At 38.5% G+C, this 143,386-nt stretch overlaps 2 protein-coding genes and 1 non-coding gene across 6 annotated transcripts in view; 1 reads left to right on the plus strand and 2 right to left on the minus strand.

Moving 5' to 3' along the window:
* The first annotated feature begins 37,743 nt into the window (after nucleotides 1-37,743).
* Scaf4 (SR-related CTD associated factor 4) lies at nucleotides 37,744-96,615 on the plus strand. 4 transcript variants are annotated; one of them, XM_027929116.2, is made up of 20 exons: nucleotides 37,744-38,182; nucleotides 61,084-61,167; nucleotides 62,019-62,063; nucleotides 63,573-63,734; nucleotides 65,290-65,425; nucleotides 66,024-66,163; nucleotides 66,707-66,883; nucleotides 70,872-71,071; nucleotides 71,410-71,518; nucleotides 73,128-73,295; nucleotides 73,909-73,994; nucleotides 74,623-74,813; nucleotides 75,575-75,675; nucleotides 76,023-76,136; nucleotides 77,198-77,354; nucleotides 78,574-78,731; nucleotides 80,348-80,513; nucleotides 80,597-80,683; nucleotides 80,841-81,032; nucleotides 95,461-96,615. In XM_027929116.2, the coding sequence occupies exons 1-20, from the start codon at nucleotides 38,153-38,155 to the stop codon at nucleotides 96,396-96,398; spliced, it is 3,441 nt and encodes a 1,146-aa protein (XP_027784917.1). In that variant the 5' UTR covers nucleotides 37,744-38,152; the 3' UTR covers nucleotides 96,399-96,615. The 4 variants fall into 4 exon arrangements, with proteins under 4 accessions (XP_027784917.1, XP_027784919.1, XP_027784918.1 ...); XM_027929118.2 differs by having other exon boundaries at nucleotides 80,907-81,032; XM_027929117.2 differs by having other exon boundaries at nucleotides 73,909-73,982.
* Nucleotides 96,616-98,976: 2,361 nt separating this feature from the next.
* Nucleotides 98,977-106,642, minus strand: Sod1 (superoxide dismutase 1). Its single transcript, XM_027929251.2, has 5 exons — nucleotides 106,487-106,642; nucleotides 102,672-102,762; nucleotides 101,058-101,127; nucleotides 100,178-100,295; nucleotides 98,977-99,189 (listed from the first exon to the last, which is right to left on the minus strand). The coding sequence occupies exons 1-5, from the start codon at nucleotides 106,556-106,558 to the stop codon at nucleotides 99,082-99,084; spliced, it is 459 nt and encodes a 152-aa protein (XP_027785052.1). The 5' UTR covers nucleotides 106,559-106,642; the 3' UTR covers nucleotides 98,977-99,081.
* A 36,706-nt stretch (nucleotides 106,643-143,348) lies between these two features.
* Nucleotides 143,349-143,386, minus strand: part of LOC114087860 (U4 spliceosomal RNA) — a 141-nt gene continuing 103 nt past the window's right edge. The window contains exon 1 of the small nuclear RNA XR_003581915.1: nucleotides 143,349-143,386. This exon is cut by the window's right edge and continues 103 nt beyond it. This is a non-coding gene — a small nuclear RNA (U4 spliceosomal RNA).

The following is a 143,386-nucleotide window of genomic DNA, read 5'->3' on the forward strand; positions in this document are numbered from 1 at the left end:
TTATCCCCATTCCCCGGGTAAGGACACTGAGGCTCAGGGAAATTAAATGACTTCTTAAAATCACACGATTGAGCCTTGAACCCCAGAATGCTGATTCTTTTTATACAGGATAGTAGAAACTGAAGCTGGGGTGAAGATGATGATGCAGACTTGAATTCTGACCTTGCCACATACTTATTCCCCATTCTTGGGCAACTTACTGCACAGATCCTCAGTTGATTCACCTATAAAATAGCAAGAATAAAATCTTCATGGCAGCTGCCATGGAGATTCATGGAGAGAATGTATGAAAAAGGCCCGGTTTGGTTCCTAACACAAAACAGGCACTCAGACAAGTGGTTTTTGTTATTACTAATATATGTGACTTCTTTTTATTATTCTCATTCACAGGTTGTCTAGATTTTTATTACACAACACACAGCTTAAAGACACAGAGAGTTCCTCCTTTCCTCTGGCCTCACTCCCTGATTCATTGTTTTGGGTTCTTATTAAGAAATATCATGGCCTGATGCTGTGGTTTGTCCCCCAAAGACTTGTGTGCTAAAAGCTGGGTCCCCAGTGTGGTGGTATGTGAGAGGTGGTAAAACCTTTAAGAGTTGGGGCCTAGTAGAAGGTAGTTCACAGGACACCACCCCTGAAAGAGACTAATGCAGGTCTCATGGGACTGGATTTTTTCTCATGAGAATGAGTATTATAAGGGAGGCTGACACCTTCCCTGAATCCCTTTCCCATGTGTACCATTTGCCACTCATGTACACCTTACTGCCATCATGATGTCATATACCATGAGGGCTTCACCAGAGCTAAGCTGATGCCAACCCTGTGCTCTTGAACTTCCAGAACTAGGAACCAAATAAATATCTTTTCTTTATAAAGCTCCCATCCTCTGGAATTTTATTATAGCAACAGAACCCAGATCCTGGTTTAAGCAGAGATTCACTTATTAAAAGAATTAGTTGAAGCCAGGCGTGGTGGCACACGCTTTTAATCCCAACGGCTAGGGAGGCTGAGGCAGGAGGATCACGAATTCAAAGCCAGCCTCAGCAAAAGCAAGGCACTAAGCAACTCAGTGAGGCCCTGTCTCTAAATAAAATACAAAATAGGGCTGGGCATGTGGCTTAGTAGATGGGGTCCCATCCCCAGTACCAAAAAAAAAGAAAAGAAAGAAAAAGAATCAGTTCATAGGCTCACCAGAAAGTAAATATGAAAGAAAAGAGAGCCAGCACTTCATTTATTCATGCAATAAATAGTAATAAAGTGGCTGTTATATGCCAAGTTTTAGTGAGACCAATGGCTGACTCGGTAGGCAGGGCCCTTATAGTTATGGAGAAGACAAACATCAGGCAAGTCACTGGCAGCACCACCATGACTCAGACATCTCTGGTCCCCTAGATCATCCGGGGCTCAAAATAAGCAAATTGAAGCTGCCCTCTGCTTCCTCTGTCTCTCTGCAAAATCATCTCCAACTGAGTGATCATCCAACCTAAGCAGAGAAAATAAGTCTTTAGTGATTCCTATCACAACTGCTGACATTTCATTGCTGAGAATCATCACAGGGTCACACCAGGAGGACTGGAGAAATAATCCTTAACAGGGAGTCACTTTCCATCACTAGGTAGGGACAGCATGGATTTGTGGGGATCCTATGACCACTTCCGCTGCCCCAGAAAGAAGGTCAACGAGTAACCACATTTATGGAAAATGGCACAGGAAGGCTGGAAACAGAGATGGGAAGGAGAGGGAAAGGCCCACCAGGTGATATTCACAATCTTTGTTTCCCACAAAATAAGTTAAAAATGAAAACCCCTGAACAGACACATCATAATTAAAATTATAATCCACCAAATATGAGTCATAAAAGCTTATGCATCCAACCCCTTAGTCTCACAACCTTAGTCTCACAGTCTATAAGGACAACCCTGATGGCTACACTAGGAGATGCTGACCAGTCCTCACCTCGAGTGAGTTTAAACACATTTCTCAGAAACTGGCTGATCAAATATGATAAAAATGAATGAGGCTCAGCAAGCCCTAATAGCATTAATGTTTATAATCTAAAAAATATACATAGGAAAACAAGTTTTGCCCCACAGGAATTACATATTGTTTCAAACTCCATGAGACATTCCCTAAATGTATTAAGCCACAGAAAGAATCACAACAAATTCCCAAGAGTAAGACGCTAACAGTACATATTTATGAACTATAATGGAATAGAATTAGAAAAAACCATGAAAGGACGATAACCAACCAAAATCTACCCTTTTGGATGTTTTTAAGCATTCTACAAAATAAATCTTAGGTTTGAAAGGAAATAAAAACAAATTCTAAGCACCTTAGAACAGAATCACAGTAACAGCAATACATATATATCAAAACCCATGGGATAGACGAAGACGGCGTTCAGAGAAAAAATATACAGGTTTATGTGCTTGTGGCAGAAAATCAGAAAGGTTGAGGATAGATGAATCGACCAAGCTTTTAACTCAGGAAGGTAGAGGGGTGGGGTGGGGGAGACAAAATAATTCTGAAGAAAGCTGAAGGAAGGAATTAAGAGAGAGAGAGAGAGTAATTATTCATAAAAATGGGAAATGAAAAGACAATAGATTGAGGGATTAAATTGGTTCTTGGAAAGAAACAGTGGTACAGCAAACCTACGGCCGCCTGTCAAGAAGAAAGGAGAGGAAAAAAGACAAAGTTGTGAGTCAAAAACTGTAAGAATGTTTATCTTTATGGCAACAGCTTAAAAATCCTCAATAAAGCAAACTGTTTTACTGGGAAAATATTAACTATATAAAGATTCATCTGAGGAAAAGTAGGAAATTTGAACAGAATCATAACTATAACAAAAATAAGAGATACTTAAAGATCTACCTCTAAAATGGGCAGCCAGTCCAGAGGGCATTTCTAGTAGATTCTACCAGGTTTTTAGAAAAGAAATATCTATATATATATACACACACACACACACACATACACACACACGCACACACTGTCTCGGAGCCTAGGAAAAGATGGGGAGTCTATCTAGCTCATTTTCTCCCTTTATAGGATCAGCATACTACTAATGTATATGTAACCATATTTATTGACCTACACACATACATACAACATATATATATGCCATATTGATATACCACATATACATACAAAGATGCAGAATTTTACATCTAGAAGTGCCGTGAAGAAATAACAGAAGAGATCATTCTAAGAATATAAAGATGTTTCAATATTAAGAACCTAGTAAAGAGATTAGCATAGAAAAACTGTATGATTGAATTAATGGATATTTTAGAGGCATTTGCTAAAATAATCCACTTACAATAGCAAATCAGGAAACATTTTAAAATAATAAAAGATATTTGTAGCCTGAGTAGTATTTTATGGGTCAAATATTACCAACTCCTTCCACAAAAGCCAGAAAAAAGGAAATGAAGGGACAAAGTGACATTGGTGGGTATAGGGGGAATAATGTCTCATGGTCCATAAAACAGGAGGGTAACTATGATTGACATTAATTAATTAGTTATAGATTCAAAAATTGCTGGCATGGGCCGATTGCGATGGCACATGCCTGTAATCGCAGTGACTTGGGTGGCTGAGGCAGGAGGATTTCGAGTTCAAAGCCAGCCTCAACAATGGCAAGGCACTAAGCAACTCAGAGAGACCCTGTCTCTAAATAAAATACAAAATATGGCTGGGAATGTGGCTCAGTGGTCAAGTGCCACTGAGTTCAATCCCTGGTATCCCCTGCTCCCCAAAAAATGCTATACAGAAGATTCTGAATTTTCCCAAAACAAAGAAACGATAAAACTTTGAAGTGATGGATATGCCAAATACCTTGCTCTGATCACTACAACTTGTACCCAGGTATTAAATATCATTATTGTACCCCATAAATATGTAAACTCAGATGTCAAATAAAAATTAAGATTTTTTTTGAAAGAGGGAGGGAAGTCAGGATAAGACAAGATTCCTGTAGTAGGACTATTATACAGTCCTATTACAAGGACTATATAATACACTAAGACCGGGAAACACTAATACTATCCATGGGCAGGTCTTTGGATTAATGAAAACAACCCTATGTGTTTGCACTTCCCAGTTTTCCAAAGGTCTCTATAACTAACAGCTCCTACATCCTTCGCGGTGATCAGGTGGGATGAGGTACACATCTCAACATCATTGATGGGGACACTGAAAGTCGCAGTACTTTCAGATTTCCCTAAAGACAGGTGACTGGTAAGCAGCAAGGGAGGAACTGACCCCGGGTTTTCTCATTCTTACCCCCTCTATGCCAGATATCCTCCCTCACCATGGGGTCTGCTTCCTGCTACCACAGACTGACACAGCACAGGTCATCTTCCCTCTGAACAAGGGAAGCCGGGCCCTGGGGGCCAACTGTGGTGAGGTTGGAGGGCAGTGAGGAAAAGAAGGAAGAGAGAGACTGAAGAGAAATGTCTCAGTGCTCTGGGCATCACCCCTAGACGCAGCTGACCGATGGGGCTGTCCACTAGGAAGGTTATGGCTGTCATGTGCCAGGGGCTCCTCCAAGCACCTGTGGAGGTCAACATTTATCTCTGGTGAAAACTTGTTGGCACTGTTATCATTAACCCCATTTGACAGATGGGAAAGCAGAGACATGGCTGTTTGGCAACTTGCCCCATTTAGTGCTTAAAGCTAATGAATAAATGGTAGCATCAGGATTCACACCAAGCAGCTCCAGGGTCTTTGCTCATAACCACTACAGTACTGTGTGCTTAAGCTAATACCCTGGATCTGGGGGTGAGAGGGGAGACCAATTTGCCAGCGATGCATGCTGGACTGAAAACCGTGTCACTAAAAGAAGAAAACTTGGGTTTTTTTTTTTTTTTTAAAGCTTTGCTTGAGACCAGGAAGGGGGGAAAGGCTTGAAAACACACACACACACACACACACACACACAATCTGCTTAGAAACATCCGTTTTTATTAAATATCTGTTGTGCTGCTTCCTAAAATTAGACTTAACCCACAGAAATAAAGGAAGCAGTGTTCTCCTCTGCTCATTGCCTTCAGCCTGCAGACGTGTGCGCTACATCAGTGTCTCACTCCACAGAGCCACTGTGTAATCGTCCTACTACAGGAACCTTGTCTTCTCCTGTCTCCAACACTCTGATTGCCCAGTTAGAAACCTAGGAGCAAACACTGAGACGTGTTGTTTAATGATTTACCTACATGCTTGTACCTATTCCCTCTGAGCTTCTTTGTCTGCAGCTCTATTTATTTCTTTCACCAGAGGTCCTAGATCTCTTCCTGTTCCCCGAACCTGCCTCTAGACCTGCCTGCTGGTCTCTGAGAAAACCAGTTAGTGCTGGTCTAGTCCAGCTGCTTCCTAAGCACACTTACTCATGAGTGTGGAGACATCTCCTCTGTCCCTCCTGGGGGCTTGCTAGAGATCACCCAGAAGTGACTTCACCTGGCACAACCAGTTCCTTTCCTCCTGGAACCTATTTCCCCACCCGGCAACATCTTGTGCTTCTGATTTAAGACTTTGCTGGCCTCTTCCAGGAAGCCCTCCTGAGTGACACCATCACCCAGAGCAGAAGCTCCCTTAGCATGTCACATGTTACAATTTTCTTTTTTTTAACTTTGTCAGGGGCTGGGGTTATGGCTCAATGGTAAAGCGCTTGCCTCGCATGCATGAGGCACTGGGTTCAATCCTCAGCACCATATAAAAATAAATAAAATACGATTTAATAAATAAATAAATAGATTTGTCAGGCTCAGCTGAAATTGCAAACCCCACAAGGGCAGGAGTGCTGAGCCCTTCAGATCCATATCTTTGTTGCCCTTGGATTAAGAAGTTTATACTTCAAATTTAACAATTTGTCACAGAAAGTCACAATGATTTCAAAGCTATTAAAAAGATATCCCCTAGTCTTTTTTAAAATAGAGCTTAAAATTTTTAATTTCCATACTATTAAACTTTCAATAGAAACGTCTTAGAAACAATGCATAAATTTTCTAGTAGGAAAATTTATTATAAGTACTATTTATAAAGAACTAATAAAATAAGGAACTCCTTTTATTTGCAATATATTGGGACATTTCCTTAAAAGCTTCATAATGAAAAACTCAAAAACTAAATCAGGATGCAGAAAGGGGTTGGAACAGCTACTTTAGGTGATGATATCTCTTTAATAAAGTGAGTACTAGAGAAAAAAATATTCCAGGCAATAAGTTTTAAAGAAAAATCCTCGAATTTATACTTTGTGTGGGGGCAGGGGAGAGGGAGTTCTGAATGATTCTGATAAATGGATGGAGGAAATATCAGGTATTAAATCTTACCCAAGCTGGGATGGCAATAATGTGGCTTTGCGAAAGAAGTCAATGAAAAGGTCATAGATAATAAGCACAAAAGCTGTCAATCTGAAAAGTAACAGACATTACGGATTTATGAACATATGTCATTGCATTAGAAAATGATATGAATTATGTCCAGAGCAGACAGATTCTAAGAGCCGTAAGAATTATAGGAGAATCCTAGGATAATTTCAAGAAGCTTTAAAGATAAATTGCCTAAAATGATCTGTGTAGGCAGGGACTCTGGGGAAAGCCATTCACTGCCAGAACTAGATGTGCGATAGATACCTCTGAGGCAGTCACTGTCTCGTAGATCATTTCAAAATATAAAACATCAGAACATTAAAAATACACAATGATACTGCTCTGCACGGGGCACTCACACTGCTGGTATCTATGTGGCAGGCTCTTGTCATGTGTCCTGAACTATCTTTCCAGAAAAAAAAAAAATCATAATGGATTTGACCTGATCCATCCTAACGGTCCTCCTTGAATTTCTTACCAGCCAAATTCAGAAGACGAGTATCTGAGATTAAGAGGGTGACATGCTATAGTCAAAGAGCAGAGAACTGTTGGTGTAGCGGCTGGTGTAGCCCAGAACAAAACTTGGAGACTGCTCTCCAGGGCAATGGGGCTGGGGCCAGCATAAGACCTGGGCCCCAAGTCACTTTGATCTGCCCTAACGGGGAAATGAGTCAGTGCTTTGTTGTCCAAGGACAGCCTTGGATCCCTAGTCAAGTTAGAGGAGGGACGTGAGCCACCTCAAATACAAAAGAGGTGAATCTGCAGTTTCTTGGCGAGCAGAGATTGGGTGATGACAATCTACAATTTTATCATCTAACATTAATAATAATAATAATTACCCCATATGTGTGATATAGTTATGTAGGTAAATGGTTTTATAGAAATCATTTATATTTCTCTTTTGTCATCCAGTAAGAAAAAAAAGGAAATGTTTTTCTTCTTTAAATTTAAAAAGTGCATTATTTCCTTTCTGTTGAAGACTTAAAACTCCCAAGTATGTCTCTAAAATATGTATCTTAAGCAGGGGTCTGCAAACTATGTGCAAAAAGACAGATAATAACTATTTTAGGCTTTACAGGCCAAATCTTCTCTTTGTAACTAAATAACTCTGCCACTGAAGCATATGAAAATATTAAATGGAGAAAGACTGTATTTCAATAAAACTTTATTTTTGAAAGAGGGTGGTGGGCTGGATTTGGCCATAGTTTTGCCGATGACTAATCTAAAATCCTTTACAAAAAAAACCCACCACATTCCACCATAACACATTCTTTCATGCATAGCAGGCAAGAATAAAATAAATCAAGAAGTCATGAATTTTAGAGGAGAAATATTTGAAAGTAAAAATTCACCACAGTGATGGTGAAAGCAACAGGGAGTAAGAACATATTTATTTATTGTTTTAAAAACATTTAATAAGGCTTACTAAGAGCTAGATCCTAGTAGGAACATTATAAATATGATCTCAAGTGATTCTCAAAACAGACCTATGCTATTATTATCCCCATCTTACTGAAAAGGCAAGTGAGGCATGGCACAGCCAAGAAACCTCCCCAAGGTCAGAGGAAAGACAGATACGTCAAATTAGATTCACATAGAAATATCACAACTCTCCTCCTGCCACTAACTAGCTGTCAACTGGTACAAAGTTGTGCCCATAATGTTGTCCTCAGCTGCAGAGCACCTGGGTGTCTCGGGTATGATTGTGCATGTGAAAGTGCTTTGCTACCTCTGTTCACCCTCATGAATGTTAGTTATCACAAACGCTCAGTTATCTACCAATACATAAAGAATACTAATCAGGAAGCTGCAGGATCTGAAGAAGCACATGGCTGGATCTTTTTTTTTTTTTAATATGAAAATCAGCTACCGTTATAGGAAATGAAGTGTTCATATAAGTACTAAAATTCATTAGTGACAGGTGTGGCCCTCTAACCCTCTGGAATTCAGAGTTTGAATATTAAATGTCACCCAAAAGTCTGTCTGATGAAGAGTTGGTCCCCAGGTGCTGTTAAGAGATGTTAAGAGATGGTGGGCTTCGGGTCATTGAAGGCATGCTCTTGAAGGGAATATTGGGACCCTGACCCTTTCCTCTTTCTGTCTATCACTTCCTTACCATGGATGAGTGGTTATGTGTCACCACATGCTTTCATCATGCAGGCCCAACACAACAGTGAAAACTGAACACGGACTGCAATCACCAAAACTATGAGTCAAAATAAACTTCTTCTCTTTATAAGCTGGTTATCTTGGGTATTTGTGACAGTATTGGAAATCTGAGAAACACAGAGACAAATATAAAGCTTGCCTCTTCATGCCCTGGGCTTCATGATGATTTTTCACATGTAGGAATTAATTTGATACTTATGAAAATTGTTTCACAGGACTGGAAACCTAAGATTCAGTAAAGCAAATTCACCCACCTAAGATCTTATTCTAATTCTCCAGGCTCTTTTCAAAGCCTTATAGTAATAAAACAGATCAATAGGAGGGAAAGAGTGGGAGAGGCATAAATAGTTTACTTGTATAAATATTTTCTAAATACTTAATAATGCCTCCGGTATTTATGTTATGTGTAATTGCATTGCAATATACTATACTCAAAAATTTTGGTAACTAAAAACATATATAGTTATAAAATAACTAAAAATTTATAGTTATAAAAATTATATATATATATATTTAGTTGTAGTTGGACATAATACCTTTCTATTTTATTTATTTATTTTTATGAGGTGCTGAGGATCGAACCCAGCATCTCACACGTGCTAGGCAAGTGCTCTATTGCTGAGCCACAACCCCAGCCCCTAAAAACTATATTTTAATCCTTCTTTCAATCAATATTCATTTCCTTTCTTATTAATAATTATATTTATTGTGTTGTCATCTTAATCCATCTTCTAGACACTCCCATCTTGCAGGACAGTAATAATTATTATAAAGGAATATCACTTTCGGATATTCCTTCAGAGTTTGAATATTAAATGTCACCCAAAAGTCTGTATGATGAAGAGTTGGTCTATTAGGAGCCATAAACACAGAAATTCCTATATTAAATCAGTTAGGATGATCTCAGTTACAAAAAACAAAAATTCCCAACTCAAATTGGCTTATACAATAAGTACACTGGCTCTCCTAACCATAAATCTGCAAATAAATCAGTCTTCAGGGTTGGTTTAATCCAGCAGATTATATCAGTCTGGTTATTCCAGTAATCTCTTCCCTTCCCCAGCATCCTGCTGCAATCTCATCCTCATAATGGTATCAAAATGGCTCCAGGTATCACACACAGTAGATACTACTATCATCTTTCTCTAGCTCTCCAGAGCATGAGAAACAGTTTTAGAATACTCAAGAATCTTGCATTCTCTTTAGACCAAAGTGTTTTGAATGTCTAAGGTCAGAGGGATGTCAAGTGGTAAATGGTTTGATCTGATTTTCTAAACAAATCATGAGCAAAGGGGATTGAGTTATTTAAACTCCATTTAAATAAAGTATGGGCTGCCTTCAGAGATGGGATTAATCTTTTAAACCTCATGCTTATTAGACAACAGAAGAGGGTAAAATGGGATCAGGGAAAAGCATTTGTCATTGTTTTCAGCTAAACATCCTTGAAAACTTCTTCCTATGTTTGGAATAGAAATCTGGATTTATTTCCCCAGAACATAAATCCTGGTGGAAGGCAGACTCTATTTCCCATATTGAGAAATGGAAATGCCAGATTTGTGGCCTCTCCCCAGGCTCTATGGTAGCAAGGTGTGGACTTAACCCCACCACCATCCTCAAATCCTCAAACTGCCTGGAGTGATTCAAGGAAATAGACCAGAACAGGGTCTCTGGGGCCCTTCATCTAATTGGCCTTGGAGTCTACCACTGAGTTACATCCCCAGCTCCTTTTTAAAATTTTATTTTGAGTCAGGGTCTCACTGAATTGCTGAAGCTGGCCTCTAACTTGCAATCTTCCTGCCTCAGCCTCTTGAGTAGCTGGGGTTACAGGTGAACACCACCGTTGACTATGGAGTTTCTAGAACCAAAATCATTAAGGCTCCCACTCAGATGTGATAAACAAAGGCATGGACTGAGCCATTGGGATAGAGATTCTCAATCCCAAAACCTTAATTAGATCTCAAAAACTCTACAATAAGATCACAAATAGATATTGGGAATCCTGAACCCACAGGACTTTACCTCTGAGCTATGTCCCCAGCCCTTTTTGTTTTTTATACTGAGATAGGATCTTACTAAACTGCTTAGTAAGGCAGGTCTCAAACTTGCAATCCTCCCACCTCCTCCTCTCAAGTCACTAGAATTACAGGTATGTGCCATCAAGCCCAGAGTAAAACATCATCTTGATCTTCCCTCAAAATAGCTACCTTTATTAATCTGTGTAAATGTGAATCAGAGTAAGGGCAGCAACTAGATTTCGGGAGGATTATTGGGAAGTGGATCCATTACTAATGCTAATTCCCCATGGTGCCCTAATGCCTTCTACTAGTCAGAGAAGATATTTATGGCAAGTTGTCCTCACTGGACTCAAAGAGCTCCAAATCTGTATTTGTTTCCCAATTTTTTTTTTTTTTTTTGGTACCAGGGATTGAACCCAGGAGCGCTTAACCTCTGAGCCACACCCCCAGCCATTTTTTGTATATTTTATTTAGAGACAGGGTCTCACTGAGTAGCTTAGGGCCTCACTAAGTTGCTGAGGCTGGCTTTGAACTCAGAATCATCCCAAGCTGCTGGTATTACAGGCATGAGCTACTGTGCCCGGCCTCTCTCCCAACTCTTAAGGGTCTAAGTGGAACAGATACACACACAACAGACAGCAAAATGGCTCTCTTCTCCACAAAGAAAGGGTCATGGTGACAGAAATGGCCAAGTGTAAACTCAAGGAGCTCTTCTTATGTATGACAAGTGACACATGTGACACATGGCGAGTGAGACTATGTCCCTGGGAGAATGTGCAATATAATGGACCTGAAGGATCCAAAGGTGATGATCACTATCACATTCCCGTTTAACTCTCTGTTTGGCTACTGGAGAAAGAGGAATGACTATGTTATCATAAACTTAATTAGTGACATCTGCTCATCCAGGTGGCTTCATGTGACAAGAGTGAATATATAAAGCCCCTAGAACTTGGATTCCATTTGTGGATTTGCCAAAGGCTTTGTTTTCTCTGTTCCAACACAGAAAGAACACCAGAAGCAGGTTGTTTGCTTGTCTGTCTGTCTCTCTGTCTGTTTTACCTGGCCAGGACCATAGTACATCTTTTTCTTAACTCAGTATTATGTTACCTCCCTGGTGCCGGGCTAGTTTGGTCTGTGGGAACCTTGTCTCATATGATATCAAGCTGACAGAATCCAGGCTGCTGAGCTGGCAGACACCCAGGATACCTGGGTAAGACAGTTCACATCAAAGAGTAGAAGACATACCTCATATACCCATAGCAGGTTTGGGGCAGAGGTGGGAGAAGGTGTCCAGTGATCTGCACAGGTCGGGTTCTCTTCAAAATGAAAGGCAAGATGTTCTACCAGGCAGCCCCCATCACCAGGAGTCAGTGTGTGGCCTATACCAGATGTTAGCTACTTGTAATACATCTGGGTGTGCTGTCTGACTCATCCAGTGACTCACCAGACCCTCAGCTTGGAGTACTAGAAGGCCCAAGCAACTCTGCTGCTCAGAATTTATGATCCAGCTGCTCCGAAGAAGCCTGAAGGATGTCTGGTCAAAGCAGGACGTGAAAAGGATTCTGTGGTAGGTCCTGATAGAAGAAGCAAAGTAGACAGCCAACCTTAGCATTCTTGGGGCATTCAAAACCTCTCTGCAACAATAACCCATCATTGAACTAACTCTTGGGTTGCTGTGCTTCAGTATAGTATGACAGACAGTTGGCCCTCTGTACCTGTGGCGTTCTATATTCATAGATTCAACCAGCGGTTGATTGAAAATACCTTTAAAAAAAAGTTGCATCTGTTAACACATACAGATTTTTTTTCATTGTCACTATCCTCTAATTAATACAATTTACTACTTATTTAGGCAGCATTTACATTGTATTAGGTATTATAAACAATCTAAGGTCACTTAAAGTTTACTGGAGGAGGTGCTTAGGTTATAAGCAAATACCATGCCATTTTATATAATGGACTTAATCACCCATGGACTTTCCAAGGGGAGTCTTGAAACCAATCCCCTTAAATGCTGAAGGAATAGGTAGTGATTTAGAGTTCAGGCTCTGGGTTTGGATCTCATCTTCGCCACTCACTACCTCTGAGACTCTGAGCCATCACCTATCTTTCCTTTGTCTCAGTTTCCCTTCTATAAATACAAGTCTTCCTAGTAAGGGCTTGTTGGGAGGCTTAATGTGCTAATGCATGAAAATTGCTTGGTATGGTGTCTGGAACATTTTAGTACTTAATAGTAGTTATTGGATCCAGTGTGTTGAACAAGCATAAATTGTGTCCCCCCAAAAACCTTACTCCTGTGTGATTCCCTGCAGCCCTTCAACCTCTCTTCAGCGGACACAGTCTTTTCTTGAGCCTGGATGAAACTCTAGCTTCTTCCAAAGCTTTTCTACTCCTTCCTAGGTAATAGATGAGCCACATTAAGCCACCATTTCAATTGAGTAGTTAGAATATGAGGATGCCCAACTCAACAGTGTTGAATCTTCTCCCTTCTCCAGCTCTTAGCCTGGGAGCCTGCAGTAGGGACCTCCTCTCTCCTGCTCAAGGCTCCCACAACTCGACAGGCCCAATAGGTGCAGACCCATTGGTGGGGGGGAAGGGAGGGGTAAAGACTTGGCTGGTGGCTTTATGCTGAGTCTGGGGCTGGCATGTGGTTAAGCCTCACTCTTTTGTTGAGCTCTGCAGGAGTTCTTTTCTGGATCCTTTTCTCATTCACTTCTTTTGACTACATAGGATGTAACCCATTCTGGGTGGTCTCCAGTAATTCCGCTTAAGCAGTATCCACCCTAATCTCTATAGGCTGAAGTCTCCAGGTGGCCACTTCAATAAAAGGAACCACATTCCTGTGCTTTCTCTCTAACTCGACCCTGAGTGGTCCTAGGCAAATGCTTACCATCACTTCCTGACTCACTCTGGATCCTGATGTCACAGCACTGGTTCTGCGGTCCAAGCAGACAATTGGAACACCTTGAGTCCTGGGTTTCTGCAAAGTCCAAACAATTAAAAGTAGCAAGATAGCAAAGGAGGTCTTTGGGGGACCCCTTCCCTTATCATCTGGCTTTTTTGCACAGGACTCAGATCCCAGCCCGTGGCCACCTCCTTAGCTACCCATCTATATCTCTCACCTTCTGGGGACACATTTCAAAACTCCCAGTGACCCCTGAAGTCTTCTTCATGAGGCATGAAATCAGAACAGGAATCAACAAGCTTTTTCTGAAAAGAGTCAAAAAGTAAATATTTTGGGCTTTGTGGGCCCTAGGTCTTTGTTGCAACTACTCAACTCTCTCATTGTAGCTTAAAAGTAGTAATAAGCTGAATTCACATAACAGTCTCTCAATAAAATCTTATTTGTGGAAACAGGCTGTGATCAGATTTAGCCTAAATCTTGCTGCACAGTGGGTTAGCAATAGCATCTCCAGCCCTCACTTCATTCCCCAAATAGGGAAAAGGGTGGGAGTTTGAGACAGGTAACTACTGTCTCCAAACTTCTCTTATGACCCATCTTCTTATATCTAGTTATCCTTCTCCCTCCCCCGTCCCCCTCTCCTTCTCTCCTTTGACAAGTTTTATCATCTTAGAGTGGGAAGAACTGTGAAACACCTTCTCAGGCATTTTCCTTGAAAATCTGGATTCATGGATTTGCCCTATAATCATTTTTTTTAAAGGTTGTAAACCTTACTTTTATTTTTTTTTTTAAGATAGAGAGAATTTTAATATTTATTTTTTAGTTTTTCGGAGGACACAACATCTTTGTTTGTATGTGGTGCTCAGGATCGAACCCGGGCCGCACGCATGCCAGGCGAGCGCGCTACCGCTTGAGCCACATCCCCGGTCCCCTATAATCATTTTTGTGGTCATCGATAAATCAGCATCCTCAAACATGAGGCAGGAAGAGTTTAAACTGTTTTGAGTGCGCAGAGGTTGCAGAAAGCAGAGGACCATCCAGCAGAGGGCTGAAAGCTTTGCCTTAAAATCACAGGATTGAATTGGGCATAGTTCCTTTCTCCAAAAGTGGTGGACATTGTTCTCCATTCTATCCTAGACTATTTTGCTTTCTTGAACAAAGTAAGTGGCACATAGTGTTATGTTCCTGGTTAACGGGAGTCTGACATTTGAGCACTCTTTACTTGCAAAAAAACTGATGACTGTAGGGGTTTCAGAGGTGCCCAGAACCAGTATGCTTTAAACTGCCTTTGTGAGTTCTTGTGTCTGCTTTCTATAGATTTTTTTGTCTCCCCCTTCATTGCCAGCCTGTCAGTGGCCACCTCCTGTTGCTATCAGATTGCCTGTCTCTAGTGACCTCTTCTACTATTTTGCTACTTTTAATGTGCTTGGATTTAAAAACAAAAACAAAAACAAAAAACACTCAAGGTGTTAGAATTGTCAGGTAATTTTATCAGGAGTAAGTGCTGAATGACCATCCTGTGGGTGGCATGCATAATCTTAATGTGTGGTCAAGACATTCATTCTGACTGCTTACAGAACTGTTTCTATTTACAGTTGGCCCTCCATCCAATGATTCAACCACCCTGGATCAAAACTATTCCAAAAACTTACATCTATACTGAAAATATACAGACTTGTTTTCTTATTTTTATTCCCTAAATAATATAGCACAAGTGTTTATGTTGCATGGACATTGTATTGGACATTTTAGGTAATCTAGAGATGATTTAAAGTATTCTGGAGGATTAGCTAGGTTATATGCAAATACTACACCATTTTTCAAGGGGAACTTGAGCATCCTTGTATTTTGGTATCCTTGGGCAGTCCTGGAATCAATCCCCTATAGACACTGAAGGATGTACGTACATGTACATGTATATTGTTTTGTTTTGTTTTTTAATTTCTTAGGTGTAGATGGACTCAACACAATGCCTTTATTTTTATGTGGTGCTGAGGATCAAACCCGGATCCCGCCAGTGCAAGGCAAGCACTCTACTGCTGAGCCACAATCCCAGCCCCATGTATATTGTTTTAATGGAACATCTATTTTTTTCTTTTTTTGTTTGTTTGTTTTTTTTTTTTTTAACATATTTATTTATTTAGTTAGTTATTGACAGACACAACATCTTTGTTGGTATGTGGTGCTGAGGATCGAACCCGGGCCACACGCATGCCAAACGAGCGTGCTACCGCTTGAGCCACATCCCCAGCCCTTTTTTGTTTGTTTTTAATGAGACACTTATGGTGGCTGCCTTCCATCTTATTTATTCACTCATCTTTTCTTGCGCTTGCACGCAGGTACTCAGCTATGGTTCTGAATGACCTTTATTTTGGGTGGTGTTGGAATTCTTTTTTTATCTTTTCCTTTATTTAGATATTTACATGAATACACAAATGTATGTAAATGTATAAATGTGATGTACATTTTTAAAGCACTTCTCCCCTCAGTTCTTCTTGCCTTCCATCCTGCTGTCACATGCTCAGCACCCCTTTCCTGTGACACAGCATGTGCTAACCACTGAGTATATACCTTTGCATGCTTGCTGCATGCTTATATAATCAAACAACACACACGCACAGGATTTTATGGCCTTTAATCTTTGTTGCCCATGAAACACCCATACCTCAACTCCCTTCCTCTCCACCTTCCTCTCCACTTTCTTGGTAACAGAATTTATTCGTTTGGATATTTGGCAAAGATCTCTTCCTCTCTAAAGGAAAGTCACCCACATGGTATCCCTAGTGGAGGAAACCTGGTTGGCTTTAAGTAATCAATTCCTTTCTTCTTTTTGTTGGTTTAGAGAGGAGCATGTGGCCCATTTCTGGTCAATAAGAGGCAGGGAGAACTGTGTAGAGAAATTTCTGGAAGAGCCTCCTTTCTTCACATAAGGAAGAGCCTCAGCAGGTACTGATCTCTCATGCTTTAAAATAGATGTGATGCCTGGAACTGCAGCAATCATGAATCTTGTAACCGTGAAATGTCAAGAAGTTGAAAAACCAAGAAGCTTTTAAAAAGTGAAGCAGCAAGAAAGAGCGAGGCTTAGTCCTCTGCGGCACCTCGGAGCCAATGCTGGAGACCACCTCCTCTACACTTTTTATTGAATGAGAAAAACAAATGCCTGCTGAAGCTGCTGATGGCTAGGTTGTTTTTACTTGCTGCTGTAAGCATTCCTACTCTACAGATGGTGTGATGCTTTGAACTAGGTTACTGCAAGGAACAGACTCTAAAATAATGGAGAGGACTAGGTAGGACAAAAGGCAGTGACAATAATCATCCCAGGTCTGTGATTTGATGATGGCAAAATATTTGGTATAAGTGTGACTTGCTATATTGATACATTCTGTGCTATTAGGAGAAATGGCAGGAAATTTCAGAACACTGATGTTGACGAATTATTATGGCTCTTAGCAAAGTCCCATAGACAAAGTGAAGAATAATGAATTTCCTCCCAAACCCATGGAGGCTTTATTCCCTTTAATAATAGAACTTGATGAGGTTCAGCAAGATATATGGCCAACCCAGTCAAAAAATACATTTCCTTGGCTCCCCTGAAGATTGGAATGGTCATGTGAATAAATTCCAACTGAGATGTGAGCCAACAAGAACTTCTCAACATCCAGTGACATCCTACAAGGAGACTGCTTGCCTCTACTCCCCCTTTTCCTCTTCTACTGGCTAGGAAATCATGACAAGTGGCATGGGTCACCCTGGAGTTCACATGTTGAGAACGGGAGAGTCATCTCCCCAGCCTGAAAACACTCATTTCTTAATTACCTAAGAAAGAAACGTTTTCAAAAATGCTATGTTCCTATCAATCAACAAATACATGAAAATATGCTCACCATCTCTAGCAGTCAGAGAAATGCAAATTAAAACTACTGTAAGATACCATCTCACTCCAATAAGAATGGCAGCCATTATGAAGTCAAACAACAATAAGTGCTGGTGAGGAGGGGGGGGGGAAGGTACACTCATCCACTGCTGGTGGGACTGCAAATTGGTGCAGCCAATTTGGAAAGCAGTATGGAGATTCCTTGGAAAGCTGGGAATGGAACCACCATTTGACCTAGCTATTCCCCTTCTTGGACTATACCCAAAAGGCCTAAAAAGAGCAAACTACAGGGACACAGCCACGTCAATGTTTATAGCAGCACAATTCACAATAGCTAGAATGTGGAACCAACCTAGATGCCCTTCAATAGATGACTGGATTAAAAAAATGTGGGATTTATACAAAATGGAATATTACTCAGCACTAAAAAATAACAAGATCATGGCATTTGCAGGCAAATGGATGGCATTAGAGCAGATTATGCAAAGTGAAGTTAGTCAATCCCTAAAAAACAAATGCCAAATGTCTTCTCTGATATAAGGCGGGTGACTCAAAATGGGATAGGGAGGAAGAGCATGAGAAGAAGACTACCACTAATTAGGGAAGAGAGGTGGGAGAGAAAAAGAGGGAGAAGGGGAGTTGCACGGAAGATGGAAGGAGAACCTCATTGTTATACAGAATACATATATGATGTTGTGATGAGAAAAAGAAAAAAAAAGTGTGTCACATTAGATTGGATAGAGAGAAAGGATGGGAGAGGAGGGGAGGAGTAGGGGGGATAGGAAGGGCAGCAGAATAGAATAGACAATATGATTGATGTATGTACATTCCATGTATGTATTATATGTCAAAACACATTCTGCTGTCATGTAGGACTAAAAAAAATAAAAATAAATCGTATGGTTAAAAAATATGCTATGTTCCTGTTAGGGTTAAGGTGAAGCCAGAATTAAGCCTTCAGAGCCCTTCCTCCATCCTTAAACCTGCCCCTGCTCCAACCTATAGCTAAGGTAACCAGTCCCAGAGATTGTCCCACCCTACAGGGAATTCTAAAAGTTGTTAATTACTGGGCTGGGTTTGTGGCTCCAGGGTATGGTGCTTCCTTTCCAGGCCTGAGGCACCTTAGCCCCACATTAAAAAAATAAATAAAACAAAGATATTGTCCATCTAGACTAAAAAAATTTTATTGTTAATTACATTAATTGCCTCGGCATGCTTCTCTAATGTTATACTTCAACACATGATGAAGCAGGACTCGTTACTGGTAACCAGTGGTATCAAAGAGAGGGTTTCTTTGTCATAGCAGCTGAGCCTACACCCTAACTTATCAAGCAAGGAGACCTTAACTTTGTCATGCCTGGTGTGACAGCTGATGGGCGTGGTTAATCACCTTTGCTAAATTGCATGATTCTTCTCTGATCTAACAGAGAGTCCCACAATTTGAAGACTGACCAGGTCAATAAGGACGATATTTTCCCAACTTCAACTGAAGCAAACACAAGGGCAAGCAGGAAAGTGATTGTCTAAACAGAACCCTGAGGCAGTAGTAGCAAACCTCGGTTTCCTGTTGGAATCACCTGGGGGTGGGGGCGGGGTGGTAAAAATCACTGACACAAGGATTATTGAGAGTAACTGGACTGAGGTGTGCCTCCTGTCAAGCTTTTTAATTCTCCTGTGCAACCTAGTTTGCGACCCACCATCTCAATACCTCAAGGCTATTCCTATGCCTCAAAATTGCATGAACAAAAAGAGAACTACAAAATCTGTGTATTCCTCAGAAAGAGTGCTCTCCCTATTGGAAAATGGAGTAGGAAGAACCTCCCAAGAGAAGAACCAGTGGCCTCCAGATCAGCTAAGCATGACAATAACATCATACCAAACAAGGGAGTCATCACCACTCCAGTCCAGCAGGTTTAATGTGCACCAGGGACCAGTGACCACTGGAATTTCCATTTCTCAAATGGGGCCTTTAAATGCACCTATTCAGTTCTTTTCCCATCATTTTATATGTGAGTTTTGGGGGCAGATGCCTTATCTTTTAGCTATGTCCTCAGGTCAAGAGGAAATATGTGAACTTGATGGAAATGACACACATTAAAGGCTGACATATGTGGATAAGTGTTTGAGGTTGTGTCCTCAGTAAAAAGCTGTGTCCCTGTGAGCACAGGAATGGGGAGATAGCTGGTGTCGCTTCCTGCGACAAGGGTACGTTGGACACAGGCAGGATCAGCCTGTCGTCTCCGAGGCCCCAGCTGTCGGAACCGCCCTCCGACAGAGGTAGTGAAGCACACTAGACCAGCTAGTGTCTCCGGGGCTGAGCGAGAGGGTAAGTGTCGAGACCGGGCCTGCCACCCAACCTGGCCCACAATCACACCAAGTAGGGAGATGAGTCAACCATGAAGGTGCAATAATCCCAACTTTATTGTGTCAGGGACAAGGTTATATAGTGATAGGAGGGAGTAAGAAGAGACAGTAGCAAGAACCAGTAAGGGGCAGTTACGTCACTATCACTAAGGGGCCTAGGCAGATTTCAGATTAAACCATTAGGCGGGGCTAAGGTCAAAAGCCCGCGCGTGGGCTAAAAGCCCACAAACGCCAATCCAGCCAGGTCACATATATGGAAATGCTAACCCATGAGGCCGCCTGCCTCACCCAACACCCAATAATGGCCGCGGTCCCAAGGGAGGTAAAAGGTCCCAACAAGCTGGTAGTTGAAGTGAGTTCAATAGAGAGAATTTTAAAAAAAATTTTTATTCTAATTTGTAATATTTGATTGCAGAATGCATTATAATTCATATTACACATATAAAACATGATTTTTCTAGTATCTCCTTGGTTTAACTTTATTTCCTTATGAATTTTTCCCTTTTTTTAATATTTATTTTTCAGTTTTCGGCGGACACAACATCTTTGTTTGTATGTGGTACTGAGGATCGAACCCAGGCCGCACGCATGCCAGGCGAGCGCGCTACCACTTGAGCCACATCCCCAGCCCGGCCACATCCCCAGCCCTGATTTTTCTTATCTCTGGTTGTAGACAAAGTATATTCACACCATTCATGTACTTAGGGTAATGATGTCCATCTCATTCCACCCTCATTTCTACCCCCATGCCCCGTCCCTTCTCCTCCCACCCCTTTGCCCTATCTAGAGTTTATCTAATCTTCCTATGCTTCCCCTCCCAACCCCACTATGAATCAGCCTCCTTATATCAGAAAAAACATTCAGTATTTGGTTTTTTGGGATTGGCTAACTTCACTTAGGATTATATTCTCCAACACCATCCATTTACTTGTAAAAGCCATGATTTTATTCTCTTTTATATCTGAGTAATATTCCATTGTGTATATATGCCACATTTTCTTTATCCATTCATCTACTGAAGGGCATCTAGGTTGGTTCCACAGTTTAGCTATTGTGAACTGTGCTGCAATAAACATTGATGTGGCTGTGTCCCTGTAGTATGCTGTTTTTAAGTCCTTTGGGTACAGGCTAAGGAGTGGGATAGCTGGGTCAAATGGTAGTTCCATTGCCAGTTTTCCAAGGAATCTCCATACTGCTTTCCATACTAGCTGCACCATTTTGCAGTCCCACCAGCAATGTATGAATGTGCCTCCCCCTCTCCCAACTCCACATCTTCCCCATCCCCCTTCCCCATATTCCCACATCCTCAACAACACTTACTGTGGTTTGTATTCTTAATAGCTGCCATTCTGACTGGAGTTGCTGATGATATGATTCTATACCTAGAAGACCAAAAAATTCCACCAGAAATCTTCTAGAACTAGTAAATGAATTCAGCAAAGTAGCAGGATACAAAATCAATACCTATAAATCAAAGGCATTGTAAGGTCCTTGCTTAGCATCTGGATGGCCATTTTAAGTGACAGCCACCATCTTAAGAATAAGTTTCACTTTCCTGCTCAAGGGCATTTCTGAGAAAGGCTCATCACTCCCACATACCAACCCAAACCTTCACCACAGGCATTAGGACCTGCCTAGCTCTAATCCCTGAGCCTGCCCCATAAAAGTCACAGAACCCAAGCCTGTGTTGCTTCTCTTCATTTATGGAGAGATGGCCTTTATTTGTCTCCTCTGACAAATAAACTCTCGTGTGTATCTCTGCCTGGTCTCTGTCTTTCATTTCTTGCTCTCCCATCTCCCGGTTCCTCACTTTCCTTTCAGGCATTTCTGTATATCAGTGACAAGGCCTCTGAAAGGGAAATAAGGAAAACTACTCCATTTACAATAGCCTCAAAAAAAAAAAAAATTGGGAATCAACCTAACAAATTAGTTGAAAGACCCCTACAATGAAAACTATAGAATGCTAAAGAAAGAAATCAAAGAAGACCTTAGAAGATGGAAAGATCTCTCTTGTTCTTGGATAGGCAGAATCAATGTTGTCAAAATGACCATACTACCAAAAGCATTATACATATTTAATGCAATTCCAATAAAAATCCAAATGACATTCCTCATAGAAATAGAAAAAGCAGTCATGAAATTCATCTGGAAAAATAAGAGAACCAGAATAGCCAAAGCAATCCTTAGCAAAAAGAGTGAAGCAGGTGGTATCACTATACCAGATGTTAAACTATACTACAGAGCAATAGTAACAAAAACAGCATGGTATTGGCACCAAAATAGACTGGTAGACCAATGTACAGAATAGAGGACACAGAGACTAAACCACATAATTACAGTTATCTTATATTAGACAAAGGTGCCAAAAACATACATTGGAAAAAAGATAACCTCTTCAACAAATGGTGCTGGGAAAAATGGAAATCCCTATGCAACAAAATGAAATTAAACCCCTGTCTCTCACCATGCACAAAACTCAACTCAAAGTGAATCAAGGACCTAGGATTTAAACCAGAGACCCTGCATCTAATAGAAGAAAAAGTAGGCCCCAATCTCCATCACATCAGATTAGGCTCCTACTTCCTTAATAAAACTCTTATAGCACAAGAATTAAAATCAAGAATTAATAAATAGGATAAATTCAAACTAAAAAGCTTCTTCTCAGCAAAAGAAACAATCAGTGAGCTGATTGTTTGGGTAAGTGGGTGCAAATTTTTACCACTTACATATGAGATAGAGCACTAATTTCTAGGGAATATAAAGAACTCAAAGAGCTAAACACCAAAAAAAAAAAAAAAAAAAAAAATAGCCCAATAAATAAATGGGCCAAGGAACTGAACAGACACTTCTCAGAAGGTGATACACAATCAATGATTATATGAAAAAATGTTCAATATGTCTAGCAATTAGAGAAATTCAAATCAAAACTACTCTAAGATTTCCTTTCACTCCAGTCAGAATGACAGCTATTAAGAATAGAAAGAGGGCTGGGGATGTGGCTCAAGCGGTAGCACGCTCACCTGGCATGCGTGCGGCCCGGGTTCGATCCTCAGCACCACATACAGACAAAGATGTGTCCGCCAAATATTAAAAAATAAATATTAAAATTAAAAAAAAAAAAAAAAGAATAGAAAGAATTTTTAAGAAAGGAGAAATAGGAGCCTGTATTGAAAGGAAAGCAAGGAATCAGGTGAGTGAAAAATGAAAGACGAAGACCAGGCAGAGATCCACATGAGAGTTTATTTGTCAGAGCTGACAAATAAAGGCACATCTCTCCATAGAAGGAGAGAGGCAAAACAGGCCTAGGGTTCAGGACTTTTATGGGGCAGGCTCAGGGATTAGAGCCCGGCATGTGAAGGGTTGGATTGGTATGAGGAAGTGGTGAGTGTTGAGAGCCACGGCCAGGTCAAGATGGTGCCTGGCATTTTGCCAGAAGGAGCGGTTCCTGCTGCCTCGGGTGCCCGCTATTTTTGAGCTCTCGCGGAGTTCATGGAGAGTTCAGGTGGGTGGAGTTCACAGGTTGAGTTCCAGTTGAGTGCTGGCTAAGTTCCCAAAGTTCCGGTGGAGCTCTCGGGGAGTTCCTGGAGAGGGGCGGCCTGTGGCGTGGGTTCTAAAAATAAAGTTCGTTCCTGCTTGAATCTTCAAGTGGCTCGTGATTTGTGCCCAGCCAGACTGCGGCATATGATGGCCCGTGCAGGGAACGCCTGAGGGTAAGTGATAAGGTAAACTGCTCGCCCCTGAGGACAGTGCAAGAGGATGGGTAACCATTTAAAGATTCTTCTTTCATTTTGTTTCGCTTTTAAGTTGCCTGTCCCTGGAGATGGGTGGGACGGAAGAAAAACCGTTCACATCTGAGGAAAAACTATTTGCGTCTGAGGAACAGATAGGGAGAAAGGAAGGATGGACATTTCAGGAGGATAGAAAGGCTGATATAATGAATTTTTGTTCCATTTTTGTTTCATTTTGTCTCGGTTTTCTTTTGCATTATCTTAATGAGGGGTATCTTCGTCACAGAAATATGGAATTAAAAATTAATAAGAACCAAACCGAAAGGGCGTTAAGTAAAGTGCTAGAGGAAGGAGGCATCTCAGTAAAATCAAGAACAGTTAGGGCATACGTTAAGACGATACAAAGGTATAGCCCATGGTTCATTAAAGAGGGGTTGTTAAATATATCACAATGGAACCATCATGGTGAAGATTTTAAAAAGATACAAAAGGAAACCCAGGAACTCTGCCAGTTGGCACATTACCATTATGGACATTGGTACAATCTTGTTTGCTTAGTCTAGGAGAAGACATATTACATCAAGTAAAAGAGGAAGTCTCTCGAGTTAGTCAGACAAAGGAAAAAAGTTTAGAGGAGGAAGGGCTATCAGGGGAGACATTACAATGGGAGATTGCTACTAACCCCTTTCTATCACTGGGGGGCATGGGTGTCCAACCAACAGCTCCGCCTCTGGAGACAACATATGCTGAGTGGCCCTCAAACCCCCTAGTTGATAGATGGGATCCTGAGATAGGACCTCAAAGATTAGCATGCCCTGTATTTAAGACGGAAGGAGGGCAGCAAATTCACCATGCTTTAGATTTCAAAACAGTGAAGCAGCTGAAAGAGGCTGTAACAACCTATGGTCCTCAAGCACCCTTCACTGTAAGTATGGTCGAATCCATTACCAACTTGAACATGACGCCAGCAGATTGGGCTAGTATGTGCAAAGCTGTGCTAAATGGAGGACAATACCTGTTATGGAAGGTTGCCAATCAGGAATTTTGCACGGAGATGGCTAGGCGAAATGCAGGGGCCGGTTATCCTCAGAGAAATCTAGATATGTTGTTAGGAAAGGGACCTTATGAGGTTCAGCAGTAACAAATTGGATATGATCCTGCTATATACTCACAAATTGCTGCAGATGTGATTAGGGCATGGAAGACATTACAAGGACATGGAGATTTACAAGGTCAATTATCTAAGGTAATACAAGGAGCTAATGAACCTTACGCTGAATTTGTAGATAGGCTTATACAAACAGCTACCAGAATCTTTGGGGATATAGAACAAACGATGCTATTAATAAAGCAACTAGCCTACGAACATGCAAATAGATGGTGCAGGGAGGCCATTAGACCATGGAAACATGGAGATTTAAACACATATATTGAATTATGTAGAGACATTAATGAATAAGGGCAAGTCTTGGCAGCTGCAGTACAACAGGCTTTAGGTGCCAGGCCAAAAACATGCTACAATTGTGAACAAACAGGACATTTTAAAAGGAGTTGCCCCATAGGAGGAGGGTTTAAAAAAACTAAGTATCAAAGGGGTAGAATACCAGGTATTTGCCCATGATGCCAATGGGGATTTCACCTGTAAAAAGCTACAAGACCTTTATTATTATGTTATGTGTTGTATGTATTGTGTTATGTGTGCACACTTGTGTTTGGTGTTGCATGTCTGTATGTGTGTAGTCCATATATCATATATGAGGAGCACTCATGAAAAAATGGATCCAAATATTTTTTTTTATTATTCACATGATTTAAATGGTTTAATTTAAATTGGGTAAACAGCTGTTAAGGATTGTTTTAAAATGTGAACAAAAAAGGAGGTTAATAGATCTGTTTGTTTACTTTCACCTTTCCTTTTCATTATATCTAATTCTATTCAGGATACTAAATTGTTTAGAAAATTGCTTTCTTTTAGTGCCTGCTGGAATGTTACATAATTTTTTCTTTAGCCATCACTGCCAGAATTCCTATCTTCATCCCAGTGCCGGTGAAGACAAAGATAAAACCAAACTACAGCTTCTGCGATAGCTATCACAACAAACTGTATAAGCTGATGCATCAATGAATGGTGTAACTCAACAGGTGATGCTCAAAAGGACTCGATTTACTTTGGGAGGAAAAGGACATAGTAATGGATTCCTCTGCTTTGAACTACTTGCAAAACTTGCCTGGGTTGTGTATCACTTGTATGCATTGTGAATTATCTGTTGGTGCAGCGAATTATGGTAGTGCCGGGGTATCTTTGCTGATGGTGTCATCGATGGTACAATTTTTCCAAAAGGAGCCGTGAATGGCTTAATATTGTGGCATTTTGTATCCTCCCCTTTCTGCTTGTAGCAGGTTGTTTATGGTGTTTGTGTAAAAACCACTATCCACAAGTATGGTTATGTGCTGGACCAGTAGTCAATGAAGGGTAAGATCCAATTGCAATGGTACCAACCTAAGACAGGAGGCTGATGCCTTGAGGTCAGCTCATCCGATGATGGGTAAGGAACATACATAGTATTGGACAACCTAAGACAGCCATGGTCCCTAAGCCACATACTTGTTGTTTAATTAAACAAAAGGGGGGAGATGTTGACAGCCACGGCCAGGTCAAGATGGTGCCTGGCATTTTGCCAGAAGGGGCGGTTCCTGCTGCCTCAGGTGCCCACTATTTTTGAACTCTCACGGAGTTCCTAGAGAGTTCGCATGGGTGGAGTTCGGGGGTTGAGTTCCGGTTGAGTGCTCGCAAAGTTCCCAAAGTTCCGGTGGAGCTCTCGGGGAATTCCTGGAGAGTTCTCGTGTGCGGTGTGCGGTGTGGGTTCTAAAAATAAAGTTCGTTCCTGCTTGAATCTTCAAGTGGCTCGTGATTTGTACCCAGCCAGACTGCAGCAGGTGAGCCTTTATCAGAAATGGTCTTGAGTGGGAAAGTAAAATTTTTCTAAAAATGGCAGCTGTCACTTAAAGATGGCTGCCCAGATGCTAAGCAAGGATCTTATAGAAAGAAAGGTGAAATCTAGTGTTCAAGTAGAGGGACAAATTCTTAGAATAGTACAGGTTGTTTACTTATGGTAACAGGAAAGGAAGTACAGTCTATGTAGAGAGGCTGGTAAGTAGGGGGGCATATTGATGTGAGTCTGAAGGAGTTTTCCAGATGCTTCCATTTCTCAATGACATGGAAGCAAAGTCATTATTTGAAAGTGAAAACAGAGAAGGTGTTGGAAATGTTAAAAGAGAGAAATAGACATTAAAATAGAAAGGGAGACCAAGTGAACAGGGAAAATGTACTGCCGGGTTTCTGTTCTCACAACTAAAAGGTTCAGGGGTCACTCCAATTCATCTGGGCTGCACAAAATAACTACACAAGAGACACAAATACCTTTTTCTTTGGGGTCGCTGTGACAGCTCCTCTGACCTTAAGGGTCCGCAGAAAGAGAGAGAGAGAGCGCACGCGCGCGCACGTGCTGACCCCTTTTATTAAGGAGAAGCTATTCAAATGAGGAAAGGGGTCAGGTTTCAGGGGGCTGAGTATCTTCATGATGTCCACTGTCAGCAGGTTGACTGACACCTGGGTAGGCTACACCCAAGGGTACAGTAAGAGAAGGGGACACACAAGGCACTTCCATGGAAGATTCTATCCTAAACAGGGCAAGGGGTTATATTACAAAGGAACAGGTGAGCATAGCCTCATCCATGGGGCTGTAGCAAGACACACCCATGCATGAGACACCGACCCTTGCACCCAAGAAGGTTGCCACATTTCTGCGACTGAGAGCCTCAGCACCCAGCCGGGGAATGTAACTCAGTCACATGTAAGGTTGGCCTCCCACAGTGTACTATGATTACTGGTTACATGATGGACTCCTTTGAGATTTATTGTTATGAATACTAAGAGTCAGAAATCACAACCAAAATACCAATATACTACGAAAGGTTTTTTTTGTTGTTGTTATTGTTCCTCCAAAATAGGCAGGCTGACGCTAAATTCTATAAGAAGATGCAAAGGAATGAGAATAACCACAATAATATTGAAGAAAAACAAAGTTCAAAATTTACCCCAAAATTATAGCAACCAAGACAATGTGGAATTAGTGATCAAAGAAATAGAATGATGAAATCAGAAATATACCTGCATATATGCAGCCTCTTAATTTCTGACAAAAATGCCAAGGCAATTCAGTGGGATGGGCAGGGAAGTTTTCCAATAAAGAAGGGTGGAATAACTTTTTAAAAAATGAACCTTGAAATCCATTTCTTACATATACAAAAAATTATTTGAAATGTATCACAGACCTAAATAGGAGCATTAAAACTGTAAAATTTCTAAAAGGAAACATGGAGAATATTTTTATAATTTCAGTACTGGTAAAGATTTTTGAGACCACAAAAAGTCTCCAGTTATAAAAGAAAAAATATTACTTCATAATAATTAAAAACATTGTGAACATCTGCTTCTATTCATGAGGTTCACAATTACCCTATCATCATGGGGGAAAACTAGATAATTGAAAAACACATGGGAAACAAAAATTTCCTAACATTGGACAAAAAGTAAATTATTGACAAATATAAGAATTATCAGACTTCTCATGACAATCTATGCAAGCTAGAAGACAATGGAATGACATATTTCAAGTGGTAGGGGCCAAATCCCATAGACCCAGAATTCTAAATCTATTGAAAATATCTTTCAAAAATAAATATGAGGGCTGGGGTTGTGGATCAGAGGTAGAGTGCTTGCCTCATACGTGTAAGGCACTGGGTTAGATTCCTAGCATCACATATAAATAAGCAAATAAAGGTCCATCACAACTAAAAAAATATTTTAAAAAATTATACCAATTAAAAAAAAGATGAAATGTAGACTTTTTCAACTAAAGGCTGAATGTTTTATCTGATCAGTGGATGCTGATCTATGATGGGGGGCGGGAATTGGAAGAATGGAGGAACTTTGGACTGGGCAAAGGGGAGGGTGGGGAGGGGTTATGGAGATAGGAATGAGATATACATCATTACCCTAGGATCATGTATGATTGCACTAATGGTGCGCCTTTACACTGTGTACAGCCAGAGAATTGAAATGTTGTGTTCTGTTTTTGTACAATGAATTGAAATGCATTCTGCTATCATGTACAACTAAGTAGAGTAAAAAAAAAAGAAATATAGACTTTTTTCAGATGAACAAGGGCAGAGAGACTTCACTAAACTGAGGACACACTAAAAGAAATATTAAAGGATCTTCTCTTTGGATAAGGAAATTGCCAAGTGATAGAAATTTGAATATATTCTTAAGAATGAAGGGTACTGGATTATGCAATATATAGGAAAATATAAGAAGCATTTTCTTGTTTTAAAAACATATGTTTAATAGAAAGTGACTACCTAAAGCAAAAACATAAAACACATATGTAGAAGTAAAATCCAGAACAATAGTAAGCACAAAAATTGGAGAGGAATCAGATGCACATTTTAAGGATCATATACTATATATGAAGTAGCAGAAATTTATTTGAAAGTGGACTGTGATGACTTAAAGATGTGTGTAAAACCTGAGAGCCACCACTAAGAATCAGGTCCACCTAGTAAGTTATCAGAAGAGATCGAATAAAATACTAAACTATGTCAAAGAAGCAAATGAGAGGGAAAAAACAGTAAAGAGCACATGAGACAAACAGAAAACAAGTAGCAAAATGGTAGATGTAAGCCCAAATAGGTTGATGACTACAAGAAATGTAAATGGTCTAAACAATTCAAATAAAAGAATTGCTAGACCGGGTGCAATGGTGCACACCTGTAATCCCAGGGGCTTGGGAGGCTGAGGAAGGAGGATCACGAGTTCAAAGCCAGCCTCAGCAATGGCAAGGTGCTAAGCAACTCAATGAGACCCTGCCTCTAAATAAAATACAAAATAGGGCTGGGGATGTAGCTCAGTGCCCCTAAATTCACTCCCCAGTATCCAAAAAAAGAAAAAAGAATTGTCAGATTAGAGTAAAATGCAAGTCCCAATTATATGCTGTCTGCAAAATAAATAAATAAATAAATAAATAATGTGTGTGTGTGTGTGTATACATATACATACATACACACACACACACACACACACACAGGTTAAGAGAAGGAGAATGGGGCTGGGGTTATGGGGATATAGGTCAGTTGATAGTTTGCCTTGCATGCACAAGGCCCTGGGTTCAATCCTCAGCACCACACACACAAACACACACAAAAAAAAAAAAAAAAAAGAAAAAGAAAAAACAGTGGAAGCATGGAAAAGGATACGCTGTTCAAACAGTAACCATAAGAAAACCAGAATGGCTATATCAATATAAGACAAAATAGATTTCAAGACAAGGAATATTTCCAGAGATAAAGAGAATTTTTTTAGAATGATAAGAAGGCCAATTCATCAAGGAGAAATAATAATTCCAAATTTTATGTACCTAATAAAAAATGCTTCAAAATGTTGACAAAATTGAAGGAGAAATAAACAAATGCACAAGCACATTTGATGTTAAATCTTCTCTTCAAATAATTGACATATTAAATAGGCAGAAAATGAATACAGAGTACACTTAAAGAATACTATTAATCAACCTGATCTAAGCAATACTGATAGACCAACCTAATACTAACAGAACATACCTAAATTTAAAGTTCACATGGACTAATCATTCAGATAGATCATAGGCTGAACTATAAAACAAGTCTCAATAAATTTAAAGGTACTAAAATCATACAAAGTATCATCTCTGGCTACAGTGGAATTACATCAGTGATCAATCAAAAACAGATATTTTCATATACTTGGAATTGAAGCAATATGCCTCTAAATAACTCATGGATAAAAGATGAACTTGCAAAGAAAATTACAAAATACTTTGAACTAAATGAAAATGAAAACACAATATATTAAAAATTGATAAGTAAATTTAAAGTATTAAATGCTTATATTACCAAAAAAAAATCTTAAGTCAATGATCCAAGCTTCCACTTTAAGAAACTAGAAAAAAGCAAGTTAAATACAAAGCAAACAGAAAAAAGGAACTAACAAAAAGTAAAAAAAAAAATCAATGAAGTACAAAGTACACAAATAATGAAGCAAATCTATGAAACTAAAAGCTTTTTTCCTTAAAGAAAAAAAAAAAAGATGAACCTCTAGCTAAACTGAATAAGAAAAAAAGAAGATATAAATTACTAATATTAGGGGCTGGGGATATAGGTCAGTTGGTTAACTGCTTGCCTTGCATGCACAAGGCCCTGGGTTCAATTCCCAGCACCAAAAAAAAAGAAAGAAAGAAAAAGAAAAGAAATTATTACTAATATCAGGAATGAAAGATGTCACCACAGACATTAAAAAGATAAGAGAATATCATGAAATATCATTGGTTATTCCAATAAACTGATAAACTTTAAATAGATTCATCAAAAGATACAAAGTAGGCTGGGGATATAGCTCAGTAAAGTGCTTGCCTCCTATGCACAAGGCCTTGGGTCAACCCCCAGTCCCCCCCCCCCCAAAGATACAAAGTATCAAAATTAACTAAAAAAATAGAAACCTGAGGAGTTTTTGTTAGGTTTTTTTTGTTGCTATAACAAATAACCTTGGATAAAGTAACTTAAAAAGGAGGAAAGGTTTATTTTGGCTCATGATTTCAGAGATTTCAGTCCATGATCACTGGGCCCTGTTGTCTTTGGGCCTGTGGTAAGGCAGTTCATCATGTCAGGAGTATACAGCAAAGAAAGCTACTTGCTTCATGGTGAGTAGGAAACATGGTTGGTGGGAAACAGAACAAGGAAGAGAAGGCACCAGGGTCCCAATATCTCTTTCAAGGGCACATCCCTCGTGACCTAACTTCCTTGCTCTAGGTCCTGCCTCCTAAAGTTCCACCACCTCCCAATGGTGGCACAAACTAGCAACCAAGCTGGCAACCAAGCCTTTAGGGGACACTTACCCTAACTACTAGAGGAGCTCCGTATCAGTTTTTACAGTTGAATTATTAATAAAGATCTTCTCATAATGGAAAGTTTAGGTCCAGGTGGCTTTACTGATGAATTCTAACAAAATCATAAGAAAGAAATAATATCAATTCTACACAAACTGTTTTAGAAAACAGAGAAAGAAGGAAATGCTTCCCAAATCATTTAATGAAGATAAGCTATGATTACAAGAGGAAACTGCAAGCCAGCACTGCTCACACATGAGACTAGAAGGAAACCCTCTTTACCAAATCTTTACAAACTAAATCCAGCAATATATAAAAAGAATAACAATACCCATGACCAAGTGGCTTTATTCCAGGAATACCAGGGTGATTTGACATTAGAAAACGAATTCCTAGGGGGGAATTCATGAAAATAGAAGGGCAACCAGGAGAGTAGAGGAAGGGGATCATAGGAGAGAGGAGGGAAGGAAAGGGGGAAGTATATGGCCAGGCACAGGGGCACATGCAGGTAATTTCAGTAGCTCAGGAGGCTGAGGTAGGAGGATTGTGAGTTCAAAGCCAGCCTCAGCAACTTAGTGAGGCCCTAAGCAACTCAGTGAGACCCTGTCTCTAAATAAAATACAAAATAGGGCTGGGGATGTGGCTCAGTGGTCAAGTGCCCCTGAGCTCAATCCCTGGTACCAAAAATAAATAAATTGATTAATTAATAAAATAAAATAAACAAGTAGATTCTAAAATGTATATAGAAATGCAAAGATTGTAGAACAGTTTTAAAAGAATGATATTACTGGAGACTTACAATAATTTACTTGAATTACCTGAGAAATTAAGATGGTCTAATATTTATATGCAAGATAGACATATAGATGACTGGGACTAAATATAAAAATAGCTTCATAGTTATGCAGTCAGCTGATTTTCAACAACGAAATGATATTTTTCAATAATGCTGAATGTCCTATTGAAAAACAAATAAACCTTGACATTTACCTCATATCATACACATAAACTAACTCAAAATGTATCACAAACCTAAACATAAATGCTAAACTATAAAGAGTCAAGAAGAAAACATAGAATAGTTTAGTACTCTTAGGGGTAAGCAAAAATTATTCAGTTGGACAGAAAATAACAAACCATAAAAGAAAAACATTGATGTTATATTCATTAACATTAAAATTTGTTTTTCAAAAGAAAAATGAAAGACACACTGCAGACTAGGAGAAAATAGTCACATATGCATATCTGACAAAGGACCTGAATCTAGAATATGTAAAGCATTCATACAATTCAATAAGACAAATGATGCAATATCAGGTACTGTACTCTTGAAGACAAGGTTTCGTGAGGAAGGAACTTACCTGTTTTGGTTTACACTGGTACCTAAACATCCAGCACAGTGCCTGTTTATAGTATATGTTCATTTTGACTTGGTGAATAAACAAAAGGGAAAATGTGGGATTCAGGAGAGACTGATTTGTTGACTTCTTTTTTGCTGTGCTGGGGATCAAAGCCAGAGCCTCATGCATTCTTGGCAAGTGCTGTACTACTAACCTACATCTCCAGCCTTGAGACTTGGTTTTAATGACTTCAATTTTGAAAACAGAATATTGAGTTTCTATTGATAAGACAGGAAATGTCTGAGAGAGGTAGTTTCCCTTTATTAGTTATTCAGATGTTCGCTGTTATAATCAAAGCTAAGATTAGCAACCCAGAACACTTGAGGTCTGCTGCACACTTACCTATATTGTTGCTCTTTTTAAGGAGTTTCCTCTTTTTGATCATAAAAGCAATACATGTTGGGCTGGGGGTATACCTCAGAACACAAGCTTAGCAAGTACAAGGCCCTGAGTTTGATTCCCAACACACACACACACACACACACACACACACACACACACACGAGAAGATATGTCTTCCGTAGAACTTCTGGAAATGTTGAAAAATTAAGAAGAAAACAAAAAATCCCTAAAATCCCAGTGTCCACTGAGTTCTTCCTTCTTGGAGTTTCTGTTTTCTTCCCAGTCTATTGTACTATTTTAGTACCAACAGAGGTTGGTGCAAAAAGGACTCAGGTGGGACCTGCCTGGGACAAGGTGTTAGAGAACCCATTTTCTCTTGAAGCCTTATCTATAAATATTTCCTTGGGCTTTTCAGGAGGTGATTTCTCTCCTACTCCCTACACCTGTGGAGTATGGCCAGTCTTTCCTTCAGGACAATGAGATGACATGCGAAGGGCATGGAACAAAGGAGAATATAACTTCCTGAATGACATCATTTCTGTCATTTAAATACTGATTTCACCTACTCTTTTAGAAACACAAGTTTGTTTAGAATGGTTCTTCAGAGCCATTTTTGCACCCACATTATGAACAAATGGATCTATGATCCTCGAGAGAAGGATAGTTGCAAGTGGTTATTACCAGTTACATCTATTCATGCTGCTCTGGCACTTTTCTTTTCTTTTCTTTTAATGGCTGCATCTCTGTTTGCTCAAGGTCTGTTCACAAAAGACAGTCCCCATAATTTTTTGTCATTTTCCAAAAATTTCTTAGTGGAAGATTTGCATCGTCTGCCTGGAGAGACAGAGATGGAAGTCTAGCAGTATCTGTGCGAATGGCTGCCAGATGTCCCAGAGCAGATAGAGGTGCTGCTGTCTTCAGAATGAAAAATGCTAGAAAATGTTGCCAAAGCACCCAAAGTCTAGCTGATAATACACATCTCCCAAGAACTTGCTTAAAGACCTAGAAAACACTGTCAATCTAAAAACCAAACAGCTCTTCCCAGAAACAAACCTCCTACATCTCAGTTTTCTACCCCAACACATGAATCTTCTTTATTATACTTTCAAATCTCATTAGGATGGTACACAGAAAATACCCCTTTGGACCATTTATTCCCTTCTTCAATAACCATTACAGAGCACAATAGGTATAATGCATCAAATCCCAAACACATCACATCCAAAGATGAACTTGTCACCACCCCCCCCCCCCCACACACACACACTTTGATTCCAACTCAAGACTTCATCCTTTCTTAGCCATATTCATCTCCCTAATGCACAAGATGAAAGACAATTGCTTGTGTGAATGGGAGAGAAAGAATCCTATTCAACTTGGGAGCCCATCTTTAAGGTCTTCCACTGTTCACAGAAAGGTGGAGGCAGGGCAGGAGTATAGTTTTGGAATAATGCAGACTTTTTCAGACAACAATGCAAGGTGAGTGACAATATAGTTGGGTCATGAAAGCATACAGTAAGAGATTTTGAGACTGGATGGAAAGAAGGCCAGGAAGATTTTCTGCACAGTGTCTGGACCAAGTACATGATTCATGAATGAAATGGGCCTACCTATGGGCTTCGGATGTGACTCAAGTGGTAGCGCGCTCGCCTGGCATGCGTGCGGCCCAGGTTCGATCCTCAGCACCACATACCACATACAAACAAAGATGTTGTGTCCTCCAAAAACTAAGAAATAAATATTTAAAAAATTTTCTCTCTCAAAAAAAAAAAAAAAAAAAAAATGGGCCTACCTACATGGAGGAGCAGGGCTGGGTTTTACATAAGAGCAGAGGCCCAGTTTTGTCAATTTCTAAATGTATCCAGGGAATAACAACATTTGGGTTGTGTCCTGGCACTAAGGTGGAAACAGAGTGTGGGGATCTTGATTATTTGGCAGATGGTGAATGTCTAGAAAAACCAAGTCTAGGAATATAGAAATCTATTAATGCCTGCACTTCTTAATGAAGCGTTGGTGATCCTGTGAATGGACAGCTCTTACAGAGGCAAAATGGATTTAGAAAATATTATGGTAGATCAGCTGAGAGATAAAAAAGAAAAGCTGTAATATTAAGTGTTATAAAGTAGATAATGGGTGAACCTGAAAATAAAACTTGGGATTTATTTTGTTTGTTCTTTTAACAAATAACTGAATACATTTCTCTTGTCTTAAACAAACAAAGCCAGGTGCAGTGGTACACACTTGTAATCCAGATACTTGGGAGACTGAGGCAGGAAGATCCTAAATTCAAGACCAGCTGGACAACTTGGCAAGAAACTCTATCTCAAAATAAAAGTGTAAAATTGGGTTGGTGGTATAGCTCAGTGGTAGATTGTTTAGCTAGAATGCACAAGGCCTTGGGTTCCATCCCCAGTACCATGGGGATGGAAAAGAAAAAGAAACAAGGAAACTTTCATCCTGGAGTTTTTCCTGGTATTCTCACAACTTGCCTGGAAAATTTATCCTGCCTGTCTTCCCCTCTGCAATCCACAGAAAAACTGGGCTTCTGCCTTCACCATTCCAGCTGAGGTGCAGGATGAGCTTCCAGATGCTCAATCTATCAGTTTTTAATTTTTAATATTTAAAAAATTTTAATAGGCACATACTTGGTGGACATATTTATGGGGTACAGTATGACATCCCACTTCATGTATACATGTATAAAATGTGTGATAAGGTCAAGATAATTGGTGTATCCATCACTGCCAACTTTTATCATTTCTTTGTGTTGGGAATATTCAATACTCTTTACTAGCTATTTTGAGATGTACAATTAATTGCTGTCATCCAACAGATACAGTTTCCGTTTCTTACCCCTCTGTACCTTCAGCACTGGACAGGGACGATCATTTTTCCAGAGCTCTTTCTCCACCTCTTCTTACCCTCAACCACTTATTCCTTTAACACCTGTATTCCTTGTTTTTTTTTTTTTGTTGTTGTTGTTGTTTTGTTTTAGCTCCTCCAGAAGCTGTGCACTAATGACTCCCAGATTTCCATCTCCTCTTAGCCAGCTCTCCTGACTCTATAGTTTACCCAACTGCCTCCTAGACATCTTCACTTATTTGTCCCAGAGGCAGCTCAAATGCTACAGGTCTGAAGCAGAAATCATCCAGCTGTGTGACCTTGGGCACTTCAGTTAACTGCACTGGGCATTACTTCTACAACAAAGGCATTACTGATAGCCACCTGACAGAATTCTACATCAGGTACCCTGGCACACAATAGGTGACCTACAAATGTTAACCATTTTCCCTCAATCCTACTCCTTCCCATAAATTCTAGATGTCTCATAAACCTCTCATCCTGCCATTTGTTAAGCCAGAACCCTGGGCATCCTCTTTTACATCCTCCTTTCTTCTTCTTCTTTTGTTGGGTGGTGGTTACTGGGGATTGAACTCAGGGGCACTTGACCACAGAGCCACATGCCAGCCCCCCCCCCCCCCGCCTTTTTTTTGTCCCACCAAGTACCTATGTCTCTTCTCTGCTGGCCACCACGCTTTCTCTGCCTCTGCTCTTGCTACTCTACACCATTCTTCAGAGAGAGAGCATTGCATGACACCACTCTCTTTTCAGTGGTTCCCCACCGCCTGTCTTTGGAAGGACAAAGGCTCCTCAGCACCTGGTCTTAGTCACTAAATTTCAGCTGGGCCTCCTTCATGGGAAGGTGATCACGCAGTTATCAGCAGGCTCCCCTTGGCTCAGAGGGTCCTCTCCTGACGCTACCTCTCCTTTCATCATGGGTGCCACTTCCTTTAGGAAGTCTTTCTGGACTTCTAGTTGGATAAGTACGTTTCTTCTCTGCTTCCCAGGGCCCCTGTGTTTTATAACACTTTCCTCAACTTGCTTGTCCTTTCCACCAAACTGGGGTGTCTAGCAAACAGTAGGAGGAAAGTGAATCAGAGCAGAGTTTCCGCCGAAAAGGAAACTTGGTTTGAGGAACCAACGTCAAGGTGTCCGGAATACACTCCTCCCGCGGCACAAGAGGTTGCTTTATGCCTGCGTGGGTATCCAGAGCCTGCACGTCCTTCCCGGGATTTCTATCGCTCAGAATTAACCCGAGGGCAGGCACAGAGCTGCACGGGAAGAGGGTCCCCTCACCGTCCCCAGCAGTGCGCACCGGAGATTGTAAATTCGGGCGAGGTTAAATTCGGAGCCCTTTGTTCGAGGCAGCGGCGAGCCGTGCCTGCCCGCCTCGGCCCAGTGCAGGACTCGCCTGGGCACAATGGCACAAAAAAACGCACCCGGTGAGCGCCGCGTCAGGCGGGGGCGCGCGCGCGCACCAAGGCCGGCTCAGCGCCAGCCTCGAAGCCCGGGAACTCGCGCTCCCCGACGCCCTCGCCAGGCCCGGCCTCGGTGCTAGGCTGCTTCCCGGGCCCGCGGCCGCTGCCGGCGGGAAAGCGCCCGGCGTCCCGTCGTCACGCGCCGGCGGCTAGGCGCGCGGCGTGGGCGGGGCGGGGCGGAGCGTGGGCGGGGCCGGCGCGGGCGGGAGGGGCGGGGCGGCGCCGGGCACAGGAAGCGCTGGGAGGCCCGAGCCGTCCCAGGGTGCCCCGCGCGGCGTGGACTCGGGCCGCTGCCGCCATCCCGCTGGCGAGAGGGAGAGAGAGGCCCGCCCGCTCGCCGGCTGGACTAGTGTGGGCCACTGCGTGAGGGCGCGGGGGGCCGTGTCAGTGAGACGCAGAGCGCAGCCGCCACCCCCGAACGGACATGTTGGAGCCCAGCGCCGCCGCCGCCTCCTTTTCCTCATCCAGCAAACGGGACTGAGAAGGGGCCCGCCACCCCTCCGCCGCTGCCTCTGCTCGGCCGCTCGCCTCGCCGCCTCGGCCACAGCCCCTTCCTGCCCGGCCTCGGGCTCCGCAGCTCGTCGCCTCCCCCGCCCCAGGCCCGGCCAGTTCCTCGGCCCCGCTCCGCCGCGGCGCGAGGTCTATGTGACCGGCGGGCCCGGAGCAGCCGCCGCCGCAGCGCGAACATGGACGCCGTCAACGCCTTCAACCAGGAGGTGAGAGCTGCTCGGGGCAGGGGTGCGGGCCCGCTGCGGGAGCCGGGGCCCGCTTCTCCCGCCGCCGAGGTTTGAAGCTTTGGTCGGGGTGGGGACGCTTCCTGCCCGGGTTCCGGGGCAGTGGGGCCTGCGCGGAGCGGCCTGGCCCGGGAGAGGTCGCGGCCACCACGGGAGCTGACCCACACCCCTCCCCCACCGCCCACCCGGCGGCGACCCGAGCTGCCCCCTCGCCCCCTTCCGGCCTGCCCGGCCGACGTCGGCCCGCTGCCTCCAACTTCGCCCGGTTTGGTGTCCCGGCGTTCTGGCTCCCGGCTCCCAGACCCGTTATCGGCTGCGCGGTGCCGGGAGCCCGTAAGGGTCCAAGAAAGAAGCGCGGGCGGCCGTGTGGGCTTGGGGGCGGGGGAGCTGGAGCTTCTGCCCGTCTGGAGCTGGCGGAGCGGCGGCCTCGGCCCTCCTGTTGCTCAGGCCGCGGCACGTTGTCGGCTGGACTCTGATCCCGGGTCGGGAGGATTTGGAGAAGGTGCTCGTCCCCCTCCTCCGAATGTCACACACTTGGGAAAGGGAGTTAATAAATGGAGAGGGGGTGGCCTCTTACCTTTAACAGAACCGTCTTATAGGCTCTATGGCCCCAAAGTGACACCCAAAAAGTTGAATGGGAGAGCAGAGTATTTGCTCCGCCTTAGTCCGCTTGAAAGCCGGCGTTGGCCTCTAGTTCCCCACGCTCGCACCCGCCTCCCGAGGTAGTTAATCCTCTGCTCTCTTCTGCGGGAACATTTACATCTGAAAACCTCCCCAAACTAGGAACAAAGCTGACTGCTCCTTAAAGCTCTTTAGTTGTATCTCCAATCATCATCCCAGGTGCTCTTTTGGCCAATGGAGTTCACTTCGCGTAGTGTATCAGAATGGATTTGGGAGGGGTACTTGACCATTGATGCTTTCAAATGCAACTACAGAATAGAAACTATTGTCGCGGATTGATTTGGATTTTTTTTCTTTTTCAAACAGTACAGCCAACATGGAGGAAATACGATGTAGTAGTACTAGATGTGTTAATGTGGCTTTAAAAACTTGCTGCATCTATCTCACGATAAGATTTTGGTAGTTCATTTGTTACAGTTATTATTAACAGATAAATTCTTTTCCTATTTGTAGTGCAATAATTTGAGACCTTCTAGTTAACACTCGTTAACAGTCTAGTCGAGACCATTTATTGCCATGCAAATTATCCTAAAAATTATTTTCTTCACCTAATAGATACATAAAATGTTTTAACTACAGTAGTTGCAATTAGGATTGGGCAGTGTCTTGGAAAAGTTTAGTAGTGATGATTTTCAAAATAATATATTATTTACAAATTTTTGGTTGCCAGATAATTTAGGATAATGCTCCAGATATTTCAAGGTTGGACATTAACTTTGTTTCCTGAAGGTAAAATTCCCTGGAATGTCGGCTCCATGAGGACAGGTGGTTTCTGTTCTTTTCCCTCTTTACTCCCCCACCATAGCAGGTGCCTGACAAATACTTCTTGAATGAATGGAACCTTACACAAATGGCAAAATAGTTGTTAAATGATTTTAAACCCATTTTTTTCCCCAAGATAAAAACTTAACTATTAGATGTTTTTAATGAATAGGAGGAATATTTTGAGAATTCTTAGGATTAGAAGTATTTAATACTACAAATCCCAACATTAAGGACAATTATAATGCATCAATAAAAAATGTGGGGGGTAAAGCATTTCTAATTTTAAGTATTTATGGAAGTTGGCATCAAGCATATTAAACACAGTATATTAACCCTAAAAAAGTGCAATCAGTAGTTGTTGCCTTGGAAAGCCAAAATAACATAGTATTGACTCCTTGAAAGGGGGAAATGGTATTGTGACCTTTTAAATGTGCTAAATAAGCATTTGCTTATCATTGTTTATTTTCCTTTATAAATTTTCATTTCAGTTCCTAGTCTTTATTAACTACAGATTGCATTTATGTTAGGTGTATGTTGTCGGTGTCAACTCTTTTCTGCTAAATGGCAACTTCTACTGAAATTAATCTGACTTTAAAAATTCATATTTTTGTGCCCTATGTGTATGCTTTCAACTGTTTCTCCTCGTTTATGAAGTATTAATAATTAGTTCCTAGTAATCTCAAATCTCCCAGTTTAATTTTCATTTGACAAGCATTCAAGTGCCTTTTCAGCTGTGTCTGAAATAGTGTGAGAAGGTCTCTGTCATCTAAGTTTAATAGAAGTCACAAGACTTAGATAACTTTAATCTGTGGTAAAATAGCTGCAAAATGGCCATGGATGATCAGTGAAGGCTTGGGAAGAGAAGAATCCTCAGTTTAGGATATCAGAAGGTATAGGAAAGTGATCAGAAGGCAATGGGGCTGAGAAATAGGTGAGTAGAAATTTGGCTCTGGAAGCTTTTAAAAAGTAGGGTTCCTAAAGTAGTTTGGGGTCTGACTTATATCATGTCTGTCTAATGTTTAAGAATTTCATTTTTAGAGTACGAGTAAACATTGAAGATTTTAAAATAGTGGAATGATACAATCAGAATTGTGCTTGATTTGTGGTGATACATGTTGTAGGAAGCAAAGACTTGGGAAAGATTGACGGGTTGAATACCAAAGTAGGAGAGGTAAATAAAATCTGAACTTGGAAAATTTAGTTCAGAATAGGAGGGGAAGAATGTTGGCTAAAGTAATCCAGGAACTTTTATAAGTACCTTCTGCCTCTGCATTCTACAAAGCTGACAGTAATGGTACCATTAATAGTAGAGTAAAACGTTGGAGAAGATGTGTTTGGTATTTTTTTTTTTTTAATATTAGTTGGAGATGAACACACAGTATCTTTATTCATTTTTATGTAGTGCTGGGGATTGAACCCAGTGCCTCACACATGTGAGGAAAGCACTTTACCACTGAGCTACATCCTCAGCCCCTGTGTTTGGTATTTGAAGAGGTTGAGTTTGAATTGTGAATGGAACAGTCACGTGGATATTTTTGGCAAGCAGTTGGACATATAGGACTCAAATTTGGATGCAAGGAAGAGATAGAGGGAGATTTCAGTTAATCACTCTCAGATGTGCCCTGGAGAAAATTTAGAGGGGGAGAGAAAAAAAAGAATCCTTAATATGCCTCTGTGGCATGTCAGGCACTTTATGCATTCATATCAAATTTAATAGGTATGGATGTCTACAGCCATTTACAGATAGTTACAAATTAGAAAAACAATTTTTAAAGAAGTTAAGTAATAATTTACCCCAGGGCATACTGCTAATTAACAGCAGAGCTGGGATTTGAATGCAGATCTCTCCAACTTAATTGGTGCCTAAAGATAATATTTTGTACAATTCCAGGGAAGTGGTCATCACAGGTTAAAGACTATAAAAGGTTGCTAATTTTTTTTAGGGTAATAGGATTGGAAGCTTAGGGTTGAATGATGATGAGAGGTAAGGCAATGAGAGGTAGCAAATGTAATCTTTTAGAGGTTTGGTTTTAAGAATGGAAAAGTTGCTCTAAGGATGCAGGGAAAGAAGGTCAGTTAACAGTGTACAAAGCACTGCTACTAGTCAGTTTGTATGTTCATTGAGACTAGGTTTAGCCTTAGTGATGTTCAGACCATTGCTTCTGTGAGATGAAAGTAGAGTCTAAGTATTTTCAGCGAAGGGAATGTAGAAAAGCATAGTTCAAAACAACAAGAGGCAATGGTTAACTTAAAGCAAAATTGTGTATAAAAGAAAAAGGACAGATTGGAAGTATAGATAAAATGTCTATCTCTGACATAGAAGGAAAAGATGAGAGTGAGGTTATTAGAAACCCATTTAACAGGATATTTAGAGAACTTTATGTCAGGACACTATAAAGTGAGTGAAAAAGAATCAGATCAATTATGGCCAATACTTAATTGTATTCTGCTGTGTTTAGGCATTTCTTAATGTAAAGAGTTGGATAAATTAAAACAGTTGATAGTTCTATTTTTGTATTTTAAAAAGTTGTAAATTCCTCTTTCATGCCTACTCCAACCCTTCTGACTGTCAGAGGCAATCAAAATAATGATTTGGTGTTAATCTCTATGGAGAGCTATAATTGACATATACTTATTTATATAGCAACTTTTCCCTTCTTAAAACCATATAATGCTGCTTTGCAGTGTAATTGCTAAAGTGTGCTTTTTTTAAAATCAAACATTAATGACTGTAAAGATTTAGTTTATTTTTGCTGATAGACTGCAAAGGACTTTCTTAAACTTTCTTATGTACTTTCTGTAGGACAGCTTTTATCAATCTTTTTGGCTTTTGACCCTTTTAAGTTCATAAAAATTAAGGACCACAGAGAGGTTTTTTTTTTTGTATCTGATTATCTATTGATATTTATCACATTAGAAATTTAAGCTGAGAAATGTGTTTATTAAAAAATTAATCATTACATATTAATATAGGTAACATTTAAAAAGCATTTTTTTTTTTTTTTTACTTGTAGGATAGGCACAATACCTTTATTTTATTTATTTTTATGTTGTGCTGAGGATCAAACCCAGTGCCTCACACTTGCTAGGCAAGCGCTCTGATACTGAGCTGCAACCCCATCCCTTAGTACAGGTAACATTTTTAATAAAAAAATAACATTCCCCATCCAAAAATGAAAAGTGGCTTTATTTGACCTTTTTTGCAAATCTCATTTAAACTTTGGTTTAACAAAACCTGCATCCTTGTATCTCCTTTTTTATTCATTCTCTTGGAATAATAACATCAGTTAGCCTCCTGAAAACACTGCTGTATACTAGTGAGAAAATTGATGAAAAAGACATGAAATGTCTTAGTATTAATGTGAAAAAATCTTTTGACCTCCGAGACCCCAGGGGTCCTTATTACTTTTTGAGATCTGCTCTGAGATACAGTGCATATAATGCTGCTCTGCAGTGTAGGAAGAAAATGAGTTAATATTCCTTTTTTTGTCTTTGAAATCATATATAAATTAAGTTTTGTGAATACTTAATTTATTAATTGATTCGGGTCTACTTTTTCATTTTGGGCTCTCAGTCTTGACCCATGTTATCCTGAAGGAAGAGTTGAGTTCTACTTCTCAGTGGGGAGTTTGCTGCCTCTTCCCTTTTTCCCCCCACTATAAATTGTTCGGTGTGACTATTTTATATTTTGCCTGTTGATTACTAAGCATGATTGTCTTCTAGAATTTAGACCTTCTCATGAGGATGATTCGGTTTGTATGTTGGTTTATTTATTTATTTTTGTGGTGCTAGGGATTGAATCCAGGTCCCTGTGCATGCGAGGCAAGAACTTTGCCAACCGAGCTATATCACCAGCCCCTGTTTTTTAAAAAAATTTGTTATATTAATCTTTAGTCTTTTTGTTCTCTGAGCACTATTTCTAAAGACATTTAACAAAGGGTTCAACTGAAGTTGTCAGTTTGTGGAGGAAATACATAGAACTAGATCAGTGATTAAAATAAAATTGGAGGTTTATCTAACTACATTTGACCATATTGTACCATGACCATGGGCTTTTGAATACCAAAAGTTAGGTTTTCTCCTTTTGTTCTTTCTTGTCTCTCAGGGAATTCTTAATGTCTGCCAACACTTGGGGTCTGACTTTGTAGTAGTGAATGGAATAAAGCTGACTTTCCATGGCAACATTTATCCCTGATGTTCTTTTTTTTTTTTATTTTTTTATTTTTTTTTTAAATTTTTTATTGTGGGTTGTTCAAAACATTACAAATTTCTTGACATATCATATTCCACACTTTGATTCAAGTGGGTTATGAACTCCCAACTTCACCCCATACACAGATTGCAGAATCACATCAGTTACACATCCATTGATTTACCTATTGCCATACTAGTGTCTGTTGTGCTCGGCTGCCTTTCCCATCCTCCACCCTCCCCCTCCCCACCTCTCCCCTCCCCTCCCCTCCTCTCTCTCTACCCCCTCCACTGTATAACCCTGAGGGTCTCCTTCCATTACCACGCAATTTCCCTTCTCTCTCCCTTTCCCTCCCACCTCTCATCCCTGTTAAATGTTAATCTTCTTCTCCTGCTCTTCGTCCCTACTCTGATCTTAGTTACTCTCCTTATATCAAAGAAGACATTTGGCATTTGTTTTTTAGGGATTGGCTAGCTTCACTTAGCATAATCTGCTCTAATGCCATCCATTTCCCTGTAAATTCTATGATTTTGTCATTTTTAAATGCAGAGTAATACTCCATTGTGTATAAATGCCACATTTTTTTTATCCATTCGTCTATTGAAGGGCATCTAGGTTGGTTATCCCTGATGTTCTTTATGAAAACATTCTCTTTTATTATAACTTTTGTCAAGTATTTTGTTTCAGAAAAGGTTATCTGTATACATGATAAGGAATCAATTCAGAGAGAAATTCGAGTAATGAAAAAGTTGATAGACTTGGTGATCAGAGGTTTATAAATTTTGTGAAACACAATGAGGGATAGATTACCTAATAAAATGAAGTTGACAAAATGGTAGGGATAGATTACCTAATAATATGAAGTGGACAAAACCAGACACAAATTGTAGGTTGTTTACCAGTGTAGTCCCCTATAGTGACAAGTGCCTTGAACCTGGTCTGCTGGCCAGCGCATGTCTGCTTTTGCACAGACATGATCTTCAAAACTTCATCCTGGAGTGATTATGACTTGATCATGCTCTTGACCAGGTGGCTGAGCTTGATGACAGGGATCCACGCCTTGGCCTTGCTTCCATTAGTTCCAGAGAGATGGCTGCTGAAGCCTCTGCAAGAAGCTGGCACGCCCTCTGGGCCCTCCCACTGTACCAGTATCATCTGCCATTTGCTGTTTTCCCAAAGAAGCTGGTTAATACTTATAAATTGCACTAATATGTATATTTTTAAGATGGAAAAACTTACCTGTGAATTGGTCTGTCATGAAACTGAATATCGATATTCCCGTTTCAAGTCTTAGGTTTGTCAATGCATGCACATTAAACTTGATTCTCACATATTTGTGTTAGTAGACAGCCACATTTGTCAATCTGTACCCATAATTAAAGACCCTTTTAAAAAATATATTTATATATTTATTTAGTTAGTTTTCGGCGGACACAACGTCTTTGTTTGTATGTGGTGCTGAGGATCGAACCTGGACTGCACGCATGCCAGGTGAGCGCGCTACCGCTTGAGCCACATCCCCAGCCCAAAGAGCCTTTTTTTAAGTTAATTTTAATTACAAAAAAAAAATGTACACAAAGCAGCAAATAAGAAATCTTGTGTTTGATAGAGATTTATAAAAAAAAAAAACATTTCATAATGACCCCCCCCCCACCCCCCAATATGCTGGGGATTGAACCCAGGCCCTTGCACATGCTAGGCAGGTGCTCTACCACTGAGCCACATCTCCAACCCCACAGTGACATCTGGCCATCATAATTCTGAATGTGTCCATGTTTACCATTGCTTCTAGTGACTTTTAGATATCTTTTTGGTCAAATTATTTCATTAGAATGTTTTTTACCCCCCACCCCCCACCCCCCAAAAATGTAAATTTCGACTATATTTTGTAAACACTTTTGAAATTCTGTGTAAATTTCTACTTCTTTACACTTAATTGCTTAGTAATGGTATTCTCCATAATTCCTGTTCACAAGTCTTCAGTTTTAAAGCTTTGTTTTCCATTAGATACTTGTTCAATACTGAGTCTTTGTAATATTTCTGTCAGAAAAAAGAGGTATCTCAGCAAAGAAAAACTGCGTAGATGTCATGTTTTAATGTATTATTCAAGCACAGAAGTACGTATAGGTGCCTCAGGATTAGAGACTGAACCTGAAGGAAGCTCATGTGTCCTTAGACTTTTTGTACTTAACTCCTCACATGAATAGGGACAGTGAATCTGGTTGTATTGGAACTGACAATGTAACTAAGGGGTTTCCTAATAGTCTTGATTGCTTTTTAAGGGCTACATAATAAAAACATGCAGATTTGACATTTATATGTTAAAAACTCAATAGTAACCACAGAAACAGTTTACAACATAGAGCAGGGTGGATATTTTATTCCTGATTATTTAGAATTGTCAGTGCCTAATAATAATAATAAACAAGTCTACTGAGAGTTTTATTCTTGTACTTAGAGTATTGAGCTAGTTTGCCCCCAGACTGCCTACACCTGGGTGCCATTGCCCCACTCTAAATATGCTTTTGCATTAGAAAGTAATAGTTGACCAACCTTGTACTCTGTAATCTTCCTCTACAATATCTCCAGTATATCTTTATTCACTTGTTATGAGTTTACCACATTTTTTTTCCTTGAGACTGTCAGAATGAAGTTTTACTGAACTAGAATTACAATGCCCTGTATAAAAGAATCTTACAGTACAGAAACTTCCTGTAATGTTCCTTGTAACCCTTTAGGAAGCACAGTATTCTTCAAACTAATGATTATACAGCACCCAATTTGCCTTAATTAAGAAATATTAAGTGATAAATCACTTTAGAAAGGACATCCAGGTTTGGGGTTCAATCAGCTATGTCCAAATCTTTATGAAGGCCTTTCACTATTGTCGAATAAATATAGGGACATTGTATAAAATTATATGTATATAATTGTATGAAATTATGGAACTGAAGAACATCATGCAAAGTGAAATAAGCCAGATCCAAAAAGTCAAGGGTCAAATGTTTTCTCTCATGTAGAAGCTAGAGCAAAATAAGAAAAAGATTGGTGGTGGGGTGGGGGGGCTCATCCCATGAAAATAGAAGGGAGATTAGTGAAGGTAGAGGAAGGGAATTGAGGGGGAAAGAGGTGGAACATGAAAAGAAAGGAACTGAGGAATGAAATGGACCAAATTATATTATGTACATATATGAACATAGCATAGAGAATTTCACCTTTATATCAATAAAGCACCGATTTAAGAGACAATAAATAGAATAACAGTGGAAGAAGGAGAATGGGGGTGAGAAGGGAAGGAAAAAGCTTTAAGATTTGTGAGTTTATATTTTTTTATCTAATTTATACTCAGAACTTTAAATTGATTTGGGACTTTATAAATGCTAACTTTGTTATTTTTCTTCCAATCAAATGATTTTTACATCCTGGAAATATTTTTTATTGCTCCTCTTGAAGTCTGAAGAAATATTTATTTCATAAAAATGTTTATGAGCCAACTTGGAGGGGACACAAAGTTCACTAGCGAGGTGCAATACAAGTGATCTTGAAATCTGGCATCTGTGTAAGAAGTAGAGCAGTGGCATGAATATAATACTGAGATTTCCTAAAATCACCTCCCTGCATATTTCTTGAGAAGTTAAAGAGGGAATACATTGCAAGTTGATTCGTAGTGGAGGATGCAAAATAGAGTAAGGAATGGAAAGTGACCCTTTGTGATAAGCTGGAGCAGAGTGGATTACAAGCCCTGGTTAGGGAAGTACAGCTTGGTTATATAAGTGAAAAGACTGAGTGAAGAGTAGATCTTTGGAAATTACAGGGGAGATAATCTAAAATGAAAAGTTAGGGCATACTTTATAGGGGAAGTCATTAGAAATTAACTACTTAGAAAAATTACACTCCCCCACTCCCACTAGAGATTGAACCTTTGGGCACTGAATTACTGAGGCTAGCCTCAAACTAGCAGTCTCCTGTCTGAGCCTCCTGAGTTGCTGGGATTATAGACATGTACCACTGCATCCTACTAGAAAATTTATTCTGACAGCATCAAATGGTAACAGAAATATGGCTTGGTGATGAGAAGTAATGCAGATGAAGTTTTAACTATGTTTTGCTGTAACTATTCCTATTTTAGTGCACATAGAAATATGTAACGGAAATGTCAGGAATGATGTACACATGCAAGATAATGTTGGTGTCCACAGAGGATCCTTTTTTCCTTATCTGATTAGTACAGTTAATGTTCAAAGAGTAAAAAATGGTGGTTTTTACAGTTTAGATTGTGAGATGGCAGAACCTGATTTTTCAACTATGACCTGCATGAGATAAGTACCCTAGGAAGTCTTAATACTTTTGAGTTCTTTAATTTATAAAGTGTTTTTCTTTAATGTTTTAATATTTTTGTGAACTGGTGTAAATTGTTAAGGCATATAAGTTTGTATATTTTTGTAAATAATTATTTATTTCTTGCCCCTGTATAAGTGTTTAGAGTCTCATTTGTTCCAAACTTATTAGAAGCTGAGCTATGAGTTTGGGGTTTTGTTTGTTTCCTCTTTAGTTTGGACAGGTGGGGGGTAGGGAGAAAGGATTTTGTACATGGAAATGGAAATTCTTTTTTTTTTTTTTTTTTTTTTAATGTTGACAGGGACTATTATCTTCTTCTTCTTTTTTTTTTTTTTTCCAGAGAGAGAGAGAGAATTTTTTAATATTTATTTTTTAGTTTTCGGCGGGCACAACATCTTAGTTAGTATGTGGTGCTGAGGATCAAACCCGGGCCCGCACGCATGCCAGGCGAGCACACTACCACTTGAGCAACAACCCTAGCCTGGAAATGGAAATTCTTTATGGTTTAAAGCAAATGTCCCACTGAAAGCAATTCAGATATCAACAGAATTATTTCAGGTTAAAATAGAAAAAAATAATTAACCTGAAAATATTTTCATTTTTAATATTAACTAATTTTGTACTTACACGTGTTTATTTTGTAAAACATTTCTCTAAATTCTGAAGCTAGGAGAAAAGTTGGCGAATTTGTGGAATAATGTGTTTAAAGAAAAAGAAATTTAGGAAAAAGCATGAGGATTTTTTAAAAAATTGACTTTGAGAGTATGTGCAACTTTGTTGCATTTGGAAAATATCTGGTTTGGAATCTTTAGAAATCTGAAGTAGATTTTATGGAGAAGAAACTATTTTTGTTGTGTTTACATCAAACTAAAGACTGCCCAGTAGTAGCAAGGAAACTGCAATTTATTTTCCCCGACTCTTTAGAAAGCTCTGAAATTTTCTGCACTTTGGGAGTATTTCCTATTAATGCTACATCTGTCTTGTCTTCATATTTTCCTCTAAGCAAGTGTCAGAAAGTGGCTCAATGTGAAGATACCAAAGGGTTTGATTCTGCTAAAAGTTTACAATATGTATCTGTAATAATAAGTGTGCTTTCTTTAATGCATAGATAGCAACAACAACATTTAAAGTACATTTAAAAGAGTGGTCTCCTAGATTTGGATTTCATATGTACAAGAGTTTCAGTTATGTAAGGACTATCAGGAGGAATTTTATTAATTTTAAGTTTTTTATAATAATTGTAAAACGTTTTATTAAAGATTTACTAGTGACATAGTGACTGTTAGCTTCAAAGATGATTTATTCCATGGAAAGGTCATTTCTGATCTTCTGTATAATCATTTATATGTTCTGTATGGTTAAATTACATTTATAACCAAAGGTTGAAGCTACTTTTTTTTTTTTTTGGTCTTAGACACTTTGAAGTTCATTTTAAATCCGTGAATTTTAATATTTTTCATCTTAAAATTAATGCAAATAGGTATGTTTAAACTTGAAAATGAAAAAGATACCATAATCCCATCAAATTCTGTGCCATTAGCAGTTTTAATTTCAGTATTCATTTCCTTTCTGCATCTATTCGGAATTTTTTTGTTTTGTTTTGGAAGTGGAATCACCTTGTTGCCTATGCTGGCTTCAAACTCCTGGGCTCTAGCCATCTATCCTCCTGAGTAGATTGGATTGCAGGTATACCGTTGCACCAGCCTTGTGTTTGAAAATTTTTACATAGTTTACAGGTCTTTTTTTTTTTTTAGTTGTAAGTGGATCTTTTATTTATTTGCTTATATGTACAAGGTACTGAGGATTGCACCAGGGGCTTCACATGCCAGGCAAGTGCTGTACCATTGAGCAAACAACTCTAGTCCCTACCAGGTCTTTTTAATAACATGAAATTATTCTGTTTATTATTTTCTGAAGTCATTGTGGAAATTTTAAGAACTATTATTGCCTTAGATACATTTCTAGAAGAAGTAGAATTATTTGTTAAAAGGTATGGGGATGTGGCTCAAGCGGTAGCGCGCTTGCCTGGCGTGCGCAGGGCGCTGGGTTCGATCCTTAGCACCACATAAAAATAAAATAAAGATGTTGTGTCCACCGAAAACTAAAAAGTAAATATTTAAAAAAAAAAAAAAAAAGATATGGAGGGCTGGGGTTGTGGCTCAGTGGTAGAGAACTTGCCTAGCATGCATGAGGCCCTGGGTTCAATTCTCAGCACTGCATATAAATAAATAAATACATAAATAAGTAAAAGATCTGTTGACAACTAACTAAAAATATTGTTTTAAAAAACGGTATGGACATTTAAAAAATTCTTGTTAGATGCTTTTAGATTTCTTTCTAGAGTTAAAATTTGCCACTAGGTGCGGTGGCATACACCTGTGAGGCTGAGACAGATGTGTCATGAGTTCAAAGCCAGCCTCAGCAACGGTGAGGCACTAAGCAACTCAGTGAGATCCTGTCTCTAAATAACAGGGCTGCAGATGTGGCTCAGTGGTTGAGCCTCCGAGTTTAATACCTGGTACAAAAAAAAAAATTTTTTGCCTACTAGGTCTCATCAGTTTTTGCTTTATGGCAATCCACATTCATGTCAGATAAATGAAGAATTATCTCTTTGTTTTAATTTGCACTTGTTTGACTATTGATTAGTAAATTTGAATTTTTCTTCTGTGTTCACTGTTTTAACTATTGGGATTTCCTTTGTTAATTGAGTTGTCCTGTACACATTTTTCAGTTTCTTTGTATCTTTTATTGTCTGTTCATGCTATTGGTTAACACAGGGAATTCTACTTTCATGTGGAATGGCATGGTAGTACTTGTTTAACAAATGATTGTCCTTCCGTCTTCACATACTACATTGCATTGTCCTTTTTCTGTCTTTTTTTGAGATGGGGTTGGGGGGTAACAAGTAATTTAACCCAGAGGTGCTCTGCTACTGAGCTACATCCCCAGCCCTTTTTATTCTATATTTTGAGATATGGTCTCACTAAATTGCTGAAGCTGGTCTCAAACTTGATGATCCTCCTGCCTCAGCCTCCTAAGATGCTGGCATCGTAGGCATGTACCACTGTACCCAGCTGCATTGCCCAGTATTAAGAAAGGATTTACTCAATAACACACTTTTGGTAAATTACACACTAAGAGCGTAAAACGAAATGCTACGTTAAGAGGGGACTGAAAACTATCCCTTACCCAATACAATAAAATAAGTATTTTATGAAGTTACCTTTAAGTTGTAATTAGATGGGTAAAGCATCTTTTCAGAAAAGATAGACATCTTTTATTAAGAAATTTAGTGTGTCTTTTATAAAGTGTTTATATGTTACTAGTAATTATTAATAATTGGGTTAGTTTTAACTCTTGGTTTGGATTAAGCCAGTGTATCTGTATATAAAGTCAAATGAACAAAAAAGGAGGAAGGGGTATAGAAATAAGCATTGATACCTGTATCAAACAGGAGGGAGGTTTGAGTGTCCATCACTGTGAAGTATTTTAATTTCTTTTGGAAAGCATTCCTATTTTTAATTAAATTTTATACATTATTAATAACAGGAGCTTAAAGAAAAATATTTTACCATCTTGAAGGTCATAATTGCAAAGGAATGAGTACTACAATATAATCAGTAAAATTCTTTCCAAAATAAATTTGAGGAAAACATTTCTAAAAGTTTCAGGGAAAAGAGAGAGAAATTCACGAAAATTATTGATTGAGGTAATTAAGGTTAAGAAAAATTAACTTGAACTAAAGTGTAGCCTTCCAATTCTTTTCATTGCCTTGATAGCTTAATTTCACAAAGTAGGAAAAGGTGTATTCTAGAAATTGTAAACTCTATGCCAGTTCACCTTTATCCCTGCCAATTCTATTAGAGATTTGTTTTATGCATTCCTAGAAATTGCTAATCACTAATAGCCAGAACAGATTCACTAATAATTCATAACAAATTAAACTTCTTTCTTTTTAAAAGTGTGCTTTGTCTAGTGAAGACTGTATGCCAGTTTTTTTCAGAAAGATTGGCTATGACTGCATCGTGAATAAATTAGAAAAACATAGGCAGGCTGTTGTTCAGTGGGTTTTAGCTGTCAGTAAATCTGATTATCAGTTAAGGTCATCCCACAACTTTTATTCTTTTGATATTTTAAGAACTATTGACTTAGAGTAAGGAATACTAAGTAAATTTATGAAATTTAGCTGATTAGGCTAGATTTAACATCAAATAGAAACTGATTTTCATGCTAACTAGATAGGTTGAAAGGACTGTCAAACAGCAAAACAGACAGCATGAAAATCTAGTTTTGATAGAGATCATATTGAAAACAGTTTGAGGTATTCAGTTGATTACAGTTAACAATGAATGAAACACTACTTTAAAAAGGTAATGAACAGGGCTGGGTTGTGGCTCAGTGGTAGAGCGCTTGCCTAGCAAGAGCAAGAGTGAGGCACTGGGTTGGATCCCTGGCACCACATAAAAATAAACAAATAAAATAAAGTTATTTTTTAAAAAAGTAATGAACAGTTTCTCATAGATGTCCATGATCTTGTTTCCCAGAACCTCTGAATATATTACTTTACATGAGAACAAAGTGACTTCGAAGATGTGATTAAGTTAAGGATCTCAATATGGATTGATTGTACTGGATTATCTGAGAGGTCCCAGGGTCCTTACATAAAACAAGCAGGAACAGAGAAAGAAATAAAGGAAATGGAAGAAGATGCTATGCTGCTGGCTTTAAAGGTAGAGTAGAGGCCATAAGCTAAAGGAACGTAGGCACCCTGACTGTGACTGAGTGGGAAACTGGAAAGAGCAAGAAATACATTTTCCCCTAGAGCCTCCAGAATAGCTCTGCCTGACCCCTGATTTTAGACTGGTGAGAGTCTGGTATCAAAGTGAAGGATAATAAGTCTGTGATGTTTTAGGCCACTAAATGTGTGGTGATTTTTTTTTTTTTTAACTGTAGTACTATGAAATTAATACAAAATCCAATTCACTATTTGATCCCGTTAACAAAGGAATACATCTGAATCCTGTGCATTTGGAATATACTATTAAAAGGAATTAACTTGGACAGTCAAATCTAGAAACGCTATCATTTGGCATTACAGTTAAAGAAGAGAAAGAAACATAATAGTTATCTCCAAATATTTTATCACATGAGAAGGATCCCTATTATGTGCTACAGGAACACAACTAGAACGGGAAAGGGATAATACCAGAAGGGGGTATTTAAGGTCAGTACAAAGAATATTGCTGTTAACTATTGGACTGGTTAGGGAATTAAGTATGTTTTACTAGATGGAATCTGTCAGATGTAATTTAAAAACAGGTTTGAATTTGGTATAACTATAGATACAAAGATTCCCTAGAACTTTTACAAATCTTTGATACAATTGTATTTTCATCGTCAAGAAAGTTTTTCTAAGCATCATTTAAATAGTAGATGCAGTACAAAAAAAGATAATGGTAAGAAAACAAAAAGACCTTGGCCCTTGGGTATGGTTTAAGATTCCTAGGACAGTATATTGCTCAATTATTATTATTTTTTTTAATTTTTTATTGTTGGTTGTTCAAAACATTACAAATTTCTTGACATCATATTCCACACTTTGATTCAAGTGTGTTATGTTGCTCAATTATTTATTGAGCACTTACATGTCAAGTATTGTGCCGTGTCAAGTACTGGGCCAAGAGATTTGTATACATTATCTGACAACTTTATGAGATGGGGTGAGTACTAGTCACTATTTTTTTCAAAATTTAAAAAATGCCTGAAGCTTAGAAAGGTTAAATTTTGTATGGTATGACTGTGTTCCCCCGAAGTTCAAGTATCAGAAACTTAATCCCCAGTGCATAAAGGTTCAGAGGTGGGATCTAATAAGAGGTGATTAGGTCTGCCTTCATGAATGGATTACTGTCATTCTTGAGAAAGTTAGCTAATAGAAAAGAAAGTTTGACCCCCCTCTTTTTCTCTAGTTCTTGACCTTTCTTTCCTTCTGCCATTTGCCATGCATGGGATGACTTAGCACAAAGGCCTTCACCAAATATTGGTATTTTGACATTGTACTTACCAGCTCCAGAGATATAAGAAACAAATTTCTATAAAACTTACGTAGTCTTCTGTACAGCAACACAGAACTAAGTAACACTTGTCAGTGTTTATGTTATTGGTAAATAGAGTACCATGTTCCTTTGATTAATCCCTAAACACTTAGTTCTGCAAGTGTCACAGAGTAAATATCCTTGTTCCTTATCTTCACTCGGAACTATTGGAATAAGAGATTGGGATGAGTATTTCTTCATCATGTTTAAAATATTTTGTATCTCAAGTTTCTATATGTCTTAAGCAGGACAATTGTCATGTTTAAATGTTCTTGTAGTCATTGAGCTAGCAACAAAACAAAGAACCAAACTCAGATTTGCTGCTAGCAAATACGCTTTTTTTGTAGTGTATTTACACCTTAAAAGGGGGTCTTGTACCTTTTGGGAGTGGCAGCTGCTGTTACTCTGTGTGGGCAAGACTTCATGATTCTTTGGCTGATTTGATCCCCCCCCCCCACCATTGACAGATGAATTACAAATTCAGGCTATAATGGTGAGGGGAGTGCTATATCTAATAATAATGTTTATCCAACACTTGTGATTCTAGTCGTCATTCCAAGTGGGAAACCTCATTTAGTTCTTACCTGAAATTGATACCTTGATGCCTATCAAGTAGATGTTAATATACTCTTTTTACACGTGACAGCTGGTTCAGAGAGGTTAAGTTATTTGCTCAGAATCATCTATATGGCTGGCCCATACTCAGAAGCAGGTCTTTGTGAAACCTCTTCACAATACCACAGTGTCTGGTATTTTTTCCCCTAATAGATTGTATTGGAATACTATGGTTTTTAATACTTGGTGTATAAAGCCAAAACTTAATTGAAAAACATGACCTTTTTTTCTGACTTGATGATGCATTTATTAAAAAAAAAAAAAAAAAACTTTGTCCATAAGAAATGTACTTTGGGCCTTATTTTCCTCATTTGTAAAACAAAATTTTTTTTCTGTGGGTCATCATTGGCTTGCTTTCTTCTACTTTTTTTTTTTTTTTTTTTTTTTGGTGGGGATTGAACTCAGAGCCTTGGGCATGCAAGGCAAGCACTGTTCCATCTGAGGTATATCTCCAGCCCGGCTTTCCTATTTTTTTAACCACAATCCACCCAAGTAAGAATTTACATCTTAAATTCAGACTCAGGTTCTTGTGCATATGTAACCACAACTAAAACAAACAACAGAACAAAGAGCCAAACTCAGATTTGCTGCTAGCAAATACGCTCTTTTTGTAGTGTATTTACACCTTAAAAGGGGGTCTTGTACCTTTTGGGAGTGGCAGCTGCTGCTGTTACTCTGTATGGGCAAGACTTTGATTCTTTGGCTGATTTGAAACAGAGATTTCACAAAACAATGTGGTTGACTGTTCACATACACAGGTTCTACTAATCTTGAATTGAAAATATTGCGGGGGGCGGGTGCAGTTGTTCTAGAAAGTATAAGATTGAATTTGGCATGCAGAAGCACTACTCTAAATTCACATGAATGAAGTGTTGAACAGGCATACCCTGCTGTGGACTCTCCTTATTTCAGATTCTCTGGTTCCAAGATTGTTCCCCTGTGTCTCATTTATGTGCTCTATAGTTTTATGCCTGAAATGGCTGCATCCAAACATGTAGACTTCTTTTTCTTCTCATTATTCCCTAAACAATACAGTATCATATATTTATGTAACATTTACATTGTATTAGATATTATAAGCAACCTAAAGATTGAAAGTATCTAAGAAGTTGTATACAAATACTCTGCTATTTTGTGTAAGGGACTTGAGTATCCATATGCAGAGATCTGCACTTAACCCTTATGTGCAGTGCTATTTTATTTTTTACTTTATTCCACAGAAAAAAGGTATGTCCCTACCCATGAAGCTGTTTTCACATTGGATGTCAACCTGTAGTTTGAAAAGCACTGCTCTGAATTATCTCCAGGATTCTCTGTTTTTTCAAGAGAATTATGTGTTTTGCGTTGCACACTTAATTCTCTGTTAGATGCTACACTAAGTGCTTTAATATGTATTTTTTTATATTTAATTATTGGAGTTCTTTAAGTAACTTGAGACTCTTATTATTCCCTTTTTACCTACGAAGAAATAAATTCCTATAGTCGCTAAGTGGTAAAACTGAGATTTCCCAGGCAGTTGATTATTAGGCCTATGTTCTGACCATGATACTAACAAATTTATTATAAAAATTAAGTAGCTAATCAAAATCCTAACCCCAGCACTAAATTGGATTTTATACTTGGAAGATTCCTCAGCCAATATTGGTGACTATAAGAATTTTTTTTATTGAAGATTACTGCATTGCAGATTTGTTCTAGATTAAGGTAAGGAAGGACTCCATAATAAATCGTTTACAAATAACAAGTTCATTTTGCTTTAGAATGAGAATAAACTGCATAAATAACACATTGTTACAAAAAAATGTAACAATGACAGTATAATTGATTTGTAAAGAAACAAAAGTGGCGGGTTGGTATAATGTGAAGGAGATTGGAAGTAAAAACCAGGAAGAGAAAGAAGTGAGCCAACATTTATTGAGCACTGTTTTAGATGCTTTCGTATAGTAATCTACTGATAATTCATAAAGATGGCAAACAGCATTTATTTTAAGGACTCAGAACCAGTTGCCATAGAGGACCCTGTCTTCTCTAGAAATATTTGGATGAGTCTATATTCAGAATTAGAATTTCACTGTACAGAATGCTGGCTGTTTATGTGCTTTCTGATGCCCCAAGATAAAATTGAGATCCAAAATGTAAAAAACCATGGCTTAATAAGTCTTATAAAATTGAAATTTGATTACTTTTGTATTTAGCCCACTCTTCTGATCATCTGAACAACGTTGACAGTTTTCCTGATAAGTTAGCTCATTCATCATAGGGTTTTTAAACATCACATAAAGTTCACATTAAATATTGTAACTTACATTGCCTCTAACTTGTTGCCTGGGTAGACAACATCACTTTGACTCTATGCCATATAGTACCTTCTATTTAGATCTATATTCTATTTCTTTTTTGTTGTTTTTATTTTTTATTCAACATATCTATTTAGTCTTTATTATCTTCAGTGTCTGCACTATTCTTCTGTGCTAATGTATTTTAAATAACTCACTGCTAGTTATTTCCTGGAAATAACTTGATTTGGGGGAAACAACACATTATAGATTAAGTTCGGACACTTAATTAGCCTTATGACTCTGGGCATATTCTTCAACTTCAGCATGCCCATCTGTAAAATGGAATTAAAGCATTTACCTCACCATAATAGACTGTTTGTGTTTCTGTCCAAATGATCAATGCCAGTGTACATGATTACTAGGAAAGTATATGAATTTATTTCAAAGCATATCAGCTTAATTTCTCAGTGTCTATATCTATAAAATGAATATGTTGGTTTAGATAGCAGGGAACCTTTTTGCCTTATAAAGTGTAGAGATAATTTGGTGAATTTGTGCTTTGAAGAAGTCAGTAAAATATCCTTATTTTTTTGTTTTGTTTGTTTGTTCCAGGGATTGAACCCAGGGGCATTTAACCACTGAGCCACATCCCCATCCATCCATTTATTTATTTATTTATTTAGACAAGTTTTAATTTTAAAAAATTATATTGGCAAATATGCCTTCAAATAAAGAGTAACAGATATCACAAATGTACCTGGGTAGTGGTTTCTTGGGAAATTTCCTAGAAAAGGGGAAAAGGAATGATCCCAAGTGCCTGGTTAGAACATCTGGAAATTCCAGTGGTTTCCAAGGTTTTGCTTTCAACAAAAGTTGGGAAAGTCCAGTCAAGTTATTAGCTGACAAAAACTAATTAAAAGAAACGAATGACAGTCCAGAATGCTGTTATTTAAGTAAAATATGTGCAAAGAATTGGCAGACATCATAGAGCCACTTGGGGGTAGGGCTTCCTAGTGTACCTGTTGGTCCCCCTTGCCACCTGCTTTCCTTCCTCCCCTCCCCTCCCTCATCCTCTTCCTCTTTATCCTCCTTGCTCCAACTCTTCTCCCTTGTTTCTCCCTTTCTCCTCCACTGTTCTTCCCTTCTCTTGCTGCCCCTCCTACCTTTTTATTTTTTATTTCAAGATAGGGTCTCACTAAGTTGCTGAGGCTGGCTTTGAACTTGCAATTTTCCTGCCTCGGCCTCCTGAGCTGCTGATATTATAGGCATGTACCACTGTGCTTAGCTCTTTGAACGTTTTTGAAGGAATTCTTTTAAAGATAAATGCCTCAAAGTAAAATTGTTGGGTTATGAAACAAAGATTTATAAGCTTTTTTACATGTGTATTTTGAATGCAGTATGGTTTTCTCATTTCTGAGCCTGGCTTCTTGAGTTTTAAATAATAAATTTTTAAACCTCTATTTTTGAAACTTCTCTCTACTTGTAGTGTTTTTCTTCACAAAATATATCAAATACAAATTCACAGGTTTAATACTTTAGAAAAAGATTGATAAAAGGGAACATAAAGGGCATTTTAAAAGAAACTTTAAATGTGATGGAAACCTTATAACGCCTAATTGATAAGTGACATAAGGTTGGTCACCAATAATGCTTTTTTCTCATCTTTATGTGCTTAACTCCAAACTTGCCCCTATTTAGCACTTGGGTGCTTGTTGAATAAATGAAGTGATAGCTAGAAATACATTTCTGCTTTCTCACCATAAACTACTTAACTGATTAGAATTTGGAATCACTTTCAAAACTGAGATCACTTTTCAGCCAATTAATTGAAAGGGGAAAAAACAAAGTTTGGTTTGCATCTGACAGTGCCAGCTGCCTTGAATTTTTTTTTTTTTTGTATACCCTAGCCATCTATGGTGTCCTGAGCTCTCTTAGCAAACAGGCTTCTTCTAACCTATCCTTATGACTTCAGTTCGGTAACTTTTCTTTTCTAGCCTGGCCTTGTCTTCGTGTTGGAGATCCATCCTCCTGTCTTTGCCAGGATTTTCGGTAGACATCCCAAATTAAATAAGATTCATTGTTCTCCCTGTATCAATGTGATATTTAAGCAGGATATTCAGATACCTGCCTGACAGCTCCCACCACCGAATTCCTTATCATAGTCTCTGTACAAATATAATCAGTAAGCAGCATTGTATAAGGTGAGAATATGAGTGTGCTTAGGAGTGTGAGCTTTAGAATCAACAAATTTTAGTTCAGATCCATTTTCTGTATGTTGTATAAAACAGACTATGTAACCTTTTTGAGCATCTTCTCAAAACAGTTATACATGATACACGGTAGGTATGCAAATATTGGTTCTTCTTTTCCCATCCTCCTTTATTTTTGGACACACTTGGACTGTCTCATAGATGATGATACCTTAACAGTTCTCTTGTTTTTTTAAATAAATATGGTAATTTAAATACCAATGAGTTTTTCCTCAGAAGCTGTATTAATTTGTATGCATATTTGATTTTTTTTTTAAATACAGGCAGTTTCTTACTGCTAAAATGATAAAGAAGTGCTGAAATATTTAAATTTTTGTTTTAGTTCCTCATTGGTTTATATAGCTTCAGTGATGACTATTTTATTTCTCATTGTTTTTCACTTAGTGTTTATTCTCCAAGAGAAATTTTTAATAATGTTGGTAAATAAAATAATGAAATTTAAAATCACAGCCTAGACGATCTCTTTTCACAAAATTCCTATGTAAATAGGGATGTTAAGCATTTCTCCTGTTTAATATTTATAGAAAAATTCTACCCCTTTCTATTTAGAGTATCTGGTCTTATATCCAGCATTTCATATATCTGTTGTACCATTGTGTCTAGTTTTGGAAAACTGAAAATTATGAATTTTTAGGATATGCTACCAGGTAGGGCTATTTACCTTGGGGAAAAAAGACTTGACAAGGGAGATGGGCAGTACTGGGAATTGAATTGAGGGCTTCAAGCACACTAGGCAAGCACTCTACGACAGAATCTCTTTAGGCTTGCTTCTTTGCAGCAGCTAGTTAATATCCACTGGGTCCATAATTGCATATTGATATTAATTAAAAATGAATGGAAATGTGATTCAAAAGAAGATTGATAAAGCTTAGGAATCCCTGAAATGTACTTCAAAATAACTTCTTAATATCTCCAGTGAGTGTATGTCTACAAGTAAACAAAACACAAGAATTTAAGAAGCTAGATAGATATACGCTTCTTTTGTCAGGATTTTATCTTTATAACTTTCTTGGTTAGATTTAAATCTTCTTGGTTACATTTAAATCTTTGAGGGAAGAAGTATTAATGTGTGGTTAGATCTCATGGGAGCACTTGATTAAGGTGTTGACCTTTTAATAATGGGCTGTTGGTCTTATTGACTAAATGAAGAAATTTTGAATTCCTATATTACATCACAGATTAATGGAACTTTATAATGGCATTTAAAGTTTCTTGCCTGTTTTCTCCGTATGAACCGTAGAATTATTTGAAGTTCTCTAAAATCTCAAAAGAGATTTGATTTTATATTGCATTAAATATTGACAGTCCCACTTATTGCCACATTTAGTCCAGGAACATGGTGTTTGTTTCTATTCAAATCATTTTTTTCGTTCTTTGATAAAGTCCTATAATTTTTTCTATTACAAGTTTTGCAAATTTCTTAATGTTTTTACCTCAAAATCCATGAAGTTTTTTTCTTCGTTATTTTTAATATGATATTTTTCTGTTGTATTTTCTAAGTGTTATTTTTTAAGGTAGGAAACTTCATGATTTTTACTTACTAGCCAAATTGTTTAGTCCCAACAGTTTTGTATTCTCTTTGGATTGTAAATATTTTTGTAGAACAAGGGAATTGACCTCTGAATTTACTTTTTTTTTTTTTTTTTTAAAGCTCTTTTCACTTATGGATATGAAACCTCCCATCTCTAGAGCCAAGATGATTCTCATTACTAAAGCTGCTATAAAAGCTATTAAGGTAAGAATAAAATAAATATATTTAATATAAAAGTGTTTTTGAAATTTTGAAAATGTTATTCATCTTCATCAAAGGACACTAATATGCTTTTGCTGAAGGTTCATGATAATACTGTGTGCCTTTGAATTGTATGTTATTTCAGGGTTTTTTTTCTTTATTTCATTTTAATCCTTGTTATAAACCAGCAGCTATTAGCTTCTTTCTTATAAGAAAGGAAAAAAAAAATCAGGTTCCATGAATTTAAATGGCATACCCAAGATCACACTTAAATGACTCATTTTATAGAAACTGCATTGCTTAGTTCTAATTCCATTGTTGTTGTTGTTGTTCCTTCTATAAGATTGCCTAATATCCTGCTTTATGAAAGTTTATTGATTAAAAATCCAATAGAAGGCTGTGCATGGTGATACTTGCCTGTAATCCCAGCGGTTTGGGAGGCTGAGACAGGAGGATCACAAGTTCAAAGCCAGCCTCACCAGTTAGTGAAGCCCTGAGCAACTTAGCAAAACCCTGTCTCAAAATAAAAAGGGGTGAAGATGAGCTCAGTAGTTAATTACTTCTGGATTCAATCCCTGCCCCCTCGCCCGAAAAAATCCAATGGAAGGACCTTCTGTTTAGGGTTAATTTTGTAGTTTTTGTTTTAGCTAATTCCTTTCTAATTTGTTATTTATGATTCTTTCCCCATTTTTTTGCTTTCGGATTATTTCTCATGTTTTCTTTGGTATTATCTTGATAATTTTTTAATTGTATACATTTCAAGGTTTTTTTTTAATAAATATTAAGTATTTTTGAAAACTATAGGAAATGTAGAAAGTATTAAACTTGCCAATAATTTTTTTTATTCTTTTCAGCTTTATAAGCATGTAGTTCAAATAGTAGAAAAGTTCATCAAAAAGGTAACTATTTCATTATAACTCATTTTATTTATGATGCATATTTGTAATTTACATTGTAAATTGTGATTTGAATGTTTTCTTCTAAAGCTACTGTATTTGAAAGTAGCCTTTAGATGTTCTTTTTATTCACTAGAAGTTTAAAAAATGTTTATAGCAGCATCTCATTAAGCATTTACTGTGAACTGGGCACTCAAGTTTTTTGTCGTGTCTCACAGCAAAATTTTCTGTCTTTGGGCCACGAGCCTTATATGCCTGATGGGCCTGCTTTACCCTTTGTCCATCTACTCTGTTGACATTATCTCACCTTCAAGTATTTCAGATGAAATTACTTTGATGTTTTCCCTATTTTCATCATGATTAAGCCTTTTTTAATTTGTTCTGCATTTATATGTTGTCTTCTAACTTGTGAGGTTAAATTAGCACACGTGTCTCTGGAAGACCTAGAATAGTCTTGGACAACTTTATCCTATCCTCTTGACCTGGAGCTGTGCAATGTAGTACATACTAATAAATGTTTTTATCAGTGGGAACTTTTTATAGCAGCAGATAGCCACTGTGTCCTGATTACTGGAATGTTTGCATTTGAATATATTTACATTTTGTTTATGTACATGAACATTTATAAGAGAAAAGTGGAGACAGATGTTGGTTGTTAACCTACTTTTCCACTGAGTTTTTCCTAAACATCTGCAAAATACTTCTTTGCATAATTGTTATCATGATTTACTCAGCCAGTTCCCTATATCTGGATATTTAGATATTTCTGACTTTTTACTTTTTATAGAAAATGCTTTGATAACTAGCCTTGTGGGAAAAATATGTACATATCTCTTTTCCATAGTATAAATTCCTAGATGAGTAATTGTTGAATGATAGGCTTTGCTTTTATTACTAATTGTCTTCCATAAGGATACCTTACGCCACTACTACTAGAAATGTGTATGGTGTCTATTTCTCTATTTTGGGGGGAGGGATGTGTTAATTTTGCGTATCAAAAATTACCTTTAAACTTTTATTCCTCTAACTTTGTACTTAAGTAGAATTAAAATTGGTTTATTCTTAAAGTTATTTTAGGGCTGGGGATATAGCCCAATTGGTAGAATGCTTGCCTCACATGCACAAGGCCCTGGGTTCAGTCCCCAGCATCATGGGGAGAAAAAAATTAAAGTTTTTTTTTTTGATAATTTTAAAAGGTTGGTTTGGAATAGAGATGTTCTTAGGTGAATTTATATGAAAGTGGCTTAGGGTTTAATAAAGTAATATCAATTCTGAGAAATTGGAGGAGGGAGAGGAATCAGACACATCTAAAATCTTGGGTCTGAAGTATCTAAAAATGGTATTCTCTAGGGACTGGTGGGAAATTTGACAAGTTAGCTAATAAGATGGCTGAAACATTTGAGTAGTTTCTAAACAGTGGTTGGATGAATATGTAAGGTTGCATAATATGAAAGTAAGGAGTGATTGTGAGTTTGATTTTCTTGTATTGACTTTACATTCTTACCCTTGCAGTGTAAACCAGAGTACAAGGTTCCAGGATTATATGTAATTGACTCAATTGTGCGACAGTCTCGTCATCAGTTTGGAACTGATAAAGATGTTTTTGGGCCAAGATTCTCTAAAAACATAACTGCCACATTCCAATATTTATATCTTTGTCCATCTGAAGATAAGGTATAGTTAATAATTCTTAAATTAAAAACTTGGATTCTTGTTGGATTTGTTATTTTTATGTTTATTTAATTGTGTGTTAGATATTTAAAGCCTACTAGATAAAATTTCCATGTAGTGATCTTTGTAAGTTTGAAGCCAAACCCCAGTGTTCTCTGCAGTGGTCATTTCATATTTGTTTTCTTGTGAAATTCTTCAGGAATGTAGTATTGTTGAAATATGAAAGGAACCAAATTTACAGAACAAATGATTGCTGGAGAAAGAGGGGAAAAAGGAGTTGCTAATTAACAGGTCTAATTTTTTTAGCTAAGCTCAAGTAAATTCTAGAGATTTGTTGAATAGCATGGTACCTTAAAAATTTGTTAGGAGAATAGATCTTGTATTAAAAGTGTTCCTTACCCCAATAAAATAAACTTCAAAAAAATATGCTCTAGAAGCATAATCTTGCTTTAAAAAAAATACTGCTGGGAAGATAGGCTTTGTATAGTTGTGATGAAGAAATTCTGTAATAAAAGAAGTGTTTATCTCAGATTACTGCTTAGAAGGAAAGGGCCAATAGTTAATCGTCTTTCCCAGCATATAGAAGTGCTAGAGTAGCTGGTGTTTATTTATTAGCAATTAGATAATAGTATTTGGTTCCTTTTACATATATAGTTGGTTTTACAATTTATTGTTGAAAAACATTTACAGATACAATAAGTGGATAATAAATTGGTGGAAGAAATTACACTGGTAAACATACTCAGTAATGAAGAATGGAGATATTTATAATAAATCACATATAAATTTGGGTGTGAAAATATTGTTTTTATTCTTTTTTTTTTTTTTTTTTGAGAGAAAGGAAAAAGACAACCGATTTACTACTTTGCTAGTAAAGTAGAAACACAGGGGACTCTTGTCCCAGAGGCTGTGATTCTGCCTCTTAAAAGAGGGGCGCTCTTGGGGAGTTGGGGGTTGTATTAAATAATAAAAACAGGAATGATTCCTTGAGTGGAAGATAAAAATTGTGCTTATGAATAAAACATCTGGATCTCCTTCAGTTTACTTGGTCACAGAAGAATTTACTTCTCATTTATAGACCATTTTCTAAAATATTTAATTATTTTAACTGTTATTCTAAAGAAATTTCTTTTTTATTTACTTCTCTTGTTTTTGGTCCATGGTGGAATTTCTTTGTAACTATAAATAAAACACAGTTAAGGGTTGGGACTGTAGTTCAGTGGTAGAGCGCTTGCCTAACAACTACAAAAATAAAAAATAAAAAAAGAAAGATTAAACAGCAACAACAACCCAAAAAAAGGTGAAAACCTCAAATAATATTTTTTTTAATAATCCCTGTCTCGATATTCTGTCTTCCTAGATTATCCCCACCAAAGAAAAGGCCTGATTAATGTAGTTTAATTGAATTATAATTGATGGGGGGGGTTTCTGCTTATGAAACAGACTTAGCAATGGAAATGTTAGCCCTAGGTGGTCTTTCTCCTTTTTTGTAAAAAAGTAATATAACAAATTATTTATGCAAATATTTATCACATTCATGTTTTCTCATACATTACAGAGTAAAATAGTTCGTGTGCTGAACCTTTGGCAGAAAAATGGAGTGTTCAAAATTGAAATTATCCAGCCTCTTTTGGACATGGCAGCTGGAACCAGTAATGCTGCCCCTGTAGCAGAAAATGTTACCAACAATGAAGGTAGAGTCATATGTGTCTGTGTACTTAAATAATGTTATAACTGCCTATATTGGTAAAATTTTTCCATTAAGTGGAAACTTAAGTTTACATCTTAGAAGGTAGTTTTTTTCCTTTTTCCATAATTCTATTCCTAATGAAAATATCCTTTTGTTACTTGTTACAGTATAAACCTCAGTTTTATTTTCTCAAAGAACCATAAAGGAGTTTAAAAAGAGAAAATTGTAAGGTGACTGTACCGAGAATTGAACTCAGGCATTTGACCACTGAGCCAACATCCCTTACCTAACCCCCACCTTTTCCAATTTACATACAGGGTCTCACTGAGTTGCTTAGCGCCTCGCTTTTCCTGGGGCTGGCTTTGATCTCAGGATCCTCCTGCCTCAGCCTCTCAAGCTGCCTGTGCCACTGAACCCAGCAATTTTTTTTTTTTTTTTTTTTTTGAGTCAGGATCTCATTAAATTGCTGTGGCTAGCCTCAAGCTTGGTGATCCCTGCCTCAGCCTCCTATGTTGCTGGAATTATAGGCATGCATTACTGCACCTGACTGTAAGTTAGCATTTTCTTAGGTTTTAATTTCCCCCTTCCCTTTTTTTTTTAAGGCTCACCTCCACCTCCAGTCAAAGTTTCTTCTGAACCCCCACAAACCACCCCAAACTCCATACCTGCAGTACCACAGTTGCCCAGCTCTGATGCTTTTGCTGCTGTGGCTCAACTGTTTCAGACAACTCAAGGCCAACAGGTAAGCTACCCATTCAACGATTGAATTGTTGCATGGTTAGGTCGTGTCATCGGTTCTTGTTTTTCCGTTCTTCATTCATAAGCACATTGAAGGGAGGAAATACGTCTGCTTTTCGACTAGAGAGGCCCTCACTAGGAAGATAATTACATATGATAATAAGAAAAATACAAATTTGAAAAACAAGGTAATGACAATACATCTTTGAAAACAACTTTAGAACTCCTAAGTGGCCAGTGTTCTTGCTCACAATCCTAGTAGCATTTCTGATTGATTTAAAAATTGATTGGAGAGAATTTTTCCACATTTTAGAAAAACTCATTTTACCTTGTTCACAATTAAGCGTATTTCTCTTTTCTTTTACCTTCATTTTGTATCATTGAGATTGTCAGTAAACATTTTTAACTTTAAGCAGTGCACACTGTAATATCTCCATTCATAAACTTAACCAATAGAAAAAGATGGATTTTTTTTTTTAAAGTAAATTAACTTTTGTACTCTGATTATACTTTGTTGTGTGGTTTATCAGTTTTCCCATTCTTTAAGCTTCAGCAGATCCTTCAGACTTTTCAACAACCTCCAAAACCACAGTCTCCCGCTCTTGACAATGCTGTGATGGCTCAGGTTCAGGCTATCACCGCTCAGTTAAAGACAGCTCCTACACAACCACCTGAACAAAAAGCTGCTTTCCCCCCACCTGAACAAAAAACTGCATTTGACAAGGTACGCTTCTCTCACAGCACCCACCTCATTGTCTGTATCACTCAGCTTGGATTGTGGGAGTTATCCTTCTGTAGCTTTGCTATGGGTTGTTCCCTTTATTGTTTGTGATTTGAGACATTTTCTGCTTACTCAACATCAAAATGTTGATTATTTTTCCTGGTTATAAATATAAGATGTGCTCATTGCAAAAGTTTTCATGGAATGAAGGATATTGAACCCAAGAAAATTCTTCATTAAACTGCATCCTTAGAAACTACTACTGTAAAATTTTACTATATATCTTTTCAGAAGGAATTTCCTGTGGATATATACTTTTCATTAACTGTTCATAATAACATACCTGCTTATTTTGATCTTACTCTCGTCTCACTTTATTGTTGATGTTACTGCTAGTGGGTTTAAATTTACAGTTTTAAATAAATGCTGTTTAGTATATAGGATTCCATTAACTGGACCGGTCAGTTGAGCCATTCTCCTACATATATAGACTTCAAATTACTGTGTTGTTTATAGACCCTAGTTACCATATCTATAATGTGAGGGTTTTGGTTGGTTCAGTGTCTTTCAGCTGCTGTATTGGACCTTATGGTTCCTTAAGTACATCTAAGAAGCTTTGACTAAGGACATGGGTATGCTGAACATGGACATTTCAGAGATTCCTGGGAAGTTTAACCCACAGAGCTCCACTGTTGTCTGTTTTAATTGGGTGTATGGCTATGTGAAATTTCATTTTACTTTAAAAGTTTTTGTTGCAAAACACAAAAGTTTGAAAATCATGGAACTAAATGATATCTTTGGTTTCATAATCTCTAAAACTTCTGATTCTTTCCAACATTCTAATTATAAGATAATTATAAGCTTTATTGCCAGTGTTTCCAATTAAGAATCCATGTAGTGAATGCTGGTTTTCATTGTATCCTAGTAATTTATGAATGACTACTAATTAAAAGGTTGGATGCATTCTTTTTAAGAAAAAAGGAATACGTGTTAGAGAAAACAAATAATATTGAAATTATAAAATATAAAGGGAAGCAATTCCATACTAGTTTGAACATATTTGTTGTATTCTTTCATATCCAGTTTAAGGCACAATGTAAATTCTTACATTGGTAGTTTTATTAGTTTTTTATTCTGTGTTTTGATTCAGAAAACTCCATACCTGCACTTCAAAAGAATTTATTCTTCTAGTAGCTTTTATTTTTTTTTGTCTCTATTTCCTCCTCAAATCTAGTTGAATCTTACATATGATAATTTTTTTGAATTGCCAGTTCTCCCTCAGTACTTTTTTAATGCACTAAAATTTCCATCTTTCTTTGTCTAGCTTAACAGTGTTCTATCCCACTAATATATTTATTTCTGCTTCATAATCAGTTGTAACATTTTTTTAGAGAGATTTTTTTTTTTCGTTTTTGGCGGACACATCATCATCTTTGTTTGTATGTGGTGCTGAGGATCGAACCCAGGCCGCATGCATACCAGGAGAGCGCGCTACGGCTTAAGCCACATCCCCAGCCCCAGTTGTAACATCTTAACATGTAAGCTAGGGATTGACCCCAGGACCTTGCCCATGCTAAGCAAACACTTTACCACTGAGCTACATCCGCAGCATGTAATATGCCATGTTTTATTTCCAGGTGTTCCCCCTACTTTCTCAAACTTTCTTTGGCTATTCATGGTCATGTGTATTAGTATTCTCCAGAGAGACAACCAGTGATTATATGAATTGATGGAAAGAGATTTATCTTTAGGAATTGACTCATGCACTTAGGGCCAGAAAATTTGAATTGTCATGCAAGTCAGCAGGCTGGAAATTCAGATTAGAGTTATCATTGCAGACCCGAGTCTGAATTCTGCAAGCCTGCAGACTGGAAACTCTGGCAAGGTTTCTGTGTTGCAGTCTTGAGAATTCCTTCTTCGGGAAACCCCAGTTTTTATTCTCAAGATCTTTATCTGTTTGGTTAAGGCCTACTCCTTAGGAAGGGTAGTCTGCTTTACTCTATATGATTTTAGTGGTGATCTCCTCTAAAAAATACCTTCATCTGGATTAGAGTTTGACCTAACTAGTTTAATGATACTTTCTTCATGTGACAGAAAAACTGTTGATTTTATTTTAGCTCATAAATGGTCACAGTATTAAATGCTTTAGTTTTCTAGTTGGTTCTCTTGGGTTTTCTAAGTAGCTACTAAATTTGACTTTTTCTCTCCAATATCCATGCCTTTTTCTTTTTCTGCCAGTGACTAGGCCTTCCATAAAAATATTAAGTAAAGATCCTGTTAGTAGGTGTTCTTATAATTTGACTTATAATTCCTCCAGTGTATTTTACCTTAAGTGGGTTGGCTAGTGTTTGTTACATCAAATTTATAAAAAGGAATTCTGTGTTTTTTCATAAAATCGTCTATTTTTAGCTAGTCCACTGAGAATTTGTCAATTTCAGTGTTTTGTGGAGCTTCAGTTAATTGCAGAATTCTTTTGTCAGAGCAACATGTATAGATCTTAAAACTTTAAAGAAATATCGATCTGTGATAAAATGCAAAGATCGTAAGTTTTGTTTTTGTTAAGAGACTTAAAATCAGAATTTTAACTTTGGCTCCTATCACTATCCTGATGTGGAATTAGATAAATGTTCAGTATTTACTAGAGTAAATTATTGATGGCAATAACTATATTACTGCCACAGGAGTTAAATAAACTAATATGTGTAAAACAGCAAGGTACCTGGGCTTAGAGTTTATGTTTAGAAAATATGAAATGTTTGTTTATAATAAGAACTTTTGATCCTCTGATGTGTGGGGGGGCACAAGTTAGCTCTGTCCCAAACACTTTATACTTGGTTTAGTCCTCCATACTGTATTGTTTAAAAAGGGGCCTGCCTTCCTTTCCTAATTTAGGAATCTGTTGTTCAATGAAGTAGAACCACAGTCTATAGGCAGAACTATTACAGAACATTTGGAGTTTTGACTTTGAAATCCATGAGTAGAATGGACACATCTTGAAGGAAAAATTTGCTTGTTGTAAGCCAAAAACTGAAGGCTTTGAAGGCCCAGTGTCTACATCCTGATTTTACCATTCATTGACATAATAATCTTGGTTATGTTTCTTAATTACCTGAGGTTTAGTTTCCTTATCTATAAAAAGAACAAACTAGATCTCATTGCAGGCTGTTGTTGTTGTTGTTGTTGGGGGATGGTATTGGGATTGAACTCAGGGACACTTAACCACTGAGCCACATCCCCAGTCCTTTTTTGTGTTTTATTTAGAGACAGGGTCTCACTGAATTGCTTAGGGCCTCAGCCTCCCAAGGCCCTGGGATTATAGGTGTGTACCACTGCGCCCACCTATTCTGATTATTTTTAATGGAAATTTATGGTAAGCTCTGAAGTTTGAAAAAGAAGCTAGTGAATAGGTGGTGAGACAACTCTGTGTCTGTGTCCTGTGCCATTTTCTTTTTCATATTAGTGTATTCCTTTTTTTTTTTTTTTTTTGACATTTTAACGGTAAGAATTTATTTGCATAGATATTAAAACTAATGAACTGAACAATTATCATATTAGTATAATCTTGAACAAGCAATATAGGGATATTTCACTGTGTGTGTTCATAGTGATTGGATAAGTTATCTTATACATTGACATTTGACTAAGAATGTACACTCATTTTTATATACACAAAGTTCCAGAGGTTTTTAGTCTTAAATGAATATTTTAGGAAAATAAGTACACTGCTCAGTTAATTATGAAATTAAGCAAATAGAAAATGGTCAGAAAATTTTGCGTTTATAATTGGAGAAGAAAAGCTGAATAAAAAATTCTGTCTTTTTCAAAATGTTATTTGTGTAAAAATTGTCTTTCAACCAAGATCCTCTGGGACACTTGCAAAATTAGATTATATCCAACATTGTGGTGCGGTTAATGATGATGGTAAACATCTGTTGTTTAGACTGAATTCTAGTCTAAATTTTAAAATGGAATATTGGCATACCTATTCCAGAAGCTGCTTGATAGATTTGATTATGATGATGAGCCAGAAGCTGTGGAAGAATCAAAGAAAGAAGATGCTGCCGTCACCACTGCAGTACCTGCTCCTGCTGCACCTCCTGCATCTTCTGTAGCCACACCTGCTACCGCTGCTGCTGCACCCGCTGCTGCTGCACCCACTGCCACCTCACCACCTCCCCCACAGACAACATTGTGAGTTTCTAAGTTGGTAATAGTTGTGAAGTATAATCTGAGTAACATTTAGCCACCACCACAACCCCCAACTTTTTTTTTTTTTATGGAGTGATTATTTTGTAAAATTGGAGCATTATGGATTTTCTTTTGAACAGAGGGTATCCTGTTAGATTTAGAATTTAAAAATGGCTTTTGTGTTAGAAATAGTACTGAGAATATAGTACTAATGACTTTTGGACAACATTCAATATGTTTTTATAACATAAATGTGTCTGAGAATCTTAAGTGCTTCTAAATGAGTTAAAAGACTCTTCACCTTTTTTTTTTTTTTTTTTTTTTTTTTTTTTTTTTTTTAGTGGATTTCCTGGAGATGGCATGCAGCAGCCAGCTTATACACAGCATCCAAATATGGATCAGTTTCCACCTCGAATGATGGGAATGCAGCAAGATCCAGTACACCATCAGGTGTGGGCATTTTTCTTGCAACTGAGTTTTAATAACTCAAGATCTGTTCCTTAGAGAATGTAGTTTGCACTTCACAGACCACTGTTAACTTGTGTGATTAAGTAATACAGCAGCTCCAATTAATAACTGTTAAGCATAAGACTGTTATAATTTTAGTTAAAATAGTTTAGAGAGACATTACAGTTCTATTTAAAAAAAACTCACTTATTTAATTACACAGCTCTTTCCCATTTTTCTGCATGTTGTACAGTTACATACTATAGAGCCTTCAACTCTCAATGTTTAGAAATATAGTTTGAAATCAGAAATTAAAGGAGCATACATAGCATACTGGAGATTTACAGGAAGTTAGAGATTCGTTCATTGAATCTGATTCAGTAAGTCCTCTAATTCAGTTTCTTAAACTTGGCTATGCATCTGAATTATTGGAGCAAGGAGAGGGCATGTTAAAAATACAGAGCATGGTTGGGCTCACTGGCAAATGCCTATAATCCCAGTGGCTCAAAAGGCTAAGGCAGGAAGATCTTGAGTTTAGAGCCAACCTTGGCAATTTAGTGAGGCCCTAAGCAACGCATTGAGACCCTGTTTCTAAATAAAATACAAAAAAGGGTTGAGGATGTAGCTCAGTGGTTGAGTGCCCTTGGGTTCATTCCCCAGTACAAAATATATATATGCGCCACACACACAGCATATCCCTTCAGTACTACAGTCATTCTAGAGAATCTTGGTTTTTGATTTTCTTCTTTTCAATGCTACAGTGATTGTCTTGTTGGATTCTCTTGTACAAGCCAGCTCTGGGAAATAATACTTTATGTAGTCTTTTTAGAAAAGACTTTAAGACATCTCTTTACCCTATATTCATTCTCTTAATATGTATTTATTTCAGTTTCCTCTTCATATTTTATAATATGAAGTTAATTTTAGTGACTTGTTGGTGATGTTTGGAAAGTATTTTAAAAACCTGTTTAAAATATGAATAAAACTCATGAATTACTGTATTTCCAGCAATTACTGATAAGTTTATAATAATTGGAAAGATTTTGTGACATTAGTATATTATACTTGTTGTGTTAGTGCTTGAATTGTACATGCAGAAATAATGTTAAGTTGTGGTTTGCTAAGTTGGTATTATGAATAAAATGAAAAATTTTTAAATCATTATTTTATTTGAAACTCTGAGTATGTTGAAATTACTCTCTTAGTAAATTTAAAAAGAAGTAAACCTAGAAATCACTCTCCCAAAAGGCTAACTTGCCATGAAAGAAGTTGAAAGAAGCAATTCACAGTAGAGTGCGTTTGACTTTAAGTTCAGCCTATCATGGTGCTTCCTTATGTAAATAAAGCTATGTCTTCAAATGTGTAAAGTCAAACTAGTATATTCATAATTTCGAAATGATTTGTAGGATTTTTAATCTAATACTTGAGTGTGTAACAATATTTCCGGGAAAGATTATACTATTGAAATTGTTAAACATTGTTGAATATCATTGTAGCTTTTCCTTGATTGATGTTTATAGAAGGTGTTTTAGTTTTATATAAAGTAACTAAGCATTTTCCAAATTGTTTTTGATAGCTTTTACTTAAAATCTAATCTAATTAAAAATTAAAGGTTCCACTTCCTCCTAATGGACAAATGCCAGGATATGGACTTCTTCCTACACCTCCATTTCCTCCCATGGCTCAGCCTGTGATTCCTCCAACTCCACCAGTACAGCAGACTTTCCAACCTCCTTTTCAGGCACAAAATGAACCACTTACACAGAAGCCACATCAGCAGGTAAAATTTTATTAGATGGACAATTATTGTTTTGGTTGACAGATTTTTTTTTAACTTTATGTTTTTTAATTCTAATTTGTTATATATGACAATGCATTTCAGTTCATATTACACACATATATAGACAATTTTTCATATCTCTGGTTGTACACAGAGTCACAAGTTGCCTTGATTTTTATGGACGTTTCTGATTTTCTGTTTGCCATCTTTTTTTTTTTTAATATGAAGAAGGAAAAAAAAAAAAACAACACTGTGGGCATATATTAAACCCTCACTATCTGTGCTCCATGTTTTTCACAGGGAAAGTGGACATATAATACTTCCAGTTTCCACAGGGATCTGTGAGGTTTGAGATAGAGTATAGAAGACATCAATGCCTAGTTTACTGTCTTAAAGTGTTATATAATGTCCAGAAATAGAGAATTGCCAAAATATGACATTTTTGTTTTGTTGTTTTAAGTGATGACCACTTGTTATTAGAAATTTGGTCCTAAGTAACTAAAAGATGAAGACATAATCTCTTTGGAGCAAGAGTTTTTTAATTGAGTATTTGTTAGATTTTGGCATCTAGAATTTGCACAGTTTCTTATTTTATGATGGTTTTGTTTTTAAGGAAATGGAAGTGGAACAGCCTTGTATTCCAGAAGTTAAGCGGCATATGTCTGATAGCAGAAAGTCAAGATCTAGGTCAGCATCCAGGTAATTTAGAGAAAATGTCTTACCAATCCTATATGTCTTAGAAGACATATAGGTGAAAAACAAATAAGGTTATTTTAATGAATAGCACTTTATATTCATACGTGGGGTAAAGGAGAAACACAAATACTGATTTTAAAAAGAAAAATCTAAGGTCTGTAATCTTACCCATGTTTTCTTCAAGTTGATCTGGTGTCTATTTATGTAGAATAACATGGTATTAAAAAAAGAATATACTCAAAGTTCCTTTACAACTTTTATCAACCAACAAAAGTGAGAAAGTAAAGCCTTCTCGGATTAAGTATTTTAAATTGCTGCAGAAAAGAAGACTTTCCTAATTAAAGTAGCAGTTCCTTAACCATGAAAATTTACTTCTTACATTATAATTTAGTTTCAGAGGAACTGAAGATGATAGATACCTTTATAGGCTGATAACCTTTCTTATTTAAATTATATGCATGCTCTCTATCCCCAGGCATACTAAAGATCTTTAAAATGAGTTCCTGACTAATCTTAAATATCCAAAACATTAAGTTACCTAGTTGTTTTTTTTTCCCCTCTAACTTAATATGAGTATGTATTTTCTATTTTTTTCTCCATGTACTATCCATCCTCCTAATGAAAATATTAGGTCACCAAAAAGGAGACGATCTAGATCTGGTTCTAGATCTCGAAGGTCTCGTCATCGACGTTCCCGATCACGGTCCAGGGATAGACGCCGACATTCTCCTCGATCTCGATCCCAAGAAAGGCGTGATCGAGAAAAAGAGAGGGAACGGAGACAAAAAGGCCTGCCTCAAATCAAACCAGAAACTGCAAGTGGTAAATAACCCTTCATATTCAAACTTCCTGCATTATTTTTTATATGGTTGGTTTAACATGTTTTATAACTGTGAGCAGAGCCATAAATGAAATATTATCACTATGTTGTTTTATTCCAAATATTGCTTTCTTGTGTCTTGTTTGAATTTAACCATTTACAGGATATATTAACTTGCATTATTACCTGAATCTCATCAGATATCTTTAGAATATGTTTAATAAGGTATACTAGATATATTCTTGTTATAAATCAGTAACTATTATAAAGATTTTAATTCATAATAATTTCTGGGGCATATAAAATTTCTGACTCTATAAAGCTTATTGCCTAGAATACAGCATAAAAGAAAAACTGTATACACTCAAGAGTTGGAAAAGGATATCTCCATGTAGTGAATAAAGCACTGAGTTAGTTTTTAAATGAAGAGACTTAGACTCAAGTCCTGGTTCCACTGTTTATTGGCAAGGTGACTGGGCAAATTATTGCTTCTTTGACCTCAGACTTCATTGAGATCTTTGGTCTAAGTACAAAAAGACCAGTTTTTCTAACTCTTAAGTATGCCTTTAACTATTCTGGTTCCATTTCTAGAAGTGCTAATACAATTTTCTAAATTTAAAAAATTTTGTATAGGAATTTTCTGTGTTAAACTTTGGGTATCATAGATGTGCTCATATATTTTATGTAACTTTTTTAAAATGTAACTAACATGAAGTTTACTTATTAAATGTGAATATTTTTACAGTCATTCTTTTATTTTCAGTTTGCAGTACTACACTCTGGGTGGGACAGCTGGACAAAAGGACTACTCAACAGGATGTTGCCAGTCTACTAGAAGAGTTTGGTCCCATTGAATCAATTAATGTGAGTATTTATTTAATTATTTAATGATAGTGGAGCAGATGTGAGTAATATCATTTTACGAAATTAAGGACTTGAGATTTGAGTTATAATTTCCATAGACTTGTAGAAGTCTATGGACTTGTGGCTACAAGTTTAGGTGTTCTGAGTCTGTGCTCAGCACTCTGCATTTAATATTTCTTAGACTGTGAAGTTTAATTTTAAAATTTTTGCTGTGAAAGTCTACTTATGGCAAGGGACTTTGGCCATGGTTTATTCTGCATTGGCTGTTGGGGTGAGGAGTGGGGCTGTTGAACCTGGTTATTATATCTTGTTGCTTTTTTTTTTGGTAATAAAATGTCTTGGAGCAGATGATTCCTCCCAGGGGCTGTGCCTATATTGTTATGGTTCATAGGCAAGATGCTTATCGTGCCCTGCAGAAACTGAGCCGTGGAAACTATAAAGTAAATCAAAAATCCATAAAGGTACAGTTTTATAATTATTTTTTATTTTAATGTGGAATTGATATGTTGCTTTTTAAAAACTAATTTGGGCTTAGTTATGACTTGAGGCATTTCAGATATATCCTTTTAAAATTCTTAACAAAACCTATAATGTTTATTAAAACATAATTTTAAATGTTCAGTGCATAGTAGGAATTGAAGGGGGGAGGTGTTGGGTATACAACCCAGGGCCTCACAGAAGTATGTCTATAGACTATCCCCTTGTTTAAGATAGATAGTGTCATCAAATATAATTGATTGATGCCTTAAATAAAATGTGTTTTAGCATATTTTTTTGAGATTTATTACTATCTCAAAATGAACTGTGAAAAATGATTATTAATGATATAGAAAATGATTCAGGTACAAAGCCTTTCGTATCCTCCCTGCCCCCCCACCCCGAGAAATCAAAGACATTGTTTCATCAATGTCCTAACGTTTTTATTTGTTTCAGTTTGTTTTGTTTTTCAGTACTGGGCATGGACCCAGTGCGCTCTACCACTGACCTGCATCCCCACCCCTTTTATTTTTTTAGACAGGATTGTTCTAAGTTGCCCAGGCTGGCCTGGCACTTAAGAGTCCTCCTTTGTCATCCTCCTGAGTAGCTGGGATTACAGACATGTCCATTCTATCTTGCTCCTAAAGTCCTGTTTTAGTTTTATTATAAGAAAGATTTTTTGTCTAATGTTGATTAATTGTCAGGATTCCATAGACTTTCAAAAATGACACCCAGCATGCCAGGCTATATAGGAAACTTTCAGTCTCTAATGAACTTATTTTCTATGAGCTTTACAATGGCTGGGCTGGGTAGTTGGGGTCAGGGTTAGGGTTGATAAGGAGCAGTTGCCATTGAAATTTTCAGCTGAGGACAAAATAAAGGTATAGCCAGTTCATGTTGAGAGTAAGAGTTTGAGATCCAGAAATAACTAGTGCCAATGTTCCTTTACTTCCTACATCCAAATGAGTAGCATGATGTGGAGTAGTGAACTCTTTAAGACTTACAGTGTCCTTTTCCCTTCATATTTTCACTAATGGTGAAATAGATTGCCTGGGCCTTAAACAAAGGAATAAAAGCAGATTACAAGCAGTATTGGGATGTAGAACTTGGAGTTACCTATATTCCATGGGACAAAGTCAAGCCTGAGGAACTGGAGAGTTTTTGTGAAGGAGGAATGTTGGACAGTGATACACTTAACCCAGGTAAAACTGTAATTTCTTTTACAGTTCATTTATTTGCTTGGAAGTGTGTTTAATAAAATATCTGGTTTGTTCTTTATAAGAAAAAATTTTAGAGATATAACACCAACACAAGGCTCAAAAAATTTTGGATTTGGGAGGATTACACATTTAAGGTTTTTGAATTAGAGATGGTCCTGCCTGTAAAATCTGCAAATATTCTGAAACATTTCTAGTCCCAGGCATTTTGGATAAGGGGTACTCAACTTGTACTCTTTAATGCAGTGCTTCATCATAATTTCTTTGGAAATTTTTAAATGTTCAGAGAAGCAATGAAAAGAAAATGTAAAGACTAGGATCTTCAGTTACCTCTGGTTATTAATATTACAGATGCCAGATTGACAGTAAGATTGCAGTGGGGAAAATAGAAAAATATATGGGCATGACCTATAGATTAATAGATAACAGAAACAAAGGGCATAAAGTGGCTTGGAAAATAGAATGAGCATTCAAAGTAATCTTGAAGTAGGAGTGATGTTTGAGAGTCAGAATTGGTTAAAAATAAAAGTGCTGTACTATTCCCAAACGCCACCTTATCTTTCCATAATGCATGGTGCCTTCACTTAAGGATAGAGCTTGGTTTCTGTTCAGGCAGTCAGACCTGCTATCTTCCAGGTATCTGGGAGGCTCTGAACCAAAACTAAAAAGGCTGGGGAAGTGGTAGTCCTGAAGCTCATACACAATGGGATGGGGGGGGGGTTCCTTTAAGAGAAGGAGAATCTCTGATGGATTAGTGTTCTAGAGGACAGAATGGAAAGATACTTACCTATTTTTCATTTGACTAGAAGGTATGTGGAAACATGTGAGAGGATATCAGAGTTATTCTTTAATATTAGAGAAAGTTTATTTAGTACACTCCTGTGGTTAAAAACAGACTCTAGAGCAGGGTATGTCTGGGATGAATCCCCTACCACTTACTAGGAATGTGACTTTGGGCAAATTATCTTTGCTTTCCTCATTTGTAAAATGGGAATATAATAGTAGTCTACTTTAGATAGCTTTGAAAATGTTAGTATACATAAGTGCTTAGGATGTGGCTAGCACACTGTAAGCACTTTTTTCCATGTTTTTTATTGTTCCTTAATTTAAATAATTATTGTTTATAAAATTCACATAGGAATTTCCGTATTAATTTGGCTCCGATTTTTATAATCTCATTGTTACATTTCTTTAAATTTTATAGATTGGAAAGGAATTCCCAAGAAGCCTGAAAATGAAGTTGCTCAAAATGGAGGTGCAGAAAGCTCACATACAGAACCAGTATCACCCATACCTAAACCTTTACCTGTGCCTGTACCTCCTATTCCTGTTCCTGCACCTATAACAGTGCCACCTCCACAGGTGAGAATATTTGGGACATAGTTTAAATTTTTAAGAATCTGAAGATTCCTTTATAGATCTTATTGTAGTCGTATGTCTAGATTCAGTCAGAACCAAAAGTACATACATATGCATATTTTTTATATTGTGGCATATCATGTCATTTATAATCTCTATAACACTTTCTTTTCATAAATATATTGCTTTACCATCTGTTCAGATTGTTCACTGTCTTAAAATATTCTAGACATTAATTCTAATTATTAGTTTTGTAGGTACATACTCTTTTTTTCTTATGGGTCCTTTATTAATACTTCAGAATATTATTTACTGAAGGAATTTGGATATACACCCAGTACAGCTGCTTTGAGGGAAGGAGAGCCTCTTAATCTTCAGTTTCAATGGTGCCATCATGAATTTTTTTTTAACAGATATTGAAAGCTAGTTAATAAGCTGAGTGTCATTTAACATAATGAGAGGTGTATTATTAGAAAAAAACCTTTGCTATCTAGTTAATTCACCTGGTGCTTCAAAAGAAAAAATGCATATTCTGATAGAATTGCATTTGAGTTCCAGCTCCATTGTTTGTGCTTAGCAGTGTGACTTTGAGCAAAGCACCTAACCTTTCCTAGCTTTGGCTTTGTGTTCCTCTTAGGTCAGAGTTGTTTTGAGGAATAAATGAGACAATGTGTGTTAAGCACTCAGCATATTTCCTAGCATATAATAATAATAATGAGAAAACATTTGGTTGAAATTTATAAATACTAGATCCATAGTTCTGAATCAGATAAATCTGATTTGTCACAAAAATAGGTTGTCTGGTCTCTTGATTTTCTCTAATGTAAGGGGAAAATTACATGTTTTGATATATAAACAGCTGGCATTTGTTGGCTATTTAGTATAAAGTGTCAGGTACCAGTAATTAATGTGTATTACTCAGTACCATAATTATGTGATATTGGCACATATCCCTTTTTTTCATATTGGGATTTGAACTCTGGGGCACTCGACCACTGAACCATTTCCCTATCACCTGATTTTGTATTTTATTTAGAGACAGGGTCTCACTGAGTTGATTAGTGCCTCGCTTTTGCCGAGGCTAGTTTTGAACTCTCAATCCTCCTGTCTCAGCCTCCCAAGCCGCTGGGATTACAGGCATATATGTACCACCGTGCCTGGCTGGCATGTTTCCATTTTAGAAAGTTTAAATAGCTTGCTTCCCCCACATGTAGCCACCTAAGAAGAGGGTAGAGACAACTTAGCTCCAGGATTTGTGTTCTTAGCCACTAGGTGATTGCTAAGTAGCACTTCTTAGAGCTAGAGTTCCCAAAATTCATTGAACTTTGAAACATTTTTAAAGGTATCATTTGCTTTCAGAGCACCAGTGGATGCTGATGAAATAGTGTTTGCATTCCTGAAGGAGAAAGCAAAACTTCCCCTTTTTCTCATTTGACTTACCTTTATGTCATATTTATATAATTGTATCACAAGTTATATCTTATAACTAATTTATTGATAGAGTAAGCACAAATTTAGAAACATTTAGTTTTCCAGCAATAAAATATTTATTTCATCTAAATATACTGTGTGAGGGCAGCTAGGTGGATAATTCCATTTTTATTTTTGTTTCTTTCTAGGTCCCACCACATCAGCCGGGTCCTCCTGTAGTTGGTGCTCTCCAGCCACCCACATTCACACCTCCTTTGGGAATTCCCCCTCCAGGTTTTGGTCCTGGTGTTCCTCCACCACCTCCTCCACCACCATTTTTGCGCCCAGGATTCAATCCAATGCATTTACCACCAGGTACACTAAGTTGTTTGAGAAGACATTCTTTTAGAATCTGAAATGAAGTGATACAGAAGTTGACATTATTTTTCTTGCTTTAGGTTTTCTTCCTCCTGGACCCCCACCTCCTATAACTCCACCAGTATCCATTCCTCCTCCTCACACTCCACCAATAAGCATCCCAAACTGTAAGCATGTTTTTCCATTGTGTTCACTTGACCTTTTCAAGCTGGGGGTAGAAGGGAGAATGAACCAGTAATAGGATCTATAGTGTGGCAGAAGAATGTTGACCAGGAAGATAATTAATTATTCAGCTTCACATGTTGATGTAATTATATTCCTTAGCTACTATCGCTGGTATAAATGAAGACACTACAAAAGACTTATCTATTGGAAATCCCATTCCAACAGTGGTGTCTGGGGCTAGAGGAAATGCCGAGTCTGGTGACAGTGTGAAAATGTATGGCTCTGCTGTGCCACCTGCTGCACCCACGAATCTGCCTACCCCTCCTGTAACCCAGCCTGTTTCACTTCTTGGTAAGTTGATTTTTTTTTTTAATCATTAGTTTCCCCACCCAAGTTAGGTATCTTAAAAATAATGTGAATTTTGGAGAAGTGGTCTCTGAGGCTAGTTTTCTTTGAGGAAAATCTTCTTAAATCAAATGTGTGTTTATAAGAAACCTCAAAGGTGGCAGACATCATGCTTATTTGTCTTGAATAAATGTTTGGATTTCCACATCTTAGTTTGGTACAAAAAATGATTAATCTCCTATGTAAAAGAAATTGTTACAGAATTCATGATTAGCATACCTTCTTACTCTTCCAGTTTCATAAAAATATTTCTTTGATGATATAGGTTTTTCTTTGTCTGGATCAGTTTTTATCCATCTGAAACCTCTGAACTTTGATAGCATTTTTTGTAGGATGGCAAATCATCTTTGCTACATTGCAATAAAATGACTGGTTTCTGAGTAATAGTTTCAGCTCCTGAGGAACCACTTTCCCTCTGACTCCTCAGTTTTCTCCTGATGGAGTTTATATTCTTTATCTACAACCTCACTACTGCAATTAAGAAAGGTATGACTTAATTTTTTTACATCTTTAGGAGGGCTTAGTCTGGCTGGCTTAAATTATAAAAATATGTCACAGTTAATTTCAGTAGACCATCTTTTAAATTAATATATTTTTATATTTGAAGTAGTTATTGCCAAGTATAACTAACATTTTATTCTCCTAATGGGAAGATAATGCTTACTTCCTGAATGTTATAGTATTCTAGAACTGTGAGCCCACTATGTTTGTAGAGGTGTGTGTGTACACATTTGCTTTTATCATCTTAGATTTTTTTTTTTTTTTTTTAAGGGAAAAACCATTGGTTACCTCTGAAATAGGTGTAGGACTATGGGACATCGGTTTATGATGAAGGATTTTTATGCTTTCACCTATTCCTTTATTTTTGTAAATTTTGATGATATAAATATACATATACACACACATTTATAGTAGAAGCCAATGGCATTCTGTGTATTCTGGCCTCTTCAAGACTGAGCTCAGTCTTGATTTTTTATTTCCCTTAGGATACAGATTGGGAAATAATAAAAGACGATTTGAGACTAAAATTTATCACAAGTAATTTGGCAGTATTTATCATAATGATGGAAATTGATTTGTTTTAATAAGAAGGTTGCTTAAGAGATCTACATTGTAATGAAAATTGTAGTAGAAGCAACATCACACAGGAACCAAAGAACCTTAACATCTTTGTGGCTTGTTGTCATGCTTAAAAATATATATGTATTTTAGTTGTAGTTAGACACAATACCTTTATTTTACTTATTTATTTTTATGTGGTACTGAGGAACAAACCCAGGCCCTTGAACATGCTAGGCAAACGCTCTACTGCTGAGCCAGTACCCCAGCCCTAATGCCTTTTTTTTTTTTTTTTTTTTCCTTTTTTCATATTTATAAGATGGTTGCACCAGGGTCACAGAATCTGAATCATAGAATTTTCTGATCAACCCCTTCTCTCCATATTTTCTCTACCCACATACACCTTCGGTTATGAATTCATTTTGAAATGAAATTTTGTCTGTGGTCCGTGAATAATAGGTCACTCTGGACTGTTTACAAAATTATGTGCATTTGTGTTTTTCTCTGGGCTTAGTAAATTCATTGAATGAGTGGAAAGATTTCATGATCTCCAAGAGTTTAATAACTACTGCTTTCAAACAACCCTGAAGAGTAAGTACCTGCCTCTGATTTAACATTAGATCTTGAAAACCTATTTATTTATTTACTTACTTTGATACTGGGGATTAAACCCAGGGACCATTTAACCACTGAGCCACAACCTGAGTCCTTTTTTGTATTTTATTTAGAGACAAGTTTTCACTGAGTTGCTCAGGCCCTTGCTGAGTTGCTGAGGCTGGCTTTGAACTCACGAACCTGCCTCAGGTTCCTGAGCCACTGGGATTACAGGTGTGCACCACTGCACCCATGCTGGCCCTTTTTTCCTTACCACTACTGAACAGACAGTTTAGCCTCTGCATCCAACATGTGAAACAAAATATAACACAGAAAAAAAAAAAAGCTAGTAAACTTAGTAAGCTCAGTGCCACAATACAGATAATTAAACTTTAAATCTTTCTTCACATTTCGTATTATTTTTGTCTGGCTTATCAGACCTCCTCCCCACTGAATAAAATTTCCATGAGAAAGGGATACTCATTCATTGCAGGGCTATTGATATTTCACCTCTGCTGATTACTTTTGACTGTAACTTTTAAAATGGAAGTTTAAAAATTGAAGGCCCTTTCAAATACTGAAAGGTTTAAAATTTGACAAAGTAAAAATGAAAACCATTTTTAGTTTTATTAAATAAACAAAGTGCTTTAACTAAAGTGCAGTTCTAGTTGTGAGGAAAAAAGGCCTTCAGTTTTTAATCAGAAATCTTGAAAATAATATCACATAAGTTTTGACCTATTAAAAGGTTTTTAAACTATTACAAAAGTTTATTTAACAAAATAAGAAAATGCACTTGACCTAATTTTTACATCATGGTAAAAGCAGGCTTTTTGGAGAAGGGACATGGATTTTTCTGCTGAATAGCTATCATTTATATTCACTAAGGCTTCTGACATAATACTATTTCCTCATTACCACCTATTGTTCTCTTGCCCACTGGTTGCCATCTTCACAGAGTCATCTGTTGTAAAGATTCATAAAAGGATTACATTCCCACAGTATTTCTTGAATGTGTCTACCAATATTTAATTTTAATGATAAATTCTTGTCCATCCTTTTTTTTTTTTTTTTGACTTGAAAAGGTAAGCTTTACTCATGGTGAATACTTGGCAGGTTCAAAACTGCTTTTTCAAAATAAGATTCTTAATATGTCTGCAAATAAAGAAGGAGTGGTTAAAACAGACTAACCATAGTCCCATCATTTTGATGAAGGAATGCAGTAATCACATTGCAGTATTGCAGTACTAAAGGATCAGTGATTTCAGTAGAGGTATTACTGGTATGCTCCAGGTGTGGAGTATTGGAGCTGATGCTTCTGGTTTTCTCTTGGTGCTCTAATGTTTTCTTTTAAGTTCATAAAAGGAAATGCTATGCTGACCAGAAAACTTGTAAGCCTAGAAGTTGACACTGAACTCTCATTTCCTCACCTGTAAAGGGGAGTAAAAGTGACATTGACACACCAAGGTGTCATAATTATTCAATGGGGGTAAAACATCCGCCACAGGGTAGGCATTTAGTGAACAGTGGGTGTTATTACAGGTAAGAAATGATGTTTAGAACACTTAGGGAATATTTATACTTTGAAATCCTAAAATTCCTTTGGTTGTAATTCTTTCTAAATTCTTTGTTGGCAAACAGGAAAATAACTTATTAGGAGGAAGTATATCTTGACATAGTTGCCTCAGATATTTTCAAGGTAGATTAGACTATATCTTAAGTTCACACACTAAAAATTCCTTTATTTGGCTTACTGAGAAAATGTGTGTGTTAAATCATCGTGGTGTTCATTTAAATAGCATAACTTGCTATCTAAATTGGTTCCATTGATGATATCCAATAGTTATCTTATAATGGAAGATAAATGTGTCATTGAGACTTAACTGAGCTCTTAGATCATAATTTCTGAAATATGATAATAAAGTAGCAGGGGCCAAACAAATGTTCAAGATATCTCCAAACAGTCTGTTTTGAGGCTTGATTATAATGGGAAGAGGCATTAGGATGCCTTAAGGATAATTTGGTTTAAGAATTTTCTGTATTATCAGACTTCAGTGTGGGCATTAGTTTGGAGTGACTGCTGGTCTCTGGATCTAGGCTGAGGTAGTTCGCCTGACCCCTGCTACTATATATGAAGAGAATTAAATTCCCATCATTAGACATGATTCTTTTGGTGATACTGGAAATAGAAGAATACCAGATATACAATAATAATTTATTACTAATTGATTTTAAAGAAATCTGTACTTAGTAGCTCACAAGCCAAAGTAGTTAGCACAGGGCTGGTTTCATAAAAGCTAAAGATAACATTGTGCAGTTGTTGGTCATTTAGGAGAGGAGAAAAATTAAAGATCACAGCAATTCAGTTCATTCTCTTGACTGTATCTGTGTTTACTTTTCTCAAAAACTTTTGTATAATAATGTATCTCTAACATGATGTACAGCATATTTTTATTAAAAAGTTCATTGTAAATGTGAAGTTTGGGTTACTTTGGTGTTCCAAACAATAAAAAAAATACACAAAAAAAAAATGTTTGTTTGTGTTACCTATCTCTACCGTGTTACCAGGCTATCCAGAATGTTTTCAAGCAAAAACTAATGTCGGTTGAATTCATTCCTTTGTGGATAATTAAAGCCTTTTGTCAAATACATTTATTCAGTAATCATTAATATAAAGAGAACCTCTCACCATTTTTGTTGCACTACTGCAAATGATGGTAAAGTAAGAATTGAGTATTTGTAAGATCCTTTTTTACTTACAACTTTTGTAGCCAGAGGCTTTAAAGAGTCACAAATTATTGGCCTATTAGGCTGAATTGCTAGGCAAGTGTTGTGATAAACTCATTCCCTGTGTAGCCTCAGTAGATATTTGACTTTATCCTAAACTTGGGCACCTTGAGAAATATGGAGACAAAATTGATTTGTGAATTATTAAACACTTGTGTTTGCTTTTGTGCAATAGTTATGATCCCTAAAACTGCCTAGGAGGCAAATGATTTTACCAGCCATTTCAGAAATTCCTTTAAGATAGGTATTTAATTGATGATGATTTCACTTAGCTTTGGATTTCTTTGCCTAGTCTCTAAAATTTTGAGGTTTTTTAGAGCTAGTAATTTTTAACAACATTTAAATTAGAACATTAGAGCACCAATCTTTAGTAATGTATTAAGTCATTAACGTTGAAAGAAAACCTGGAGAAGATTCTAGAAATTAGGAGTTTTAAAAACATAATACAACCTAATTTTAAAGAACAGTTTTTACACTTTAATATTTATTTTGAACTTTAGTATATGATTTGATTACGTTAAATTATAAGGCAGAAAGTATGATAGATATTTGATTTGGTACCCCCAAAATCTAATGACTTTATCCTGTTCTTCATGAGCTTTTAAACATTTTATTTATTTTATTTTTATGTGGTGCTGAGGATAGAACCCAGGGCTCACGTGTGCTAGGTGAGTACTCTACCACTGAGCCACAACCCCAGCCTCAGAAGATTTAAAATATTTGAATTGGTATTTCACTTGTGTTACAGAATAGAAATAGTTCTTAAACATGCGTTACAATGTCCTCAACTTATTATATGACATTATTCCGTGCATAAAGTAGTGATTTTTCCACAACAAATATTGAACTTGGAATATGAATTTATGCATGAATATACACTATATATTCTCCAAGAAGACTCAGCACTTCAAGCAAAACACGAGTAGTCATGTGCAAAAAATCCAGAGCACTTTTACATTCTCTTCATGTCACCCTGGGCTCTCTAGGCTGGTGTAGAATACTAGCCTGAAGACTATATTTAAACGTAAATATCTCTGAGAGACATCTTGAGGAAGGTGGGAGAGCAGAAACTTTGGACTCTAGGTTGATTTTGGCAGACAAATATTGCTGTGAAGAATTTCAGGTAAGACTTTACCAGGTTCACATTAAAAATAAAATTGCCTATGGACAATCACATTTATGATAGGTTAACTGTGTATTTCAAACTTACTTTCTCTAATAGTGAAATTCTTAACTTTTAAGTTGTAGCTGTTAGGCTTTGTCAATTTTTATAAAATTCTTCGCAATTAATATGCAAGCTGAAATTCTAAAACACAAATATAAGTGATGTGTAGGAAAAAATGAGCATTCAAATTCTACTTTACATTATTTTGCAGAAAATCCATGGAGTTGTGGTTTTGTGGGGTTTTTTGGGTTTTTTTTTCCTACCAAGGATTGAACTCCGGCATTCAACCACTGATCCGCATCCCCAGCCCTATTTTCATATTTTATTTAGACACAGGGTTTCACTGAATTGCTAACAGCCTCACCATTGCTGAGGCTGGCTTTGAACTCATGATATTCCTGTCTCAGCCTCTTGAGCCTCTGGGATTACAGGTGTTCACCACCATGCCCAGCCATGGAGTCTTTTTTAAAAGATGGTAATCAGTCTGATTTCAGAGTTTTTTTTTCCCCCTTAATGTAGATGTTATGGAAACATAGCTTAATATTCCCTTATGCTAAAAGTGAATGAACTATCTCAGTATACCTAAAATATATATTACTAAAAACTGAAGTTTCTCTTAAAGATCTTCCTAATATTCTGAGGAAAAAAATTTGCTTATATAAATCTTAATATCATGCAATCTAAATGAAATATGCTTCTCTCATTCTTGAAATCTGGCTCCTTATTCTTCATTCTCAGCTGTCAGAACACAATGCCTACTATAAGAATCAACTGGGAGTGTCTTCAAAATAAATGTACCTAAGTACATTAATTGGTGAATCTAGGCAAAGGAAATACATGTGTCAGTTGTACTGTTGTTGCAGTTTTCTGAAGGTCTGAAATCATAAAAGGAAAACACTTTTGTTCATTAAATAAATGTTTACATATTTTTATATTTGCCTAGAGGCATTGGTGGAAGAGATAAGAGTGGTTGATACATTTTTTTCCTTCATGCATGTGAAATTCCATTTTAACCTCATGCAAAATGCCACCACGACTGTCATAGTGTTGAGATCAAATTTTAAAAAGATAGAACAGCTTGGAACAGAAAAGGAAATTCATAGAAAAACACATCCTTTTTCAAAAGTCCAGTTTTTCCTAAGTTTATGCAGAAATAATTCTCACCTTCCAAGGATCAGATTTCTAGACCTGTTGCCTGTTTTTATCCCAAGAGGTACCTTCTCTTTGACATTGGGCATCACCTTTGCAATTAGCATTATTGTGTGCCAGGCACCCTCCCAGGTGCTAACAATACCATCATGAACAAAATGAAACCTACTTTCTTGGAGTTTATATTTAGTAGGGACTTGGATAACAAGTAAACTAATAGCTGTACAAGGAGATATTCCTGTGAAGATAGACTGTTAGGGGATTTGAGGGTATCACACTGATGTGCCATTTTTCAATTGGATGAAAAAACAAAAACGTGAAGAGTAAGCTATGTAAATACAGACAAAAGACATTTCAGGTAGAGAGGTAAGAATAAAGAGGAATCTCAATTAAGAGGGAACTTGATTTGTTTGAGGGACCATAAGGGGCTGATACAGTTGGAGAAGGTTAAGCCCCAAGTAAAGAGTGACAAGAGGTGAGTGCAGACAAGTGCAATACGAAGTGGTACAGGGTTTTGGCTTGCGTTGTGATCTCATTTACATTTTTCAAGGGATTATTGCAGCTATAGAGAACAAATAATAATGGAAGTTGGTAAAAGTGGAATGAATGGTGTGTTTGGATTCTGGTGCAGTGAAGGCATAAGGGTTTGCATTCAAAATGTTTTGAAGACAACCTTTAGAATTGCCTCATTACTTAAGTATAACTCGTAAAAGAAGTCAAGAATAACAAGATTTTTACCTAAGCAATTTATAAAGTGTTTACTGCCATTCCCGAGATACACAAATGTGTAGGATTTGGGAAGTGGGTATTAAATTTGAATGTTGGCTGTTTTAACTTTGATACACAGGTGCAAATGTCAAGTAAACCAACTTAAATCTAGAGATGTTAATCCTGGTGATGAAGATCATATTTAAAGACATGGGGCCTATAAGGGTTATGTAGGGAGAAACTATGAATAGAGAAGTGGCAAGAGGACAAAGTCAAAGAATCCTTCAACATTTTTTAGCCTTTGGGAACACGGTACCGAGCTAAAACATACATAGTTTCACCTGCCAGGAACTCCTCCAGGCCGTTGGTATATGGTCATCATTTAAGCCTTAGAATCCTATGAGATGAACCCCATTTTATAATTGAGAAAACTCCAACCAGTAGGCAAGGGTGCGTAAGAAGGAAACATTATGGAGACCATGGGAAGAGCCTTCATAGGAAAGAGGGAGAGATGAACTGCCAGATGGCATTGATGATTCAAGATGCTGAGCTTTGCCAGCTGGAAGGCTCCTGGTGACCTGGAGAAAGAGATTTTCCTGAATGATGGTTCAAAAACCCAATGACAGATGGTCAGAAGAAAATGGGAGTTGAAGACAAGGGTACAATTGTGAGGTTTGCCATGTAGGGGAGCAATAAAATGGAGTGGTAGCTGAAAATATACAGGATGGGGAAGTTAGTTTTGTTTTCCTAAAAATCCAAATAATGTTAGCATGCTGATTATTCAGCATCGATAGGAGAATTTTGGCACAAGAAACAAATGCTAGGTTTATAGGTAAGAGGAGGTGGATCGAGGATAGAAAAACAAAAGGCTTCGTCTTTGAAATATGGATGGTCATAGACCGAAGGAATAACTTCACTGGTAGGTAGATGAAAGTCCTTTTTTTAAGGTAAACTAGGATAAAATGAAAGATGGTGTGTCCATATAATGGACTGTTACTTGGTAATAAAATAAAATGAAGTACATGCATAGGGTGCTATAAAACATGGATGAACCTTGAAAAGGTGCCAGGTGATAAAGGAAGCCAGCCATAATAATAGTCCATGTGTATGAAGTGTTGAGACTAGGCAAGTCCATAGAGACAGGAAATAGGTTATGCCTATCTGGGTGGGGGTGAAAGGAGGAGTGATGGCTAAAGAATGCAGGGTTTCTTTGGGGGATAATGAAAATGTTCTAACATTGATTTTGATGGTTGCCAATTCTGTGAATACACTAAAAAGCATTAAATTGCATGCTTTATGTGGGTAAGTTGCAGATTACATGAATTTTATCTTATGTGAAGTTTTTATGGAATAAACAAGCTAGGAATAGACCGAAAATGAAGGAGAAACAAACATGAAATAGGTAGGACATGAATGTGTAAATTGACTAGAAAATGTTGAGATTGCTCACCAGAATTAGGGGCACACTTGGGGTTGTAGTTACAAAATTTGTGAATGACACCAGTCAGCGTGCTGGGGTTGGTGTGACCCTCAGCCATTTTTAGTGTAGATTAGGTAGAATAGTTGCATTTAAAACAAATGTTGGGTTCCTCCAGGCAGCTGTGGTGAGGGAGGGCCGTGGACCTGGAAGCAGGTAAGGAGAGACATAAGGGTATTGGGGTCATGAGTCTGATAAGGTGAAGATTGAGGAATGGAGTCTCAGAGAGAATGACCTGGAAGGAGGAGGATCAGAAGGGGGACTACCTGAAATGAGAATTGAGCAATAATTGAAGTTCCTGGTGATGAAACTTTCATTACCTTCCAGAGGTGGTGGCTGCAGTAGAAAAGGAAGCCAAGGTCATTGGCTGAGAAGATATGGAGGAACAGACTGCTTTGTTCACTCTGCCCTTCCTCCCTAACCTTCCTTGAACCTCCTCCCTCACGTTTTCATGTAGGAGATCCGTACTTTTAAAAATAATAATAATAATAATTATATATATATATATATATATATATATATATATATAAAATATACATATATTCTACTTAAATTTTGCATCAGCTAATGTGGTTGGTCTCTCCACAGTATTTAAATGACACCTTTTGTATTAAACATTTTATGTGTCTCTCCCCAGTAGGTACACTGTAGTCCTAGGCAGAAAACCATCCTATTTAGTGTTGTTGTACCTTTTGCATACATTGTTTACATTCTGCTGCGATTGGTCTCCAAGAGAGTGATCTCCCACTTCCCCCACCTCCCCTTTAGTCTTTTAGTATACTTTTTCCTTTTTTTTTTTTTTCCCCACATAATAGCAGTGGTGTCTCCCCTTTGTTTTTTAATTGTGCAATAACCATTTTTTGATTATCATGGGAAGTATGTAGATTTGTTATTTAGAGTTGAGCTCCAGTGATTTCTTGTCAACATTGAATACTGACTTTCATGGCTTCTTTGGTCTGTCCTGAACCCTTGCATTAGAAATTCCTGTGTCTAATACAATGTTTTGTCAGGTCTGATCTATTATTCCCTTGTTTCTTTTGCCTATAATAATACTGTGACTCTACTCTTCTAAGTTCTAGATATGCACATAATCAGCTTCTTAAGCACATTTCCACTGAGGTATTCCAGACCCTCTGACTCAGTGTGTTAGTACCATAAGAAACATGTTAATTTGTATTCAAACATTGCTTCTGCATTCCTGGTCTTGCATCAAAACTTCACCCACTCTATAAGTCATTCATAGCAAGAACTCTGTTCCACTAAATATCTTAAATTTGTCTCAGCTTTAGCACCTTTCTTGGGGTTCAGTCTCATCACCATCTACTAGATTCTTGGAATGAGAACCCAAATACTCTGCAGTATCCTCCTCCTCTTTGCTTTCCTATACACTTCTTTCCTGAAGAATCTTTAGAACAAAGTGTCAGACCAGGTGCAATGGTGCACACTTGTAATCCCAACAGCTGAGGCAGGAGGATAGCATATTCAGAGCCAGCCTCAGCAAAAAGCAAAGCACTAAGCAACTCAGTGAGATCCTGTCTCTAAATAAAATATGAAATAGGGCTGGGGATGTGGCTCAGGGGTTGAGTGCTCCTGAGTTCAATCCCTGGTATCCCCCCCCCCCAAAAAAAAAGGATCATTTATCCCTGTTTTATCTGGGTTCCTTATGGCATGTAAGGCCTCTGAATTGCCCTGGTTCATTTGACCAGCTTCAAAAACCTCATCTCCTATGTTTTCTCAGTTTTCATCAAGTTGTTCTGTTTCATTCTCTGAACAGAGCACTTGGGTGCATCACTTTGTTGTAAGCCTTTTCAAAAACTATTCCTTTTTTGACCAGTAGTGTCCTTCCTTACATTGGCATTGTATGTGCTCTACTTCCATTGAGACCCAAACCAGACATTCCCCTTAATTCCCACTCAGATCCACACATCGTCTTTATCAGTTCCACCTTTTTTTATCACCATACTAGTTTCTGTCTTCTACAAAAATTAAGGTTTGTTTGAACTAGACTGTCCCTTTGAAGAAAGGGAAGATTTTATTTATATTCCCAGCCTGTTAGACAAGTTAATAATATAAAGTTCAGATGTTCACTGTGTGTGTGAATGAATTTGATTTTTCATCTGTAACTCTAGGAACATATCTTAGTGTACAGCGTATTTCCAGATAAAGTGAATTATTGCTCTTCATGCTCTTTTGACCTGGAAACTCAATATGTATTCCATTGGTATGAACTTTCTGTCAGCTTTCCTAATAAAGATTGCCTAATAAAACTTGAAGTTCAGATCGCATATCTACCTTTTGCCACCTCATGTATTTTTAATTAAATATCTTTTATTATAAAAGTAATATGTGCTCACTGCAGAAGAGGAAAGAGAACTACAGCTAATCCAATAAAAAAAGAAATCTACCATCTACTTCTGGTCCAAAGGCCATTGGGTCTACAGACTTAAAAGGAAATCAGCTTGACACATCTTCCTAACACTATTTACAAAATAGGGAAGATTTTTGGGGTATGATCTTTTAAGCAAATCCCAAGGACAAATACCCATATGGGTAAAATGGATGAATTGCGATTTTTTTTCTTTATAAAAATTGTGCTGTATAGGAGGTTTTAAGTATATGATTGTCATGTATGTGTTGACCTTGTTAACAGTCTATATACCCTCAAATGCATGCTATAAAGGACTTAAGAGGTGCAGTCCTAGAGCCTCAGATTTGTTTTATATAGAATTGTTTCCAGTTTTCTATTTCCTGAACAAGGTTGAGGTCGTTTTGCATTCTTTGGCCACTCTCAGATTGATAATTCAGAAAACCAAGTCATGATGAGGAAATTAAGAATGGGACCTTTCCATTGCCCTGTAAGAGTCACCGTTTGCTTTTGAAGAATACTGAACTTAATTCTTTTGTCATAATAGGTATTTTGAAACCCTCTCCCATTTTCTAGCATTTAAAAATTTTGCCTTTGCCCTTTGAAGCTTAAAGAAATGTGCTGGAGTATACACACTGACCTTCAGAACAGTAAACATTGGTCCTTTCAGTTCTTGAAAACAAAACTTTTCATATAAAGCTGATGGAAAAAAATAAAGTTTGGTTGCTTTAAAATGCTTCTGTGTAATGAGATCTCTATTAAAAGAAGCTTTAACTGAGTATGTACATTTTATGTTGCTTTGAACTAAAGGCCACAGATCTAGAAAATAACACTATTATTTTAGAATTTAGAATGAGAGGAAGGACATACCTTAGGTACTTTTGTTTTTATGATATATATTCAATTATATTTACTTAAAATGCTAAGAAGAATGTTTCGGTCTGCCACTAGATCTCATTTGAGTCTGAAATACAGTCTAGGTGGTGGTCCTGTGTGTATTCGTTGTCCAGGATTTTCCTAACTACAGTCTGAGGGGACAAATTAAAATCTATCTTTTTGCTGTTACTCAGTATACTTAAAATTTCCCCAGCCACCAAACTTGACTTCAAAACATGCTGGGTATTGAGGGAACAGGAGGAATTGATGAAGATCGTAATTATCAGAAATGATAAAACTGTTCTTTTTGTAAATCAAATATTTAGTGTTAGGACTATCTAAATAAGATGTATGGAATAGTAATTTCAGTAGTTAATAGAGAGGCACTGAACCCATTCTTACTTCATTTGATGTCAAGTGGAAGTGACAGATATCACTGCTATGCCTATTTTATAAACCTGGATACTGCGGCTGGGGTTGTGGCTTAGGGGTAGAGCTCTCGCCTAGCATGTGTGAGGCACTGGGTTCCATCCTCAGCACCACATAAAAATAAAATGGTATTGCATCCATCTACAACTAAAAAATAAATGTTAAAAAAAAAAAAACAAGGGTATGTGTCCAAGATCACTCCTGAGAAAGTTTATATTGCATAAGTGTATTTCTGTTTAAGCATTTAGAGGGCATTTTAGTAAGTGCCCAAACTGGGCAGCGTTCATGTCAAAATAGTTATAATGAGTATGGCTCAGTGTTAGACACTTGCCTCGAGTACATGAGGCCCTGAGTTCAAACCCCAGCACCACCCCAAAAAAGAAAAGTTATAAACTAGATTTCTACGTACACGTTTCAGGTTCACTTCAGTGGTTAAGCCTGACGAAAATTGGATCATGTTATGAATAACACAAACTGAAGAAGAAATTCTCATTTATTACATTAATTTTTTTATACAGAAATTGTAGAAACATGGAAAGACTTTAGTTTGCAAGTTATAACCTAAAATAACATGATGGGGTGGGGGGGAGAAGCTGAAAAACTAGTACTAAAGAATTGAGTCATTTTTCTATTAATTACACAAGCATTTCTATTGCCATTACCAGCTCATAGCATAAACCATAACTTGCTCAAAGATTTTCTGCAGTAAGTGGTAAATACCATGTTCTGACAATATCTGGAGCACTTTTCCATTATCAAAGTAACTCCTGGGGCTGGGATTGTGGCTCAGCAGTAGAGTGCTCGCCTAGCACAGGCAGGACCCAGGTTCAATCCTCAGTACCACATAAAAATAAAATAAAGATGTTGTTTCCACTGAAAACTAAATAATAAATATTTTAAAAATTCTCTCTCCCCCCGCCCTTTGGGAGTATTTACCTTATATTTGAAAGAAAGAAATTGAGAGAGATTTGGTGCCTATTATGTAAGTGGAGAACCAAAACAAATCCTTACTTCTTTTCACTATGATTATAGATGTTGAATCGTTGAATTTGTGTAACTCTCAGACTAGAATGAGAAGCCCTCATGTAAATGAGAAAGTGAAACTAGTAAGTCATTGTTACCATAACAGCATCAGTTTATTCATCTTGGAAGAATGAACACCTAGCATTATTCAGCAGTCTTGGCGACCTGGCAGGTTACACATTGTGCTGTTCTATGAGGCATTTTAAGACTATAGACTGTAGCATAGAATCATTTTCTCACTGGATTTTCTAGGTCAGTGGCCTCATTTTTTTCCTAATCTAGTAGTTATGTTTAGTTAAGACTTAGACTGAGATTTTGTTAAGGGTACACCTGAAATACCCTTTGCTTGGCTTCAGTAGTTATTGCTGGTGAATGCAATCCTTTCTCTCATTAGGTTTTAAAACATGTTTCTCTAGTGTATTTGGAGTGGTGAAACAGCTTCTACTGAAGCCTGCCGAAGATTTTGACCTACTCTTCAAAAATTGGTGTATTTGTTTTCTTTTCCAGCTTGCTTTTGCCTCCATCTATATACTAATTACTTACAAAATGAGTCATTAATAGATTCCTTGCTTTAGGTACTGGACTCTCACAGTGGACGTGGGATGCGTTGGTACAGATTGATACATAGCATGAAAATTAAGATTCTAGATTGAATTTCATTTTGCCTTTAACTCCACAGATAACAGCTAAAATTAGAAGGCTGTCTTCTGTGGCATTTACATTTTTTATTTTTGTTGTGTTTTAGGCACTCAAGGAGTCACTCCTGGTCCTGTAATCGGGCTCCAGGCACCATCTACTGGTCTTCTGGGTGCACGACCTGGCCTCATCCCACTCCAGCGCCCTCCAGGAATGCCTCCACCTCATTTACAGAGATTCCCTCTGATGCCACCCCGCCCCATGCCACCGCATATGATGCACAGAGGTCCACCACCAGGACCAGGGGGCTTTGCAATGCCTCCACCGCATGGAATGAAAGGGCCCTTCCCACCACATGGCCCTTTTGTTAGGCCTGGTGGAATGCCAGGGTTGGGGGGCCCAGGGCCAGGCCCAGGGGGTCCCGAAGACAGAGATGGAAGGCAGCAACAATCGCAGCCACAGCCACAGCAGCCACCTCCACCACAGCCACAGCCGCAGCAACCACCACCATCACAGCAGCCACCACCAGCCCAGCAGCAGCCACAGCAGTTTAGAAATGATAGCAGGCAGCAGTTCAATTCAGGTAGAGACCAAGAAAGGTTTGGAAGAAGATCTTTCGGAAATAGGGTGGAAAATGACCGGGAACGGTATGGGAACCGTAATGATGATAGAGATAATAGTAATCGTGAAAGGAGAGAGTGGGGAAGAAGGAGCCCTGACCGGGACAGGCACAGAGACTTGGAAGAGAGAAATAGACGTTCTAGTGGGCACCGAGATAGAGAGAGAGATTCTAGAGATAGAGAGTCTCGTAGAGAGAAGGAAGAAAACCGAGGAAAGGAAAAGCCTGAGGTGACAGACAGGGCAGGTGGTAACAAAACCGTTGAACCCCCCATTAGCCAAGTTGGAAATGTAGACACTGTTTCAGAACTTGCTAAGGGGGAGGCCGAGGCCACAGTGGTGAAACCTTCCGAAGAGTTACCTGCTGAGGCTACCTCATCCGTTGAACCCGAAAAGGATTCTGGCTCAGCAGCAGAGGCTCCTCGTTAGAGACTGGAATTTGTCCCAATGTGACAGTGACACTTCTGGAGTGTAGAGCTTGAGGTGTACAGATGCTGTATTATATTTGCTCCTGCTATATCACAGCCCCGCAGTAGTTGGTGGGGAATTGTAAAGCAATTTGATTGCTTCCCTTCTATTTAAAAATAGCCACAAAATAACAAAAAATACTGAAGATATGAATAAATATTACCCTTTTTTGCTGTAACTTTTTAAAAGTTTTGACTTTAAAAAGTTTACAAATCGTAATTAGAAGTGCTCTCTATTTTTTTTTTTTTTTTAATTTAAGACAAGGTAACGGTGAAAGCTCCTCAAAACAATAGGGATGTTTTTAATAAACTCTATTTTCGTAACAAACTTTAATGTGTGCTATTCTTCCTACACTGCATTAAGGTAGAAAAGGATTGTTCACCATCAAAGTTTGAGCTCTTATGTATTGGAGTCTAAATTAGACTTGTTTGATGGAAATACAATTTTATGTAGTTACTCTCAAACACTATCATTTGTAATTTTTTTGATTTTTAGCATTTTAATCATAAGTTTAGCGGTTTGTTATTTGAAAAGCTTGTTAGTGTTTGCAGTTCAATCAAGGTTTTTGTTTTTTTCCATTGGCTTTGTGGTAATGTCCTAATTAATTTGTAAAAACATTTTATTTGGGGAGAAATTGATTCCCAAATCATAAAACTGTACCATAAAATTATCTGTTTACCTTGGATATTACTTAGGTTTTTTTTTTTTTTAATCATCCCATTAAATTTTTCCAAAAAGGTAAAATGAAATCAAGGTTAACATTTGCAACCTGAAAGCTTTTTGTCTTATTTTATATAAGGACTTAAATGCAACCTATTGTTTCTTATAAGCCTTGCCTGTTGCCTTTCTTTACTGTTTTAATTTCCCTGCTGCTCAGAGGTAGACTGAATTTTTTGCCACATAAAGTGTTTTATCTCTTTTGCTTATAACTGTTGGGCTAACTGGGAAAATGGATTTAAGTTATTCAAGAAGTATCACTTGAAAACATTTGAAACCAAAACAAGCCTTCATAAGAAGCAGTACAGAAAAGCAGTAACATGAAACTGCTTACCCAGTCCTCCTAAATTCTTATACTGTCCTAGTTTCCTAGTGCTGAGTAGGTGACTTTGTTTATCTGCATCCTCAGTGAAACTACATTATTTTACTACTTCTCAGTAAGATCTGTATAGACGAGGATAATGTATTTAGGACAGCCTTCTACCCCTGCCTTTAGAAAAGTCCATTTCATATCTGTAAACTTCAATTACAAAACTTTTCTTTAGTTTTGTGTTGCTCCAACTTAGGAAGTTTTGAAGCACTAACTGAAACTCCTTCCAGATTTCAAGGACTTCGGTGTTCCTGATTCCAGTTTAAGCTTCTACTTCCAGTTCAAAGTATTGACACCACCTCATTTGAACATGAAAACAAAAGCAAAAACACTGACTTTTGTAGTATGACTGCACTGTCCCTGTTATCTGAGTCATCCCACAGGAGCAACAAACTACATTAACAAAATCTGGAAATACTGTTTAAAATTCTCTTATCTGAAGACCATCTAACCACTTAATGAGCATATTCTTTATCTCAAATCTGAACTTTGGAAACAGTATCTTTTTCAAATTTAGTTGTTCTAAATGACCTCTTACATTTCATAAAGTACATATTTATGGTAGAGAAACCAAGAATAAACTACAATCCTATCAGAAATCTATACAATTCTTAACTGTCATCCAGATAGTCACAAACCTTCGATAAACACATTCTCTCACAGGTACATACATATTTACATCAAAGGAAGAGAACTGATTTCTCTAATTCACTCAATTGCAACTTGGGTAAAGTAAGTAAATTCTTAAAGACTAATATTTTAACAGCCAGAACAAATATTTCCCTGGTTCTACCTGCTAGTACTTGTAGTATCATGAGAGGGCCAATCTGAAGAAAACAGATTGTGCCAACTTCCACTTTGTAAAGTTAAATCATTCTGATAGGTAGGTCAATTAATCTTAGCTAACTAGGTGTAATTAGCCTTTTACAAGTCACTAAAAATTATGAAAGGGCTTTCTTAAACCATACTACATGCTTTTGAAAATAAACTTAGGTAATTTATGAATCAAAATGCTAAGTCACTAAGCAGGGAAATTCCCCTAAAGCTGACAAAGGACAAATTTGGGTTGCCATAGCTAAAAAGAGAGCTGCAAAAATTTTTACATTTTGATGCCCTCTCAAAACGTTTTGAAAGTGCTATGAAATCATTAGTATTACTACATCTGTTCAATTCATGTTCTATGTATAAGAGTATCAGAGCTTAATTTAGAATTTTGATTTGGATACTTTAATAGGCTCAAAATAAATGTCATCCTTACATAGGGTGTTTATTCACAAGCTTGAATGAGAATTGAAGAAACTCAGTTTAATACCCACATGTGATAAGTGGTAAAATACGGAGATTGTTAAAACATTTTAATTAAATGAATTTTATAAAACTATACAATATTTCCAAGTAATTGTAAATCATTCTCATTACAACACTTAAAGCAATTAAAAAGAAGTCACACAATTACACTTTTAAGATTATAATGTTTAATGTTTATCAAGTTAAATTTCTACAGCTAGCAGGATAACAGATGAGTTACTGGGACTCAGACAACATAGAAGGGAATGTTTACTGCGCGATCCCAATTACACCACAAGCCAGACGACTTCCAGCATTTCCTGTCTTTGTACTTTCTTCATTTCCACCTTTGCCCAAGTCATCTGGTTTTTCATGGACCTTTAAAAAAAATTTAAGAACATTTAACTTTGGGCTATCAAGTAATATAGAATCTCTTCCCAACAATGCTCTAAAAGACTTCTAAAAATCATTTAATATTAGAAAACAACATGTTAAAATAATCCAATTATCAAAAAAACACAAAAACTAACATTTATGCTAGGAGTTTCAAAGTAGAAACTACTAAAAAGTTTTTTCTTGTTGGTGCAAAGACAAGTTACCTTTAAACACTAGCTAAGTGTTGCTATCTCTAAAAGAAATACTGAAAACCCAAATGCCACATGGTCTTCATTCTCCATGAAAAAACAGTAACCTTAGTTATAGTCAAAAATTTCATGCCTAATGAACTGTAGACATATAAATAAGAAAGAATCCTAAAACTATTTAGCAATGGTATTTTAAATTTTGTACATTAAATGATTTTTCTGCTTCACCAATAGGGCTGAAGAAAATTCTAAGGATAAAGGGTCCACTGAAAGGAAGTGCCTACTGAATGTTAACTGCCCTGACGGGGCAAGAGAGCCTTTCCTACCAGGTGGCGTGCATGAAGTAGATGCAGCTTCCAGGGTAACTTGGGAGGACTGCTCCATATGGCAGCCTACACACTTGACTCATTATGAATACTCAAGTCCATCCCAGATTTTAGATTCAACAAAATACTCTATTTACCTACAAGGGGAAACAATCATGGCAATAAAATATGGCTGCTTTAAAACTAAAAACTAGTATCTCCCCAATTTGATCTGATATGGCCAAATATAAGCTGCTTTTTACTGCACCTTAGCAGAACAGTGTTCTTAACTAACCTAGATACATTAATTCATCTTCACTGTAGACACTGAATAAAATACTTTTCCTAATCTGAACTAAAAGTACAATTTATGTGAATATTTAAAAACCAAGACTAACCACTGAGAAAATGGTGAAAAGATACATGACTATATGTGAGAAAAAATCCTATGCATATCCTTTTTATATGAAAACTTACCACCATTGTGCGGCCAATGATGGAATGCTCTCCTGAGAGTGAGATCACAGAATCTTCAATGGACACATTGGCCACACCATCTTTGTCAGCAATCACATTACCCAGGTCTCCAACGTGCCTGGCATTGAAAAATTATCAGATGGATTAGCACTGATTTTCACTTAACATCAGAGGATTCATGTACTAAATTAAAACATGACTGAGTCAAATATATAAGGCAGACTAAGAGGTATGTATCAAAAAAGATCACTTTTCCAGATTGACAAAATTCTGAAAACATAAATTTAAAAACAAGCTGAGAAGGAGTCCTGGGATGGGGGCAACCTCTAATTTCAGAGATAAAGTACCACATAGTAAACTCAGCTACTGAGTTATCCCTCTCAGTTAATGGAACAATTAAGAAAGCTAGGCCCCTAGGCCTTCTGTTATAAAAATAAATTAATCTTGTCCTTAAACTTAATATTCTGAAAGGTCTTCAGAAGACACACACATACAAATGGGGGACTCAGCTAGTTTCCAGCATGACATTTTTATCTACAGAAGCTTCCTAGGTTCACACTGATGCTTTCCTTTTCTAGTGGCCAACAATACTGTTACTCTTGACATTTCCTGTATTAGTTCCCTTTGGCACTTGTATTAGTTCTATATTCAATAAATGCTACAAAACCTAATTGTTTTAAGTGTTCCCATTTGTCACCGCCTTAGCCCAAGTAATAAGCCATTTCAGCATAAGGGGTGGGGAAGCTATGTGGAAGACAACAAATTCAAAAGCACAGGGGACAACACTCAATCATCTTGCTTGGTTTTGCAAGCGGTGCACACTATCAACGCCACAAAACATCACAATTACTTCAGAGGAGCTCAGCATCTTGCAGCTCACCTTTCTTCATCTGTTGGCCCACCATGTTTTTTGGATTGAGGATTAAAGTGAGGACCTGCACTTGTACAGCCTATTTATAAAAGAAAAAAAAAAGGGGGGGGGGGGGTCAGCTAGTTTATCAATCAAAATTCCAAAATAAATTCTAAAAAGAAAATGATCATTGCCAAAACTTCCGATAGAGAAAGCACTGGTCTGCGCATGATTTCTGGGATAATAAAAACAGGAAGCAACAGCTTGGTATGAACACAATGGACTGGGATTCTAACTACTGACACTAGTCAAATTAATATCCTTCTCTGGGTGTTGGCTTCTTCACAATGAAATGGTAGGCCAGACAACTTCAACAGGTCTTCTAGGAGTTAAAATCTCATGTTTATGATCCTAGTTTTAAGAAGGTAGCATGTCTAATTCCAAAAAACTTATCTCTTAAGCAACATATATCAAAAGACTCTCCTGGTTTGTCTGAGGCTTTTACCTGGTATAGGCAGAATATTAAATAGCACCTTTGTGCCACACCCAGATGTGGCATTCCTGTGCACCAGAGACGTCATTCACAAAGAACACAGCCATGACAGCCCAGGAGGTCCTTTCATGATAGGCTTTCTCTATTCAACAACCAAAGGAAAGCTTCCATTGTTTATAGCTTCTATCCAGGCAGGCCCCAGGGTAGAAGAAGACAGCAGGTTAAGGGAAGTAGTTTACCAAGTCAAAGCTACACAACGAACACTTCCCAAACCAGAGGTAGAAGCAAGTTGGGAATTTTAGTCATTACTGAAACCAGTAAAATCTGGTCACTAAAATAACTATTTGGAAACAAACCATGGTACATTAAAAACAAGTTCCAGCAAAATCAATCAAGTACTCATCCCAAATCTATAAACATGATTGAAGTTCAGATTATAACCCAAATATGGCAAATGATCACCAAATGCAATTTAATCTGTAATCTTTCATTAATTTGCTCCTAATCCCAAATTAAGAAAATGAAATTCATTCCAAAGCACCAAGTCTACATACTATCTTGAGTTTGTAATCATGTCCCAACAGGGATCTAAAGTTGGGTGTGAAGCTGTTCCAGGGGGTAATGCAAACAAATCAGGTGCTGTGCAGGAGCTCCCATCCCAGCTCACAAACACCTGAGATCATTACCCAATACAAGAAAGGAGCTTTTACTTGTTTCCTATTGTGTTCTTAAAAAACACAAGATAAGGCCAGGGGCAGTGCTCCCGAGGCTGAGACAGAAGGGTCAAAGCCAGCCTTGGCAAAAGCAAGGGACTAAGCAACTCAGTGAGACCCTGTCTCTAAATAAAATATAAAATAGGGCTGGGGAGGTGGCTCAGGGATCAAGTGCCCCTGAGTTCAATCCCCAGGACGTACCCTCCCGCAAAAAGCACAAACTCCACAAAATCATAAACTCCTTTCTCTCTCCTTCCCACACGTAATAGTCAAATACCAGTTTTGTGGCTAATTTCCTTAAGGCTGGCCTTAATAATAATTTTATTTTAACTTGACCTTCAAAAAAAAGTTGAAGGTTTTTACCAGTGAGGGGTTACTCAGTCCTATTTGCCTTCCTAGCTCGAAAAGGTATGGTCAGTGGAGCACTGCAAAACTTACCTTGTGTGTTATCTCCAAACTGATGGACGTGGAATCCGTGCTGGCCTTCAGCCAATCCTGTAATGCATCCCGATACCACAACTTTATTTGCCTTTATTCAAAGAAAAGTGCATTAAGTTTGAGAATACAAGTACTTTTGAACAAAGAAAACAGTTGACTTACCTTTATTAACACAGTAAAGTGATAAAGACAGACTCCCACTACTTCCCAGCCAGTGAGAACCTCCTTGTTCTAACACTGCTGCTCAGGATTAAGTAACATATAAAAAGTAACATATAAAAAGCACATTACAGAGCAGCATAACACAGCAGGAAGGCAGTAAGCACCTAAATGTCAAATGTGTGTAATGCACTTTGTAGGATGTGACTCTTGCAATGAATATGTAAATATGACTAAGTACTTCTTTAGTAAATGCTTCTGAACAGGTTGTATTTGTACACAGTGAATACACAGGTACATAGCCAACCTTTTTTCTTTTGCAGTGCTGGGGATCAAGCCCAGAGCTACATACTCAGTCCCATATCAAACTTTATGAACCCAAAACAGTGTGTGATGGTGCACACCCATAATCCCAGCAGTAGGAGGCTGAAGCAGGAGGATCAAAGGTTCAAGGGCAGCCTCAGTAATTTATCAAAATAAAAAGGGCTGGGGGAGTAGTGGTAGTGGTAGACCACCGCTGGGTTCAATCTCAACTACCATACATGAAAAAATTAATAATCTAAAAAGAGAACCTCAAATCATACACTCATTATTGGCCCTTTGCTCTTTCTTCATGCAGATATTCTTCCTTGGGGCAAACAGTTGGGTATTTAAAAAAAAAAAAAAAACACCCATCAATATCCAACTTGCTACCCCAGGACTCATTCTCTACTCTAAGTTCACTTAGTAGTCAGACAATATACTACCCTGAGAGAACATACTCTTTTTTTTTAAGTCTTTTTTAGGCACTGAAATCTAGAAACCTTCCACACTAACAAAAAGAAAGGACAATAAAATCACTAAAGTAGTTGGGCTAGGCATGGCCTATGCAATACCAGTAATTCAGGAGGCTGAGGGCAAGAGGATTGCAAGTTGGAGGTCAGACTCCAAAATTTAGTGAAACCTTAAGCAACTTAATGAGACCCTGTCTCAAAACATAGAAGATTTTAAAGGGGCAGAGGATGTAGCCTAGTAGTACAGCAGTCAAGTTCAATCCCCAATACCAAAAACAAAAACAAGCAAACCACTGAACTAAGCAGAAAAAAACAAAGTAGTATGACATGCCATTCAGGCAGTCATACCAGGTAATGGTACTGCATCTAGAAATTAAGGACACTACTGTCATAGCTCAGGTCAAGAACTGAAATAAAACATAAGACAGGAACTACATCACACTGTAATACATATGCTAGTATCTTTGTTTTTAGCTTAGTTTGTTGTTGTTGTTTATTTGTTTTAATAACCAGGATCAACAAGTATAGTTCTCCTCCCCATACATTTCATAGATACCTGCACATACTACCACTACTGTCCTCTCTGTAAAAGACTAAATATCTACTTTGAAGATATCTACTAAATATAATTCATGTATTAAATAATATTCTCATAGTGTAATTACAAATTATAAAATATAATTGATAATTATATAACATTGTTATAATGTAATTATAAATTACAAATTTTTTTCTCTAGTTCGGAGTCTTGTTTAATTTTGCATCTGAAAACACAGCTCAAAGAAAGCATTCATACAATAGCAATTCATACAATTGCCCTTTTTTGTTCTGAAAATAGGAATTATGATTCCTCTATGTACAACCTTTAATTCTGGAAAAAATCCAATGTGAACACTTCCTCACCCTGAAACAGAGAATCAACAGGCAAAAAGGGCAGGTTCTTTCAAACCCCAACCCACACATGGGCAATGCATACAGAACAAGTAAGTAGTTCTTCAGAAGCAGTTGTACAGTTACACCCTAAGGGACAGGTACCACTGTGCGTTAACACTGACATGGGAAGCAAAAATGAATATAAACTGCCCCAGTCCAGTGTTGTCTTGGGTTAATGGAAGCTCAGTATGAGCACATCTCCAAAATTTTCAAGGTAAGAGTAGGAAAGCAAACTTAGAGGTGAAAAGTTCTGATTTTTAAAGTGGGCAACTAAACCAAAATTTTAAATTTGAAAAAGGCCAGACCAGTTTATAGCCAAATTATTACATCTGCCAATCTGTAGAGCTGTAATGCTTAACTATCCAAGTGTCTTTATCAAGTACAAAGGGCACCACCAATATGAAGTTTGGAGCTTAACTAAACAATGTGATCAAGACAGGTGGAAAACCAACAGGAAACTGAGTTTGGTGGGTCTTCACATTTTCCAATGGCTAGAGGGAAAGGATCCCTTAGAGGCTTCCTAGGATTCTCCAGCAGTGGTGAGGAGAAAAGGGAGACAAAACCCAATCTGACAAATGAAAAAGCCAAAGAATCTTTTTCAGAAAAGGTGGAGACCAAAATACTCAAATACCAGGTTCTCCCTAGCATACACTACTTTGCATACACTTCTATTCCTGCCCACTCACATTTCTGTAAACCATTTTGAGGACTAAATCTCATTCATATATTAAATCTTCTCTCATGATTAAGCCAAGCACAACAAAACCTTTGGTTGGTAACATTACCATGGTCTGGCGACAGTCTTATCACAAGTTATCTTTCTTGCAGAACACATATTTTGCAAACATTATTGGCAATGAATATTTCCGAAAATGTTTATTTTACAAAATTTGTTCGTAAATTTATCTTTGAGAGATCCCACCTTGAAAAAAAAAATTGTCTGCCATTTGGGCAACCTGGCTGCTAGTAGAGCAGTGAATTTGGTTTAAGGAATGCTCTAAAACCTGTTATTAAGTGCCAATTTCAAGTCTCTTACCCCACCCACTATTCTTAAACAACAGTTCTCAAGGATAGGTGCACATTAAAATCATTTGGAAACTTAAAAAAAAAAAAAAAAAAGGCAATGCACGAGACAGATTTTTATATTCTTGATCGGGGATTGGGCCTTTGGTATCTATATTTACTAAAAGCTCCCCAAATTAATTTACTGTGCAACCAGAGTTGATCATCGTTGCCCTGGAAAATTCCCAGTTAAATCTCTGGCCATCTTCTTGTCCTTGTTGGCCCGACCACGACCAAGAGACGGGCCAGCACCATCCTGCAAAGTTCCACTTCCGTTCTCTGTTGAGTATTCTTGGTTTTCATTATAAAAATACAAAAATCAATCTTAGCTCGAAAGCTGTTAAAGACCGCGGAACTCAATTCGCAGAACCCCAATCTAGTGCACTGAAGTCGGGAAGGCAGCCCCAAGGAGATAACGCATGCGACAATACTCGGGAGGACCCTGCTGCCCGGAAATCGGACTGCGCCAGTGTGTCCAAGAAACCCACGCGGGCAGGAAAAAGACCGCTCAGGGAAGGGCCAGCGCCACTTCACAGACGACCAGCCCCCACCCTGGCCTCCAGACGGCCGCTAGCGGAGGCCGAGGCCCCGCGAGCAACCCGCCTCCCCGGCCCGCAGCTATCTGCACCAGCCCGGCAGGCTCTGCCGCTCTCCGCCCGCACCTCCGCCCAGACCGCCGGCGGCTACACGCCGCAGCGCGGGCGCGCCCCGTGACTCAGCACTTAGTGGACGCACGCGGACGCCAGTGCGGGTGCCAAGGTCCCGGGCGGCGCGGACCTCTAGGCCGGGGGCGTGGCGATGGCGGCCCGACACGGCCCGCTCCCAACACAGGTGCATGGGCTGGCGGGCGAGCAGGGCCTCGCCGCGGACCTACGCCCCGGGCCTTGCCTTCTGCTCGAAGTGGATGGTGCCCTGAACCGGGCCGTCGCCCTTCAGCACGCACACGGCCTTCGTTGCCATAACTCGCTGGCAGTCCGATTCCGAGCGCGGATAACGGAGCTGCAAGCCACGAAGCGGGAGACGCCGGCGCAAACCGGAGTGGAAGCTTCGCGGCTACTTTATAGGCCGGAGTCCCCAAGGCCCGCCCACATTCTATCCCGGAACCAATCGCCGGCCGCGAGGTCTGCCTGCCCCCTACGGCGGCTTTAGAACGCGAGTGGCCATAAATGCTAGGGGGCGGGGCCGAGGGCCGCGCTGGGAACCGTCCTCAGCACCCGCTCAGCACCCGCTCAGGCCGCGGTTTGAAAAGTCCTGAAACCCGAAACCCAGGGAAAACGGCCTCTCCCTTCCGAAAGATGTGAAATGGTTCTCCCTGGAAATCTGCAGCTGCTTCGTCTAGACATGTTGTTAGTTATGAGTGACTGTGATCATAATATCTCGTTTGCTGTTCAGAAATTGGAATGTTCCAAAATGGATGTTTTTTTGTAGTTTTCATTTTTTTATTCACAGTGCTTTTGGCTTTGTGGTGTTGTGTATAAAGTCGATATTCCTCAATCCCTGGCTTCACATTTTCTTCTTTACAATTTTCTTAGTCCTTGCCCCATACTGTTACTTGTTTGGCTTCATATTTGTGTCTGGCCAGGCCAAAATCCTAAAGATGTCAAAATGGCAACTGGTTGGCTTCTAGGAATCAGAGTTTTTTGTCTGATTCTAACTAAGGACACACGCTCAAGGAGAAGGTTCAATAATTTATGATACGTTCATACAATAGGAGAGAGAAATATTACCCAATCTTTCAAGGAAAATATATTTTAAAAAATAAGACAATGAAATGAGCAAACAATACTTTTATTTTTAAAGATCAACATATGTTTTCTTGTGAGCTCAGAAATATTTAGAAAGATATAGAGGAGACTTGGATACCTTTCCAGTGCAAGATAAACTTTCACTAATGTTCTCTTACAATTGTTTTTACAGTGAATATGAATCTGTCTGTACTGGTATGGCTTAAATTTTCTCAGAATAAGAATTTCCCCCATCTTAACCCATACTTTTATTGGGGAAATAGTTTGATAATGCATTGGGTGGAGGAGAGTGTTCCTGCTTCATTCAATAATGTGTCTTTGAATAAAAAGTGATAGCTGAACTATTTTCTATGGAAGGGTAAGGTTCCTTATCCTGAAAGCCACTGTTAGTTCACCTAAAGGAATTGCTAAACTTCAGATGGCTGATTTCTGATTCAGAAATTTTGGGGTGAAAACTAAGAATTCTGAGTTCCTGACTTGTTCTCTTGATGCCTAGTGAGACGCAAGCCGGAGACAAGAGCTGGAAGAAAGGACCAAAGGGACCCAGATTGGGAGCAAGAAGAGACCCACATGGGGAAGACTGAAAAATGCCCACTGGAATTTCTGTTTTGTTTGCTTTGTGGGATTTGAATCCTCTCCATCTCCTCAAAGGCTCATCAATACAATCTGCATTACCCCCAAAGCTCAGAAAACAGAATTTAGTTTTGAAGCTGCACTTATCTGGGAAACATTTTATTTATTTAGGCCCTTGAAATCTAATGCATCTGCTATCAGAGACACACAATTCATATTTGTCATCCTCTAGAAAGTGTGACTTACTAGTATTCACCAGATGAACTTGCATATGCTAGACAGTTACATAAATGCCAATGCTGGCCAAAGGGCCTTTGCCCAAGGCCGAAGTTTCTTTGTGTTCCAGGAAGTGAGGGAGATAGATTGCAGGTCATTGTAAACTTGCCAAGAAAGCAACCCAAGGATACAAGGGGCCACTTGGGACAATAAGTTACAGCTGTTTTGAGATACTCAAATGAAGCCTAGACAACTCCTTGTTTGGCTCCATGGAAAAGTTTTGGGTTCTGCAGGATCACTCTCACACCTGGGCAAGGGGGTCCCTAGTCAAGACCCCCGCTCTAGAAGACCCTGTTCTGTCAATCTTCAGGCAACATCTTCTATGAATCTGTGAAGCCAGAAAGTGCCTCCACCCAGAACCTCACCTCTCTTTCTAAAGTGGAATTAAGGAATTGTAACTCTGTGGCATTTAACAGTATTCATGTCCTCCTTCAGCGGGTTATCTAATCTTGGCACCGTTGACCTTTTGGGCCACATAATTCCTTACTGTGGAAACTTTCCTGCACACTATAGAATGTTTAGTAGCATCCCTGGGTCCTATTCACTAGATACTAGTAGCACTCTCCCCACCCCCTTAGCTGTGACAACCCAAAATTTCTCCAAACATTGCCAAATCCCCCTCCCATTGAGAACCGCTGTTCTAGAACACCAGTCAAGTACCCAAGGCCCTAGAATTCCCTGACCCAGTATCCTTGATTTTGCTTCCAGGGTATGAACAGGCCAAGAAGAACTTGTGAGCTCAGAAATATTTAGAAAGATATAGAGGAGACTTGGATACCTGTGCTACCAGGTCTGCAGGCTGCCACTGTCATCTTCCTACACAGAACTCAAAGTCCAAGAATTCCAAATCTGAACTTGCCTGCTAGGTTCAGATTTGTTGAGACAGAAAGACAGGATATGTTTTATTTGTTTTATTAGCTGTGTTATTTTGATTTATGATATCTAAATATTTACCATATCTTATGAGGTCCTCTATTTCTTGTCTTAGTCCTGCAAATATCAGGGCAGGACTATTCCTTCCAACCTTGACTTTAGGGTGCTCCTGTCCCATCATGTAGTCATGGACCTCATGTATTTCAAACTGGATCATGCTTGGAGGACTCAGACACGTCATTTTAGAAAGTTCACTCTTGCACAGGCCACTTTCACTGAGAGTCATGATGTCTGAGAAGTCCACAGAATCCGATAATAGCTTAGCTCCCCTAAAACCTAGAACATGCTTTGAATCTGACAGTCAGAATGTGTCCCTTGAATGAGGGGAGACTAATTCTGTAGAGAGTGAGAAGTAGGTGCAGGTACCTCAGATCAGATTTTAGCTTGTACTGCAGTAACTGAGCAGCTTTTAATGTGTCATTCTGGCATTCCTGAGAATGAAGCCATATGGGGGACCTCTGTGATTAAGAGATGAACAAAAGGTAGAACAGAAATTCAGTCTTGGATTGACATCCTTATCCTCTGCTTTCTTTCACAGGACTCCCTCTTCCATCTTCCCCTTTATCTCATCTATCTCTTTCCCACACTTATTTTTTAAATGATTCTGTCACCTAAGGCAACTCCACTTTTCACCTTTTTCATTCTCAGTAAATAAGTGTTTTCTGTAAATCTGCATATCATACATCACAAATTGTCAACAGGCCTTTGCTCCAAGGCCCTCCCAGACATCAGAGTTCTCTTATGAATTGTAGAAAAAATGTCAGAACTAGGTGACACCCAAAGGAAACAGTGCAATGAGTTGTTTTTCAATTCAAGAAGCAAATGTACTAATAACTAGAGAGCAAATTAGAAAGACTTAAGAATGGTATTAGCCAGTCCTACCTGCATGTATTTAGTGTAAGTAAATAGCAAAAACAAAAGTTGTTACCAAAATGAAATGGTGCATGATTACACAGAGAATCATGAAGTATCTGATGCATTTTAAAAACTGGAGAGGGAAAAATATAAAAATTAATTTAGATTGTTATTAGTGAGCAGGAGTAAACGGCCTGGGATCAGGAGTCTGCAAACTCTATAATCAAGAGGTAGCTGGATACTGAAGCATCTTAGTAATGACACATGTCATAGGCTATCTGTTTAATAGCTCCACCCTGGTTGCTAACCCAACTATGCCCCTCTATATCAGCTTGGATCATTCTCTCTAGACCTCAGCTGTAAATCAGAAGTACCTGGGTGAGATGCAGTACTTGTCAACTCTGGTTGCATAGTAGAATTAACCCAGGAGATTTAAAAGCAAAAAATAAAAACACTGAGCTTAGGCCCCACTACCTTAAAATCTTAAAATTGTGTTTATTTATATTGTAAATGCACTTTACATTGCCATAAGATTAATAAGAAATTACCAATGGTTGTCAGTGGAAAGAGGCTTGTTACTTTTCATCACATAAGAAAAATAAGCCTTTATTTGTTAAACAATCGGTTCCAGTCACACACCATCAGAAGCAATTGCTAGGGCTGGGGATGCAGCTCAGTGGTAGAGCTCTTGCCTACATGTGCTAGGCCCTGGGTTCAATCCTGAGTACTGCAAAAAAAAAAAAAAAAAAAATAGTGGAAATTTTGAGAATCAAAAGCAATTGCTTATGGACAGACAAGAAGCCAGCAAAGACAGTTTCAGCAGCATGATTGTGTTCATTTGTGAGAGGTCCACTCCATATCGGAGTGGACGGACTGAAGCGGGTGGGGTGAGACTGCAGGCCGAGAGGCCATTTGGGAGACATGTTAGGGGGCTGGCCTAAGGCCATTACTGGAAGAGAGGAGAGAGAGGATGGAAATGGAACCTCAAACTCCAGCAACTCATACATGTGCAAGGTGAGGGGAGGCCAGGCAGCCCCCAGGTTTCTGCCCTAGGTGACAAGGGATTTGGTGGTTCTATTAACCAAGGAAAGCAGGTTTGGGACAAAGCTTAATTTAGGAGCTGGGCAGGGTGGCACACTCCTGTAAGAAGAATGCATTTTGACATATTATACATACATGGAATATTACTTCCCGTTTTCATAGTTGTACGTGATGTGGAGTTACACTGGTCGTGTATTTATATATGAACATAGGAAAGTTATGTCCAATTCATTCTGCTATCTTTCCTATTCTCATTGCCTAATCCAAAGATGTCTACCTGCCCCCCCCCCCAATTATTGTGTTAGCATCTGCATATTAGAGAGAACATTCAGCCTTCGGTTTTGGGGGACTGGCTTATTTCACTTAGCATGATAGTCTCCAGTTCCATCTATTTACCAACAATTGCCGTAATTTCATTCTTCTTTGTGGCTAAGTAATATTCCATTGTGTATATATATGCCACATTTTCCTTATCCATTCATCTATTGAAAGGCACCTAGGTTGGTTCCATAGCTCAGATATTTTGAATTGTGCTGCTATATACACTGATGTGGCTGTGTCTTTTTAGAGTAGTGATTCACCAACATTAATACACATTAGAATCCTTCTGGAAGGCTTGTTAAAACACAACTTGTGCTTAACATCACTAATCATCAGGGAGATTCACATCAAAACCACAGTGAAACATCATCTCACACCTGTTGGGATGGCCTTTCTCAAAGCTAAGAGGTAATAAGTGCAGGTGAGGACGTAGGAAAACAGGGACATGTGTACACTGTTGGCAGGAAGGGAAATTCATACAGCCATTATTGAGAACAGCACAGAAGTTCCTCGGCAGACTTATCATATGACCCAGCAATCCCCGTTTGAGTATATCCCCAAAGGAAATGAAATCAGCATCTTGTAGAGATATCTGTGTTTTTATGTTCTCTTTAGCACTATTCACAATAGCCAAGAAGTGGATGCAACCTAAGAATCCATTAAGGGATTAATGGATAAAATATTTATGATTGTATATACGTGAGTGTGTGCCCACGCACACGCCACTAGAATATTTCTAGAAATATTTCTTCTAGATTATTTCTTCTAGAATATTTCTTCTCAGCCTTAGGGAAAAAGGAGATACTGCCATTTGGGACACTCTGGATATTATGCAGAAATGCAATAATCCAAAACAAAAATACAAATCCTGCATGACCTAAAAGAAGGATAGAAGATATGAGGATAGGAAGAAGGGAGACATGCCTGATAACACCAAAGTAGCTGTAATTCAAGTCTGGAGTCAAAGTCTGCTTTCACGTGGATTAAAGTCCAGATTTAAAGGTCACTTTCACATATTTTGTGAAACATAATCACAAACAGCATCATTCAATCAATTATTAGACCTTATCTGCTGGCCCATAATAATTTTTAAAAAGCAGGTCTGAGAGTGCCTTTGCTCAACAGGTAAATATTCTCATGGTTTGTATTTTTACATCTGATTACTGTGTCTATATGTCATACTCTCAGTCAAACCCTCAGTGTGACTCCTATGTAAGTACTATGTAAATTCACAAAGCAGAATAATAAAAAATCCTCTGGTGGGGAAATTATTAGTATTTTTTCATCAAAAACAAAGAAGGAAAGAAAATGACTCCTAGTAGGAATCGTTAACACGTCTGTCACCAACACAAAGCAGAACTAAAAGCACCCCCTTAAATCATGGGCCTGTGCTGTAGATTTTACCTATATAAATGTACCAGCGCTTCCTCTCTAACGCCTGTGCTCCATCCCATCTCTCAGAGTGGGGACTTCCTTCTTTCTCTTAGCAAATTCAACCTGTGCTCCATTTTGACCTGTCCCTAAATTCCTTTCTGTAATGACATCAAGAATGTGCAGGACCTCAGTTGCAGTTGAGGTTCACTTCCTTATTGGGGGACCTTCTCAGGACCCTTGTCCCAGTGACAATCTCACTTATATGGGTAATCTTAAAAAAAAAAATTAAATACATATGGGGTATACCAGGAAATGGGGACATGTAGGTCAAAGGGCACATATGTACTTGGAATGTAGGATGAATGAGTCTAGAAATCTAATGTACAATAGGAGAACTATAACTCATGGTATTCTATTATATATTGAAAATTTTCCAAGAGAGTGGACAATAGGTACTCTTAATACACACACGAACAAAAAAATAGGAGGTAATGGTCATGTAACTTGACTTGTTTGCAATAATCACTGATGATGAATATATCACACCATCCTGTTATACACCTGAAATAAATATAATAAAAAAGCTAAACTAGGCTTCATATTTGTTGTTAAAGTACTTCAGTCACAGACATTTTGCCATGAATACATTAAGGACTATCTTCCTCTTAGCATCTTAGCATATTTCCCCCAAATTCATTTATCTATTCCCACAACAAATATTGGAGTGTACACTTTGTGTCCAGTGCTTGGATATGAAAATAAACAAAGCAGATCAAAAGTCTGACTTTATCTGACCTTATTATAAGTTGCAAATGAACAGGTAATATAGAGATAAGGGCAATAACCAAGAAAACCCAAAGTTGATAGGGATCACTGGTGATGGAATTTGTTGTTTAAAAAGTTTCATCATTTAGGGCTTTATATATTGTGTGGAAATTGGCAAAATATATAAAAGGGCATATTTTGTTTGGAATCCTTTAATGTCTTGAGAGGTAACTGAATCACTTTTCCACATAGGTAAAGTACCCACCCCCCTTCTCCACCAGGACCCCCAGTGCATGCCTAAATCTATGGATTGTACCAAACCCAATAGATAATGCTTTTTTCCTACACAAACTATGATAAAGTTAAATTTATAAATCAGGTACAGGACAAGGTTAACAACAAAGACTAATAATAAAATAGAACAGTTATGACAATATGCTCTAATATGTAATGTGGATGTGGACTTTCTCTCAAGGTATCTTCTTGAACTTTCACCTTAAGGCACTTAAGGTGATGGCTTCTCTCTGGCACATCCAGATTGCCAGCATCTACTCTTGCACTTCAGGGTCACTTGAACACTGCCACACCCCGACAGTGGATGTGTTAACTGTGACAGTGGCTAAGTGACTAAGGTAGCACATACAGCATGTCTGTGCTGGACAGAGGAAAGGTTCACCTCCCACATGGACAGCATGAGATTTCATCTGACCGCTCAGAACCATGCAATTTAATACTTAGGAATCGTTTATCTTTGAAATTTTTTATTTTGTATTTCCAGACCACCACAGTTGACCAAGGGTAACTGAAGCCTTGGGAAGTAAAACCATGAATTAGGGGTGGTGGGGAGATACTATTGTAGTATATAATCAAATCCTTATCATCACAAGGTAATCCTGCTGGCTGCAGTGGACCCCGTGTGGAGCGCAGGCTCAGCATGAGCCTTGGGTTCAGCATCTCATCTTTTTTAAGATGACATTGCTTCAGGGGCTGGGGTTGTGGTCAGGGGTAGAGCGCCCGCCTCACATGTGCAGGGCCCTGGGTTTGATCCTCAGCACCATATAAAAGGAAATAAATGAAATAGAGGTATTGTGTCCAACTACAACTAAAAAATATTTTTTTAAAAAGATGACATTGCTTCATAAGAAAAATAAATCTTTATTTGATTAAGCAAGCACAACTAGACTTTCACTACATGTGGTCAAAGCAATTTCTTTTCTTTTTGGTGTGTGTGAGTGTGTGTATGGTATTGGGGATTGAACCCAGGGACACTACCTCTAAGCTACATCCCCAGGCCTTTCTGTTTTTAAATTTTGAGACAGTATCTTGCTAATTCACCCAGGCTGGCCTTGAACTTGGAATCCTCCTGCCTGACATTCCTGAGTAGCTGGGGTAGCAGGCTTAATTCTCCACTGTGCCCAGCTGCAAACGTAATTTCTTACCAACAGAGATGAGAAGCCGCCAAAGGAATTTTAGAAGACAGCAGCATGATTATGATTTCTTCTCAGTTTATAGAGAAATATATTAATAAAAGATGTATTGGCTTAAAAATTGCTGGAATCTCACAAGGGTTTTTTTCCCCGTTTTTAAACAGTTTTATTAAGATATAATTTACATCCATGTATGTAAATAGTATGTCAAAAAAAACTCTACTGTCGTGTATATCTAAAAAGAACAAATAAAAATAATTTTTAAAAGGTATGATTTACATATCATAAAGGGACCCCATTGTAAGTATACCCTTCAGTGTTTTCTGTTTTTGTTTTTTTAGATAAATCCATACAGTTGTCTGCTGTGACCACCAATGCAGTTTTTAAACATTTCCATCAACCCAGCGAGTTTCCTCTTGCTAGTTTTGCTGATCCTTCTCCCCAAGCAGGCCCCAGGCAACCACTGCCCCCGCTGGCCTGTCGCCCTGGCTACAGGAGATGGGAGCAGTCCTGGCTAGAACGCCCCAGGACCCACAGTTCTTACCTGCCATTCACAACTTCCCAGATGGTTCTAGGAGCCTCTGCTCAATTTCCGAAGCAACAAAATGTTGTTCTTGAGCAGTTTGTTCAACGGTGTAGTTATTTTCGGGAACGAGGGTTTGCTGCCTTTTCACTCTGTTGCAGCCGGAGAGCCTCTTCCTCCAGTGCCCTTTTTTTTTTTTCCTCCAGTGCTTTTGATTCATGGGACCTGCATTCTGATTCCTTAGGAGGGCAGCTAGAACACTGGCATTTTAATGAGTTGGTAATTGTCATTCTTCTGCTCCAGGGACCACACTTTGAAAATCACTGCTTGAGTTGACTCAGTCTCTTCTGTGTGTCAAGACAAATTGCTCAGATGTGAATTCATTATGAGCACATAAAGTTTTATGTGTGGGGAAGTTTTATGCAGGGGAAGAAGCTGTGTAATGAAGCCAGTTCCATTTTTTTTTGTTGTTGTTGTTGTAGAAACTCTGGTGGAAGTAAAGGTGACTAGGTGTTAATAGCGGTTCAGAACGCGGCTGTCAGATGAAAGGTGCTGGGTTCAGCACCTGTCTGTGGTCAGCACTTCAGGGTCCACAGCAGGCCAGCGCAGGGAGATCTAGCTGTCCAGAGGACTCAGTCCCATCAGTCTCTCAGTAAGTTGCTCCATGATCTCATCACAATGCCGGAAACTCCCCAGAGGAGGCTCTGAGTTATCCCAGGCCTCACAGATTGTGGCCAATTTTCTGTCACTCTGGTAAATGAATACCGCTTCCTCCCTTTCCCTCTGTCCTTCTCCAGGAAGGGCCCTGGGATTTGACTGGCAGAGGTCAGGTAGCAGTGTAGGCAGAGTCCTTATTGGTTTCTGGTCTCCTCCAGCTCTAAACTGCTCCTACCCTGTCACCTGTGGTTCTGGCCATTTGCCATTAACCTCTGGGCACCTGGTCCCGCCTCTGTGCTCTGTCCAGGCCTACCAGTCACCTGGGCATGTTCATATCCCCAGGGGCCCACAGGAATCAGGGTGGCCCGGCACTAGGCACAGGTTAGGGACACTCCTTGGACTTCCCTACCTTGATACCTCCCTCCACACCCAACTGCCCTGTCACCAGGTACTATGTCAGAATGTCCCCACATGGAGCTGCTCCTAGTGTGCCAGTAGCACACCTCAAGGTCCCGAGATGTCCTGCTGTCTGTGGGTTTGCACCCTCAGAACTCCGCAGACAGAGGGGGAAGGGAGGACCGGGCTTGGGCCGTGTACTTCCTCTGCTGCTCTCTCCTTTCTTCCCTCCCACAGTCCTGAAGAAGAGGTGTTTCACTTCTTTGGCTTCAGAGGATCAAACTCAGCTACTCCGAGTGCACAGGAGGCTCATGACAGCCCAGGTGACTCAGCCATCCCCACGGCTCCTGATCAGAGGGTGTGGGGCAGGGAGACCTGATGATGGGCATTTGTTCCAGCATATGCTAGTATGAGGACCACACCCGAAAAGCCGGTGTTCTACTTTCTTGCTCCTCTGTCTGATAGGAGAATTCTTACTTTTATTTATTTATTGGTTGTGCAGTTCATAATGGGCTGGATGATGATATTATACCAGAAAAAAAATGCAAACTGGCTTTATTTTATGGCTGCTGGCTGGTCAGGGCCTTTGGGGTAATATGTGGATAACCCCAAATATATATGACAGGGATGATGTTTTAAAAATATTAAACCATTGTAATTTTTTCCCCTTTTAAATTATATTGTCTGATACCTCCCCACCTCCAAGTCTGAACCCTGAGAATCTTTATTCCAGTAAAGGATTAGTTGTTCACCCCTAGAACAAAGAAATAATTGCCTTTATTTATTTTTATGTGGTGCTGAGGATCAAACCCAGTGCCTTACATGTGCTAGGCAAGTGCTCTGCCACTGAGCCACAACCCCAGCCCCAGAATTCTTATTCTTTTCTTTCTCTTTTTTGGTGATGAGGATTGAACCCAGGGCCTTGTGCAGGCGAAGCACAAGCTACCATGTAGCTACAGCCCTGGAGTAAGATTCTAAAATCTTATTATGAGAACTCTTGACTTGCTAATAGATGCTGAAGGAACTTAGAAAATATTCTGCCCAAAAGGTTTTTCAAAACAATGGTCTCCTAAGATAGGATCATTCAATAATTCATTGTCCAAACTCTGGTATTTTGAGGAAAAGAGATTGCTACTAATAACAATGTCATGACTACAAGTGAGTGAGAACATACCAGGCAAATCCAAGATGTCTGGTCACCCTGTGCAAAACGCCTCAAATTAAAACAAAACAAAACAAAAACCACTTTTTTAATTTTTGAGGTTCTGAGGATTAAACCCAGAGGTGCTCTCCCCAGCCCAATAAAATCATATTTGGAATTGAAAGCAATTATTTCTTTGTTCTAGGGGTGAGCAACTAATCTTTTACTGGAATAAAGATTCTCAGGGTTCAGACTTGGAGGTGGGGAGGTATCAGACAATATAATTTAAAAGGGGAAAAAATTACAATGGTTTAATATTTTTAAAACATCATCCCTGTCATATATATTTGGGGTTATCCACATATTACCCTTTGGCCCTGACCAGCCAGCAGCCATAAAATAAAGCCAGTTTGCATTTTTTTTCTGGTGTAATACCATCATCCAGCCCATTATGAACTGCACAAAACCATTCTTCCCGTGCATTCTTCTGTGAGAAACAACACAGCTCTACATTGATTAAGTGTTTCTGTTGTTCTTTGTTTTTATTCCTGAGACAGGTCCCACTAAGTTGCCCAGGCTCACCTTGAACTTGCAATCCTTCTGCCCCAGGCTCCCAAGTAGCTGGAATTTCAGACACACACCAGGGCACCCAGCATGGTTAAGTCATTTTGAGATGGGGTTTCTTCACTTGCTTGTTAAATCATCTTAACTGGTATACAAAATAAGAAAAAAAATAAATAATCATCCTTTGTTCCTGTATACTTTAACTACATAAAATAAAGAGGAAACCACAAAAAAATGTTCAGGGCAATAGATTAAGGTGTCCAGTGTCTACCTGTCAAGGTCAGGGCAATGCCAGGAACAGGACAATTCCCAGCACAAGGAAATGATTTGGTGTGTGAACTTGAATAAAAAACTGCATGTTTGGAGCCAGGCATGGAGACACACACCTGTAATCCCACCAACTCAGGAGGCTGAGGCAGCAGAATTTCAAGTTCAAGACCAGCTTCAGCAACTTAGCAAGACCCTATCTCAAAATAAAAAATAAAAAGTACTGGGAATGTAGCTCAGTGGTAAATCATCCCCGGGTTATATTCCAGTACCCAAAATAAAACAAAACAAAACCCCGATGGTGTGGATAAAAGTCTCTGCTTTGCCAGAGAAGGCAGGCATTTCACACTGGGCTAGTAACTGCATCTGTGGCCCTCATTGAAGCATAGTCTTCTTTCTGCTGTTAGCTCTTTCCTTCACACTCAAGATTTTTCTTTGGTACCAAGAGTCAAAGTTCATGAATTATTTTCATACTCTATTTTGTGCTCACAAGCACTTGTGATCAGGCCAAGCAGATATCATTACCCTCATGTATAAACTGGGAATTTTAAATTATAGCTCAGTAAGGTGATTAGAATTACCTAGACAGTAATGTCCAGACTTGACCCAGCTTTTCCTGAATTTGAGGCCAGCACTTTTTCAACCACATCATGGAATTTGTTTTAGAGTCTAAAATGAAATCGAAAACTTGTGCTTGATCACTCTCATTTTGCATAGTAAGTATGAGTAAAGTAATTAAATGTCATAAGACACACCTCCCCCCCATGTTATGATTCAACAAAACACATGTAATCAGAGCGCAGTGGCGCATGCCTATAATCCCAGCGATTTGGGAGGCTGAAGCAGGAGGATTATGAGTTCAAAGTCAGCCTCAGCAAAAGTGAGGCGCTAAGCAACTTAGTAAATCCCTGTCTCTTACTAAAATACAAAATAGGGCTGGGGATGTGGCTCAGTGCCCTAAGTTCAATCCCCGGTATCCAAAAAAAAAAAAAAAAAAAAGTGCAAAATACTCAGGGGCTTTAGGGTAGATTTGATTTTCTTATATTAATAAAAAAATAACTTTTTCCTCCTATGCCACTTGCTCAGGATCCTTTTTCTGATCTTCTTAAAACATATTCTTTGGGTTAATCTCTTAGTGCATTATAGAACAGTGTTCAGATTCATAGTAATCCTAGAAGTGATCTTTTTATTACGCTTGCCAATTAACAAGTATTTAAATCTATAGTGATTCTGTGACATTTGCACTAACTGTTCACTGAGTGTTATATTTGTCTTCTTGGGAAGTTCTTTATTTTTTATTTTTCAAGAGAATAAAAACTGAATGAGTTTGAAGTGAGAAATCCAGTTCAATGTTGCTAAGGGAGACAAGTCTGACCAGTTCAGCAGGGCAAAAAAAGTAGATCTTAATAAGTTGGCTTAGGAATGAACATGCAATATCTTTTTGTTCAAGAAATTTTGTCAATAAGTTGACTCTTCAAAAAGGTTAACAATCTTTCAAATGTGCCAAGAGATTTGACTGTGACAAAATATGTTAGAGGTGCTGGATTTGTGGCTTAATGGTAGAGCACTCACCTAGTATGTGTGAGGCACTGGATTCGATCCCCAGCACCATATAAAAATAAATAAACAAAATAAAGATGTCATGCCCATCTACAACTAAAAATTAAAAATATATATGTTAGAGATGAAAGGTGGTTTATTTTAAAATTTATTATTCATGTACACATTTTATAGTGAAAAGAGAACACTCCTATTAATCAGGAGATCTGAGGTCAAGTGCTGATTCTAGGTTGAACAACTACATGGGTTTCCTAATGCAGCTGTAACAAATTTACCCCAAGCAGAGTGGTGTAAAACAAGGCAGATTAATTCTGTTATACTTCTGGAGGTCAGAAGTCTGATGTGGGTCTCACTGAGCTAATAATATCAAGGTATTGTCAGATCTTTATTCCTTTCTGGAGTGTCTAGGGAAGAACCCATTTCCTTACCTTTTCCAGGATGATAGCACTGGTTTGGTTTGGATGTTGAGAGTCCTCTAAAGACCCATTGTGAGAAGTCATCCGTGATTTACATGAGGATCTTCTCTTGGTATGGTAGCCAGGGAGATTTAGGGTTGGCATCGTGAACTATCCATGGCTCTCCCAGCACAATAGATTGCCTAATGCACGTGACCTTTATCTCTGTTCTGCTAAGAAGATCTCAAATGGTAGCTCCAGAGATGGGCCTAACCCATTGGGAACTGGACAGCCCACCTTTAACCTTTTTTTTTTGGTGAAGAACATTCTATGGAAGGCCTTCCGTGTTTCCCAGCTCCATTTTGCCATGGTCTAGAAGCTCGATCCATCTGATGGGCTTGCCCATCCCGCCCGGCTTTTGAAACTACTTTCCGTGTCCTGTGGTTTTTTTGCCGTTCTGTTTTTCTCAGCCAGCCCATTTCACCAAGGGGAACCCCATTTCCACAGCCTGCAGGGGATGAAGGTGAGAACCCATTTGTTGAAAGGGTGGGTTTCCCGCCCATGGCATGATATGAGAAAGACTCAGCTGGCCATCACCAGCTTTGAAAATGGGAGCTAGGCTTTGGGAAACGGGGCCTGGTGGAAGAAAATCAGGTCCCTGGGAGAGCACATGAGATGAGGTATGGGAACTTCGGCCCTCCTCTTCCTTTCTCTCTTGGCTTCTAGTTTGCCATGACATGAGCACTTGGCTCCACCAGGCACTTCCTGCCTTGTCTCAAGCCCAGGAGCAACAGAGTCAAATGACCACACACCCTGGAACCTCTGGAACTAGGAGCCAAAATAAGATTTCCCTCCTTGTAAGTTGTTTGTGTCAGATATTTTGCCTCAGTAATGGAAATTTGGCTAACCCCGGTCCCTTCTTCCATCTTCAAAGCCAAAGCTGGCAGTGGCCAGTTGAATTTTTCTCATATATGGTCACTTGGGCACCGACTCTTTTCCCAGTTCCTCTCCCTCACTTTTTTTTCTTCCCCCTTGTAGTGCTGGGGACCAAGCCCAGGGCCTCACACATTCCAGGCAAGTCCTCTACCACTGAACTATGCTTCTAACCCTCCACTCCCACTTTGAAGAACCCTTGTGATGACCTGACCCACCTGCATATTCCAAGGTCAACTCTTCAATGTCTTCTGATTTAGCAACATAAATCCAATCTGCAACCTCAGTTCTCCTCCGTCATGTAGCCTATTTCTCAGGTCCAAGAATTAGGGTGTGGATATCTTTGGGATTCATTATTCTGCCAGTAAGACTAAGCAATCTCTTAGATATTTTTCGACTCAAAATTTTATGATAAACAATGAATATAATTTCCTTATTTATTTTGGCTTTCAAGAGCAAGTAAAAGCCAAACAGTTAGCTTATAAGGAAAGTAATGGAATGCTGCCTTATTTATTGCTTAAATTTTATTTTAATGAAAAGAACCATATTCCTGTAGTTTATAAACCAAAACATAAAAGAAATAGATTGAGGGCCTCACTCCCATCTCTAGTCATATGTATGCATCATTTTTTTTAATCAAACTATACTGTTTTATTCTGTGAACAAATGAATATATTATAACAAATCCCACTGCTATGTATAAATATAATGTGGCAATAAATGCATTATTTTTTTAAATTTAGCTAATCTCTGTTGAATTATTATTTTAGGGCTGACAATAGAAATATATTCTTCTGTGTTCTAGAAGGTAAATTTTCAAAATTGAGATTCTTTACCCTTCTGCTATCTGGTGGCTTCAAGTGTTCCTTGACTTGTGGCCCCATCACTATGATATCTGCCTCCCTGTTCACATGAATGTCCTTCTGTGTGGCCCTTTCCATGTGTCCTCTCTGCCCTATGTAAGGACACCAGTCATTTGATTTAGGGCCCATGGTAGCCTTCTATGACCTCTCCTTAACTAAGCACATCTGCAAAGACCTTATTCCAAATAAGGTCATATTCAGAGGCACATCCCCGGTTAAGGTCTTTGCCAAATTGTTCTATGAAATGGTTTAATGTATTTTGATTCCTACCCTCAGTGTTTGTTTCCCTAAAACCTCATCAAACTCTCATAGTACCAGTCTCTTTACCAATCTAAGAGATGAAAAATGCCATCTCACTTTTGATTTTCATTTCTGGGAGTATGCATGCCAATGAGCACATTTTCATTTGTTTACATATTCTGTACCAATCTGTGAATTGTTAGTTGTTTCCCATTCCTGATTGGGCTATTTTAAAATTTTATTCAGTTTTTTAATTAATCCATCTTAAACCCTTCAAATTGGGCCTGGGGTTGTGGCTCAGTGGTAGAGCACTCGCCTAGCATGCACGATGCACTGGATCCGATCCTCAGCACCACATAAATGTAAAATAAAGACATTGTGTCCACCTAAAACTTAAGAGTAAATATTAAAAACAAACAAACAAGAAAACCCTTCAAAGGCTTATTTTTTTTGGTCACCGCCTTTTTCCTCCTCTCTCACTTGACCAGAACTTGATCTTTACATCAACCTGAAGCAACAGATTATGTGAAATTATATACCAACAATGAAGGGGAATTAGCTTCAATCTGTTGAAACTCTATAATGCAGCCGTGATGTGAGCATGGAAAGCACTGAATAAGATTATGGCATTGAGAACTGCTGTGACTCCATTTTTGAGAAACCAGCCTCTACCTCAGAGCAAAGCCTGTCCAAGGAAGGGGGCATGAACCTTGTCCTTGGAAAAACCCACAGAGCACTCCTAGGCACATACCCATCCAGCTAAGTTGTTTGTCTGTAAATAACAGGAGAGATCTGCAGCGCCAGGTGTCCCAGACTCAGTTAGGCTAGGTGAGGACCCATAGCAACGCCCTTGCAACCACCAATCAGCATGAGAGGGAAAATATCTGAAATGCCAGTGACCCTTCTAGTAGTTTCGGTGATAACTTGTTAGGAAACCGTGTAGTTTAGCGCGTACACCCCTCGTGGCCTAAACCAATCAGTTCAAATGTATCCACCAATTGAACTAACCAATCACCCTTACCCGACTTGTTCCCGCCAACGAATGTGCTAATCAATGTTAAGAGTTGTTTCTTGATTTTCCCGCTGTGTGAAATGATTTGCTGTGTGATGTTGTGATGCATAGAGTATCCTCCAAAAAACCTATAAATCCTCACTGAACTAAGGGCCAGCACTCACTCCTCGGGACCGCTGCATTGGAAATGGTTGTGAGTCTAGGCTCAAGTTTGCAATAAAGACTCTTGTGTGATTGCATGGGATTTGGCTCCTGGAGGTCTATTGGGGTCCCACGAATCTGGCATTACTGGATCTGTATTGGAAGCAATTTAGAAAGAAAGAGAGTAAACACTGACATTGGAAGCGAGGTATGTGTGAAAGTACCTCGGTGGTGGGACATTTTTCTGAATTGTGAAAGGAAAAATCTTCGTGTAAATTAACAAACCAGAAATAACCAACCAACAGACTCCTGTGCATCCTCTCAACACAGAGTCATTTAGGTTGCAATTAAGAATAGTGAGGGAGGCAATCCCACTTCTGGGTATGCACATAAAAAGGGATCAGAGGAGGACATGAGTAGACATTTGTATTCCCATGTTCATAGCAGCATGATCCTCAATACCCGAAAGGTGCCAGGAATCCAAGTGCTCACTGTAAGATGAATGAATGAACAAAATGTAGCCTATCAATAGGATGGGGTGGTATTCAGCTCTAAAGAGGAAAGACTTGCTGATACATGGACAATGTGGATGAATCTTGATGACCTTAGGGTAAGTGAAATATGATAAGACATAAAAAAGGAAAATATAATGGAATTTGACTTATGTGGAAATTTATGAGATAAATCAAAAGCAGTATTAAGAGGAAATATAAACAACAAATTCCTATATTAAAAAGAATAATAATCTCAAATAAACAACCTAAATTTACCTCTTCAAGAGCTTGGGAAAGAAACAAAAAGAAAATGAAGCCCACAGTGAGCAAAGGAAGGAAATAATAAAGATTAAAGCAGACATTAACAAAATTGAAAATAAAAAGTAGGAAAAAAAACTAAGTTGGTCTTTGAAAAAATAAACACAGATTTCAAACTTTTAGCTAGACTTACTATGAAAAAAGAGAGATGGCTAAAATAAACAAAACCAGAAATAAAAGAGGAGACATTACTTCTGATACTACAGAAATAAGGAGGATCAAAAGAGGCTACTGTGTGGGGCTGTGGTTGTAGCTCAGTGGTAGAGTGCTTGCCTAGCACCTGTAGGGCACTGGGTTCGTCCTCAGCACCTCATATAAGTAAACAATTAATAAAATAAAATAAAGGTATTGTGTCCATCTACAATTAAAAACAAATTTTTTTTTAAAAACAGGCTACTATGAACAATTATGCTACTGCACTGGATAACTTTGAAGAAATGGAAAAATTCCTAGAAACATACAACTTACCATGACTGAATCAAAAAACAAAAGAGGGCTCGGGATATAGCTCAGTCAGTAGAGTGCTTACCTTGCATGCACAAGGCCCTGGGTTCAATCCCCAGCACAACACACAAACACACACACACACACACACACACATACACACATACACAGTCTCAAGTCTAGATAAGGAAGAGGGGTGGGAGAGAAAGGGAGGGGGCAGGGGATTAGCAAGGATGGTGGAATGTGATGGACGTCATTATCCAAAGTACATGTATGAAGCCTTGAATTGGTTGTCAACATATTTTATATACTTACAGAGATATGAAAATTGTGGTATATAAGTGTAATAAGAATTGTAATGCAAAAAAAACCCAAAAGTACATGTATAAAGGCATGAATTGGCGTGAACATACTCTATATAGAAAGATATGAAAAATTGTACTCTATATATAGTGTAATAAGAATTGTAATGCATTCTGCTGTCGTGTATTTAAAAAAATAAAACCAATAAAACTAAAAAAAAAAAATAACTAATATTGAGATTGACTTCATAACCAAAAACCTCCCAATAAGGAAAAGCTCAGGACTGATGGCTTCACTGGTGAATTTTACCAAACATTTCAAGGATAATTAATGTTGATTGTTCTCGAACTCTTTGAAAAAATGAAGAAAGAATACCTTCAAACTCATTTTATGAGGCCAACATCACCCTAAAATACAGTCAAAGATTCCACAAGAAAAAATTAAGTACATTCCTTTTTCCTCCCTTTTTTTCCTTTTATATCTATAGCACACTTATCATGGATATTGGCCTATATTTTTCTTTTCTTGTAGTGTCAAACATAGTATATGTCAAAATTTTCTTCCCTTTTAAAGACTGCTTTGTTTGTGTTTGAATCCAGGGGTGTTTAAACATTGAGCCACATCCTCAGGCTACTTTTTAAGAATTTTGAGAGAGGGTATCACTAAGTTGCTCAAGGCCTTGCAAAGTTGCTGAGGTTGGCCTCAAACTTGGGATTCTCCTGAGTTTCTGAGATGATAGGTATGCACCTAGCTTTTTTTGAGACAGGATCTTGCTAACTTGCCCAGGCTGGCCTTGAATTTGTGATCTTCCTGCCTCAGCCTCCTGAGTCATGGGATGATAGCTGTGTGCCACCATATGGACACAACACTTTATACATAGGAAATCCTAAATAGCCACTTAAAAAACTATTAGAACTAATGAACAAATTCAGCAAAATTGTAGAATACAATATCAATATATGAAAATCAATTGTATTTCAATATACTAATAATGATCTATTAGAAAAAAATTAGGAAAATAATCTCATTTACAATAGTACTAGCAAGAATAAAGTACTTAGGAATAAATTTAACTAAAGAAGTGAAAGACCTATGCACCAAAAACTACAAGATGTTGATGAAAGAAATTAAAGTAATAAATAAATTTTAAACATTAAAATAAGTAATAGAAGTCATCCCATGTTTGTGTATTAGAAGATTTAATATTGGCTGGTGTCATGGCAAAATTTTGTAATCATGATGACTCAGAAGTCTGAAGCAAGAAGACTGCAGATTCAAGGCCAGTCTCAGCAAATTTTGAGACCTTCAAAAACTTAGGCAGATCCTATCTCAAAATAAGAAAATAAAAAGATCTGGATGTAGCTCAGAGGTAGAGAGTCTCTGGGTACAATCCCTTGTAAAGAAGAAAGAGAAGGAGAAGATAATATTATGAAAATACCCATAGTATCCAATGTCACCTACATTCAATGTGATCCGTATAAAAAACCCACTGGAAATTTTTACAGAATAGAAAAAACAATTCTAAAATTGATATGAGATCAAAAAATGGCCCTGAATCACCAAAATAATCTCAGAAATGAAGAACAAAACTGAAGGGTTTCCATTTCTTGATATCACAATATATTACAAAGCTATATTAGTTGAAAGAGTATGGTAGGCATCGAGACAGACATGTGGATCAATGGAACAGAATAAAGAGCCTAGAAATAAGTCCAGAAATATACGGACAACTGATCTTTGACAAAAGTGCTAAGAATACACAGTGGGTAAAGCCTCCTCAAATGTTGGGGAGACTGGATATCCACCTGAAAAATAAGGAAATTGGGCCCTTATACCACACACAGAAAACAATGCTAGATGAATTAAAGGCTTAAACATAAGAACTGAAACTGTAAAACTCTTAGGAGAAACCATAAGGGAGAAGCTTCAGGACATTGGTGTTGGCATTGAGTTCATGAATGTAACATGGAAAACACAGGCAGCAATAGTAGAAATAGACAAGTGCGACCATGTCAAACTAAAGAGCTCTGCAAAGCAAACAATCAACATACTAAAAAGAAACCCAATACAGAGTCAATTTCCAGAATATATAAGAATTCTACCACTTGATAGCAAGAAAACTGACAAGCCAATTTTAAAATGGGCTAAAGACTTGGAAGATTTAATATTGGCTGGTGTCATGGCAAAATTTTGTAATCGTGATGACTCAGAAGTCTGAAGCAAGAAGACTTCAGATTCAAGGCCAGTCTCAGCAAATTTTGAGACCTTCAAACATATTATAGTATGGGTCAGTGGTAGGTATTTTCTCAAAGAAGGCAAATGGCTGACATTACATGAAAAGATAATCAATGTTGCTAAGCATCAAGGAATTGCAAATCACAATAAGACATCCCCTCACATTTGTTATCAAACATTCAACAGGCAATGAGTGTTGATGAGGTGTGGAGCAACTGGCTTCCTTGTACGTTGTTGGTGAAAATGCAAAATGGTGACATCATCATGGAAATAGCATAGAGGGTTCTCAAGAAATCTAAAAACTATACATGTGGGGCTGGGTTGTGGCTCAGTGGTAGAGCCCTTGCCTAGCATGTGTGAGGCACTGGGTTCGGTTCTCAGCACCACATATAAATAAATGAATAAAATAAAGGTCCATCAACAACTAAAGACATATTAAAAAAAAAACAAAAAACTACATATGACCCAGAAATCCCACTTCTGGTATTTAACCAAAAGAATGAAAATCCAGATCTCAAAGAAACAATGGCATTTCCATGTTTATGACAGTACCATTCCCAATAGCCAAGTTATGGAAACAATTCACTTCTATCAGCAGATGAATGGTTATGGAAAACATGGTGTACACTTACAATGCAATATTATTCTGCCTAAAAGAGAAGGGAATTCTGCAATATGCAACAACACAAACCGTGAGGGCACTATGCTAAGTGAAATAAACCAGTCACAGAAGGACAAATACTGTATGATTTCACTTAAAATAGGTATATAAAATAGGCAAATTCATTGAATCCAAAAATGGAACAGGCTTTTTTCCTCTTCCAGGGATGGTATCTAGAGGCACTTGGAACAGTTCAGTGTTAGAACGCAGTCAAAAAATTTCCTACAATGCAGTCTCTAAGAAAACCCAGCTGTTCCAAACCCCTGGTAATAGAATTGTTTATCTTTATATCAAGAAGGTAGGGAAAGAGCTTAGTGGTAGAGGCACTGGGTTCGATTCTCAGTACCACATAAATAAATAAATAAAATAAAGGTATTGTGTCCATCTACAACTAATATATATATATATATATATATATATATATATATATATATATATATATATATATATATGAAAGAAAGAAAGTAGGGAAAGCACCCAAATCTGTATGTCATATGTGCCTGGGCAGGTGTTCACATCATGGACCTTGGACCTAGGGTTCTCATGAGGTCGTTTTGAAAAAACACACACATCAGAGGCTTAGAGTGGTCCTATGTGTGTTGAGTGTGTCTGTGACAGGATCAAACAGGTTTTCTTTATCAAGGAGCAGAAAATCATCATGAAGGTATTGAAGGCTTGAGCATAGAGTCAAAAAGCTAAATTTAAAGTGAACCTTTTTTGAGTATAATAAAAACCTTTTTTGTGTATAATAAAAACAATTGAAATCCTAATAAATGAATGTGGAATGGTGGAAAGGTAAAGGGGAGTTGCTAATCCAGGGGTCTGATATATCAATTAAGCAGAATGAATAGGTTCTGGAGACATAATATACAATTAAACATTGTTGCACCTGTACTTGACAATCTACATTGCACACTTGGAGAGAGGGCACATCTCATGTTGAGTGTACTTATCATAATGAATTAATTTAAAGAAATAAGTATGCCTGAAAGTGAGGAGTATGACTAAATCTACCCCTACTAAGTTCAAAAGAAAATCGAATAAATTCAGTATAAAAATATTTTAAATGCTTAACTTTAAAAAAAAAAAAAAAAAACTCCTGGGTCTGGGGATATAGCTCAATTGGTAGAGTGCTTGCCTCACATGCACAGGCCACGGGTTCAATCCCCAGCACCACACACACACACACACACAAAAAAAAAAACTCCTAAGCCAGTGTTTACAAGATGAGATTCACCTCTGGCAGAGACTAAGGTAAGGTTTTCAGTTCTTAGAGTGTTTTTTCCTCCAGAACTGAGAGTCAGCTCACAGGACTGCTTTTCATCAAATTTAACCTTGACCATCTTACTCATCATTAAACATCTGGTGCCAACTTAGAGCCGGGCACACAGTAAACCCTAAGGAATATTTCATGAATAAATCGAATGCAGGCATTAAAGCAAAACAAAGGCTGCTTCCATTTCTCAGGTTGGCATTTTGCTAAAGTAAGGCTATTCATGTCTTAGATATCAACAGAGTGTGTAACTTGTTCATTCAAGGAGATGACAGGTGAAAACTTCAGATTTAGGGGTTAGCCAAGATACCCAGTCTTGCAAAACTGGAGATAGTATCTGAATAGCCATGGGAAACCCAAGATGCTGATAGATTCCCTCTAAAGCCACTGTGATCCTAGTGAAGAGTGGTCTTCTTTCCATCAAATCTCATTCATATGAAAAGAGAGTCACTGGCCTAGATCCAGTCTTGTAGGATCCACAGATCCCCAGGTCTAGACATTTTCCCCCTGTTTGGGCATGTCAACTGAAGCCAGAGTCAAGCATATAAGGGACAAGTGACAAGCCCTCAACATTCCAAAGGGAGGTGTAAGTTGCTAAGAGGAGGCTGGACCAGCTGGGAGCCGGTTCCTCTCCTGCAGGCTCTCTAGGAGAAAGGGAAAAATCTGTCAGCCAGATCAGAGTGTGTGTTTCTCTGTGGAGTGTGTTTGGCTCGAAGGGGCCCGAAGGGACGCTTCCATCTCATGACAAGTAATTCTGTTCAAAAAAAGCCCAGTGGGAGAGGGGGGACTGTGTGCCAGGAGGGGAGAACGGCTGGACTCTGGGCAGGGACTGAGGGCCCTGGAAGTGTCTGGTGGAGTGAAGGGCTGAGTAGAGAACCATTAGTTTTTTACCTTTGCTCTTAATTTTCCCCTCTTAACTATGAATATGTATTACTCATATTTTTTTTAGTGGCTAGTTATATTTATTTTCAATTTGTTTAAAAGCCCCTTGGGCCTCTCATTTAGGAGATAAAGTCTCAGAAATGTTAAAGGAAGGTTTCTTGCACTTCAATATGCATAAAATCACCTGGAGATCTTGCTAATAGTGCAGGCTCTGTCCCAGCAAACCTAGGACGGGCCTGGAAACCCTGCACTCCCATCCTCCCAGGCGTTCCCAGGCTGCTGGCCCCCACTGATTTGAAGGGGTGAGAGGCAAACAACTTCCCAGAGGCCGGGAGGTGGTTATGTGAACCACCAGCTGGAAGTCAGGACCTGGTAGATGGTGATGAGCCACCTGCATTGTCTGTTGCTCTCTTATGCTGGCTGTTTCCAGGTGGATGTGAGAACGTGGTTCCTTTTTGAGCAGGGACAGATGACGCTGTTGAATCTCAGCGCTCAGCAGGGTTATATAACCGGTTGTGTAACAGCTGCGTGAGACTTGCCGTTTGTCTTTTGCACGAAGGAGTTTGCTGGCAAAGAGCCCTCTCACCTGTAAGCATTCCTTCCTTGCTTCCAAGACCACCAAGGAATGCCACTGACAGAGGGCACCTCCTTTATCCCACTAAGCAGTCCTTCTCAGCCACTGGACGAACCCCTATAGTTCAAGGTGGCTAGCACCTCGCCAGGGTAATGTGTCCTGCTCAGGAGGGGATAAGCCACCTGAGAAAAATATAGTCTGAAGTATTTAGTGAAAAAATAAGAGACAAAGTCAAAGAATAGGTTTTAAAAGCAGAGCACCTGATATATTTTTTCGGTCCTGATAGGAGCTGGAACAGAACAGTTTAAAAATGGCTTCCATTCTTTATTTAAGGGCGAGCATCAAAGGCAGGGAGAAGGTTTCAGGGGTGGAGTCTTGCTTCACAGGTCTTGCAGCCAACAGTTGATTGGCATCTTGACAAGCCACACCCATCTCTGAGAGGCGGTGTTGCTATGTGGCTGCAGCAGGTCACCCCATCTCTGGTGCTGTGTGGGACCTTTTGGCAGAGCTGAATAGGAGCTCGCAGGTATCCCGGCAGTCTCACCAGCAGGATTGCCGCTGGAAGTTCCCAGATACCAGATTTTCCTATTCAATGGCTACGATGCTGGTTTGGTCCATGCACAGTTCATGGATGGTTCTTAACACCCCTGGAGAGTGGCTGTGTACCATCTTTGGAAATGGTTCTTTGGCAAACTCTGTGGCAAAGATGCAGTTGGCATCCCACCCCCACTGAATGGGAGGATCCTTATCCCCTTTACAAGTGAGGAAATTGAAGTTTGGACTCTTTAATAAGAATTTGTCAAAGGTCATACACGTAGAATTCAAAGCTTGGGGCTAGGGATGTGGCTCAAGCGGTAGCGCGCTCGCTTGGCATGCGTGCATCCCAGGTTCAATCCTCAGCACCACATACAAACAAAGATGTTGTGTCCGCTGAAAATTAAACAATAAAAATAAATAAAAATTATTTTTAAAAAATTCTCTCTCTCTCCTCTCTCACTCTCTCTTAAAAAAAAAATAGAATTCAAAGCTTTGTCTCTCTGATACCACATCATCATGCTGAAAATAATGCAGGTCACCATGTCAGGGGCCAGTCTGGAGCCTTTTTGGCGGGTTCCAATGAAACAATCCAAGGCGCGGTTGGTTCTCTTTCCCATCTCCTCCTTGGAGGGTGCAGATTGTAGCTTTCTTAATTTTTTTGTAATTCAAATTCATTTCTATTTTGAACACTCATTCTGCTGGCTGTAGAAGCTACACCTCAGCCAATTTGATCAGTTAAAGTCTACATCAAGCCAGGCTTCCTTCCTCAACATACAACCTAGCCCTTGCTCAATGGACCCCAACCATCTGTTTGGCATTTACCAAAAGAACAGCTTACAGTTGTAATTTTGTATCTTTTGTGCTCAGAAGTATCCCTTGAGGACCTGAGAGCTGTTCTCAGGAATGTAATTAGCAAAAGAATAAGACCCCAGACTCCAAGACTCCTCAGGAGGACAGAATCCTAACTCTGGTCATAGCCAGCCAAGAAACACAGCTGGCCTGGTTATATACATACTAGCCAACTTGGCGCTTTTTACTTCTCTGACTCTGAGCCCCTCTTTCCCCCCGTAGTTACTTGCTTTTGGTTAACTTTAAAAATCACTAATTCTGGAGGTCACGCAGCTGGGCTGTGCATTATTAGTTTCCTGGTAGTTTTGCTGTAGATGATACCTCTGAGATGTGGGTCATGGTGACAACAGTTGCCTATGTTACTTTTCAGGGACCTGAAGGCCATTTTTGTTGGAACCACTGACTCTTCATCTGGGCATGTGATTGTCCGATGGGTGACCCCAGGTCTTGCTAATGCCACCATTTTCTGAACATGAATGCCACGAATAGCCGTGGAATTTGATGATATATGCGCAGAACACCCACTATTTCACCTCCCCTCACCCTCCCCCTGCCTGAAGTCACCCTGTTTCTTCACCCCATGAATATTCCCAAACCCTGCTCTTGGGAAGACAGGTTCTGGACTTGGGTATCCCACCTCCCCACTTGGCTGCCTTGTGAATCAACTCTCTTTTGCAAAACTCATCATCTCAGTGTCTGGCATACTCTGCAGAGGACAAAACAGACGGGGTCCAGCAACAAATTCAAGGTTTTTTTTTTTTCCATTATCTTTCCTCACAGACACTCTTAACATTTACTGGCCCATTCTTGTCTTTTAGGTCTTTATTTAAATGTTACTTTCTCAAAGAGACCTTCTTTCTTTCTTTTCTTTTTCTTTTTTCTTTCTTTCTTTTCTTTTGCTGTTGGAATTCCTCTCTTTTTTTATTTGTTCTTTTTTAGATATACATAACAATAGAGTGAATTTTGACATATTATACACGCATGGAATATAGCATTCTAAGTAGAATCCCATTCTTGTGGTCGTCCATGATGTGGAGTTACACTGGTCGTGTATTCATATATGAGCATAGGAAAGTTATGTCCAATCCATTCTGCTCTCTTTCCTATTGCCCTCCCCTCTTCCTTCCCCTCATTCTCACTTGTCTAATCCAATGAACTTCTATTCTTCCTCCTCCCACCCTCCCTCTTTGTGGGTTAGCATTCACATATCGGAGAAAACATTCGGCCTTTAATTTTGGGGGGGATTGGCTTATTTTGCTTAGCATATATTCTCCAGATCCATCTATTTACCAGCAAATGCCATAATTTCATTCTTTTATGGCTAAGTAATATTCCATTGTGTATATATAACACATTTTCTTTATCTATGTATCTGTTGACGGGCACCAAGGTTGGTTCCACAGTTTGGCTATGATAAATTGAGCTGCTGTAAACACTGATGTGTCTGTGTCACTGTAGTATGGTGATTTTAAGTCCTCAAAGAGACCACTCTTGCCCAAATTTAAAATGACCACCTGTTCTCCGTCAAACACTGGTTTTACTCCTTCTGATAGTTTCTCAGCATTTCAGCCTATGTTATAATTCTTTTTGTCTCTTGTGTCTAAAATAAGACTCCATAGTTTGGTAATCCACATTTTGGTTTGGTTTTGTCCATGGCATAGAAAAGCTCAGTCTTGGCTTCCTCACAAGGAATGCTGGTGGAGAAGGGGAGCCTGAGAGGGGTCTCTGGATGGCTCCAGAAACTAGGGAGAAGAGAAGTCTCCCTTCCTCCTTGAAGGGAGCTGAGCTTGTGTAGAGAAGGCACTACAGAGTAGAGTGAGAAGCTTTTTCTCCTCACTCCCAACTCCTCTGGCTCTCCATACTGTTCCCAACAAAGGTCCCCACCCCCTGCCTTCCAGAGTCTGTTTCCCCACCCCACCTGCCTTCCCCTCAGGCCTCCTATCTGACTAGAGCCAGTCTTTGGTTTTGCAGGAAGCCTTGGTCTTTTGGAGAAATACCTTTGCTTGTTCTGAGCTGTCACTACCCAGTATTTATCTTCCTCTCCCCTGCCCCACCCTAACCCTCTGCCTTGGCCTCATGCCTGCCAAACTTTGTCCTAATGGGGTGGAATATTTTCCCAACTGCCAATAAAAGTCCCATGGCTGAGATTTTTTTTTTTTTTTTTTTAAGTGAACGAAGGGATGAACTTACACCTATTGCACAAATTGCAAGCCAACTCTTTTGGTAACATTATCTCACTGGGAAATGTAATTTGATAAAAGAGAGGTTGGTTGAACTTTCAGATACCTTTATTTATTTATTTATTTATTTATTTATTTATTTATTTATTTATTTATTAAGCTACCCGAGCTGGAAGTCGGCGCCACCTAGGCATCCTCAATGCAATCAATCAGAGGCCAGCTGGGACCCAACTCAAGCAACAGGCAGCTCCTGCTAGCACTTTTCCTTATAGTTGATGAGTAGAGAAAAACATTGGCTGTGATTTCTCAATAATCAGGATCTATTGTACTTTTTTGTGTAGACTAGCTGTCATTAAATTCAGTTATGTGCCTATCTTTCCCTTTGCAATGCTCCATTTGTATTTCCCAGTCTTAATTTGCAAGGACGATTGTCCCTCCTCATAGTTATGTGGGCATAGAAACCATTCTTTTCCTGTGGGATGGCCAGCAGGGCACCCCCACTTACAGCAATGTACTGCAAAGAAAGTACATTGTACAATTAACACATTTAAACTTGCCCAGAGAGAATGGCCTTGTCCTCAGCTCCTGGGAGGTCATCTCTTAACTCTTATAATGTCCTGCCTTATGTATGTTTTGTTTAAAGGACGTGGGTCATTCCAGATAGTCTAACAATGTAATTTATGGTGAAAGATTTGGAAACAGTACCAACTTGACCTCTGAAGGGACTGGAGACTGAGGTCACTGTATCAACATTCCTAAGAAAAGGTCCTGTGAAAAATTCTACACACCAATGCAGTGGAGAGCTTCCTCAGCCAAGAGTGCACCATGTTTGTTTCCAGAAGGATTTATCATTGTCCACGACAGAGGACAGTTGGGAGCTCTATGTGTGCAACTGTACTGGATTCTACCCTACCATTCTCTTCCCTTGGCTGATGTTAACCTGAATCCTTTTGCTGTTATAAACTGAAATGATATATATAAAATAGCTTTTAGTAGGTCCTGAGAATCTTTCAAGGGAAGTATTGAACTTGAAGTGTTTGTCAGGATCCCTGAATTTGCAATTGGTATCAGAAGTGAGGGTGAACTCAGGGACTGTCACCTAGCTTTACAGTCATGGACTAGGAATCTGAACATGGGGTCTCCGGTTTGGGCTGGATAAATCATTTTATCTCTTTGAACCTCCTCTCCTCCTCACTTAATAGGGGAGTAGTATCTGCTGCCCACTGGAGGACTATGACTATGACTATGAGGATTGAGGTGGACATGAATGGCTGTCCAGCTCCATGCAAAGGACATCACTTGGTACATGTGTATTAAGTGCCCTACCATGTCTAGGCCCATTTGATAATGATGGTGTCAATGAAGATCCCATTCCTACAATGACTGACTGCATCTCTCTATAAAGAAAAAAATAGGGATTAGGGCTGAAGAATAAGTAACTCCTGAAGCCTGAGTGGAACACAGTTCTCTGAATTAAGGATTTAGGAGTCACTTACTTGAAAGAATGTGTGCTATGCACGCTCTATATACACAATAACAACAATAACAAAAGCACTATTTAAATTACAATACACTTATTACCTACCAGAATGGCAAAGTCAAAATCTTAACAAACCACTCTGTGGCAAGGCTGTGAGAATAGAAAGTGGTACAACCCCTGTTGAGGGGAATTGAACAACATCTAACAAAATTACATAGAATTTGGCCCTTGACTCAGAAATCTCACTTCTGGGTGCTTATCCTGAATAACCTCTAACAATTCCATGTATAAACAATTCTAGAATAAATTACTATGTATATAATAATTTATAAGTACAAAATATTAAGAACAACCAGGATGTCCATTATGTAAGAAATTGTTTGAGTAACTTATGGCACACCTCCACAGTGCAATACTGTGGGCACTATACAAACCAATATATTGAGTTTCAGAACTGGAAAAAAAAGGAAAAGAAAACAACAAAGAAGATCTCTGTGTGCAAAAAGAGATCTTTTTCATACTGTTAAATGAAAAAAAAAAAAAAAGTTCACCAAAATTACAAAAGATGTCCCTGAATAAAAAAGAGTCAGAATGATACCGAAGAAAAAAATAAAGAGAAAGAAAAAGGAAGCTCCTCTTTCACTGCAAGAGAAAGTAAGATGCCAACTAATAAATGCAAAGGGACCAAGACAGGTAGAAAAAGCACCCTTTCATAATAATCACTGCTCAGGCTAGAATCATCAATGGATGCTAAATCCACGGGGCTGATGTTTGTCAGGGCAAAGGATATTCACAATATTTGTGCAATCTTTAAGCGGTTCTCCCAGATTACTTATCAGCTACAAATTTACCAGTTTCAAAGAGGATGCCACTTTAGTCAAGAGTTTAAATAACAAGTGTAGGGGCTGGGGATGTGGCTCAAGTGGTAGCGCGCTTGCCTAGCATGCGTGAGGCACTGGGTTCAATTCTCAGCACCACATAAAAACAAAATAAAGGTCTGAGGTGGTCGCTCAGTGGCAGAGTGCTTGCCTAGCATGTGTGAGGTACCAGGTTTGATCCTCAGCACCACATATCAATAAATAAAATAAAGATCCATTGGCAACTAAAAAAATAAAAACATAAAAAATAAAGATATTGTGTCCACCTAAAACTAAAAAAAATAATAATAAAAAATTAAAAATAAATTAATTAATTAACAGATCTAATAATAGGACAAAATGAGTGTGGGTGTGTCTTCTGATGGAAGGTACTGAAAAGACCACAGCATCACAAACAGAGTTGCTGTCAGTCAAAAATGTGCATTCTGAATTAAATCATGAGAAAAATGTCAAACCCCAGTTATAGGACATCATACAGAATAGTGGACGACTATACTCTTCAGAGGTATCAATGTCTTGAAAGACAAAGAAAGGCCAAGGAATCATTAAAAAGACTGCATCAATAGTAAAACTTTTGTTCATCAAAGGGCAATATCAGCCAAGGGCAGTAGTCCACACCTATAATCCCAGCTACTCAAGAGGCTGAGGCAGGAGGATCTCAAGTTTGAGGCCAGCCTAGGCAATTTAGTGAGACCCTATTTCAAAAAAAAAAAAAAAAAAATGAAAAAGGGTGGGGATGTAGCTGAGTGGTTGAGCACTTGCCCAGCATGCACAAAATACTGTGTTCCATTCTCATTCTGCAAATAACAACAACAACAATAACAACAACAGAACAACTACTTACCTGAGTTCAGTTACATGAGGTAACTCACATAGTTAAAGTCATTTAAACAAAAAGCAGAATGATGGGGAAGGAGAAATTGGAGGGGGCCACCATTTAATGGATATAGAGTTTCAGTTTTGCAAGATAAAAAAAATTCTGCAGATCCATGGCACATCAAAGTGAATGTATTTAATGCTACTAAACAATACTCTAAAATGGTCGAGAGGTTTAGTTTATGTTTATGTTTATCTTATCACAATTAGTGTAAAAAAAAGCATCATACTCAAAAGTAAGACTGGCTGAGACTCTTAACTTTACCACCAATTAACTCACTATTCTGATACACTAAATATAAAACTTTCAATTGGATTTGGAATACCTTTTCCTTATGAGAAATTCCAGCATTATATCTATTAAAAGGAAAAGAGAACTATTAGATTATTTAAATATAATTTAATTGCAGCTTTATTCAAAAGAGCCAAACTAGAAACAACCTCAGTGTCTGAAAAGAGAAAAATTATGGGATATCTATACTATGGACAACTGCTCAGCAGAAGGGAACAAGCCACAGAGACACACAACAGACTCCACATTGAATGACTCCAGTACGAAATTCTAGTAAAGGCAGAGCTATAGGGACAGAAGGCAGGTCAGTGGTATGCCACTGTCAGGGTACGACGCTGGCGATGGTGACCAAGTGGAACAGGGAACTTGTACGGGAGATGGGAGAGTTGTAAAACTTAGTGGTTGCATGACTGTACATTTACAGAATTCATTGAACTTGATCCTAAAAGGGGTGGATTTTATATTTAAATCACACCTCAATAAAACCAGAATTAATGGGAGGAGGAAAAAGAGAAGGTAATAGTAGAAGAAGAGGAGGACAGTCCTCAGACAGAATTTTGTCACTTGTGCAAATCTTCAGCAGGCAGGACAGCCCTTGGAAACCTCTTCTGTCGGCTCCATTAAGTCCTGGCTCTCTGGCTTCTGGGTTCTCCGATGGCACCTTCCAGGAAAGGCTGTCTCTGGGCAGATGCAACGATCCCTATTCTGGGAGCAGCTCTGGGAACTGAAGTGCAGAACTTGTGCACGTGGCTGCTTCAGGTCTGAGCCTGGTGCCCTGGCCTGACTCCATCCCTGTGCCCTGCCCATGCCGGGGGTCAGCACGGCATCTAGCCGTGCCCAGGGAACAAACACCACCAACTTCACGAGTGAAAACCAATTCCTAGTCCACATTAGCTGATCAGCAGAGCCTCCGGCGTTGATCTGAGATCAGAGTAGCTGAAGCACTGTCCCTCCTGACTCTGTAGGGTGGGCTTCTGAATTTTTTTGAACAGTATGTTTTGGAAAAAAGTCCAACTTACAAAGAAGTTTCATCAATAGGACAATGAACTTCATCTAAACTTCATTAACCTTTTTATCTAAGCCCACCCATTGTTACCATCGTGGTCACATTTGCTCACAGGCTCTTTTTCCATACGTGCATGTGTGTATATACGAATGTGTACATTTACACACATGTGTATGATGTATAAGGATGTACATCTGTGTGTCTGTCATCTAGAATACACAGAGACTTATTTTTGCTGAACTGTAAAGATATCCCTCCCAGCTAAACCATTCTGAGTATATCTCCTAAGAACAAAGACATTCTCACACAATCACCGAAAAATCATCACGGCGAAGACATTAATATGATTACGGTATTATCATGTAATATAGTGTCCATTCTGTATTTTGCCAGTTGTTCCGATAATATCCTTTATTAACCTTTGTTTTCCAGCTAGGCTTCAATCCTAAAGTAAGTAAGGCAGTTAGTCATCTAATCTTTTTAATCTCCTGCACATGGAACAGCTGCACAGCCAATTTTTGTCATAACACTGCACATTTTTTTTAAGAAGACAGGCACTGGGCTGGGGATGTGGCTCAAGCGGTAGCGCGCTCGCCTGGCATGTATGCGTGCGGCCCGGGTTCGATCCTCAGCACCACATACAAAGATGTTATGTCCGCCAATAACTAAAAAAAAAAGACAGGCACATCATTTTGTAGAGAGCCCCTTGATTTGGGATTCTTGTTTCCTCGTGCTCTCCTCCTCCTCCTCCTCCTCCTTCTTTTTTGCAATGCATTTTAGGCAAACAGCACAAAAGAAATGTTCCTTCCCTCAGAGAACCTTAGGAGTGATGCACTCTCTGATGCGAGTGTTGGGCCTTTGCTTAATGGGATGGGTCTAACAGAGTCTCCCCTGGTCAAAGTTGCTTTTCCTCTGCTTGGATTAACGTCAGCTGTGCAGTGGTACCACCAGTTACCTGAATATCCTGCTCCCAAGCAAACCCACCCCAAAGAACCAAATCATGAAGTTGGAACTTTGAAAGGAAATGGAGTCTCCCCTGAACTTGGCACAATCCTAAAACTACATCCACACGGTGCCGTACCAAATTCCAGGGCAGTCAGGACAGTCAATCTAGAGAGGTGTCCCCCGAGGGTTTTCTGATGGAATTCAAAGGGTCTTTCTTACACTTCAGGGGGAAACCAAGCCTGTCCTTGTTTTCAGCAACCCGGATATGAAATCAAATTTTCCCTTCAGAGATGACTGAGGCAACAATCCACAGCAGTACCTGTGACGATGTCATCCATCTAAATTCCTATTTTACCTGGTATCACATGAAGAATACGATATATAATAATCACTTGTTTAAAGTCCTAGTAGTTGTGCCAGGCATAGGGGTGGGAGGTAAATGCCTGCAATCCCAGCGACTTTGGAGGCTGAGGCAGAAGGATCACAAGTTTAAGGCCAGCCTCAGCGATTTAGCAATGCCCTAAGTAATTTATCAAGATCCTGCCTCAAAATAAGAAGGGCTGGGGATGGAGGTTAGTGGTAAAGTGTCCCTGGGTTCACTCCCCAGTACTAATCAATCAATTAATCAAATCATAGTGTTGTTAAACTCACCATTACATCTGTTATTTAATGTATTAAAAAAGAGAAGCACACATATTATACATCACAAGTTTTAAATACATTTTGACAGCAGATTTTCAACGTTTCCTTTGTAATCCTACGTATTTTAATCCATGCACCTAAAAACATTACCCTGAAAGGGAGTCCATGGCCCCTGAAAAGGTTAACAGCTCCACCTGCGCCCTCTCACCTCCCAGCTGGTTCTCCCCATGTTTCCAGAATCATCTTCTGCAAACACCAGCTCTCCTGGCTTTCCTCCTTGGCTCTTGAATGCTTGTTGATTTGGGCACCAGAATCAATGACATCCTTCCAAAGTCTGGCACAGCCTGGGGCCCAGCGCCTCACATGCTATCCCTCTGGTGTGCACCAGAGCCGCACCTCCTGGGCCTCCCCGGTCTTCCCTTCGTTCTTTTGCTCCTGCCTTGGAAGCCACGCTCTCACTCTTTGTGCCTGTGGAGAACACCTACTGGTCCTTGGGACTCGGTCTGTTGTGAAGCCCTCCCTGATCTCCCAGCCCAAGCCACCCCTTCCCTTTTTCTTGGCCTGGTTCTTGCTCTGTCCCCCCTTCCCAGCCCTCCCCTGTGCCTGGCTGGGGCCAGTGTTTGGGTCTCACCTGTCTCTTCCCTGTTGAGCAAACTCTGCAGGGATATTTTCAGCACCTGACCAGGGCTGAAACTTTGCATATGATTAAGAAATTGGTCAATTGAATAGATAACAACAAATCCCCATTTTAAAGTAGGAAATCTTAGGCTGAGCTTGAGCCTTGAAAAGGCAAATGGTAGCCCCAAGGTTAGAGCCCAAGGCTCTGAGTCTCCAGCCTAGTCCTTTACCCACTGTAGAAGACCGAGGGCCTAACCAGTTCTGCAGCTTCCTGACTTGGAATTTCTCTAGGACTGTTTTGGTTGTCAGCTTCCTGTTGCTGCAATAAATACCAGAGGCAATTAGTTTATAAAAGAAAAGGTGTATTTTGGCTCAGTTTTGGAGGTTTCAGTCCATGACCATAGTTGGGCCTGTTGCTTTTGGGTCTCGGGAGAGACCAGGAGTGTATAGGGAGTAAGGAGAGAGGAGAAGCAGAGACAGAGATCCGGGTCCCACAATCCCCATCAGTGGCCCAACTCAGTGATCTAAAGACCTTTCACTAGGCTCCACCTTTAGAGGTTCCACCACCTACCAATGCACCATGGCTGGGGACCCAGCCTCCAGCGCATGGGCTTTCGAGGGACATTCCAGACCCAAACTCTAGCACTGTTAGTTATGTGGTCCTGCTGAACTGGGCACTCAGTGTTTCTGAGACAGGTTTATATTTATAGATATTTATAAATAAATGTCAGTCTTTATTTACAGATAAATATGGCAGTCACAATTATACCCACCAATTTGTTTGGATGTACTATTTCACCCTGAAATGGTTCTTAACCCCTGAATTTGTGCTTCTCAGAGCCCCACAGACCCATTTTTGCTTTTATACCTTAGTACCTCCTTATCCATGGTTTCACTTTCTGGGTTTCAGTCATGTATAGTCAACTATGATCGAAAAAATTAAATGGAAAATTCCAGAAATAAACAATTCATACATTTTAAATAACTTTTATTACAGCATATTGTTACCATTATTCTATTTTATTATTAGATATCATTGCTAATCTCTTACTTGCCTAATGTATAAATTAAAATTTATTATAGGCCTATGAGTACAGGAAAAATATATTAGGGTTCAGTCATCCACTGGGGATCCTGGAAAGTATTGGCTAAGTGACAACTGCTACATTTGAAAACTTTCAAATGTTCAGAAAAGTACATAAAACAATTTAATGAGCCCATTTGGACATTTAACAGTTACTAACATTTCACCATTTTTGCTTCATATTTGCTTTTTTATGATTTGCTAAAGTATTTTAAAGTAAATGATGAGCATCAAAAGATCACAACCTTAATTAACATGGGCAATGTCTTCTAAAACCACAATTCCTTCATCACATGTAAGAAAATAAGTTTCTAAAAATCATCTTACCCACAGATCATATCCAAATTTTTCCAGTCATCCTACATAATATTCCACAGCTGGTTTGAGTCAGTGCAGACCAGTTCCCCTCCTCTTCTTTGCCTCATGCTCTTGTCTTTTCTTTCATTCGAGGGTTCTATCCTTGGGGCCTCATGGTTGCTAGGCAAGTGCTCTACCACTGCACTACATTCCCAGCCCTGGTACAAATATTCCCAAGGTGATGACTTCTCTTTATATTTCAGCATACTTGCATGCTCAAACTCTCCAGATGCTAAGGTTGGCTGAATTTCATTCCCAATGGGCTGGTATTTCCATGGTAGAATTGTTTCCCTCTTCAACCAATATCAATCAATACGTGTCAGAAATTTCCCTCCTTTTAAGACTGGATAATATTCCATTGTATGTATGTGCATATGTTGTATAACCATTCATCCATCAAGAGGTGTTGGAGGGCTGGGGATGTGGCTCAAGCGGTAACGCGCTCGCCTTGCATGCGAGAGTCGCTGGGTTCGATCCTCAGCACCACATAAAAATAAAATAAAGATGTTGTGTCCACCGAAAACTAAAAAATAAATATTAAAAAAAATTCTGTCTCTCTTTAAAAACAAAAACAAAACACCTAGCCTCCTCCAAGCCTTTCAGCAAAGACTCACCTGTCCTGCCTCCTGCCTGATGTATTTCAGCACCCTTTAAAAAAAAAAAAAAAAAAAGAGGTGTTTGAATTGTTCCTTATTCTTTTAAAAAAATTTTCCATTTGTTCTTTGTAGTTATACAGTGAATAGAATGTATTTTGACAATCATACATACACAAAGTATAACTTCCCTCCTTCTTCTTCTTCTTTTTTTTTTTTTAATTCAGTCTCTATAGAGACTGTCAAAAATTGCCAGTGTTGCTTA

Source organism: Marmota flaviventris, chromosome 8 (genome assembly GCF_047511675.1).
Source record: "Marmota flaviventris isolate mMarFla1 chromosome 8, mMarFla1.hap1, whole genome shotgun sequence".
Taxonomy (NCBI): Eukaryota; Metazoa; Chordata; class Mammalia; order Rodentia; family Sciuridae; genus Marmota; species Marmota flaviventris.

What these genes read in the sequence shown, in the direction of transcription:
- Scaf4 (XM_027929116.2), top strand. Translation starts at nt 38,153, where the DNA reads ATGGACGCCGTCAACGCCTTCAACCAGGAG. An exon ending in TCAACGCCTTCAACCAGGAG is followed by an intron (nt 38,183 to 61,083) that starts GTGAGAGCTGCT and finishes TTTTTTTTAAAG; the next exon opens with CTCTTTTCACTTATGGATAT. An exon ending in TAGAAAAGTTCATCAAAAAG is followed by an intron (nt 62,064 to 63,572) that starts GTAACTATTTCA and finishes TTACCCTTGCAG; the next exon opens with TGTAAACCAGAGTACAAGGT.
- Sod1 (XM_027929251.2), bottom strand. Translation starts at nt 106,558, where the DNA reads ATGGCAACGAAGGCCGTGTGCGTGCTGAAGGGCGACGGCCCGGTTCAG. An exon ending in GTTTGGAGATAACACACAAG is followed by an intron (nt 101,128 to 102,671) that starts GTAAGTTTTGCA and finishes TTTTATAAATAG; the next exon opens with GCTGTACAAGTGCAGGTCCT. An exon ending in TCATTGGCCGCACAATGGTG is followed by an intron (nt 99,190 to 100,177) that starts GTAAGTTTTCAT and finishes TTTTTTTTAAAG; the next exon opens with GTCCATGAAAAACCAGATGA.